Here is a 125,342-nt window from a genome sequence, read left to right on the forward strand (position 1 = left end):
CTAAACCATACTAGTTATGATGATGTTTACACTAGTTACAATCGTTTTGCTATATTTATAATTTTTTTAAAATATTGTTATATTCTTAATTATTATTCTTAAAATAATCATCGATTACCATAAAATCTAAAATGGTCATCAACTACGATTAACTCTAAAATGGCCATCAGTTACCATTAAGGTCATAGATTACAATTAGAATTAGCTTATTTTGTCCAGTTAAATGCTCAAGACATTAACCCGTTAACCCTACTCGTTTAAGAGTGGGCTCGGGCTAATTCTAATTGATACTTGAAAATGTTAAAATGGGCCTAGGCCCATAATATTCCGTCCACCTACACCGTTATTTACAAGAAATTCAAACCTCATTTCACAAAGCTACCTTCCCGGCTGGTTATGGCGGGTACGTACGGCTGCACCATCTCTTTCTCCCTTCCTTCCAACAAATTCACCATTTGCACAGCCAAGCCACTGCTTTCAGTTTCATCCTCCATTTCCATTTCATCTCGTTCCAAGCTCCGAACAAGAAAAAATCATTTGCGTATCAAAATTCTCAAAACCCTAAATAGACCTCCTCCTTTCTCTCTCTCTCCCATTCCTCCTGAAACCCAACCTCCAACTCCGATCGTCTCGCCGGGAACTTCAGGTCCTGTCGATGTCGAGACCGAGGTTTTGTCTCCGGCGGAATCCTGCCCTTCCTCCACGGACGGCGAATCTCGCCTCTCCGAGAGCTCGAACATTGCTTCGTTGTTTAATTTTGACGTTGCCAAATTTTCTTGGGGAAGTTTTGTCAAGCTTGGCGTTTATTTGCTTGCTGTTTTTGCGTTTCAGACAATTTGTACTGTGTGGGTCTTAGAATATGGTAGTTCGATTAAGGAAGATAAGAGTTCAAATGAAGATTTGAGTGTTAGGAGAAAAGGCGGAAGGGAAGTGTTGTTGAATGGAAATGAAGGAAATGTCCTTGGAAATTTTGGGTCGAAAAGAAACAAGTCGGTTTATTTGGAGGAAACGAAGATGAGAGAAAAAATTGAAGAGATAAGATTGATGGCTAGGGCAGCAAGGATAGAGGAGAAAAATAAAATGTCTGATGATTTTGAGGACGACGATATGGAGGGTGGAAATGCAATTTCCAGAGCAAGGATTGGTATCGAGAAAGAGGTAGATGCTCGACTTGTTAAGTTAGAGAAGAGGCTAAATTCTGCCAAAGAAAAGATATCGGGTTCATCGATGAATTATTTGCTTAAGTCTGAACATGTTGAGGATGCAGTTGAAAGGAATAGCTTCAATGGTGAAGAGAGGAACGAGAGTCTAATGTATAAGAAAAAGATGAAATACAGAGACTCTTCTAGTCATAGAATCAAGAAGCCTGAGGGGTTTCAAGGTTTTGTATCTAATGGGAGAAAGAGTGGCTCAAATGACAAGGGTGCTACAGTGGAAGGTGCAAATATTGTTGATAAAATGGGAGTGAAGGATACTGAAAAACGGGTAGGTAACAAAATCATGGATAGTGTTTCAGAGATATTCGAAGATGATGGCACAAATTCTGCAAGAAATGAATTAGTATTACCACAGAAAAATGATGGAACGAATTTGGATATTGGAACTAAGGCTTCGAGTTCAAAGAATAAGCTAAGTAATGGTAATGTCTCTAAATTATAAGATACTATTTTCGTCTAATGGGTGCTTGTTTGTTTGTTGATTTGTTATATTTTGAATTCCTCATTCAACATTAAAGTACGGCTGTTCAGAACTTCATATTTGTCGTATGAAATAATTATGGTTTGTTTCTTAAGTTTTTAGGCGTTGTTCAGGAGTCTTCAGTTGTGATATCCAAGTCACAGAATTTAAAAAATGCAATGAAGAATAGATCTTCTTCAGCGAGTTCAGTTGACAGTGTTGAAAAGAAATCTAAGGCTGGGGAAGATAGAAGGAAACAATCAAACAAGAAAGCCGATTTATGGTGGTTGAATCTTCCTTATGTTCTAGTAAGTTAGAAAATAAACTTCGCATTTCTATACTTGTGTTCTTCTTGATGGCATGATTTTAATTTATGAAGACACTTCAAATGCGACAAATGGACGTTTGGATTATGTACGAGATCAACCTTTTAGATTTCAATCCTGATTCGCACACTTAGCATAACAAGTATTCCTAATGAAAATAGGCCCTTGTTTGATAACACTTACGTTTTTAGTTTTTTTAGTTTTGAAATTTATGCTTGTTTCCTTTATAATTTTACCTTTCTTATGGAAGCATTTTATTCTCAGCCAAATTCTAAAAACAAAATAAAGTTTTTCAAAAACTATTTCTTTTTAGTTTTGAAGCTTGTGTTGGTTTTTGAAAGCATGGGTAGAAAGGCGATAAAAAAACATAGAAGTGGAATCAGTGTTTTGTGTTCATAGAACAAAAATTCAAATTGGTTATCTGCAATAAATTTAGTTGCTATACGCATGTAGTTATAGTGCCACATAACACTGGTTTAGGCAGAATAATTATGCATCCACGGATAACAAAAGTTTAATGTTTCAGAAGGGAACCGAGGGAATGTTTTCAGCTAAAGAAAGGTGAAATATGGTGAATATACACCTCCTTTTGCTGGTTTGTATCTCAAGATATGAAGTTTGAAAAAGTTTGGTAACTATCATGACTTGGTAGTAAAAAAGGAGACAGCCTCAATAAGTGGTTAAGAGTTCATGAGTTCAATCAATTGGTGGTCACTTATTTAGAAACTAATTTCTTATTAATTTCCTTCACACTCGAATGTTGTAGGGTCAAATGGGTTGTTCTGTGAGACTCGTTGAGGTGCGTACAAGCCAAAGGAGACAAAGTCTCAATAAGTGGTTAAGAGTTCATGAGTTCAATCAATTGATGGTCACTTATTTAGAAATTAATTTTCTTCACACTCGAATGTTGTAGGGTCAAATGGGTTGTTTTGTGAGACTCGTTGAGGTGCGTACAAGCCAAAGGAGACAAAGTCTCAATAAGTGGTTAAGAGTTCATGAGTTCAATCCATTGATGGTCACTTATTTAGGAATTAATTTCTTATTAGTTTTCTTTACACTCGAGTGTTGTAGGGTCAAATGTGTTGTTCTAAGAAACTCGTCGAAGTGTGTATAAGTTGGCTTAGACACTTAGTTTTTTTTAAAAAGAAAATAGACTGAACAGCACATTATGTTCATTTAGATAAATAAAAGGCTCATCTGAGGTTTGCATTTGTTGCAAGAATGTCCCAATTCTTTCCGGTAATGCAATATTAGGCTTGATGTTTTGTGAATGTTTCAAAACTTCCTCATTAGAAATTTGGGACATGAAATGGGAGTGGCGATGACATATAATGGCGTGACAATGTTTAGGTCCCAATTTATGTCCAACATTTTAATAGATTTATACTTCAAATTTAGTTTTGAAATGTTTATGAATTTTTTCTTTTGGCAATATTGCCGTAGGAGTATTTTCTAAAAATATGGCATTGTCGAAGGGTACTTGTAATTTAGACTATATCAAATGTTCAAAAAACAATGGAAATGTCAAGCGCACATGTTTGAAGAGTTTATTTATTTAATTTTTATTATTTTGCAGAGATCCATATTTCAACAACCCTTCTATTAGTTTTAAGAGTTATTTTTTAGCACTATGATCTTTTTTTTCTTTTCTTAACACTAAAATGTATCCATCACAGATAATTGTTATGCGTCAAGGTTCCGATGGTGAAGAACTAGATGGACTTTTCACCTTAAAGGTTCCTTCCGCGACACAAGATATTGAGGAATCTACATATGCGGTTGCTTTTGAAAACCATGTCGATGCAAATAACTTCTGTTATCTTCTGGAATCTTATTTTGAAGAGCTTGAGAATTTCACAACCGATGTCATTCCTCTGCCAACAAAAGTAAGAATTCTTCAATTTCAGGATATCTATCTTCTTTTTCATCATTGATTTGGTTTGGGATTGTTCTAGCTCCTAAAATAATTGTTGTAGAAGTAAATTGGTTTTTGGTAAATGTATAAAAATCATAAGAGGCATAATATTTTAATAACTCATAGTATTATGTTGATATTTACTTCCAAAGTTTTTATGGGATAATTAATTTAAAATTTTATTTAATTTAATTTACAATCTTCAATATTGTGTTTAGTCTAGAAAATGTAAATTCAATTGAATCCTTCAAATGCATGAAGAATCAAGGATGGAACAAAAACGAGATTGTGAAGTGCGAAAACAAAAGAAAAGAGGATTGAGTTGAAAAGGTGTGAAAATTAAAGATTGGGTCCAAAAGGCTGGATTAAAACATTAGTTTTGGATTACATTACATTACAAACCTATTACAATACGGGCGTCCTAGGGCTCCAATACTTAGTCAGCAAATCCACCTTACACTAAAAGTGGTTATAATTCTTTTATAATCACTTTTACATTCTTCCAAACTCACCCTAAGTCAAAATCATCCTGCCCGATTGATCAGCTTGTGTTTTTTATTTCTTTGTTTGAGTTGAATGATTATAGGTATGATAACAATTGTCTAATTGGTACTTTATTCGTCGAGTCGTAATACGATGATAAGTTCGTGGTTTTGTTTCTCCCTCAGGAGTAGTGTTTGTATATACAGTAACTTTCAGGTGTAATCAGAGGGAAAAGTATAACAAAAAGGAAAAGTAAAACCGCTAACATTTTTGCTTGATCTTTCTATAGGAACTTGAGAAGTTCATAAAATCAAATACAAGGAAAATGATTGTTGTGAAGAAGGGGCAACTCCAGCTCTATGCAGGCCAACCGTTCGCGGATGTTGAGATGGCTTTGTATTCTTTGATTGAACAAAATGAGAATGTTATTGCTTTACATTCTTAGTTAGGAACCACATGGCCAGAGGAACATCCGGTTTCATGTTCGATCTGTCACCAATGCAGCCATCAAACCTGCCCAAGATGTTGAAAATTTGTAACTGAAGACGGGAGCTTAGCCACCATTTCCCAGATTTGATGATGATATGAATTTCATAGGAAAACCCGTAAGTTACTTTTTGCTTTAATTAGTTGAGAGGGTTACGTTTAGAATTGAATTTCACTTTGACCCCACATGGTTTTGTCTTAATATATATATATATATATATTGAAGCATTTATTCATGAAATCTTGGTTTGTCAGAGATGATTATGGAAGAATGTTCATGAACGGACAATTCAAGCAGATATTTTTGAACTAAATTGCATATTTTATTTGTGAGTTTCGAGCCGCTAACATCTTATACGTTATGGTCGTGTTGTTATGATTGATTTTGAGTATATTATGAACATTTTCAAGCTTTTATGAAATTGTAGATTTTGTAGTTTTTGTTTCGTCAAGATAGATATTTGCGATTAAATTTGTGTAGACGAAATAAATGTGGTTCAACGCATCCAATTATTTTTTAAAAAAAGAAATTTCGTTTTATTAGTTGTAGCAAAACAAAAACAAACTCATTAACTCAATTTGCAACCAAGAAATTAATAGAAGAAACATCAAACCATGAACTGAACGAATGAGCACACCAACTCATTCTAAAAGATTCCTAATTTGACATTGAGAAATATTGCAAGTGAATCACTCAGTTGCAAGTCTCAATTTCTTTTTGTTAACATACTCTTTTTTTCACTGTATCTTCAAATACATAAATCTGAGTCATTTCTCAAAATCAATTTCGTTTTTAGTTAATTAAATTTATAATTCAAACATTTTACAATTGATAGTTTGATAAGTCATTCTTTTAGTATCCCTAAATTTGATAACAATAATAATAACACACACTTCTCCTTTCTGTCTCTTAAAAGTTGAAGATTGAATTTCACCTCAAAGAAGAAGAAAAAAAAAGGAAAAAAAGGAGGTTGTATAATTCTAAACCATAAATTGAGAAATTTTATACTCATAAAGATTATATTGACGCTTATAAGTGTATGAACTCACACTAGAAAATTGGTGTAAAATTGATAATAATTGTATCAATAGACTTTCATTTAGAATTTACTGGGAGAATAAAATCAATATTTGAAATAGTTGTGTGATTAATTGGAATGAAAAATATGATTTATAAAAGGTGAAAACTTTTGGAAGACATTTTGGATGTCTCCCAATTGACGTTATGATGCAGTGAAATAGAACGTAGTTAGTAGTAAAGTTAGGAGCAAGTTGAGGCGATGAGTTTAATGACAAAAGGGGATATAAACAAAAACGAGAGCTGAAGTGACTTTTCTTCCAAACGGAGAAACAAAATCAAACACCGAACATTTTCCGTTCCCAAAATTCTTCAGATTCAAACGTTGCTCTCTTCTTCTCCAAATCCAACACCCAAATTCTTCTCTTCCAAAACTCAAAACACATTCCCATTCCAATTTCAATTTCTATTTCTATTTCAATTCCCACTTTTCTCTTCCGATTTCACTCTTTACTTCCCCTGTCCCACTCCTCCTCCTCTTCAATCCCTCAACCTTTTCAACCTCAATTCGCCCGCCATACCTTCACTTCAGTTCATTCCCGTTCCTTGACGTTTAGGGTTCTTCGTTGCCGGCTTCGCTAAAACCCTAGTTTTCATCTTATCTGAATTTTTGTTTGAAATTTGCTTTGTTTTATGAGTCCTGATGTCGTAGGGGTTTTCTTTTCATCTCTGTTGTTTACTAATGGGCGCTCGTACCAGCAACCGTAAGCGGGATGATGAGTGTTTGAGTGTTAATCGTTCGTATTCATCTTTGAGATCACCGGATTTTCACGTCTCTAAGAAACCTAAATTTTCTACCATGTCTACGGATCGGCCGGTTGTTTCATCCAACTCTACCGTGGCTAGACTCTCTCGTTACCCTGAAGAAACTTCCCTATTGCGTCGAGAAGTCCATGGTCCTTGTAGATTGTTCAAATTTGGGCTCTCGAGGAGCATCAATAGGTTTTGGGAGTCTAAAAATAGTGATTTGTCGGAACAAGATGAGGTGGGGAATGTCTTGTCGTACAATTACCAAGTTGCGAAGAGTCGTGCAATTGGTTCGTTGCGGTCGTTCCCTAGGGATGTTATTGAATTGGATTCAGACTCGCAAACTGAAAAAGATGTTTCTGGAGATTCGAAGAACGAAGACGACGTTGAGGTAATTGAAGATGAAAACCAGGAGCATAGGTCTCATGAGGTTGTTACAATGGAGGAATTGGATACGAAGGTGATGGATGTTCATCAGCCGTCGTCGTCTTTGGAAGTTGTAGATTTGACAAATGACGATTCGAAAGTTGAAAACGCTGAGAAAATGCTTGGTGCTTTGTCATTGAACCCGGATATGTCCAGCGTTTTGGCTTACAAAAAGTTGCTTCAGAGTGTGGAAAAGCGAACATCGAGATTGAAAAGCTTGGATTTTGAAATCGAGTTGAATGAGAAGCGTCGGTCAGTTCTTCAATCGCTAACTCCAAAAAAGAAGCCTGTTGATGTAAGTTTGTCATCTCTGCAGCAGAGATAGATTAATTATGTTTCTGGAAGATGCAATTTCCCCATTCTTATGCTAATGAGAACTTATTTGTTGTTTCCAGGAGATTCCACAGGAACTTTTTACTCCTCTTACTAAGGAGGAGGAAGCCGAGGTTGAACGTGCGTTCTCGAGTAACCGGTACTGATGATATACCTGTAATCTTTCATGTACTGCATTTTGTTCTTTGTTTGACGTTTTTTTGACCGGATATTTATTCAGGAGGAGGATTTTGGTTGCTCATGAGAATTCAAATATTGAGATTACTGGAGAAACTTTGCAATGTCTGAGACCGGCTGCTTGGTTAAACGATGAGGTATATTTGAAGATTACAAGAAATAGTGTCTTATGGTTTACAATCTTGAGATTACTGGAGAAACTTTGTTGTATTTATTGTTTGTAGGTGATTAATTTATATCTAGAGTTGCTGAAAGAAAGGGAAAGAAGAGAGCCAGAGAAGTATTTGAAATGCCATTTCTTTAATACCTTCTTCTATAAAAAGGTTGGTTTGCCTTGCTCCATTTTCCACTTCATTTTTTAAAAGCAAATGTAGGTCAGTTCTTTGCCCATTAATAATCTGCCATAAGACAAGCCTCCATTTATTCGTTCAATATTTTGGCAATGCCAAGGGAGTTTGGAGAGCTCTCTCTTTATAAGGCCTCTGTAATAGACCTTCACAATGAACTAAGTTTCTAACTAATCAAATCATTGTGGCCTCTCGAAATCATAGACACAACCACTCAATTGCTATGTCCACTCACCACTCTTTGCACAAATTGTTAATTTACCTTGAGATGATGAGGTTTTAGTTTGGTGCGTTTCTGAAATTTACAATAGTCGGTCAATGATAGGAAATTGAGCTGCTTGACTTTCCTATGTGGCCTACATTTGGATTGACCATTCCATACATATAACTTGGTTGGTATGTTGATTGGAGACCCTTTCTTTCATTTGCCTCCTTTTGTGGGTTCTATTTTTGTAACTCATGTATTCCTTCCTTTTTTCTCTATGAAAGCCCAGCCAGTCCATACCTGGAACTGCTTTTGAATGAATTATTGTGTGGAAACAAGTTCGCTTTTATGAGAGTGTTTTCAATGGACGCAATAAATAGTAGTTGAAGCCTCCTCAACCTGTGTTAACATTCTTATATTGTTTCTCCCTTGGACATCTCTGTTTTCGCATGTTAGAAATATATACATTTTTTTTCAATCTTAATAAAAGAGTGGTCTAATTAGAAAATACATTTATATGTGCCACTAGTGATGATCTGACTCTAGCTTGGTTTGTTCTTTCTTTTAACATTGCTAACAGTTAAATGGAAGGAACGGGTATGATTACAGATCTGTCAAAAGATGGACCAGCCAAAGGAAGCTGAAATATGAACTCATTGATTGTGATAAAGTAATGTTCTGCCACCTCTAAACTCTATTACACATCTAATCAATGGCCATTGATGGAACAATTTTAGTTCAATTTTTACTGATCCATTTTAATTACTTCTTTAGATATTTGTCCCCATCCATAGAGAAATACACTGGTGCCTAGCAGTAATCAACAAGAAAGAGAAGAAGTTTCAGTATCTTGATTCTCTCAAGGGAATGGATTCTCGAGTTTTAAAAACTTTGGTATGTTTTATCTTTCCTTTCCTCTCTGCAATTTATTGGTTCATTTGTATGGTTCATGAACTTATTGTTATGGTAGCATACTTGGCATACTTGCTATATGGAATATCATAAATCCTAGTGACTTAGAAATTGGAATTAGGAACCCTCTGGATACATATATGAACCCCTAATTCTCAAACACCAATACTAAAACTTTCAAATTGCTTCAAACTCATTCCTAAGGTTTAAATAAGACCTAATCTCTTGAGATGAAGGATAAGTTTCTTGACCTAAGAATCAAACACTCCACAGAATGAAGAACATACAATTCAAAGACATGAATTGCATAAAGGTCAAAAGGTTCTCAAACTAAGAGACTTATCGTAATATGATCTCTACTACCTATTAATGGGGCTTTAGATGACTTCCCAACTAAACCTATAAATACCCATCATAATCATAGTAGAGAGACGAAAAAAACTCTGCTCGATAAGCTCTAGAAAGGATAGAATTGACCACAATAAGATTGCATCAAGATTATTAGATAAAATATGAATCATAATTTTAACTCCTTGACAAATCTTATCAATTTATTAGGTAAGGTTGATATGGCTGTGTGGGGTGTTGAATCTGTAGTTGGGAGGGTTTATTACAGTTTCAGAAAAGTGGTCATTGAACAAAGGTGGTTGTGATTAAGTTTTGATAAAGTGGATTACGGGGTAGCTTGCATGTGGTTTTGATGTTGTTAGAAGTGACTGGCATTGTTGAGAACAATTCGGTACAGGGTCTCCAGGGTATGACTCTGCTTTATGGTCACTTTTTCTCGGTAGTGAATTTAGACATAGTTAATTTATGGATTTGAAGAGAGAGGATTTGGTGAAAGTTATCCAGTCTAGTACTTACTTTTTTATTATTATTATTCTTTTTAATTATTTTTATTGAAAAGAGAGACAACGAGTTCACACCAATTTACGTGGAAACCCGAGTACCGGGAGAAAAACCACAATTGTTTGTGTTGTTATTATTTTCTAATGAATAAAGCAATAGGTACAAGGGAGAATAAATAGAGTACACAATGGAATAAAAAAGGAAAAGATTTAGGAAAATAAGGAATACATTCCCATAATCTTTCCATAATTATTCTAGGATTCTAACAAGGAAAAAGCCTAGAAAAAAGGAAAGAATTCCAACAATTTTGTTGTCGTTGGCGTTGTTCTTGTTACTAATCCTTTTTGTTTCTTTCCTTTTCCCTTTCTTTGGACAAAAGAAGACGAGTAGTTATTCTTATTTATTAGTTTAGTTGCAATTTTAATCTTTGATATCAAAATATATGTTAACTGCCATGAGATTAGAACGTTCTTGAAGTCATGAGATTTAAGTTTTGGTAGTAAGTGGATGATGGTTAATAACTATTTCATTTCTCCCATGAGATGTGCGTAAATTGGCTTACACAAATATCAGTAAATACACACACACACACACATATACACATTTCAGATTTTAAGTTTTGGTTTTTCATTTTTGAAAAAATAAGGGTATTTGACTATCCCTATAGTTTTCAGTTTCAAAACTTTGGAATTTGAAATGAAGTTTAAAGCTTAAAAAGACTTTTTAATATATTCCCTACCATAGCCAACCTCTGCTTTTATCTCTCTCTACCACTTATGTTTCTTTCTTTAACATATTCCCTCTCTCTCTGAACGTGCCCCTCTATAAAATTCTTCATACTTCTTTACTTCTCATGCTATAACTTCTCTTTTCCCATCTTACATACATTTCTCTTAAGTTTCTCTCCAACTTTTCTGAAATTTCTTTCGAATCCCTTCCATCAATCCTGGCATTCCAATTTATCATTTGTGTTGTTTCCACCAACGACCAACCATGGGGTACAAGAACTCTGGAAATTAAGCTGACTTAGACATTCATGATTATTATCGTCTTTTTTAAACTCCCATTTATTTTATTATTCTTATGACGTGATAGTACAAGAGGAGGATGTATACATTCAGGTTGCGCTCTTTTTTATTGTCCTATGCGAATCATGTTATAATTTTGAGCCTATATATTCCCCAGGCAAGGTATTTTGTAGATGAGGTGAAGGACAAGAGTGGAAAAGAAATTGACGTAAGTTCTTGGGCACAAGAATTTGTAGAAGACCTTCCCGAACAAGAAAATGGGTTTGTTACACAAACACCTTTTAAACTTATATTTCTTTTGCATCTTTCATTTATATTCTTTTTATTCTGAAAAACAGTTCTTGAGATGCTGTTGATAGTAAAGTAATTCAAAGTGAAAGTGTATGTTCTTTTTTATATTTCTCCTTACAATTCATTCTATTGAAACAGGTTTGATTGTGGCATGTTTATGATCAAGTATGCTGATTTTTATAGTAGAGGTTTGAATCTCTGTTTCAAGCAGGTAAAGATTGTTGAAAGTTCGAGTTTCTGGTTTTCTATAACATCAAAAGTCATTATCTTTAGGAACCTCGAATTGACCTATATTTCTATTTTGGTGGATTTTACCCAACTTTGTGGTCATTTTCAACAAAACATCATAACATTGCTTTATTTACAATGTTGTGACAATTTGGATTTGTGTATGTTTCCTTTAAATCTAATGTGGGTAAAAAAAGTCGATTATCAAGATTCTACTTCCTTTCTTGTAGGAACATATGCCTTACTTCCGTCTTAGAACAGCCAAGGAAATTTTGAAATTGAGAGCTAACTGATATGAGTGAAAGCGTCCGAGTAACCTGCTCAACCAACTATGCACGCAATTGCTCGAAATTTTCTTCATGATGGCAGTTATAGTTCTGAGATTTTTTTGCAAATTTTGAGTGGCAGCGGCTTTAGATTGTACGTTTTGTATCGGTTTCGAGTATATTACTGTAGAAGAAAGGTGGTTGAGTGCAGAAAGTGTGTGAGAACTTCCACTTCCAAGAACTAATAATGTGCTGAACCATGTAAATTTGGTAAGTTTAGAAAAGTATATTCACCCCCACGTAAAAGTGGTTTAGTGAGATTCATTACAAACTCTGTGTTATCGAATTATTTATCTTTTCTTTTTCTTTGTGTATTAAGTTTGATGTTTGTAGAGATTAAAGAGTAACTGTAGAAGGATAGGTCGCTCCTTCAAGCAAGGTTTGCTTTCTTTATTTTCCCCCTCAATGCCTTGGTCGTAAGACTAAGACATGGTTCCATTTCCTTCTCTTTCTTTTTTGGGAAAGATTTAGATTTTATATGATCGATCAGGTTTCTAGTGATGAATAATATATACAAAGATTTGATGCCCATTGCAATATTATGACCTTCGAAAGTTTAGACCTATGTCGTTCTCTTTTTTTTTCTTTCTTTTATGAGTGCGATTCAATTTTGAAAAATTTTAAACATTTTTTTAAAAATTGCAAATGTAGTGAAGTATTGATATTTGCAAAATAATTTATTAACTTGATAAGCTGTGTTATATTTTTGTAATTTTTTAAAAAAATAATGTTTTTGTTTATATACGATTCTATTCTCTTTTAAGTTTACACTGACCAGCCATTGTCTATTTTTTATATAACTATATATTTCTTTTTAACGAAAAATACTCTTATATGAATGCATGGTTGAGTATTACTCTTCGATGAAACTGTTAGATATTGTTTTCTATAACTCTTTTTCTAAAATTCACTTCATGATGTTAACCTTACTTTTTAAAAGAAAAAACAAAAATACTGTAATCGTAATTATTAATTCAACTTGTAGAAATTTGTTTTAATTTAGATACATAAACAAACATTAGAGATTTACCATTTCAACATAAATATTAATTTTAAATTGATTTTAAATAACTAAAATAAAAAAGAGAATTTTCGGATTGAAAGTGCATAGAAGAAGCCAAAAGGATGCTTCGAAGCAATCTGATGTAAAAATGAAATGGCAACAAAATGGAAGAAAACAATATCTTAACATTTTCTTTCAATTGAAAATACTAGTCTTCTTACATGTGAAAAAGAATTGAACCCCCATTTTGGCTGTTTTAGTATGCATTAAATTCAAATGGGAGCCTCGTTGTGATCCTGGAATGGAAAGGAATGGTAGCTTGAACCTGCCAAACTAGGACGATGGATGATATGAATACCAAACAACGAAAACAAATGGTATTTTCATCGTTTATCATACATATTACAATTACACAATAAACATTATAATTATGTACCTCACGGTTACGGTTTGTTAGAAGGGGCTTGGGAAGTCGTATAAATGTATGTGAAAGTGTTCACAAGAGAGGTCAGGGCAAAGAGGAGAAAGCAAAGCAAATTCAATTCCAATCTCTTTTTCAAGCTCGAAAATGTACAAATCAATTGATTAATGATATTATGTAATATGAAAAGAGAAGAGAATAAAGCAGAGGAGGATACAGCTGAGGAGGAGTTGAAGACATGAAAACAAACTCACACCCTTTTTAACGCGGTACTCTTTTTCGGCTCAGTATCTCTTGTTCTTTAAGTCTATGCTGGAACCTTGCAAGGCGTGCTTGAAGACTAACCAAACCAGCGGCCTTTCGAGACAGCACGAAACTCAACTGAGTCACGTAGTTCTCAATGTGGCTTCCAGGTTGATCCACTTCTGCCAACAGTTTCATTTCCTGACAACCAACAACCACAAACACACATCATCAGTACACATTGACCCTACCAACTAAGAGAAAGAGACCAACAAACTTGATTTCAACAAGTTGGTGGTTCAAAAACACATTTAAGTTGTCATTTTTGATTAAGTAATAATAGATAATGTTACAAGTTTAATCTTTAGACTTCCCAATAAACTAAACTTGTGCTTAATAAATCCAGAAGTTCAAAAATTTCAATCAGGTTAGGTGTCCTAAAAGAATAAAAGGTCATTATCTTTTAATTGAATCTGCTAAGTTTCTAAAGCTTCGATTTCGAAGGCAGTTTCTAAAGCTTCGATTTCAAAGGCTATAATGTCTTGAATTTTTAAGTCCCTAAAATATCAAATGTCCTTTTTTAACAAAAAGAAACAAAGGGCATCTTGGACATTTTAATAACTTAATAATGCATTGGATAAAATTGAACAGTCATATCCTATGAGGAGACAACTCAATTATGTCTAATGTCTGTATCTTAAAAATCTCAAATAAGTTGAATACCATTAGACAAATTTGAGAGTGAGTTCCCTACTTTCATGTTTAAAGGGAAAATAGGGAACAAAAAAGCTTTTGGCTTTTTGTTTTTTCTAAAAAAGAATCAGAAGGGACAGGGTTCCCAAATCTATTATTATAACGAATCAAATTTAACTACAAGTACTGGTAATAAGAGATTGGAAATTTTTACTTACTTCTCGCACTATCTCCATGGTGTCCTCAATTTCTTTTCGATGAGCAGCGATCAACGCCTCTTCTTCCTGCAACAAGGTAGATAACACAGTCAAAAAAACCACCGAACTGGTGGAAGAGATAGTGCAGTTATTTTCTATAATGTGGTGAAAGACGAAGCTGCTTTCCTGGTAACTGAATATGCTTGCTGCATAAGTGGAAAAATAAAAGCAAAAAAACATGCGCACAAACAGTCGGATGTTAAGAGTAGCGAACCTCCAGTATGGCATTAATATTCCCATCAGGAGTTGGCTCGGGTTCAGACTTTCTGAATCCAGTATCATTTGCATTAGAAATTCCTGGACCATACTGCTTGGAGCTTGCAGATGATACGTCAGGCACGACGCTATCTTTCTTCTGCCAGCTCCCCGATTTTTCTGATTTTTCATCTCGGGTTGATTTTCTTCTGGGTGGTGATACCTTTTGCACCTTCTCCTCTATATCATTTAAGTTGCGGGAATACATGGGAATCTTTCGACCCGTTGGATCACTATGAGTGCTCCTCATTTCAGGTTGCTCCTTGTCGAATGATGCAGAAGTTACAGTTTCTCGTGCATGAAAGCTATTGCTTGATGGCAAAGCAGTAGTTGGCATGTCAAAGTTGGAAGAAGAGAGACTCTCTTTCTCAGCAACCCTTCTGCCCAATTCCCCTAATTTCACCTCTTGGCGCAGCATATTCGTATCTTCTGCTTCAGTAGGAATTGGAATAGACGGGGCTGAAGAAACGTCTCTAGCTATTGGTGCACTGGAACTAACAGCTGGATCTTTTTTTGCATTTCCACTTTTGGACAAACTTTTGACCCTGATGTTATTTGATAGCAACTTATAAGTTGAATATATTGCTAAATTTTGGATGATGCAAAGCCTAGGATGTCAAAAAGCATACCGGTCAGCATATCTCAAAGTGTTTAAAGTATGTTCACATGAACCAGCATTTGGAGAAATGCATGATATCATAACAGTTCTTGAATTGCCAACAAAAGAATCACGAAGCACTTCTGTGAGTTTGCTTCCACGGAAGGGTATATGAATCTGATCATTGTCCAGGGCACGAATGCATTCCTTCAAAGCCAGAAGACTTTTGTTGATTTCTGCTCCTTCAATCCTGCAAAGGTTCCAGCAAAACAAAATAGACAAATTGCAGCAAAATTAAATCAGTGTACAAAATTTAGTTGACGGGAATAAACTTTTTGATGACAGGAATGTGTATACATATAAGAATATCAGAAAATATATTGAGTAGCATCTTCTGTGAAACGCAAGAACTTCAGACTGGCTACCAGCCTACCAAATAAAATTCTTAGTGGATGCACTAAAAAGACCAAAATAATTAACCAAGATGGTACACTCAATTCGATCAGGCAGACAGTGACATGCTTGGTAAACTCATTGATGGAATGATGGGTGACATCTTTTACAACTGTGGATAAAGAACCTTAACAAGAAGCATAAGACCAAAGATATACGACATCTGACATACCTTGTCTGACGGTCATTATCGGTTGTATCAGCACCTCTTTCACTACCAGCCAAATCAATAAAAGAGATTTTCCCAACAAGCTTCCCACTCTTCAACTCATTCCCGTCATTGTTCCTTCTGGTTTCTTTAACTTCAGGATGTTTCTTAATAGCAAGTTGCAATATAGCATGTGACCTTGAAGACTCCTCATTGGCACCAGTGGAACCTGTACTCCTAGCTGCATTTCCCTTCTCGATATATTCTTTTACAATTTGTACATCAGACACTTCAAATTCTTGAAGCCCAACAATACAAACCTGCTGCCGACCATCTTCTCTCATGCAAAGCTTCCTATTACAGAAAAATAATGCATAGTGAGGATGTGTATGCATGGAAAAAGAAAAAAATAAATGAAATATATTGAATATAATTCAGTTAAGGAATTGGAATCTTGAAAGGGAAAGAAAATGCACGTTATTACTCTCAATGTTTTTGTATCTGTATTTTCATTTACTTCATTATGGTCGGTAAATGAATTGATTCAGTCACAAACATTATATATACAACTAAACTATTCCCAAAAGTTAATATTGTCACATGCAAGCTGTTGTGTGTAGAACCTTTGATTCATTACGCAACTGCATGTCAATATGAACTTGCAGTAGGACTATGTTTGCTTCATCCTGACATCATACCAAGTTCAATTACAGTTAATTTGGATAATTGATGCCGTAAGTACAAGGGACAAATAATCTAACGATCCCAAAAGATTAAGATAACAAAAAACCAAGATTAGATTTATAATCTTTTGGGTAAGATTTATAATCAAAGAACCAAAAAGTTAATATAACCAGCATACCCTAAGATTGTTGAGATGTGCATAAACTAACCTAGATGCCCATGATTATCAATATGATATCATATACAGAATACAATCTCACTATGGATGAATGAATTTGCTGTCCCTATAACATTATCAAATCTTTTTTCATCTAGATCAATTCCAGAAAAAAGAAAAATAAAGAATAAAATTAAGAACTTACTTTCTTTCACTGAGTAGATCAAACAATTTCCCACCATATATCTCAAAAAAGCTAAGCCACAACTTGAATCTCTGATTGCGATAAACTGGCTGATGTAACAATCTAACAAGGTCTTCAGCAGCTCTAAGAGGTAATGGCTGCATTGTAAATGTCTTGCCACTGCCTATTCAAATACGAAAAACTTAGATCAACTTCATGATACCAATGGCATATTATAAGGAGAGAAAAAGGTAGATACAATTTCACTGGAAATAAGAGAAGTCACAGTATCCATGAAAACAAGTGAGCAATAGGTTGATCAGATTTATTGAGTACCTGTTTGACCATAAGCAAAACATGTAGCCTTTGTCCGTTCAAATATGATGGGAATAATTGGTTGCACGGTAACCCTATAAACCTTTAAAAAAATGCATGTCAGTCAAACCAGATTCTACAAAACCATCTGACATTGCAAAATTACTCTAAACTTCAATTGAAAAAGGAACATATAACAGTTACCTCATCATTAGTAACATACTCATCAAGAACTGCATCAAAGCAGAATTCATGCTTCTCCACATATGCAGTTAAGTCCACCTATCTCAATTTAGAGAACGCAAGAAAAGAAGTTACCATCAGGTAAAACAACAGCCACATCAAACAATTAAGCCAATATCGTACATCAAAGTTCTGAGATAAAAGTTAAGAACCTTTAGTTTTGGTTCATGAACAGTCAAAGAGGCATCGTCGCATACTGATACAATATCATCCTCTTTACGAGCAAGCTCCTTCTTGTTTAATGGTCTCTTTCGCACCTAAGACAGGGTACACAACACATATTAAGAAAAAGGAACAATATGTGAAAATATATGCCAGTTGATGCTAGAATACCCATGACAATAGAAGCAAATGATCAATTATATGATCCCATAAGAAGCTTACCACAACTTTGATTTTAGCCACGTTATTTTCCCTGGCAATATTCTCTTTTTCAATCACAGGTAACATAGCCACAGCACCTTCATCAGCTTGGCTTCTTTGCTGCCTGCTGCTAGCTACATTAAATTCCTCCTCAAATGCCCTAGTACCACTTGGAATGAATGGTGACGGCTCGAATGGTTCTGACATAACATGCTGGTGGCAAAAAGAACTTATTAAAAAGGAAATCCAGAAAAGAAAAATGAAAAAGAACTAACCACGACAAAAAAGGATAACTAGGTGATTTTCATGCAACATTCATAGAGCAATGGACCGTAGATAAATTCTTAGCAGATACCATAAATATAATGCTACAAAACATGCAATTAAAATGTGATTCTTCAATAAGGAAAGGTGAGTAGTTCGTTAGTTGGTATAGAAGCATTTTTTTTTTCTTTTTGATCTCCCTAGACCCCAACGGTCTCCCTCCTCTCTGAATCACCCGTGTCAATAGAAAATCCCCAAAGCAAATAATAATGGAATCATAGTTCTTCTCCCAGAATATCAGGCAACTAGATAGATTATTATTGTCCAAATCCCTAATAGGCAACCATCTAATATCTGCCTCCAGAAATTATAGTTTTTACATGTATAATCAAAGCAAGTAAGAATCTCTTGTCTATAAAAAGGAAAAAACCCGAATTAATCACCATACCTCGGACAAAAGCTCGGTATCATCCATAGCATGGAGATCTAAAAGTCCAGCACCAAAATCTCCCCTAAATTCTGGAGAATAATAGCCATCCATTGCACCCAATACACCCGAAGCTTGGGCAGTAGGTGTATGTGGTTCAGATCCAGATTCTCCACCAAAATTCAGATTTCTCATCAGTTTTAAAAGCCGCTGTTTCTCTTCAGCAGATTGTGCTCCGTAACTCTAAGCCAATTAAGAAGGGAAGGGGACATTCAATTGCTATGCAATAAACAACAACTAAAGCCAGGTATAACATCAACTGAACGACAAAAAAAAGTGCAAAACTATCCCCAAATCAAACTGAGCTTCCTATAAAATTCAGCGATGGTATGATAATCAAATTCAATAGGGCATCAAAACATTCATAATTTCACATTTGACCTAAAAAGTTGAAGATTGCATGTGCTGGAAAAAGAAAGAAGATAGAAATGACCTTCTACAGTAAATACTCAGACAGATTCATGCCAAATAAGCATAGCTCAACCAACATAAAATATGTAGCCTCGACCAAAGACCCCACCAGAACTCCACATATTGAAGAAAAAAAAGGGGCCAACTCATTACTCTCGCAACAAATTTTTAGTCGCACTCCAGAAAAACATACAGAAACCCTCGGAGATAATAAGCGGGTGTACCTGCATGAGGAGGGAGCGTTGATCAGCCAAGGGAGAGGCCAGATGCTGCAAGCCAGCGGACTGGAGCCACCGAGCCATGACAGCATCACCAGCGTCGTTAGTGGGACCTGCATTATGCAGGGTCCCACCGCCGGCGTGGTCGTAAAAGGCAGTCGCCGCCGCAGCATTGCTCTGCTGCATCTGGCCGCCCATGTGGCGCTGCGAACGTCTTTGCGGAGCCAATTTTCAAGATCTGTTTAACACCGCTTCATCCGAAAAAACAAATTTAATCAAGTACACAAAATCATTGTATAAAAAAAAATCAACAACAACATCATCAAAACATTCCAGATGAAAACAACGAGCCGATCCCCCATATTTAACGAAACAAAAAAGAGTAACGAAAAGAAGAAGAATACTCACAGTGAGAAGAAAGTTTGAATTCGAAACAGGACATGAAAGGAATTACTCAAATACGAAATTCAAATCCAAACAGAATCTGCAATAAAAATCACCAGATAAAAATTTTAAAAAAATAAATAAATAAAAAAGCAAAGAATTGAGAGGTGATTTCAAACATTGAAACATACCAAAATTGAACAAGAAATGAATAGGTTTGGAAGGTGGAGATCTGTAAAACGAAGAATCTAAAGATGGGGGAACCAAAGATCAGATCTGAATCAAAACCCTAATCTCATCGAGAGAAGAAAGAGGGAAAAATATACAAATTTGCCAAACCTTTTCTTTTATCTTCGTGAAACAAATGAAACCGAGAGAGAAATGAGTTGGCCAATTTTTTTTGTAAAAGACTTCAACGCCACAGACTACACCTTTCCTTAATATTATTAACGAAAATAAATAAAACCAAATAAAAATTGGCCAAAAAGGCAACAAAATATATACACAAAATTACTAATTAATTCATTATTATTCAAATTAATTAAACAGCTATTTTAAGTTATATGTTAAAATGACTTTAATACCCTTGTGATTATTCACTAATTTCTACACGACGCGTCTCATTGTCCTCAAACGGGAGCGGGGGGCTGCCCAGGCCGACCCCGGCACAAATATTGAATCTTTGTCTATTGACGGAAATGCCCTTTCTCTTTACGCCTACATTTGCTTGACAAATGACACTCTTTCATTTCAATCAACACTAACCCCATTCCATTAATTCTGATTAAATCCCATCCTAATTGGTTGTAATTCCAACCCGCAAAATGTAATTGAATTCTGTTTCATTTTAAGTTTACTTAAAACTTGTAAATTTTTCGTTTGGGTTATGGTTTAGGTTAACTCAAACCATAACTATATAAAAAAAATGAAGTTGTTTCTCTAAATGGTAATGGTAAGATGTAACTCTTTAACTCAAGGAGCGATCACCCTTCGCTTGTCAATTGGATTGCAGCTTTCATTTACGATTTCGATTTAGGGTCTATGTTTCAGTGTGGATGCAAAACACAAGTAAACAACACCAAATGTAATCACACGAGATCCACTCTTTAAATTATCATTGATATGTTTCCATTGTACTTGAATAAACATGACCTAAGTTTTTTGTTTTGTTATCGTTGTCTAGTATTTGCTTGTTTGTTTCTTTTATTTCTTTTTTTCATATATATGTACACATCTATAGTTCATTGTTTTTTATTTAAAAATCACCATCAAACTCTTATAGTATGTGACGAAATTTGAATTGAGAAGTGAAAACAAACAAATATTTTGTCATTGCCCATGATATCCTAACTTTGTGGCTACATATTTTTCAAGTATTGGTTCAAAATTTATTGTGTTGGATAGTTTTTAGCTATCTGTTTGGCATTTGTGGTTGTGTTTCACTTTCACACCCTTCTCTTTCACTTAACTTTCGTCGAGATACGTGTAGTATGATATTGATTTTTTTTGTCCACCGTATTGACATTTACATCTTTTTATTATGGATGTAGATCGACGTGAGAGACGAATCAATGTTTTCATTATATATAAAATTCTTCGAAGATAAAAACAATAACTAACAAAAACATCACTAGTGTAAATATAATATAAACACTAAAATGATACACTATTCCATATCCATATATTTATTTAAATAAGTTCTTTGAATTTTTTAGTGTCATAATTTTTCCTAGAACGTCTACCAACGTCGAAATTTTCATCAACTTGGATATTTTAAAAATTGGCATGGATTAATTAGTTGTAGGTTATGCATTTTGGTAAGTTAAATTCAATATTTGATCTCACTAATTGGTTCATGACAATTAATGTATTATTAGTTGAGTGTACTTTGATAAAATGGTACAATAATAATGGTGGTAGATATGTATGAATTTGTTTAAACTTAAAAAAATAAATAAAAATAAGCCAGTATAAAATTGGTCGAGTACAAAAGTTTAAAATGTGAATGTCGGTAACATTTTTTAAATCAAATAATGAAAAATCAATAAAAATGAGCTTTCAATTGTTAAACTCTAAATATTATACTTTTACTAAATCAAATGGGTAAATATATTTTCAAGTTTTATAACAGATGAAAGTCTTTAAATAACCATAATAAACCAATATTATAATTATGGTAATTATAATTGGTAGTACTTTTAATCATAATAAGTTTAAAAAATTGTTAATACAACAAAGTTTACGAGGGATAGGCTTTAACAGATTCGGGTATATTTGTAAAGTTTAAAATATTATTATATGTTTAATTATTTTAAATAGTATATTTAAAAGTATTTGGATTTATTGGGAAGGAGTGAAGTAAAATAAAAGAAAATTAATGGTATAAATGTAAGATTAGTAATATGATGATAGGAGGTTAGAAAGGAAGAAGAGAGGAGGGGGCCGGAGGATGGCGCACACACATTTATGACACTTTGTCTTTGGTTCTGCCCGAAGCTCAGAAACTCCACCTCCTCTCTGCATTCTCATTTAACTCATCTTGTCTCCTTTCTTATTTTTTCTTCTTTACTTTATATATTTATTTCTATGCTTATTAGGAGGAGATACTTCAATTTTATACATCAACCCCTACCAATTATTGTGACTATATATACCACTAATTCTAATGGTATATATATACACGAATGATGGTTGTTTTCTTTACGTAGAAAAATATTTGTGTTTGACATACGTTTTAAGTTAAGCATTAGGATTAAGGCATATATCTTTGATCGGATTGAAACGATGTTTGAACTTTCATGCTTTGTATGTTGAACTTTTTTATAAACATATATGTATCTTTTGTTTGTTAATGAACTACTTAGAGGATATTTATTTGATATTGGGGGTAATGATGGCGATGATATCATGATTGTTTTTGTTGCTCAAAGTTGCGAAGTGTGACTTAGTGTGTAGCTTGATTATTTTCTTAGTATGTGTTTATTGGTAAGCTGGTTAAGTTTTCAAGGCATAGACTTTTTTCATTTTGAGATGTCCATTCTCTCTTTGACAAGAACAAAACAACGACAAAGGAATATTTTATATTTGATTTAAAAATACAATGTTTTCAAAAGTTTTGAACTTAATTTGTTAGAAACATTTGTAAAACAAACAAAAAAAAAAAGGTAATAAAAGGATCGAAAAAAACTATTCTTAAACAAAAGTTACAACTTGAGTATAAACCACTCTACTAATTTTTTTATCAAATTTATTTAAAATATAGATTTATGAAAAGCTTGTAAAAGAATAGTATAATTTAAAAAAGAAATACAAACATTCATTTATTTATTCAATTTGTAATTTAGCCATATGGTTCTATGTTCACACACACACACACATATATATATATATCTTTTCTTCCACTAGACAAGAAGAAGAAGTTCAAGTTGGTTCGAAATTCAAAGAAAATCAAACAACGTTTTCATTACAATGGCGGAAATGTAATATTAGAACCGCCTAAGGGTAAAAGTGGAAAGAAAAAATGGATGGATATGATGATGGCATCCCACTAATACTCCAAACTCCAAACCATCAAATACAAATACAAATTAGTAGAGTTTTTAATTCTAATTTTCCTTACTTGGATTTTTAGACTTTTTAGTCATTTCCTAACCCTAAAACAATAACACTATAATTAATCAATTTACTAAGGACATGTTATTTGTAATTTAAATGTGTGGTTTTTATAAAATGAAATTTAAATTGTTAATAACATCAAAACGAGTTAAGATGTAAAATCAAACATTTAAATTAAGGTTGAATTATTAAATACCGCGAAAGTGATTTTCACTTTGTTATTTGTTAGAGAAGTTATTTGATATTTATTAAATTATAAATTTGGTACGTGGAAGTTCGGAGTTGATTATCTATGATTTTAATTGTACTAAAAAGTTCAATTTAGACCCTATAGTTTAGATTTTGTTCACTTTAATCTAAACTACAAAGCTTCAAAAAATTTCAACTTGGTTAAACGTGTTACCATTAGGATCTCGTTCGGTTTGGGTTACATCGCAAATGTTTAGTGTCCTTAACCTTTGACTCATCTCGACCTTAGCTAAGCTTACATGCATTAGAAATATTTGCATTGATGTGACACCAAGTCAATTTTACTTTGATGTTTAAATCACCCTATTGAAAGTGGCTAATTCAACTAAGTAATATAAGAAAAAAGGTTGGATCTTATGTTAATTTTGAAGTTATGTATCCTCCCTTTTTTGAGGTGATTAAATGAGATTATTTATATATCAATCTTCTGACACGAGCCTATGATTAATTACAACATGTAATGAAAGAGGTGTTTTAGATGTCTATAGCACTCGAGGTTGCAGGGTGCTAGTTCGACATCAACCCAATTATTTTTCAATTAGCATATATTATCAATTTGATTGGTTGACTAAAATCCAAAAAAAAAAAAACGATATTCATTTTTCACAATACCCCCTTAACTTTATTATACACTACTAAACAATAACCACTTATTCTTTTAAAAAGACAAAAACGTAGGTTAAAATCAACATACATATAACTCAATGAAATATAACTAACATACACTTTAGCCGATCAAAAGGTCAAAAGTTTAAATATTTCACATCAGCGTAACACAAAGAAACATAATTTAGCGATGACTTAGGCAAAAACACCAAAACTTTGAATAGGGTAAAGATTGATGTCACCTTTTTCCAACCCTAAGGACCAAAGGCTATAGCTTTAGAGCTACAATATTGAACAAACTTTTTGGGTAAAGGAAGTTAGTTGTTTATGTCACGTGGGGAGCCACATGAGAAAGAATGAGGCTGGTGGATCTCAAAGTGGGCCCTTAGAAGAAGAAGAAGAAAAAGAACGCCCTTTTTGTTTGTGATATTTACCAAACAGCCCCCTCCTCCTTCTTTATAGCTTCAAATGCACTTCTTTTTAAAACAATACCATTGCTTTACCTTAAAGCATGTGAGGGTGTGGGGGATCCCTTTAAAAAGATCATTTATAAATATATATGTCTTTTTAATTATATTTCCTTTTCTAATTCTATTTATATATACTTCTAAAAGTCTATGGGAGCTGAGTCTTACTCCATTGGTTGATTGATAGGTGTATTGTTTTTCATGATGGTGACATTGCATATATTATTGATTATTATTAGATCAAATCTAATTTGCAAATAATAATAATTAAGGGGAATTGTTATATGCCCCTAATAATAATATAGTCATATTATTTTAAATCATAGACATTCTTATTTATGCTCAAGTTGGTTGAAATGGGATGTTGAAGAAAGAAGGCTCAATTGAGGGTAAATATAAAATAGATTTTGATTGGATCCAAGTGGGCTGGGCCTGTGTAATGAGAGAGAGGAGATGAGGAGGATTAGAGGCCCAAATCAAAGCCCAATGTGAATGGACTCAGCTGGCTAAATTGAGCCCAAAGTACATATGGGATGTGAACCTTATAATCCACGACTAAGATAAGTAGCTAAAATTTAATATTGATTTAAAAGAATAATAACTTGGGAATATGTTTTTGGTATAATCTCTTTTTCTCATGTTTGTTGATCACTTGCATCTAAAGCTTTGAATGAGCGTGGGTCTTATCTTCTTCATATTCCTTATTTTGAGTAATTTTCTATGCTTGTTTCACGTGATGTAATTTTTTAGTTTAGTTTTTTTTTCTTTGTATTATCTTAAAAAGAGCAAAGAATAAATTGTTTTATAAAATTGAAATAATGGACAAAAAATAGCTCGTGTGTATATATAGAATATTAAATTAAATATAACGTCTAGTCATTTGAATCCTCCAAGTGACAAAATAATCTTTAGAAAACGAGTATTGAAAAATGAAATAAATATGAAAAATACAAAAATAAAATTGTTTTTCCAAGTTTTAAAATTTGTCTAATAATTTCAGCCGTAATAGAAGGAAAAAGAGTACCTTCGAAATTTGAAGTTTTGCAGCCTCAAGTGAGAAAAAAAATGTACACTTTAAGTACCTTATATTAGAAAACCAACACAGATGAAAAAAGCCCATCAAAATATAGTTGGGATCATTGTAAACATAGGCTATCGACTCTACGTTCGTTGTAGAAACTATTACATCAAGACCTCCATTCTCCATCAAGCTCTTAAGTCACTGGAAAGGAATCGTTTCACAAATCCACATTATCATGCTTACCTCTGGGAACAAGAGCTTCGGTTGTATGACTATACAACCTATGAACATGGTTAAATAACAAACTATGAAAATCAAAATAAGAAGACATAATATTCCTAACAATTGGTGCTACTTCAGTGAAGACATTGATTCGACCATTTAACATTTAAATTGTGAATCGAACAAAAGATAAAAGTTATGAATATGGATTTGCTTACCAACCAAACTCGATCTAAAATAGCCTCCACCAAAAGGGTCAACAGAGATATTTGTTGAGAACCTCCGATAATAGCCAATTACACACTCATTAGGCATTTTAACAATAACCCAATGTCATTCAAAACTTGACGAAGAAACATGAGAGAAAACAAAGAGAAGATTTAAAGAATGAAAAATATCTTTCCACATCATTCATCCATCCACACCTAGGAGTGATGGATGATATCTACTAGAAGGTGTTTGGACACCCATAGTAGAATTAGAATGCATTACAACTTAACAAAAAAATCTATGAGTGGGTTATGCATTTTGAATTCAGTTTGTAATATTAAGCTCATTTCATTTCGACAGTTTTCAATTAAACTCTATTTTTCATGGTTTTCACATTTTTACAATTTCATTTTTGTTTCACTCTTGACACACATTCTAATACTCATTCGATTTCTAATAATCCTAATTACATTCGACCTTGATACCATTCCAAATGAAAGATGATGGTGATATATCAACATGTATCACTAATACCAAGGATATTTAAAAGCTAATCTTTTAAAATTGGAGATTAAAACATAACCAACACAATTCTAAAAGAATAAAATATTTTTGTTCAAACCAACCAAGTATTGTCGTGGCTGGAGTCCTCAAATATTATTGTGTTAAGCAAAAAAAGGAAAAGAAAATGAGGGAAGGCACGAGCGATGGGATCGGTAAGGATATGGATCATCAACCGACAAATGACCGGATCGGGAGGGGCAACTTGAGTAATATAAGAAAAAGGCATATGATTCATTGTAGAGTGGCTTCTATATAATTCAGTTTCATAATTTATTTCCATCTGTCCCTATTTATAACTTCGAGACAATACATATATATGTATAGATATATAAAGTTGGAAGTAACTAACTATAAATCGATTTCTACAGTTTAAATATTTTAACTCAAAATAATAGCAACAATAACTTAAAACCCATTAGCTTAGGTTCATATATATGTGTGTGTGTTTTCCATAACATCTAGGGTTGGCTATTTTTAAAATAAAATATGTAAATATTTTATTTAAATTTTCGTTTTTAACATTAAATAACCATAATTAGTATGCATTATTATTTGTTTGAAATAACTACGCATTATTAATTATACCGGGTAAACAAAGTAAACTAATACATTAATTTACATTTAGGAAAATAAAATTAAAAAATAAACAAAATTTTGGTTTGATTAATAATTTAAGACTATATATGACTATATGTCAAATTTAGGTATTCTAAAAATTTAAGGGCATTTCCAATAATTTGATATTAAAAAAAACTTATCATGAAGTCTCTATAACCCAGTAATAGATTATAAGTTATAACTAAGTAATAGATTATAAGTTTAATCTATTTAGATTTTTTTTTATAAGGTACTTAAATGTGTGTGTGTATCATAATCAAATGCTAGAATGAGCTGACATATATGTACTATCTAGAAGCTTAAGTTAGATCTCCAAAACAAACAAAATTTAAAAAGTAAAAAAAAAAACCGATATTAAACCGCTTGGGAAAATATGAGTTTGGACGTTTTAAATTTATATCAAAGTGACAGATAATGATAACCCTTGAATCATATTTATCACTTCGTTGGTAACTGTGCCAAAATCAAAGTCCTATGTGCCATGCCTTGCTCGTCACAATTCTTCACAATTGGAATGGACATTTCTGTCATTCTCTTCCTCCACTTCTCTTCATTTTCTCCTACAAAAAATTCCCTTTCCGTCGATTCATCTTAGAGAAACAAAACAGTAGAAACACGGAGCGAGGCAAAATGGGAAGCAATGCAAAAGGAAGAACGGTAATGGAGGTGGGAACTGATGGAGTAGCAATAATCACCATCATCAACCCTCCAGTTAACTCCTTGTCTTTTGATGGTAAAGTTTCATTCTTTCTATCAAATCTCCCTTCAGTTTTAGATTTTGGCCATGGAGATAGATAGGAAACTCAAATTTCATGTTTCCCTTCGGTTTCAATGGCCTATTGTAATTATCTTCTAGCTAGTACCTTGCTTAAGTTGGAACAGGAGTTTTGTGATTCCACCGGATGAAAGTAGTTGTTTCTAAAATAAGTGGAGAAACCTGAAATTCTAATTTGTGTATACTATTTTTGTTCAAACACAGTGTTATTCAGCCTGAGAGATAGTTATGAACAAGCCTTGAGAAGAGATGATGTGAAGGCAATTGTTGTTACAGGTTAGTAATATGTGAAATGAATTTGGTTTATGGATTCCATGAGTTCTGTCCGTGGTGGGATCAAACATTTTGGGATGGTAATTGATGCTTTATCTGTGTTCAAATCACGGGAGAGAAATGGAGAGTGGAAGAAAGGAACTGATTGTTTTATATTGTTTGGAGTGTAGGTGCAAAGGGAAAATTTTCTGGTGGCTTTGATATAACTGCTTTTGGTGTACTCCAAGGAGGAAAGGGTAGGTCTGATTAACTGTAGTTACAAGAAAGAATCTCTAAGAACATGAAAAATTCATGTACTTTACTGGTAAGGATGAAAAATTTCTAATCAATAAGGGGTGCATGTTGACTTCATGTAAAATGTGTCTCAGGGGAGCAACCAAATGTTAGAAACATATCAATTGAAATGATCACTGATATTTTTGAAGGTAATGAATTACTGTCATGGTTTAGTTATATTAATTGTGAGAGATTTGATTCTTTGTTGGCCTATTGGGTGTTAATTCCTTGATCTCATCTGTCAGCTGCCCGAAAACCTGCGGTTGCAGCGATAGATGGACTTGCTTTGGGTGGAGGGTTGGAGGTTGCCATGGTATGTTGGCTATTTCCATATAGATTGGGTTTATCAGAATGACTCCCATTACGATCTGTTCTCTGATTTCAATATTCTCAGGCTTGTCATGCTCGAATATCAACTCCTACCGCTCAATTAGGGTTGCCTGAACTTCAGCTCGGAATAATTCCTGGTTTTGGAGGTAAGGTTTTACTTTTAGGAGTTGATTGGTTTTCTAAGACTTAAAATATTATGCATCCTGTTAGCTATTGGTCTTATTGTATGAAAAAAAACAAATGATCGTTGAGTGATTGTGTCAATTCATATGTAGAAGAAATAGGCAGATCTTAGTTTTTTCTGTTTGGATTATCCTGTCTGTTCAACATGAAGACAATAGGATTTACACATTCCTAAAATGGTTGAGGTGTTCTACTTTTCCCTCTTGATCTTGAGACTCTTAACTATTCAGGAACACAACGGCTTCCACGTCTTGTTGGTCTCTCAAAGGCCCTAGAAATGATGTTGGTAAGCTTAGATGGATTAACAAATGGATATTAACGTAAAATATACACATCGTAGTTGTACATATATTAACTTTGACTCTTGTTGTCTATTACACATGTAAAAAGACGTCAAAGCCAATTAAAGGACAAGAAGCTCATTCTTTGGGGTTAGTGGATGCCATTGTCCCTCCCGAAGAGTTGATCAACACTGCACGTAGATGGGCTCTTGAAATCCTAGAGCGGAGAAGACCATGGGTTCACAGTCTTCACAGGACTGACAAGTTAGAGTCTCTTGCTGAGGCTAGGAAAATATTTAACTTAGCTAGAGCTCAGGCAAAGAAACAGTACCCAAATCTTAAGCATACAATTGCCTGCATTGATGCTGTTGAAACGGGTGTCGTCTCTGGCCCTCGTGCTGGACTTTGGAAGGTTTCTCATCTTCTTGATAATTTTCTTTCCTCCCCATTTTATCCCCCCTTCACTCACCGTCTATATATTTGTTTTGGTTATTCCAGGAGGCTGAAGAATTTCAGGGACTCCTACATTCTGATACTTGCAAAAGCTTAATTCATATCTTCTTTGCCCAGCGTTCAACAACTAAGGTCAGATAATAAAGGACTGAAACATGAATGTTATGTTGGTTTTATAGAAGTGGTTGTACATTAATAATGAGTCTTCTGCTAGACTTAAGAAGTATATTCTCTTGACCTCTTGATCTTTGGATGTTCATGGTTGTATTTAATTGTTTTCATCGTCTATAATTTTCTATGGGGGATCGATCTTAAGGGCTAAAATGAACATTCCTAAGGGAAAACCAGAATATCAATGGAGTTTTGCTAATTTAGCAATGCGAACCATAATACTGTATAAAGGGTCTTCACTATTGAGAAAATTTAGTAGTTTTGCTAATTTGTTGTAGAGGCTTATTCATACTTCCTGTTCACACCAACATTTCTTGTCCTTTCATGTTTGATAGGTACCTGGAGTTACTGATCTGGGTTTGGTACCGAGACAAATCAAGAAAGTTGCTATTGTCGGAGGAGGATTAATGGGATCTGGTATAGCTACAGCATTGATTCTTAGCAACTATCATGTGGTACTTAAAGAAGTGAACGATAAGTTCTTGCAGGCTGGCATTGACAGAGTCAGAGGTGCGGCTGGAAAATAATGATTTTGACATATTCTTTTGTACTTCACAATTTGCAGCTCTTTCTAAACTCATGATCTGATATATTCTCCTACAGCAAACCTACAAAGCCGAGTCAAAAAAGGGAATATGACTAATGAGAAATTCGAAAAGAGTATTTCTTTACTCAAGGGAGTTCTTAACTACGAAAGTTTTAAAGATGTAGATATGGTGATAGAGGTACTTTTGGGACTCTTTTCTCTTTTCTAGTGTTGTCAAGTCTCCCCTTTTCTTCCCCCAAGGTGGAGTGCAGTAGTTAATATTGATTTTTGTGTTCTCGAAACAGGCTGTTATTGAGAATGTTTCTTTGAAGCAACAAATCTTTTCTGATCTTGAAAAATATTGCCCCCCACATTGCATGCTTGCTACTAATACTTCCACAATAGACTTGGAGTTGATTGGAGAGAGAATAAAGTCTCGTGACAGGATTATTGGAGCTCATTTCTTTAGGTATATGTATATCCACATCCCCCCACCCCCCTTCTGAGATCTTTTTGGCTGAGCCTTGAGTTTCTGCTCCTGATGCAGTCCTGCTCACATCATGCCGCTATTGGAAATTGTCCGTACCAAGCATACAGCTGCACAAGTGATTGTTGATCTGCTAGATGTTGGGAAGAATATAAAGAAAACACCAGTTGTCGTTGGAAATTGTACAGGTTTTGCTGTCAACAGAATGTTTTTTCCCTACTCTCAGGCTGCAATTTTACTTGCAGAACATGGGGTAGATCCCTATCAGATTGACAGGGCTATTTCCAAGTTTGGAATGCCAATGGGACCCTTCAGGTTTGTAATTGTCAATGAAGTTTGCGTCAGCTGCATGTCCTGATCTTATAAAATCACAGTTTCTTCTTCTGTCTTTTATTTTTGGTTGAAGTAAGGTTGTCAGTTTTTTTTCTTATTTGATCTTGATTATTCTTTCAGGTTGTGCGACCTTGTTGGTTTTGGTGTGGCAGCAGCAACTGCCAGTCAGTTTGTTCAAGCTTTTCCAGAAAGAACTTATAAATCGATGCTAATTCCTCTGATGCAAGAGGATAAGAATGCAGGTAGCTTTTTCATCTCAAAATAAGCATAGGGCTTGTTATTTACTTTTTTGTTATTATTACTGTTATTATTTTACGAGTCTGAGCTTTCATTGCGTAAAATGAAAGAAATATATGGGCATAGGAAAAACAAGCCTATAAAAGCGGTCAACTACCTACAAGAACAAGCTCCAGTCTAGAAGAACGATACTAAGTTGATAATTACAAAAGATCAGACAAACGGATAATAAAAAAGAGGGAATAAACCTCACTTCCTCCCAAACCTTGTTCAAAGAACGCACTACCCCTCTATAAAACCTCCTATTTCTCCTATCTTTTTCCTGCAGTCCACACTCCTCACCTGTTATTGAATATGTTATTACCTTTATTATGCAATTTTAGATGGTCTCGCTTGTAATATTCATTTGTGTTCATTCATTTTTACTTAAAGACAATGACTTATAGAAATGAGAATGCATTACACACCTCAGGTGAATCCACTCGTAAAGGTTTCTATGTCTATGACAAGAACCGAAAAGCTGGGCCAAATCCAGAGTTAAAGAAATATATCGAGAAGGCTAGGAACAGTTCTGGTGTTTCAGTTGATCCTAAGGTATCTCTCCCCTATTTCTCCTCACAAACATGTTTGCTTTGCTTGTTTCTCTTCATTTAAAATTTTTATGACCTTAGCCATAGGCAATAAATTGTAGCATTTGAATCATATAATAAACCTCGTTTGCAAATAATAAATATATACTTTTGGAATGAACTCATGAAGTATTAACTTGGGAAAGTAACAGTAGTTGTGGATAGCTAAATTAATGATTTCGGTGAATGTAGCTCACAAAGTTACCCGAAAAGGACATTGTGGAGATGATATTTTTCCCAGTGGTGAATGAAGCATGTCGTGTCCTTGCCGAAGGCATAGCAGTCAAAGCAGCTGACCTGGACATTGCTGGTGTAATGGGAATGGGTTTCCCCTCCTACAGGTTAGTTAACTTGACCTCATTTTGGTACAATTCTATAATTCCAAAAACTAGAGCATAAAATTTTGTGTCCTTGTGCAGGGGAGGACTCATGTTCTGGGCGGATTCTCTTGGATCAAATTACATCTATTCAAGGTTGGAGGAATGGTCGAAACAGTATGGTGGATTTTTCAAGCCCTGTGGATACTTAGCTGAAAGGGCTGTTCAGGGTGCAACTCTGGTGAGAAATCTGCATCTTAATTTAACACAGCTCCTCTTCATGCACCTATTAATAAAACGATCCTCAACTCTTATATGCATCTCCCACATGGATCAAAAGCTGAACTCTTGGCAAAACAAAAAGCTGAGGAACAAACTTAGGGTGATTTGGCGAACAAAAACTGGGGGGAATAAGTTTCTAGGAAAAAAATTGGTGCATCCTATTTTCCGAAGGGATAAAAATTGCTTGCCAACTTCCAAGTGACTAATGAACTTTACAGGTGTCAATTCTGATAGAATTTAAGTCAACCAACCAATTAACAAACAACAAACTTAAACAAAATTACAAAGTCCTAATTATTCATCCATTGGGTCGTTTGAGGCTCTTCTCTCTTCGCGTTTGGACGCCACTGCTTAGAGTAATTGGGAACAAATGGCTCTTGATAAAATATGAAAGACTCCCTAAATTTTGATGAAACATTCCAAAACTGCCCATCTTGGGATCTCTTTGTCGACAATGATCCAACTGTTCCAGTTGACAGATTTCTCAATTCAATGATGTGAAACAAGTGCTTTGATTCATGCTAACAAACAATGACTATCTCTGGTGATCTTAGATTGATTGTGATAATTGCTACTCAAAGTACTTATATTGTGTGATTTGAATGCAGAGTGCTCCGGGTGGCCATGCTAAACCTCGAATGTAAGATCAATCAACTCAACTGGAAGTTTGTTTTGTGTTTCTTGTGAAAATCTAGGTATGATGCCTGGGATTGGGCTTGTATGAATAATGTATTGAGGTTGCGGTTGTACCTCTGGAAGACATTTATTTTTTAAAGGAATTTGAGTTGGTGCAATTTTCAATTGATAGTATTCTATTCGTTATCGTCATCTCTTTGATGGAACTTTTTGGTTTTTGTATTTCATTACATTCATCTGGATTTTAAGACTTGTTTTTTTTCTCAAAATGTGTCTCTCCAATCAACCCCATTGTTGCCATCCAATACTTCAAAATATATCCAACTGTCAGTTAATGGGTCTGGAAGGTAAAAAAGTAGTAGACCATAGAGTTATCAGGATATTGCTAGAGCTTAAATATCATTAATTATCCAGGAAGTGTATAGAGTTATCCAGGAGATTAAAGCTCAACTATCATTCCCCCCCACCACCACCAAAGATTTCATTTCATAGACTCCGTAACTGTTCTCATCAAACACGAACTAAAACAAGATGCCAAATAAATAATAGAAGTAGTATTTCAATCTTATCATTACAGGCATCATGTGTCCTATATCATGTTAAATAAATAAAAACAATAATCAACGAGGATGTGCGTGATGACAAGGGCATATAAGTAAAAACTTAAGCTTCGCTTTAGTATTATTTGAAAAATGTACAGAAACAAATCAATATCATCTTTCAGTTTCGTACATTTATTTTGACTTCATTCAGAAAATGGGTCACACTAATTTCAAGACGACGTGATGTAGAAAAATTATAGATGGTAGTACCAGTCCAGGGTCGTTGATGGCAAATGGTGTCGAGTGATTGAATCAACACAACCCAAAGAAACCTTCGGACAATAGCCCCGTGTTCCAGCCATAAGCATTCTGTTCCGCATATGAGCATGGAGTATCAAAACGTCAAAATTCACCTATATGACCTGCTTTAATTTAAAATATGCTCTGTTTCCCATCAGTTGGCAATTTCTGGGTATCATACTTGCACATTGCCTTCAATACAGGCAAATATGTGGAACTTCACACAGTAGATTCACATATATATAACTATATCAAAACACTTTCTTTCCCAAGATCAATTAGTACAAATCAGAGAGGAAATGATATTTAGGAGTTTGAAGTTTCGAACAAAGGATCTACAACTATAATATACCTTGTTCAACAAAGAAAAAGATTTCTCAGGGATCAAACAGCAAAGGTGCATTAAAAAATCTGAGTCTGAACCGCCTAACACATGAGTGACATAATAGACTAGATCAAAATGGGATCCAAAGCATCGAGAAACAACCAACTTAATGTTGCAGTCTTCATATTCAAGAAAGGTTAACGGCTGTGAAGTTACAAGCAACAGAATTTGGATTATATCTCCAAATATATAATACGATTTCTTTTCTAAGACAAAAAGATAAAAAGATAGGAACCCCGTTTACCTTCATGCTACAGCGAGAGTATTCAGCTTCTCACAGTGAGGAGTAGGGAGATTTTTGTTCCACTGGCGTCTCTGAAGTTCTATATGACAGTAACGCCAAACCATGTTTCTATAATCTCTCAGCACACTATTCTCTAATTCAACTCGACCTGGGCTTCCAAGAGGATATCTTTCATCAAAATCTGATGATTTGACAAAAAACTCCACTCCATGCTTCTCTGTAGCCATAGGAATACTATAGGACAGACTTTTATGCAAAGCATATTCCGGCTCTGGAAATGGCATGTAAGCCAACAAGCAAATTAACAAGAATGGTAACATTAGAAGAATGATCAAAAAGTTGGGACCTCCCCCATAAGATTCTGTCCTTTGTTGGCTTCCTGCACCTCCAGTTCTATACGTATAAGCACGACTCGTCTGAAACATATTTCCCTGCCCAAAGAACGCCCTGAATATCTCATCAGGATCAAAATTTTCTTCGAACAAATCATGACCATTTCTCCTTCTCCTTTGCCTTACATTATGCTGTTGGTTGTACTCATACTGATCAACCAAAGGCGTGTGATCATATTGCCTTCTTAAAGTATCATCGCTCAAACAACTGAAAGCCTTGGATAATTTCTTAAACGCTTCTTCAGAACCAGGAGCCTTGTTTTTATCAGGGTGAACTTTCAAGGAGAGTTTCCTATAAGCCCTCTTAATCTCTTCAGCCGAACTAGTTTTCTCCACACCAAGAATTCCGTAATAGTCCTTGGTTGTTTTTATCTGCCTAATCAATTGAACATGTTCCATACTGTAATTACGTTCACCATTCAAACCGTCACCATGTTTCACCGAACCAGAAACACTCTCACCTTTTCCTGCACGTTTCTCCTCGGATGATCCCGAACCGATCTCCTCACACGCCGCCAATAGCTCGTCGACTTGCACACTCTGATTAAGACGACGAGCAATTTTAATGAATCTAAGTGCTCGCTCTTTATTCCCCGACGCAATTGATTCTTCCGCTATACGAATACATCTCAAAGCTTCGTCCTTATTCCCATCCATAATCACACCGACAAACCCCCACACCCCCCCCAAAAAAAAAAAAAAACCTAAACTCCGGAATTACCTTCAGCCCAATACAATTCCAACTAGACTGGATACATACTCGAGATAGAGAAGACCTAAATTAAGAAAAAAGAATATCAGTATCAAATTTCGGAACTGTAAGGTAGAGTAAACATCATCATCATCATTGTTAACAATAAAATTTATATATAAGATAGATGGAAAAGAAGGGAAAATGAGAGTGATGCCTGATAAAAGGAGATTGAAGGGTTGAAAGTTGGAGAAAGGTGAGGATCCAGATTCATTGTGAAGATTGGAATCATAGAAGAAAATTGTTAGCGATGAAGACCGAGGAGGGGAGATTGAGGTGCTGCAATGGCGTTCATTCGTGAGTAAGAGAGGACTTTTTTTGTTTTGATATACAAAAGAGATGAGTTGGGGACTTTCAAGGAGAACATTGAGAAAAACAAAAGAAAATAACTTAGAATAGAATACCATATCTCATTTTTCTGATTTGACAAATCTTATAAAATTATTAGCAAAAGCAAAGGAGAAAACTACTTTCTTTTCTACTCCAGGTTGAAATAACACGATACACTCTTTTTTTACTTTTTTTTTCTCTTCGTGATAATGTTATTTTAGAAACTATTGACAAGTGGTTATGAGTTACCCCTTTTTCTTTTTTTCATTATTTTTATATATTAAGGATGATCTTTTCTTTTTCATTATTTATATTACGAGTGATTATTTATATATATTAACCATGATTTTCTTTATTATTCATATTACGCGTGAGTCTCACACTTTCCTTTTTTTTCATTCATTATATCGTTAAGAATAGATTAATTTGTGTTTCATTTGTGTTATATTTAAAATTAGAAATAATAGTTATAGTTCAAATATAATTTTTTTATAAATTATTCTTTTAATTTTAAATGTTTATAATTATTTGAAAGATTTTTTTTTTAACTTGTTTTTAAAATGAAAGGAGTCAAAATAAATATTTTGAAATTTGGCTATTTTCTTTTGAAAATTTTCCTAAAATTATCATTCTTATAAACATGGGAATAAAAAAGTATATTCTTAATACGTAGGTAAATTTTACTTTAAATACTATAATCAACTTATATTATAAACTTGTATTTTCATATTTTATTATATTTAGAAATGGAAGAGATAATTATAGACTTAAATTAAAGTTCATGGATTTTGCAGGCTTGTACTGTATCAATTCCCATTAAAAAAAATAAAAGAATTCCAACCAAACCAAACCACCTTATATATTATGTAAATTATGATTAGCTAGTATTTATTATTAACCATAAAATAACAGTTAGTTATTAGTTGTATTTGTAGTCTATAAAGACCATTATCTTTATTAGTATAAAACATTTTGTAATTGTTCACATCAGATTTTGAATAAATGTATTTCGTGAAATTGAACTTTGATATATTGATAAATATAGCAGATACAATCTCTAGTATTTACTTATTTTATGCTTTCTTTCAAATACAAATTAAAACTTAGAACTTCTTGATCTTCAGTTTTCGGGATGTTGTAATTGTAAGTCGATTTGAACTTCGATCTTCTAGAATTCAAGAAAAATTTAATCTTTCAAGTTTTCAATATTTCAGAAGTTGTTGATCTTGAAGTTGATACGAACTTGCACTTTCAGAAGTTGTTGATCTCGAGGTTGATACGAACTTGCACGCCTTGAGAGCTTGTAGAAGTTTGAATTTTCAAATTTTCAGAGATTCGATTCTTCTTTCAACCAAAGACCCCTTAAAGGAATGACAAAGGTCTCTATTTATAAAAAAATTTTATTGACTTTACGCCTGTAGAAGTTTGAATTTTCAAATTTTCAGAGGTTCAATTCTTTCTTCAACCAAAGACCCCTTAAATGAATGACAAATGTCTCTATTGCCTATTGAGCTTGAGCCAATTTACTTGTTGGGCTTGGACTTGGACTAATTTGCTTGTTGGAATTGAATTTGAGCTCATTTACCTGTTAAACTTTAGCTCATTTTCTTAGTGGGCTCCAACCTCCTTGTTTGACCCGATTTTTCATCAAAGACTTGCATTGGCTTGGATATGAGAAAACTTGATTACTCAAAATCCAATTAAATTATAATCACCACCATTTTGTTGTGATGACAGGACAAAATTTAATTAGCCGAAATTTCTTGCTCAACAAATGTCCCATTTTTTAGATTTGTGCACGTGTATGAGTGGGTTAATCTCGAAAACGATAAGCTGAAACAAAAAAATACAAGTAATTTGTTATTGAGTTTGGCTTCAATTAACATGTCAAATTAATCACTATCCATTTAGACATGAATTTGATTAAAATGAAATTTGGAATACAACTGAATGTCAAATTTGTAGTGAATTTTGATTTTAATAAAAACCATTTGAAATATGATCAGAGATTTTTTTAATCCATGAATTTGATGGAAGAATTGTGGCTTAAAATAGAGAAAATTGAAATATTGCCAACTTATCCGTTTAAGTCAAAAGTTTAATTTTTATTTTGTTTTTTTAGCAAAAATTTTGTCGTGAAATTGCCCCAAACTTAAAATTTCAAATGTTTGCAATTTTTTTTATTTAATTTGAAATGGATTTATGATTTGGAGAATTTTAAAATTTTCTAATGCAACAAAAACAAAATGTTTTAATTTTTTAAATTCTCCCTTCTATAAAAAAAAAATGGTGTCTACGAAAAAATTTCCTTTTTGACAACATTCTAATGGTGATTGGCAGTTTTTTTTTTTTTGAAGTTTTAAAAGGGCAGATTTTTTTTAGTTTAAAAGGGACGTCACAAAGGGAGATAGAAAATGGAGAGAATAGAAAAAGTGGAGATTGACTTCTATTAGTCTTTTCTATTTTTTTATTCATTTATTTATTTTTGCTCACATCTTTCCGTCTTCTTTTTCCTTTCTTTTTTCTTTTAAGAAATTTTTTATTGTACATCCAAGCCATTCTCCTTTTTACTATGTTTTGTTTAATATTTTTTAAAAATTTTTACACTATACTTTCTTCAAATGATAACCTGGCAGACTTATTCACAAATGCATTATCCACATCAACATTTGAAAAGCTACTACATAACATTGAAATGCGACGACTCAAATAACTTAAGTGATGTATCATAAGGAAAGTAGAAATATTACCTTCAAGGAATAGAAATAATGCACTTTTTTTTCTTGACTATGGTTTCCCTATTGAGTTTTTCTGGTAAAGTTTTTAATGAGACAGTTATTAATATATAAAATGATGTACTCTTTTTCCTTCACTATGATTTTTTCTCATCGAGTTTTTCCCTAGTAAGGTTTTAACGAGACATTTATTTTATATAATATGGATATCTAAGGGGAAGTATTATAAATGTAATTATGTAGATATCCATAACCTACAAGATGTTACACCAATATTCCTATAACTCTCTCTTGTTCCATGTTGTAACTTTCATCCCATTGAATTTCATAATGTAACCCATACTATGACATGTCCTATAAATAGAGGTACGTGGTGCATTTGTAAGACACACCACAATTGAGTTCAATTGTTCTCTACTTTTTCCATTTCCTATTTCTTCTCTTTGGTTGTTTCATTCTTATTATTTAGTTTATTTGTTCTTGTTTTATAACACGTTATCAGCACGCATCTCTACATTTATCATTTGCAAAAGGTAGGCTATGAAGTGGTAGTATGTTTTATTGTTTTGTATTTGTGAACATTGCATGAACTATTCCATGTATATATTATGTATATTTCAAATGTTTGAGAGTATAATCTTTTGTACCTATTGCATGTTGTAATTTTACACATTATGTTTACAAATTTATTGTTGGTTAAAAATTATTGTTAGTTCATAATAAGATTATGATTTGATTCATCTTAATTTATTTATGACTTATGTGATTGTTTATGTTTGGTTCTTATTTCAATTATTTTAAGATCTATGTATAGTTTAATGGGTTCTTAATGGTTTGTGTCTATATTTTAATTGTCTACTTTCTATTAATATAATTTTTGTAATTGTTTGTATGATCTAAATGTTTTTATCAATTTACCTAAACATGTTGTTTTAATATATTATGTATAAGTATGTTGTAAAGTTAACATTTTTGGTGTGTATTGTTGTCACAATTTTTCATAATATGATATTTATCTAAGTTGCTTTATAATGTATGTTTAACATGTTTATTAAACTTCTAATATGAGAATTTATTTTATATAGTTTTACTATGTCAAGTTTTACCAAGTTAGAATTTCTAGCTCTTGATATCAATGGTGATAACTATTTATCATGGATGCTTGATGCTGAAATTCATTTGGATGCCATGAATCTTAGAGAAACAATTAAAGAAGGAAACACGACTTCAAGTTAAGAAAAGGCGAAGGCCATGATTTTCCTTCGACATCGTCTTCCTGAGGGACTAAAAATTGAATATCTTACGGTAAAAGATCCCTATAAATTATGGCAAAGTTTAAAAGAAAGGTATGATCATAAAAAAAATGCGATTCTTCATAAAGCTCGATATGATTGGATGCACTTAAGGTTGCAAGATTTTAAATCAGTAAGTGATTATAATTCCGCATTATTTAAAATTTGTTCAAAATTATTGTTATGTGAAGAAAAAATTACCGATGAAAATATGTTAGAGAAAATATTTTCCACATTTCATGTCTCGAATATGCTCCTGCAGCAGCAATATCGAGAAAGGGGGTTTAAAAAATATTCTGAGCTCATATCATGCATTCTTATGGCTGAACAAAATAACAAGTTATTAATAAAAAATTCATGACTCTCGACTAACTGGAACAACACCATTCCCTAAAGCGAATGTTGTATTTTCAAACAATAGTGGTCGAGGTCGAGGTCGTGACCGTAGTAAAGGAAGAAATAATTATACTTTCCATAGTAATAACCATTTAGATTTCAAGAAAATTACAAATGATGATCATAGAGGAAAGACTTTATAAAATAAGAAATTAAAAAGTGGTAAAAATCAATGCTTTCGTTGTGGTATAAATGGTCATTGGACTCGTACTTGTCGTACGTCCAAGCACTTAGTCGACCTCCATCAAGCCTCATTGGAGGAAAAAGGGAAGAATGTGAAAGTAAATTTTGTCTATCAAGATGAAGTCTATGACCCTTCGAATATGACACATTTGGATGTTGTTGATTTTTTTGAGTCTCCTAAAGAGAAAACTGATGATAATTACAGCAAATACATCATTTAATTTTGATAATGTTCAAAATTGATATTTACCTTATGTTTTGGTGTTTTCTTTATTCAACGTTTCCCAATTTGTTTAAATTATTTATATTTCAATGTTAGTTTTTTTTTTTTTTTTTTTTTTTATCGTGAGACTTATTATATATATATTTTTAATGAAGAGTTATGGACATTTCTCGTATTTTGGCTGACTCAAAAGTGAATAATGAAGACTTATGTTTGACAGATAGTGGAACTACGCACACAATACTTAAACATAAAAAATATTTTTCTACATTGACAATGCTCGAAGCAAATGTCAATACAATATCAGGTTCTGCAAACTTGATTGAAGGTTTTGGTAAAACAAACCTTATTTTTTCTAGAGGAACAAAATTCACCATTAATAATGTTTTGTTCTCTAATAAGTAAAAAAAGAAACTTATTGAGTTTCAAAGATATACGTCAAAATGGTTATCATGTTGAAACTAGTAATAAAAATAATATAAAATATCTTTATATTACAATTATTGCTTCACATGAAAAACGTATATTGGAAAAACTGTCTGTTTTTTCTTCTGGATTATATTATACTCATATACGAGTAATTGAAACATATACAACCATGAACCCGAAGTTCATAAATTTAGATATGTTTACTATTTGGCATGATCGGTTAGGTCATCCTGGATCAATAGTGATGAGAAAAATAATTGAATATGCTCATGGGCATCCACTGAAGAACTAGAAGATTATTCAATCCAATGAATTATCATGTGTTGCTTGCTTTAAAGGAAAATTGATTATTAGGCCATCACCAGCCAAAGTGGGAGTTGAGTCACCTATATTTTTAGAATGAATTCATGGTGACATATGTGGACCCATTAATCCACCAAGTGGATCATTTAGATACTGCATGGTTTTAATTGACGCATCCAGTAGATGGTCATATGTGTGTTTATTATCAAGTTAAAACCTTGCATTTGCAAGATTATTTGCTCAAATAATCAAATTAAGAGCACAGTTTTATGATTATACAATAAAAAACATTCGACTTGATAATGTTGGTGAGTTTACATCCCAAGCATTTAATAATTATTGCATGTCAATTGGGATAAATATTGAACATCTTGTAGCTCATGTTCATACACAAAATGGTTTTGACAGAATCACTTATCAAGCATTTACAATTGATTGTCAGACCATTACTTATGAGTGCAAAACTTCCATTATCTATATGAGGTCATGCTATTCTGCATGCAGCGTCACTTATATGCATAAGACTAACATCTTATCATAAGTACCCGGTAGAATTACCTTATGGCCAGGAGCCAAATATTTTCCATTTGCGATTTTTTTGTTGTGGTGTATATGTTCCAATTTCTCCACCACAACGAACTAAAATGAGACCTCAAAGAAGGTTAAGAATATATGTTGGATTTGAATCTCCATCAATTATTCGATATCTGGAACCCTTGACGGGTGATGTATTTACTGCACAGTTTACTGATTGTTATTTTACTAAGACAACTTTTTCAACATTAAGGGGTGGAATTAAGAAGTTGGAAAATGAAATTACCTGGAATGTATCATTGTTGTCTCATTTAGATCCTCGTACAAGGCAATGTGAACTAGAAATTCAAAATATAATTCATTTACAAAGTGTAGCAAACCAAATGTCAGATGCATTTACATATACTAAGAAAGTGATCAAGTCATATATTTCAGCTGTAAATGCTCCATCTAAAATTGAAATACCAATTCAGCAAGTTGCTGAATCCATGTTACGGCAAAAGCGTGGTAGACCAATAGGTTCAAAGGATAAAAATCATCAAAAAATAAAAGTGATCAATAGTCAAAATGATTTAATTGACAATAGAAACATTCAAGAAGAAGTCCTGGACATAACTCATGGTAAAAATATTGAAGAGACTCAAGTAGATAACAATGAGATCTCGATAAATTATATCATGACAAGAAAAAAATAGAATAGAATTGATGTAGTTGTGGACAACATTTTTGCATATAATGTTGCACATAATATCATTCATGAAAATGAGGATTCTGAACTTAAATCTGTTGAAGAATGTCATAATAGAAAGGATTGGCCCAAGTGGAAAAAAGCCATCCAAGCAGAATTGAACTCACTTTCAAAACGTGAAGTTTTTGGACCTGTAGTTCATACACCTAAAGGTGTAAAACGTGTGGGATTTAAATGAGTATTTGTGCGTAAAAAAAATGAAAATAATGAGGTCACTAGATATAAAGCAGACTTGTTGCACAAGGATTTTCTTAAAGATCGGGCATTGATTTCTTTTACGCATAAATACCCATTAAGATATCTAATTAGTCTGACTGTATGTGAAAAGCTTGATATGCATCTTATGGATGATGTAGTTACATCATATCTGTATAGATCTTTGGAAAATGAAATCTATATGAAAATCCCTGAATGATTTAAGATACCTTAATCATATAATTCAAAATCTAGATAATTATATTCAATCAAATTACAAAGATCATTATACCTCTTAACCCAACATCCTGATGTGCTTTCTCAATCTACATCCTTCTCAAAGAAACATCCTGATGTGCTTTCTTAATCTACATCCTTCTCAAAGAAATGAATTGAAAAATCTCTAAAAGTTTCCTCATCAAACAATACCATGCAACAATGTTAAAAAAGGATAGTAAAAAAGGAAGAACAATGACGTAATGGTGTTGAAAGAGGATGGTAAAAGGGAACAAAGATGGTCCGGAGAAATTTATTTTCAACTTAATCATGAAGAACAGTTCAACAAAAAATAAATAATAAAATAAAGGCACTTGGGAAACCAACAAATCTGCTTCTGTAACTCAAGAAGCTACCGCTCTTTCTCATGAATGTGTTCTTTAAGTTCATGCAATTGTTTTATTTGTTGAGCTCTTTCAGCTTCAGAATGATCATGTTCTCTCCTACAAATCATGCAAGATCTAAGAAGCTATGGTGCTCATTATTGTAATGAAAAACTTTTGAAAAATTTTGAAATTTGGACAAAATTTGAAATCCCCCAAGTTTAGACTATAATGTACTGCAATAAAATTTGAAATCCCCCAATAATTAATATAATGTACTGCAATAAAATTAAAATACTAAAGAATGTGTTAGGATGTTAGGGTAAGCAAAAAGTAAAATCAATGGCAAAAAAAGGGAAAAATTGAAGGGCATCAACAAAAAACCCTCAACCTTTAATTAACGAAATTCTGGTTTTGGTTAGGCCAAAAATGAAGTTCCCGCTCATTTTTTTTATGACAAATCTTTAATTAACGAAATTCAAATAAAGAATAGGTTTGCTTTCAAGTAATCCTCTGATCAGGTTTACCTCATTAAAGAATTCATCTGCATCTGTCCACTGACGCTAACTTCATCGTCACATAACCTTCTGTATTATATTATCCCCTTCATCTCCGTCCTTGGATGGCGGCAGCAAGCGCACTACCACCTGAAAATCACATAGACAGTTCACACTAGGCAAAACTTCCTAACTTGAATCTTAAACTAAAATTGTCACTACACCATCGAAATTAAGACAAATAATCCAAAACCCCCATAATCACACCACAACATGTAAAGTACCTTCACACTAGAATCAGACAATCCAGAGATGGAATTCTCAGGAACGGTCTTCATACCTTCTGCTTAAGTGGGTTAGAAGAGGGAGGCCTAGGTGGAAGCGGGCTCTTCCACTTAGCCGACGAGGGTTTGGAATCAGGAACCATGGAGTCGGGATCTGATGGTGACGGTGGAACAAAAGGACTTTGGAAGACGAATTGGGTTTCCGAGGGGTCTACCGCTCTTGATTCTGGCGCCGTTAGGGCTAGGAGAAGATGATGGCGTGGATCGGCAAGATGGGCAACTCACAGAGAGCGAAGGCAAAGGGGAGAGGGGAGAGGGGAGAGGAAGTAGAGAGAGTTACCGTTGGAAGAAGGATCGGGAAGAAATTTGAAGGGAGAGAACACGCGAGGGTTCTGTATAAAAGGCAATAATAATCCCTACTTTTTTTAATATTACTTATTAATGAAAATAATTAAAAGTTTAAATAATCCATAACACATGTACTTCTTATCGGTTATTAGAATTAAAAAAAAAAGTCGACAAATAAAATTTGTAAAATTATCATACATCAAGAACAAAAAAAAAAAAATACATTTGTGAGATAAAAAAATGTATAAAAGATAAAAAATGAATCACTTTAATTTTAATAATATTTTATATCTTATCTTGAAAGATATAAAAAATATTAAAATGTATCTATCTCGAAATAGGTTTTGAACTACGTCCCAAGTGGAATAAAAAATTGTTACCAAACTCTTAAACATAGAATTTCATAATCTTTCCATAATTTGTATGTTAGTATGAGTTTGTAGGGTGTGTTTGACCCATGAAGTTAGAAGTAGTGTATAAAAGTAGAAGTTGTAAAATCCAATTCTTGTTTGACCTAAATAGTTGGCGGATCATTATTAGAAATTTAATTCTAAGCACTCTACTTGTCCAACATCACAATTTATTCAATTAGATAGTTAAAGAAAATGAAGTCACAAGGTTCTTTATTAATGTCCTTAAAATTCCTTCTTCCATCTAATGCTACAAATATGAACAATCAACATTCACGAAAGGACAAAAAATGAACTACATACAATACAACAAGAAAACAGATAAAGTCAAAGCCAGGGTACATTGTATTGATGCCAAACTTGTTTACGAAGCTCATGAAAAATAAGTTGATGCAGACCATTGGTTGTTTCACACCAACTACTTTTCTATAGACAAATAGTCTACCCATAAATTAAGAGACAATAACCGAGGAGAGCATAGAAGTTGGAAGGTATTTACCTTGTTGTTGATGCAAAGAGATAGTAAGCAGAGGTCGTCAGAGGATGTGGAACTTAAGATCTACAGTATGGTGGATAAATTATTTGGGTCAACAGTTATATTTTAGAGTTTGGAATGATGAAAAGAGTTTATATACTGTGATATTACATTCAATGCACTCACCAAAAAAACGATGTAGAAGGAAGGAAGAAGAAAGACTAACTTTGAATCATTAGCTTCAAGTGTCTAACAGTAGTAGAGGATGGACTTGTAGACGACGAACCCTAAGCAAAACCAATGTGGACGACGGTGAGAGATCAGAATGTTGTTGTGAAATCGTGAGAGGCAGGGTATCGCAGTCGTCGTGTTGGGTTTTACCGTGGCTTTCGCAGTCGTGCTAGAGCGCACTAGAGAGCAAAAATAATTAGATTGAAATTGGCTAGAAATTGAGGGAAATATTTGGAGGGAACTTAAATATTTATTTCCCACTTTTTCTTTGTTCTTCTTTTCCATATCCCATTTAAAATAATGGGCTATCAAAAGTTTGTTTTGGTGTAGTGCTATTTGTGTCCCGAATCGTCCCTCATCAAATTGAGAATTTTCCGCCCATTCCGTGGAGACCTGACTCCACAAGAATCTTTGTTATCCCTAGCAACCATTGCATGTTGATCACGACTCGTCACTAGCAAGTTGTTTTATAGTGAACATTTGACATTGATAGAAATAATTTTTGTATATAACAAATTAAACAAACTTATATACATAACACTTGTGTGAAATTGTTTGTCAAACACACATATGTTTTTGTTTTACGAAGTTTTTATTGAAAGCCAATTTTTAAAAAATATTTTTCTTTAGACATTCCAAGTGGACTCTAAATTTGGGTCATTGTTATAATATAGTTCTAACTAAATCTGATTCTTGGCATGGGTACGAGTTGTGAAAGGGAAGGAAACGCAGAGCAGCCAAATCTTAATGTAATTACCATCGAAATCAAAAAACTTCAAAAGCAGTATTGTTCCATAAGTAAAACAAGCATTTAAACCAAAAAGTTATGGGTTAAATATCAATCACGTTTTTAAACAAGCATCTAATAACACACAACCCTATAACTCTAACCAAAACCTTAGACTATGAAACCCCAAACGCTCCACCCCGAATCTTGTAATCACGAACTTCGAACCGATCCATGCACCCTAAACCCTAAACCTCTAAACCCCCAATCCCGAAATCCAAACCCAAAATCCTAAACATTGAACCCTAAAGTACCCTTTAACCCCTAACCCCAAACCATGAACCCCGAACCCCGAAACTCGAACCTCGAACCTCGAAACCTATAACCCCAAAACCACAAACCTCAAAACCTCGAAAAGTTTAAACCTCGAAACCAAAACCCCTAAACCCAAACCCCAAACCTTCCAACCTCCCATCCCCCAAACCCCCAACCCCCAAAACCCCAAAACCTCGAAACCTCGAAACCCAAACCCCAACCCCTCAAACCTTCCAACCCCTAACCCCTAAACCTACAAACCCCCAAACCTCCAAAACCCCTAAACTTTGATTAATATTGGTCATCGTCTCGGAAACTAATAACACACAACCCTATAACTATAAACTAATAACACTACTAGGTGGCCTCATTTTGAGTAATTTTAAAGTTTTTTCCCACAAAAACTGCTTGGAGACGTCCTAGACTCTGTTTTTATTTTTCTCCCAATACTTTTCTTCGAATGGTTTAGTTTTTTTGTTCTAGTTTGTTGCACCTATTTTGATCGATGAGAGTCGGCGGATAAGTGTGGCATCCCATCTATTTTGCATACTGTATGACATATAAAAATACCCTAGGACCTAGGGGTCGAGTGGGGCTCGTTGGTGGTATACTACGGTAGCGCCAAAAATGGTCTAAAAATGGCCAACGCTTTAGCCTACAAAAAAATGGCCAATTTTGAACCATGTTAAAATGTCTCGAAAGTTCACATCTAACTACTAGGTGGCCTCATTTTGAGTAATATTAAAGTTTTTTCTCACAAAAAATGCTCGGAGATGCCCCAGACTCTGTTTTTATTTTTCTCCCAATACTTTTCTTCGAATGGTTTAGTTTGTTTGTTCTACTTTGTTGCATCTATTTAGACTGATGAGAGTCGACGAATAAGTGTGGCATCCCATCTATTTTGCATATTGCATGACATAGAAAAATACCCTAGGGCCTAGGGATCGGGTGTGGCTCGTTGGTGGTGTACTACGGTAGCGCAGAAAACGGTCCAAAAATGGCCAATGCTAAAGCCTACAAAAAAATTGCCGATTTTGAACCATGTTAAAATGTCTCGAAAATCACGTATAACTACTAGGTGGCCTCATTTTGAGTAATATTAAAGTTTTTGCCAACAAAAACTGCTTGGAGACGCCCCATACTCAGTTTTTATTTTTCTCCTAATACTTTTCTTCGAATGGTTTAGTTTTTTTGTTCTACTTTGTTGCACCTATTTAGATCGATGAGAGTCGGCAGATAAGTGTGACATCTCATCTATTTTGCATATTGTATGACACAAAAAAAATAGCATAGGGCCTAGGGATAGGGTGGGGCTCGTTGATGGCGTTCTACGTTAGCACCCAAAACGGTCAAAAAATGGCCAATGCTTTAGCCTACTAAAAAATGGCCAATGCTAAAGCCTACAAAAAAATTGCCGATTTTGAACCATGTTAAAATGTCTCATAAATTTACGTATAACTACTAAGTGGCCTCATTTTGAGTAATATTAAAGTTTTTTCCCACAAAAACTGCTTGGAGACGCCCCAGACTCGATTTTTATTTTTCTCCTAATACTTTTCTTCGATTGGTTTAGTTTTTTTCATTTCCTTTTGTTGCACCTATTTAAACTGACAATAGTCGGCAGATAAGTGTGGCATCTCATCTATTTAGCATACTGTATGACACAAAAAAATAGTCTAAGGCCTAGGGATAGGGTGGGGCTCGCTGATGGCGTTCTACGTTAGCATCCAAAACAGTCAAAAAATGGTCATTGCTTTAGCCTACAAAAAAATGGCTAATTTTGAACCATGTGAAAAAAGTCTCGAAAATTCAAATTTAACCACTAGGTGGCCTCATTTTGAGTAATATCAAATCTTTTCAAACAAAAATGGCTCGGAGATGCCCCATACTCAGTTTTTATTTTTCTTCCAGTACTTTTCTTCGAATGGTTTAGTTTTTTTGTTCTACTTTGTTGCACCTATTTAGACCGAGGTTAGTTCGCGGGTAAGTGTGGCATCCCATCTATTTTGCATATTGTATGACACAGAAAAATAACCTAGTGCTTAGGGGTCGGGTGAAGCTCGCTTGTGGTGTACTACGGTAGCACCCAAAACGGTCAAAAATGGTCAATGCTTTAACCTACTAAAAAATGGCCAATTTTTTACCATGTGAAAAAAGTCCTGAAAATTCAGATCAAACCACTAGCTGACCTCATTTTGAGTAATATTAAAGTTAGATATGAATTTTCGATTCCTTTTACATCATTCTAAATTGGGTCTCGGGCACATCTTTTTCTGCCTTTGTTGGCAAAAACTTTAATACCACTCAGAATGATGTCACCCAGTATTTAGATGTGAGTTTTTGAGACATTTGGCATTGTTCTAAGATGGGTCCTTTCTTCGTAGGCTAATGCATTGGCCAATTTTTCAACGTTTTCAGGCGATAATAAAAACTGACTTCCATGCATATTTTTTTCGACCTTTATGGTTAACAAACTTTAATAGCACTCAAAATGAGGCCACCTAGTAGTTAGATGTGAATTTTCGAGACCCTTGACATCGTTCTAAGATGGGTCCTCTCTTCGTAGGCTAATGCATTGGCCCTTTTTTCAACGTTTTGGGGTAAAAATAAAAACAGACTCCTGGGCATATTTTTTAAGGCCTTTATGGCAAAAAAAACTTCAATACCACTCAAAATGAGGCCACTCAGTAGTTAGCCGTGAGTTTTCGAAACCTTTGACATCGTTCTAGGATGGGTCCTCTCTTCGTAGGCTGATGCATTGGCCATTTTTTCAACGTATTGGGATGAAAATAAAATCTGACTCCTAGATATCTTTTTTTCGGCCTTTATGGGCAAAAAACTTTAATACCACTCAAAATGAGGTCACACAGTAGCTATATGTGAATTTACGAGACCTTTGACATCGTTCTAAGATGGGTCATCTCTTCGTAGCCTAATGCATTGACCTATTTTTCAACGTTTTGAGACGAAAATAAAAACCGACTCCCGGGCATATTTTTTTTCGGCATTTATGGGCAAAAAACATTAATACCACTCAAAATGAGGCCACCCAATAGTTAGATGTGAGTTTTCGAGACATTTGACATCGTTCTAAGATGGGTTCTCTATTTGTAGGCTAATGCATTGGCCCTTTTTTCAACCTTTTGGTGCGAAAATAAAAATCGACCCCTGGTCATATTTTTTTTGGCCTTTTTCGGCAAATAACTTTAATACCACTCAAAATGAGGCAACCCAATAGTTAGCTGTGAGTTTTCAAAACCTTTGACATCGTTCTAGGATCGGTCCTCTCTTCGTAGGCTAATGCATTTGCCCATTTTCAAACGTTTTGGGAAAAAAATAAAAATCGACTCCCAGGCATATTTTTTTCGGTCTTTATGGGCAAAAAACTTTAATACCACTCAGATTAAGGCAACCCAGTAGTTAGATTTGAATTTTTGAGACCCTTGACACAGTTCTAAGATGGGTCCTCTCTTCGTAGGCTAATGTACTGACCCTTTTTTCAACGTTTTGGGACGAAAATAAAAACCGACTCCCGGGCATATTTCTTTTGGCCTTTATGGGCAAAAAACTTTAATACCACTCAAAATGATGCCACCTAGTAGTTAGATGTGAATTTTCGAGACTTTTGACACCGTTCTAAGATGAGCCCTCTCTTCGTAGGCTAATGCATTGGCCCTTTTTCAAAGTTTAGGGGTGAAAATAAAAACCGACTCCCTGACATATGTTTTTCGGCCTTTATAGGCAAAAAACTTTAATACCACTCAAAATGAAGTCACACAGTAGTTAGATGTGAATTTTCGAGACTTTTGAACTCGTTCTAAGATGGGTCCTCTCTTCGTAGGCTAATGCATTGACCCTTTTTTCAACGTTTTGGGGCGAAAATAAAAATCGGATCCAGGACATATTTTTTTCGGCCTTTATGGACAAAAAACTTTAATACCACTCAAAATGAGGCCACCCAATAGTTAGCTGTGAGTTTTCAAAACCTTTGACATCGTTCTAGGATCGGTCATCTCTTCGTAGGCTAATGCATTTGCCCTTTTTCAAACGTTTTGGGGCAAAAATAAAAATCGACTCCCAGACATATTTTTTTCGGCCTTTATGGGCAAAAAACTTTAATACCACTCAGATTGAGGCAACCCAGTAGTTAGATTTGAATTTTTGAGACCCTTGACACCGTTCTAAGATGTGTCATCTCTTCGTAGGCTAATGCATTGGCCATTTTTTCAACGTTTTGGTGCGAAAATAAAAACCGACTCTCGGGCATACATTTTTCGGCCTTTACGGGCAAAAAACTTTAATATCACTCAAAATTAGGCCACCCAGTAGTTAGATAAGAATTTTTGAGATCCTTGACACCGTTCTAAGATGGGTCGTCTCTTCGTAGGCTAATGCATTAACCCTTTTTTCAACGTTTTGGGGCAAAAATAAAAACCGACTTCCCGACATATTTTTCGGCCTTTACGGACAAAATTTTTTAATACCACTCAAAATGAGGTCACCCAGTAGTTAGATGTGAATTTTCGAGACCCTTTTCACCGTTCTAAGATGGGTCCTCTCTTCGTAAGCTAATGCATTGGTCCTTTTTTCAACGTTTTGGGGCGAAAATAAAAACCGACTCCCGGACATATATTTTTTCCTTTATGGGCAAAAAACTTTAATATCACTCAAAATGAGACCAACCAGTAGTTAGATGTGAATTTTTGAGACCGTTGACACCGTTCTAAGATGGGTCCTCTCTTCGTAGGCTAATGCATTGGCCATTTTTCAACGTTTTGGGGCGAAAATAAAAATCGACTCCCGGTGATATTTTTTTCGGCCTTTATGGGCAAAAAACTTTAATACCACTCAGAATGAGGCCACCTAGTAGTTAGATGTGAATTTTCGAGACTTTTAACACCGTTCTAAGATGGGTCATCTCTTCGTAGGCTAATGCATTGGCCCTTTTTCAAAGTTTAGGGGCGAAAATAAAAACCTACTCCCGGGCATATGTTTTTCGGCCTTTATGGGCAAAAAACATTAATACCACTTAAAATGAGGCCACACAGTAGTTAGATGTGAATTTTCGAGACTGTTGAACTCGTTCTAAGATGGGTCCTCTCTTCGTAGGCTAATGCATTGACCCTTTTTTCAACGTTTTGGGGAGAAAATAAAAATCGACTCCGGGGCATATTTTTTTCGGGCTTTATGGACAAAAAACTTTAATACCACTCAAAATGAGGCCACCTAGTAGTTAGATGTGAATTTTTTAGAACTTTGACACCGTTTTAAGATGAGTCATTTCTTCGTAGGCTAATGGATTGACCATTTTTTCAACGTTTTGGGGCGAAAATAAAAATTGAATCTCATGCATATTTTTTTCAGCCTTTATGGGCAAAAAACTTTAATACCACTCAAAATGAAGCCACCTAGTAGTTAGATGTGAATTTTCGAGACCTTTGACATCGTTCTAAGATGGGTTCTCTCTCGTAGGCTAATGCATTGGCCCTTTTTTCAACGTTTTGGGGCGAAAATCAAAATCAACTCCCAGACATATTTTTTTCGGCCTTTATGGGCAAAAAACGTTAATACCACTTAGAATGAGGTCACCCAGTAGTTAGATGTGAATTTTCGAGACCCTTGACACCGTTCTAAGATGGGTCATCTCTTCGTAGGCTAATGTATTGACCCTTTTTTCAACGTTTTGGGATAAAAATAAAAACCGACTCCCGGGCATATTTCTTTTGGCCTTTATGGGCAAAAAACTTTAATACCACTCAAAATGAGGCCACCTAGTAGTTAGATGTGAATTTTCGAGACTTTTGACACCGTTCTAAGATGAGTCGTCTCTTCGTAGGCTAATGCATTGGCCCTTTTTCAAAGTTTAGGGGCGAAAATAAAAACCGACTCCCGGGCATATGTTTTTCGGCCTTTATGGGCAAAAAACTTTAATACCACTTAAAATGAGGCCACATAGTAGTTAGATGTGAATTTTCGAGACTTTTGAACTCGTTCTAAGATGGGTCCTCTCTTCGTAGGCTAATGCATTGACCCTTTTTTCAACGTTTTGGGGAGAAAATAAAAATCGACTTCGGGGCATATTTTTTTCGGCCTTTATGGACAAAAAACTTTAATACCACTCAAAATGAAGTCACCTAGTAGTTAGATGTGAATTTTTGAGACCTTTGACATCGTTCTAAGATGGGTTCTCTCTTCGTAGGCTAATGCATTGGCCATTTTTTCAACGTTTTGGGGCGAAAATCATAAAGGTGTAATGAAATATTTATTACAATAAATTATATATTTTTTAAAATATGTGATATTTAAATTTAATGTGAAGGACAAATGATAATAAAAATCTCGAAAGCTTATTAATAAAAATAAATGAGATTTTTTTTTTTTTTACATTAATCTAAAATCATAACCAAATTAGATGTTTTCTCTAATTCTTTCACAAAATTTTTGTCATGTGGCTCATTTTAATATAGCAGTGATTACAAATTTAGTTTACATCTTGACAATATTAGTCTCTATTTCTTTTAATAAGAAAAAGTGCAATAAATATGTAACCTCTTACTGCTAAACCAAATTTAATTAGTGTTTATGCAATTTTTTAATATACTTCCTTTCTTGAAATTACCTATTAATATAATTATATCAGTGTCTATTATGATATTACCTTTCAAGTCTAATTTTTGATTAGTTTGAATTGTCTATTAATTGATTTTTTTATCTTATAAAGTTTAACCAAAACCAATTCCAATCACCATCTCACATTGTAATGTTGTTATTTTAAAAATTAAACTTCATTTTATTTATTGATAAAAATCTCCAAGTTAGCACCCTCAAAAAAGATTGGATATAACCAAAATAATACTGCATATATCATTTATAGTCTTGCCATTCTCCAAAAGCAATGATGTATCCTTCGGTGGCTGAGCGAACTTATCTTGACAATCACCAATATTCGTCATGGCACCAGAAGTTACAATATTGACACCATTAAAGTCCTCAACTGCTAAGTCCTTTTGGGCATTTTCAATATCACCAACAGCTTCATCATAGCTCTCAACACAAGATGAATATCGTTGCTTAAGTTGAGGATTAGTGGCGGTTTTTGCCAATGAGTTGGCTAGGGTCAAAGATTTGCCAGCATTTGTATGGGCAAGGTTTAAGGTGTATACAACCAAGCCTTTCAGATCTGTAGTGCCTGCGGATTTCAACACACTTGAACAAAATGGCGGATTCGAGGTTTTTGGACAAATGGTGGAAATGACATCGTTAGATGATGCCACATATGAAATGATGATGAACAAAAGAACTCCAATGAGAGAGACAGTAATGAAACAAGAGTTATTGGCCATTTTATAAAATTCTTCGTTCTTTGCCAATATTGTGTTCTTATTGATATCTTATTGATATGAGTCAATTCATCAATACATATATAGATGAATTTTAGAGAGATGGTTTTTTAAAGAAATGTAATTAAATAGCATATTTTAGTATTTTGTTTGTTTTTTTCTTACTTTTATCTTTAAAAAATTAACAAAAAAACAAATTGTTCATGAATATTGGTGTTTTTTTTTTCTTTTTGACATAGTTACAACTAATGGATTTTTTTATAAAAAAAAACAACTAAGATGCTAAAATTTGAATTTTCCCACCATGTATGATGCCAAAAACGTGGGTGAAGTGTAAGAATATATTGGTCAAGTTATATTGATAGTTTTTTGGATTTTGTTTAAGAAATAAAAATTCAATGATTTGTTTTTCAAAATAATCATCAAAATAATGAAACATAAGAGAAAATAAAAATTTAAATTCAAGAAACGTAGATATTCAATAGTGTTGATTTTCTTAACCATTTCACTTTGATGAATACAAAATTTTATAGAATATGATCGGTTTAGGTACTTTTTCAAAATGCATTTTATATTTGTTCAAAAATAGGTAATGTAATAAATTTAAATTTAAATTTTCTCATATATTATTTAAAAAGAAAAAAGAAATTATTCCATGTAGTACAAAGTGAAAAGAATGTTATAGTAAATTAATATGTTAGTATTGGATCCAATACTATAGTATAATATATAATGCAATGTTTTTTATTCTAATATATATATATATATATATATAATATATATATATATATCTACTATGAAGTTGGAAGAAATGATGGATTGTTTCACCATATTAGTTACTATTTTGAATCAATTAAATCTTTTTTTTTTTGTGTTGGATTTTATTATTTTTTTTAATGTAACTATATGTATTTATTTTGTTTTACTGCATCTCACATATATATTTGAAAGAATCACATATATATTTGAAAGAATCAATGTACTAATTTGATGTGTACTATAACTGCCTCCACTCTAAACTGATGCATCAAATTGGTCGTAGCTATTGTACATCCTATCTCGAGATCAGTTAATCATATCCTACCGATAAATTATACTTATTTAAACTAAAATTTTATTTTTTAAAATATATAAATTTATTTTGTTAACTAAAAATTGGAAAAGCATCTCCACCTTCTTTCAAATGGAGAGTTACACTATAAAAATCACACACTATATCACAAAGAGCAATATAGGAATTTATGAAAAATTTAAGAACAAAAGAGATAAATATATATATAAATTCTTCCCACATACCCCTTTCAACAACATTTTTTAGAGATCACAAATTTAGTTTACATCATGTCAAGGTAATATTTGTTTGTAGTTTATTTTTTTTCAAAAGACGTGTAATAAATTTCTAACTTATTGCTACTAAACCAATCTTTAATTAGTGTTATGTAGTTTTTTTTAAAAAAAATTAGTTTTGTGACCAATGGACACTTGTTTGATTGTTTCAAGTTTGTATCAAATAAATTTTAGGGTGGAAAAACCTCGTATTATTTATCGTTGTCGTGGGTCTCTTCTAGAAATGTGTGTCGACCCACTTTTCCTGACCTGTTCTTGCCTTTTACATACTAACGTATCTCATCCGTGGTGCTTAACATGGAGTATATATAGTTCATCTAATTAAGCACACAAAAGTAAAGTCTTTTATAGTGAGATAATTACTTACACCTTATTCAAGGTGTGTTTCAAATGAGATTATTTATAATGGTCTTGCTTTGACATCTACCTCTAGATTAGTATAAAGTTGTGCGGTGTTAAGATAGTTGTGAACATCAAGGTTGCTCTATGATCTTTAACACATGTCATAAGTTGCGTATAATACTAGCAATGTTGAGGAGATTATGTTTCTCGAAGTTGCAGGATGCTCCATCATTGAGATCAACTTTGATTATTCTTGAGGAGATTTGTCTCGTACATAGATAGCTTTTTTTATTTTTTCTTGTTCTTGGATCCACATAAGGACTTTGAGTCTTGGAACAACCAAACAGAATAGATTTTTTATATTTAATATTTATTAATTAAAATTTAATCTATTAAATGCAAGATTGAAAATTTATGATCCAATAAAAACAATTATCCAGACTTATTAAACTCAAATCTTAAAAAAAAAAAAATCATTCACTTTACTTATTAAAGTTAAAAGAAAAACTTATTAGAAAATCAGTTGTTAGTAAGTTGGTAAGTTCGATCTCGTTGAAAATAGGTGAAATAATCGTATTTATTTCAAATATCAATAGTTTTACAAACTATCCTATCTATTTCTATATATTGCATCCAATCTCTAATGTCGAGTAGCGTTATAGATTCGTTTCTCCACCCTTGTAAGAAAAGAAAATAGAAAGTCATTGGTAATAAATCTCAATTCTAATATCTAATAACCAAATCCAAAAGTAAGTTTCTATCCACAATTTCTATGTGCAAATTTTTATTTGGAGTTTTTTCAAGAATAATTAAAATATAAATTATTTGCACTTTATTTATTAAAAAAATATCCCTTTTTATTTATTATTTGGGCCACCAAATAAATTCATCAAAAATTTTAATTTGGCCCATACAAATAATACACAATAAAATGACCAAATATTTGCAACCTTAATTAGAATATTGATGGCTATATGCATACTACAAGCCCTTACAAATACCAAGAATTAAATGGAGCACCTATGGAAGAAGATTAGATATAACTAAAATAATGCTACATACATCGTTTAAAGTCTTTCCATCCTTGAGCAGCGATGGATCTATCCGTAGTTGTTTGAAGCTATCTAGACAGTCGCTGACCGACGTCATGACGCCAGAAGTTGCAATGTTGACACCATTGAAATCACCGGAGGCCAAATTGCTTTTAGCATTTTCAATGTCGCTTGTGGCCTCCTCGTAGCTCTCGTAGCAAGACAAATATTGATTCTTAAGCGGAGGATTGGTTGTCATTGCTGCAAGCGACTTGGCTAAATTTGTAGATTTTAGTGCATTTTCATTTGCAAGGTTGAGGGTGTAAGTAGCTAACACTTTCAGGTCCGTGCTGCCTGCAGATTTCAACACGTCCACGCAAAATGGTGGATTTCTAGTTTTCGGACAAATGCTTGATGCTACATCGTTTGATGGTGTCGTTGTAGCACGAGAAGGAACAACGCTGAAGAAAAGAAAAGAAAAAACGAAAACTATGGCAATCGAGCCAAATATTCGAACATTGAGATTGAGATTGATCATTTTTTTATATCTTTTTTTCTTTCTTTTTCTTTCTCTTTCTATTTTTCTTTTTTTCTTTTTTCATTGTTGATATGGATCATTTCAATATGTATATATAGAAGAAATTTACATAAACTTTTTCTTCTTTTTCTCTCCGAATTTAAAGGAAATCAATGGAGGAGACAGAACTTTTCATTTGGATGGGAGACTTTATAGGATAACATTTGGAATTATAATTAAAATTACTTTTACTCTTTGAAACCTTTTTTCACTATATAATAACCATTGGATGTCAAAACCAAACATTCAATTTGTAAAATAAGTCATGCCAATTATTGCTATCCATATAATTATATATAAAATCTAAAATCATTTCTATAGTTGTCAAAATTATTTTCCTCTCACAGTGAAACAAAAATATTATTACAAATTTAAAAAACAAATTTTAGCCGTAAAATTATTCCATATTAAAAATATATTAATTAAATTAGATTTAGGGTAATAACTAATTTAAAATAATTTGATCAAATATAAAATATTTTGTAGTAATTTGGTAATTTTAAAATAAGTTTTACAACCAACCCTATAATAAATCAAAATCTCTTAAAAATTTAAAAGAAATTACTTTAAAAACTTTAAATACAAAGGATCACCACGGCCATGTACATCTTTAATAGTTAGAACTATGTCTAACTAGTCTGGAGTAATCTTTAAATTTGAACATTAACCATCACTCTCTCTCACACCCACTACTCCAAAAAGTAAATCTCTATTTCCTTCTTACATGACTTGAAAAAAAAAAAATCTACTTCTCTTGCATGCATTTGATGAATAATGTGAGAGTAGATTTATTAACAATGTTAATAAGAGCTTACATGAGTTGTTTTTCTCATTATATATTCTTTGGTAGAATACTTGATATAACTAAAATAATGCTATAAATGTCTTTCAACATCTTGGTATTATTTGGAAGCAATGACATATCTTTCAACGGTTGTTTGAAGCTATCATGACAGTCATCAGCTATCATCATTGCATCAGAAATCGCAAGATTAACACCACTATAGTCACCAAATACCAAATCATTTTTAGCTTTTTCAATGTCACACATCGCCTCGTCGTAGTTCTCAAAGCAAAACAAATATTGTTTCTTAAGCAGAGTATTGGTTGTCAGTACTGCAAGTGCTTTGGCTAGAGTCATAGATTTTCCTGCATTTGTGTGAGCAAGTTTTAGGCTGTAAGCGATCAAAGCTTTCAAGTCTATGTTGTTTGCATTTTCCAATATGCTTGCACAAAACGATGGATTACTGGTTTGTGGACATATATTTGATGCTAAAGTGTCGATGTTCGATAGTATCGTATCAGCATTCAAGGGAATGACATTATTGGACAAAAGAAAACCAAATAGAAAAACTCCAAAATTCAAATTGGAACTGATCATTTTCTTAAAAAATAATAAGAACAATACTTTTTTTTTTTTACTTTTCACTATTGTATATATACATATATAGATGAAATTTAGAGAAATGATTTGTTTTTCTCTCCGAGTACAAAGGTATAATCTATGGAGGAGATGGAGAAGTTACCCTTAGAAAGAGATTTTGTAGAACAAATTAAACAAATTGCAAAAAGAGTATTAAATGGATATTTAACCTTTTGACGTGAGTTGTACTTGTACTAACAATTGCAATACATTTTTGTTTATTATATAATTATCGATTGTTTTCAAATGAACTAATTCAATATCTATCAGTACAGTAAAATTTCATTGTACGTTAACGTTAGATTATTCATAACTACATATAGTAGTCTACTGCGGATATAAACTGTAACTATATATATTTTACTATATTTTATAAATAATTTCTTTAATTATTTTGTAATTTAAAATAAAGTTGCTAGCTTTTATCTAAAAAAGTTAATTAAGATAAAAGTTAATTGTTTTAAATGACAAAACTAATAAAAATGTTTTGAATTAATATAGCAAAATGGCATGTCTATCACTAGTAAACGCTATTATTTGATACTAACTAGCTTTAAGACAAATTAAAAGTGATAAACAAAGAACACGAGTTTGATAGACGTCGTAGAAGTACTATACTATAGTATTTATCGTTAATAATATTTTACAATAATTCTTAAATAAAGATTTTTTTTTTTTTTTTTTTTTTGAAGATGAGAAAAGAATTAAGAAACAAATAACAAATAAAACCCACAACACAACTCACATTAAAATTAGGTCAAAATTTATCCTAAAAAACTACTTCTCCAACTTCTCCCATGATCTCCCTCCATTAATTTCCTTTCATTCTTCGGATTCAAACAAATATACAAAACAAAAACAATATATATATATATATATATATATATTTTAATAACCCATTTATTAAATTTCAAATTTGAAAACAAACAAAGGCACACAAAAAGAAATCAATCTTAATAATGGGTAATCTAAATCCCAATTCAAGTTTCAATTCAAACCTTGGAGTTGTTAGTTCCATCTTAATCTTCCTCTTTGGTTTATTTTTCTTTAGTGTAGTTCTTTTGCATGCAGACACAGGTTCTCCAAATGTTCTCACCACAACAATTTGTCCCAAAACAAGAAACTCTACCTTCTGTAAAACCGTATTGAAACCCGTCGGAAAATCCGACGCCGCGCTTCTCAAAGTGGCTAATTATACCCTTACCTTTGCCCATACCACCACCGTCGAAGGCCTCCATCACGCTCAGCGGCTTGCCACCGAGGCCACCGATCCATTGCTTAAACAACGATATTCCGAGTGCTCGCGACGGTTTGATTTTGTGACGAAGGGTTTAGAAGAAGCTATAGAGGCATTGGCTAAAGGTGGGTATATTCCGCTTAGTCATGCTACTGGCGCCGCCGTGGTGGAGGCGGATAGATGTGTAAATATGTTTAAGAAACCACCGCCGGAGCCGTCGAAGCTGCCGGAGAAGGCGAAAAACATAGGAGACATTTGTGACATTGCTGTTTCGGTGTCCAATATTCTCACTGAAGATTACTGATTAAAATATTGGTTTCGACTATTCTTTTATTTTTTTGTTGTTTTATCCTTGTATATTTTTTTTAGCTATGATTTTTTCAATTATTATTCACTGATTATTATATATTCTTGATTTTAGATTATTTAAAACTTAAAAATCTTATTTTTAGTTTAAAATCATATTTTATTCAATCAATTAGTTATTAAAAAATAAACTAAAACTTCCATACTATCTTTTGAACAAACTTGAATATAAACATGAATCGAGTTTATAAAAAACTAAGATACAGTCAGCAAAATAAAATCATGCTTCTATGGTCTAATACTTGATCTTGTAGCACACTAAAGGAAGCCTTCATTTCTAGTTAAATTAAAAGTTCTACTTTAAAAATACGACTCTCCGAACCTAATTTCAATTTGGTATTTAATAAATCCTAAATTTATAAAATTAATTAATCTATTAAATCTAAAATTGATTTATCCTTAGACGTGTTTAATCAGTTCGAAATCACAAATGTTCAATTATCTTAAATTTTTTGCCTTCAATTATGTGGTAATAGGTAGCTTTGATCGATCTTGGATTGACATTGATAATATGTATTAGTTTAATGTTTAAAATGTTGTGTTCTTAAAAAAAATCTCTTCAAATTTGAGACCGAGTTTCGCAAGGCTTTGGCTCTAACAATCTCTTGAAATTCTAAGTATGCTATGTGGTTGTTGCTTCGGCCAATTGATTTCCTATGAAAGAAAATTGATATGTTAAGTTTGTTGCAGTGACCTAAGTCTACCATAGGATTTCTCGAACTTAGTTTGCCAAAGTAGTCGACAAAAAATCGACAACTACGATAACAAAAGTATCGGAAATGTGGTTTGAAATGAAATCAGTTAACTTTTTGCTGAGCTGATCAGAGAAGGATCGTAACATTTGACAGTTCCTACCAAAGTCAAGGCTTCCACAAGTGCAGCCAACAGATAGTCTGGATAGTCTTCAATATTGGCATCTCCATTTTGTGTTTGCATTGAACTCAAGACCCTTCCAACTATCTAAACAACATATTTAACATAGATTAAAGAGATGAGTTTTGGACTAGAAAATCTAAACTTTATATGCAAATGTTAACGAACTTACTTTTCGAGCATATCCCCCGTAAGCAATACCACCAATCAATGCGTTCGATGAACTTGATAACTCTTCGATTGTCGAATTCTCTAAATGTAGCACAAGAAATGTTTGATTCTAGATTCGTGCGTTGCTAGACTGTATATTGATGGGAACAAAATACATTGAAAGGTCAAACTTACTAATAGTTGATGCGGATTGAAAAAGTCTCTCTTTCTTCAAACCATCAACAGTGTGAAAATTTGTGCCACCAGCCAGTTGAAGGAAGCCTGCAAAGAAACAAGAAGCTCGTTAGTGAAGTGACGTGAATATAAGCTTCCTGGGATGGGATCCATATGCGAACCAGGAGGACGATCGTTGGAAAGAGCTAATTGAGCAGCGAAAGCAATTGTTTCCCTTGTGGCGCCTCGTCCAATATCTCCACTCATTGGCCGTCCATCTAACTTCATTTAACAGTTCAACGAAAAGATAATTGTGTAAACAAATATAGGTTTCACGTGGAAGTAATTCATTTTGCTTCATGAGTTTGAGGCAGACAGACCTGCCATAAGTTCAAAGAATGAAGCTGCGATTCCATGATCGCGAACATCGTTTTCATTGTAGTTACTGTTAAATCCCGGTCAATATTAGGTAGGCTTACCTGCATGATGTATAAGTTACGTAAATTAAGCTAGTGGAAGATGGCTAAAATGTCAAATTCTAAAAGAGAAGAAAAGGCTGAGAATCAATACACTTACTGCAACTAGCCTTAGATATTTGGATGAGTCCCCTAATTTATCCCAAAGTTCTTGAAAATAAGTGGTTTGTCTAGAAGAAAGAGGTCAGTTTACAGTTCTCCCAAGTGTCACATAAAGGGAATGCTTGAATTGACTTTCGAAGTGCTAAAAAATACTCCAAATATACTCTAAACATTCAAATTCTGAGTTTTATATATACCTTCCATTGGTGTGAATCTCCAAAGCATCAACATCGCCCCGTTTAATAAGTTTGACAGTAGTAGCTGCATCCCTTACATATGTGACTAGATCTGCACCAATTCAAACAGGCTAAGAAAATCAGCAGCAGAGCACAAAAACTCAAAATTGAAGCCTACATTCTTCCAGTTCCGACCAAATCAACAACTAAATCGACTAGTCATACTTATTTTATCATATGGGCAAACTGGAGAGCAACGGCCACAACCATAACAACGCTCCGTGATTACTCCACCCTGTAATCACAAGGCTGATAAGGTTTTTGATAGGTTTGTTAATTGAGATATTATAAGGATATATTAGTAATTAGTTAGAGAGTTTGTTAGACTTGTTGTTGATTATAAATAGAGTGAGCAGAGCATGAGGGAGGTAGGTAATTTTCCAGGTGAAGTGAATTAGGGCTTGAGAGTATTCGTGTTCTATCAAGATTGGAAGGGTCCAAGTACCTCGAACACTTAATTTGTCTTATATTTTTGTTATCTTTAATAGTCCAATATACTCGGGTTCTACCAGTTTTTTAAGATAAATGAGTATCAAGGGCTCCACTCCTTACACATACACTAACATCCCACGCCTACCTCACAGATTTCAATAGAAGTATTGAAGCCAGCTCCAGAGTCACCATTGAACACTGCTTGGAGTTGAGCTAGAAGTTGCATTAAGGAGCCGTCTTGTTGACAACTGTTTGGTGTTTGTTTTTTCTAGGAACACTATGTTTGTTTTCTTACCATTTCTTTACAATGGTATCTTTGAAAGTTTGAAACATTAATTTCAAAATCAAAAACAACTTTTCAAAAGCTACAACCCCATTTGATAACCATTAAAAAATTTATTTTACACAACTTCTATCTATAATATTTTTTGTATAGTTATCTACTTGTAGCAAAATTTTCTAAATTTTGCCAAGTTCTGAAAACTGAAAAATGTGAGTTTTTAAAAGGCTCGTTTTTCTTTTTTGAAAAATTGGTAAACAATTCAAATGTTACCTGCAGAAGAATGAAAAACGTAGTAAATAAATTCAAATCAAACAAACACAATTCTCAAAAAACAGATGGTTATCAACTGGAGACTTCTTTTCTTAATTTTAAAGTTTTTAAATTTTGGAAAACATTGGTAACGAATAGATAACAAAACAAACAAAACCATTGATGAAAATAGTGTTTGTAAGTTTAATTTTCAAAAATAAAAAACCAAGAACTAAGGCGTACATCGTTTGATAACCATTTTGTTTTTTAAAATTAAGCATACAACACTACTTTCACCTCCAAAATTTCTTCCTTTGTTATCTACTTTATAGCTTAAAAAACCAAGCCAAATTTTGAAAACTAGAAAACAAGACACGAAATGATTACCAAACAGGGCCTTAATTGTCAAACTAGACATAATAAACCAGCTGAAAAAACTAGAGAGAAAGGGGACAAGAAAGCAACAATATACATACTATTTTTTTAGTTTTGAAGTTTGGATTGGATTTTGAAATTAATTAAAAAGAATATAAAACAAAACAAAGAAACAAGAGGTGAAAGTAGTATTTAGGAACCAACCAGTCTTGGCAAACTAAAGATAAAAAGGACAAGAAAGGCAACCTTCAATACTCCAGATACACCAGCCACTTGTGAAAGTTCTTTCAATGCTTCTTCTTGAAGTGAGATTGCATTGGCAGGGCAAACAATTTCGCAAGGTCTTGAACAGTCAATTGGACAATTCTCAGGATCAAACTCTGGCAATAAAACAATTAACTCATCACCTAATAAACAAATCTGTCAAAATGAGCTTAGCTCAATGGCAGTTGGCACGGTTTTCTTACCTAGAGGTTTGAGGTTCGATCCCATCCACAATTGTTGTACTAAAAAATCACTTAAAAAACAAATCCATTTTGAAACCTTTTCTCCCAACATTCTCTTTGCAATAAGCTATAAGAAATTACCAGCTTTTCGGAAGTGAAGATCTTGGTCATCATTGACACTAATCATCACCCAAGGCCTGCGAACACCAATAATCCCTCTTGCCGCTTGAATTCCCTCATTTACAGCACTAACAACCGATGCATCAGCAGCACAATCAATACAATCAACTGCAAGTCCTCAGCAAAATCAACAAAACAATAAAGGATTTGATGTTATTTTGATCCTGCACTTTTGATTTTCGTTTATTCTGGTCGCTATACCTTCAAAACATCTGTTTTAATTCCTCTACTTTCAAAAAGTAACCATGTTGGTCCTTTCATCTCGATTATTTCAATTAAAATGTTAGCATGCTACTTCATTCACTAAGCTTTAATTTATATTCAAAGTATTTATTTGTGTATGAACTTGGTGTTAAAATTTTGTAAATAGGAACAAAATTGGTCACCTTCCAAAAGTAGGACTAATACAGTGCATGTTTGGAAAAGTTTTGAAATTGTTAAAACCACTTTTTTCAAGTTCAGAATCACTTTAAAACACATTTTAATCGCTCAAATCAATTAGTGTTCAATTTTACACTCTTAAACACATTTTTCATACCGTTAAATGTGTTTTGAATCATCAAAAGCCTCTTTCGAGAGATTTTGAAAATGTCAAAAGCAATTTTAATCGTCACAAAATAACTCCCAAACATGCCAATAGACGTTTTGAAGATACATGGACTAAAATGAATAAAATGGAAAGAACGAGAACCAAACATTTTGAATGAATGTGAACAAAAAATAAACAGAGCAAATTCCTTGAGATATAAATTGGGTGATTCTTACCCCCAGCAAGAGTGTAAACAAGAGAGAGATTCCTAATATCAACCACATCCTACACAGAAAACAAACATTTTATTCAATATGAAGATTTTTTTTTTTTTTTTTTGGGGGGGGGGGGGGGGAGGAGGATAGGAAATTGAAAAGTTTTTTTAACCTCGAAACTTGCACCGCAAATAAGCTTAACCCAGTTGCCATTTTGAAGGGATTGAAGAGAAGAAGATTGAACTGAAGCAATTCCAATTCGACTAACGAGGCTTCTTACACTGTCGAGGTTCTTGCTGCTGTTGTTCCTGAAAGCCACTGAGAATATGGGGGGAAGAGAAGAAGAAAAAAGATGATTAAATTAAGCGAAAAAGGAAATTAGCCAATACTCAGGAGCTGGAAGTGAAACCTTGATGTTGTTGAAGGTGAAGAGTGGCATGGCAGGACAAGCTGAAGGCCATTTTGATTTTGATTTTCCCTGTTCTTCCGTTGAGGGAAGAAGGATGGCTCGAGATAAATTGGGATTGTTTTTATTTATTTGTCTTTTTTCTTCCATTCTTTGGATGACGCATAAATCACAATGTACAAGTCCAACATTCCCAAGGTTGTGATATTTATTTGGTATGCAACCTCAACCATATTGGTGAAATTGCAACCACTTTCTATATGTTTTACAAATCTTATTGCATGGATGTGTGAATATTTTATAAATTTAACAAAATCTTCTCATTTTGATTTATAATTATTTTTTATTTTTTATTTTTTAAAACAATCAATTGGTATAGAGAAAAGAAACGACCAATAAACAGATGTATGACGATCAATGAAGATAAGCGACAAGAAGAGTGGAGCAATGTACAATAAAGATGGTGTGGAGCATTACTAGATGGTATGATAGGAGGGATATATATGTAAGATGGTGAACAACAATCGGACATCTAACAATCGACGTAGTTAATTGGCAAGGAGTTGGAGCAGCTCTCGACGACAGAGAGGAGTCATGTTGATAGATTGGAGTGTTTATTTATAGGAAGAAGAACTCCATTTTTCTCGAATCATTCTAATTCTTTTATAATTTAAAATAAATCTTAAAATTTTTAAAAGTAATTTTAGATGTTGTCAAACACTCTCATTCTTTTTTATCGGAATTATGGGAATTACTTGTTTTTAGAAATAAACACTGAATAAAAAAGACACATAGAATGAAATAAATAAGTAGAAGTTAAGAGATTTGAATTGGAAAACACTCGGCCCTTTTGTTTTTGCACTCCATTTCTACTCAAGTGTTCAACAATCAGAAATTGCTTGCCAATTATATTTAATTATTACTTAAGTTTTTTTTGTCCTTCACAATACTTAAAGAAAAGAAATCAAATCACCAACTTAAAAATTGACACCTGAGCATTGATTTTAGTTTATTTTATTTTATTTTCGAACAAATTAATTTTCACTTATTATTTAGGGGTTCTTACAAAAATAACAAAAAATAAATGATGATAACAGAATTCGTGTCACTACATTTTTTAAATTGCAAAAGTAGTCAATTTAAAAGTCGATAAGGATTGATTACCACGTTTTGTCATATTCGCAATATGAGGAAAAAAATGTATCATTACCTGTTTTTTCTAAATGTTTTTATCGCAACTTTCCTATTATTTAGGTTTATAAATATGATCATGTAAATATCATTTTTCAAATATAGTAAATGAACAAATATATATATATAACAAAATAAAATTTAGGAGAGACTACCATGATTTATTACTACAATATGAAATTTTGTTATATTTCTAAATATTTACCGTTTTTTTTATTTAAACAAAAACTTCTATCCATTTAAACAATTTCTCTAACAATAAACAAAATAATTTATAAAATATAAAAAAAAAAATTAGATTCTTCTATCAACTATAGACATTATAAACATTATGAACGTTGATAGACTTCTACGAATATATATCGGTGGATGATAAACATCAATAAAAAAAATTATTAGCAAATAGAATATAAAATATCGTTAGATTGTATAAATATTTTACGCATTAAATAACTAGTAATAACCAATAATAGTTCAATTAAACCATAATTAAACTCATTTATCAATTAAAATGATTTTCATGTACTTTCATGATTTTTTTCTAAAATTTAATTTACATCAAATTTTCCATGAACACACGTAACAAAGAGAATCTCAAGAAGTTCGAAAGTAGTTTATATTTAGACCGATTTTTTTTTAGTTTTTAAAACTATAATTTATAATGATTAAGCCTATCATAAATTTGTTACGATCAATATGGACAAACATCAGGAGCGAAAAAGAAAAAAGGAAAAGAAAATCAAGAGGGAGTGTACTGTTAAAAGCCCAATTGTGTGCGTTCCTCAGGTTTTCCCGCGATCTCTACTCTCATTCTTCAACCTGCTCCAATCAATTTGATCGGACAACTCCTCGTAGTCATCGGAGAACTCGTTCTTTTTCTCCCTCGGTGAACGCCATGGCTTTCTGGTGGACTCTGATTGTTCTTGGATTTGCTTACGCGATCTGTAGGTTGCTCTTGATGCTTATCCCTCCGAATGTGCCTTCAATCGAAGTTGACGCATCTGACGGTGACAAATTCATTCCTCTCTCCTTCTATCTCTACATTTGGATGCTTTTGAATTCACTCGCACTACCACTGCTTTCTGCCTCTGTCTAATTTTGTGTTTGATCATTTATTCCTACTTATATTCCACCAGTTATGGACGACGGGAATCAAACGCAGGAGAATAGCTACATCTACGTAAGTATTTCCGGAGATTCTACAATTGATTTTTACCGGTACTTTGTTTAGATGATACATTATTCTGCGTTGGTGTTTGGAATTAGTCGGCATTAATATATTTTGATGTAAACTGAACTGTTTGGTACCGAAGTATGTGAATATGAGTAATTTCTTGGAATTCGTAATCAGGAAGTGATGTCTCAGGCTGTGATTCTTTCAAATACATTGTCGGTATTTTCTTCCTTCGTTTTAAACTGCACACTTAAGTAAAATATGAGCATGTTCTTTAAATTTCTATTCCGGAACTATCGTTTTATTTATGTAAACTGCTGTTTGTTTTTGTAATAAGGCTGAATTCTCTTATTTGATTTAAGTTACACCGTCCAGTGTCTAGTACCGAGTTATATGAATCTTCGTCTTGAAATCTCTATGCTGGAACCACTATCTCAGGCTTTGATGTTTTAGGTTACTGAGTCAAATAGATTATATGATAGATTTAACTATAATAGTTTTGATGATACATTGCTTCATTTCTAGCATTAAGTTTTTGTTTTATGTTGACATTCTCGAACTTTGATGCATTGCAGATTCTATACCCTGTTTAGTAGTGATACAAGTATGAGTAAACTTTTGAAATTTCTATCCGTGAACTATATCTCACGCTTTGATTCTATTTGGGAACCATACTCTTCAAGAGGATGTTCCTGGACCTGGTTAAAGCAAATTATTGGCTTACTCATTGGATTTCGATGATTAGAAATCCTTTTAAGTTCTATTCTGAAAATTTTGCGGGCTCAAGCTCACATTACTTATTGGCTAATACGAACCATTCGTTTTTTCATATCAAAGCTTGCAGATGGCAAAACTTTTGTTTCAAATTGTCTTAGGCAGAACTATCTGATTTCATAATCTTGGTTGATGATTACTGAACAGATTCCACCTAGGACAAAGACGCAACAGCAGGACAAGAGAGTCCAGTGTTATGAACCTGCAACTATGAAATACCTTGGCTATTTTCCTGCATTGTCACGAGACGAGGTTAGTACTCATTTCTGGCCAGGCAATAGCTTCATTGGTGAGATAGTGAAAAATTACCATTTCTCTTGTTTTTAGTTTTGTTGAATCTGGATGAATGGTAGGTTTTTCATTTCATTATATGCTGCAGTGCTGCATCTTTCGTGACAACCCTCCCATGTGATTTTTTATCTCGATCTTTTGATAATTAATGGTAGTGGAAGTACTGGCAATTCTCTACTTCATATGAACACTATCTCAACTTTCCTTCTTTCATTTATCCAGTTATCATCTCTCTGTATTTGTTTCGTCTTCAAAAAATAATAATTGTCATCTCTATATAATATTTCTCATATTGATGGCATTAGATATTAGCATCCCTAAGTGAGAGGGAGAGAGAGAAATCGAAGTGGTTGATTAAACTTGTTATGTTAAACTCTATGCTTAGGTCAAGGAGCGTGTTGCTTCAGCCAGGAAAGCGCAGAAAGAATGGGCCAAAAGTAGCTTCAAGCAAAGGCGTTTGCTTTTACGGATCCTTTTGAAGTACATAATTGAAAATCAAGAGCTCATTTGCGAGTAAGATCCATTATTTTAATATATTATAGATGTTTGTTATTTTTCTATTCTCCAAGAGTAGAAAAGGAGGCAAGCAAAGCTGCCAGGCGGGTATTTTCTGTCAGCCTAATTATTTATCATGTGGGATAGGATCTCCTCCCGTGACACCGGAAAAACAATAGTTGATGCTAATATGGGAGAAGTAATGGCGACATGTGAAAAGATTACTTGGCTTCTTTCAGAGGGTGAGAAATGGCTGAAGCCTGAGAGCCGGTAACTCTCTTTTCTACTTCTTTCTTTCTCCTCTTGAAAATATGATGTTGCAGCCGATAACATTCCTTTCTCATGTTGAAGACAAGTTCAACTACTATTTCTATAACTTTCCTTCTGCACTTAATTGTTTCTTTTCCCTGTGACCACCAGCATAGACGATCATCTAGTCATTTCTATGGTGTTTTTCTTTTTTCTATTTGAATGGATTTTGGGTGGGGGTAGAGAGAGGGGAGGCTTCCAAGTTGTTGCAAATAGCACAGAAAGAGCAACCTGAAGAAGGTTTCGATGAGGAACATCAAAGAGAAGGCTTAATCTTGAGGTTCTTGTAACAATCCAACCAAGAGGAAAAATTGTCCTAAAAATTTTGATTTCTTTTGAACCAAATCGAAGTATGGCTTTTGAAGCATTCATATTTAATTCATAATAATTTGGCTTTGATGTAAAGGTTTGGAGCACAAAAAAATTGCTAAAACATTTGAGTGAAGATAGAGAAGAAATAGGACCAACAAAACCTTGAGAAAAAGCACCAAAAAACATAGATGAAAGTGGACTGCAGAAGCTGCATACTTTCCTCTGTTGCTCTTATATACCAGTAATAGTAACCAAGCATCTTTGAGGCATTCTGACTGGTCATTCAACTTGTCTCTTTGACTGATATTGTCCCAGTTTCTTTAAGTTAGTTGGATTTGAATTATGTTTTGATTAAGAAAGATTGAAAGAAAGCACTTAAAATTCTGGTGGTTAAATTTGCTATGCATTTGATCTCTTAACTTATTTCAATTTGCAGATCATGTGGAAGGGCAACACTTCACAAGAAAGCCCGAGTAGAATTTCACCCCCTTGGAGTTGTTGGGGCGATAGTCCCATGGAACTATCCATTCCATAACATTTTCAATCCAGTGCTTGCAGCAGTCTTTGCAGGAAACGGCATTGTGGTTAAGGTATTAAAGTTTAAAGGTTTCCTTTAATACTCTATTACTTTTGAGATATATTATCTTTTTAATGTGATGATCTGTCAGAAACTACTTATTGCAACAAATTTCAGGTCTTATTATTTCAACCAATCATTGCATGTCTCCTAGCTTGCTCTTAAGGTGCCATGCATCATTAGGATACATAGATTCATATCTTTAAGGAATTTCAATAATGTAGAACTGTTTTTCATATTCTTATTGAAACCTCTGTTAAAATTTAAAAGAGTACTAATAAATAAAATGAAATTAGAGTTTTCTTTATGAAAAAAACTTCAAATAGCTTTTGTTTGTAGTATGGTTTGGTGTTTTTGGTCCTCATTTTAGTTGTTTTTTAAGGCTCTTGTATTATTGGTGTGTTCTTGTTTTGTTTTGTATTCTCACCCTTTGGGAGTTCCATCCTTGCACTTGTTTTCTCCTCTACGTCTACAAGTGAAAAGTTTGTTTCTTGTTTTTCTTTAAGAAAAACGAAACAAATAACTTCAACTAAGGATTTTGCAAAGGTTCAGTATCATGATCCTGATCTTTAATGAAACAAATTTGTTACGTACTGGTTAATGTCATTCAATTGATTGAATTGTAGGTTTCAGAACATGCAAGTTGGTCAGGATGCTTTTATGTTAGGATTATCCATGCTGCTCTTGCTGCCGTTGGAGCTCCTGAGAGTTTGGTTGATGTGATAACAGGGTAGACATTTTAACTTCTCATTTGAACCATCTTCACAAGGCTCTGTTAGTTTGTCCACTTTAATGTGATCTTTTATCAGGTTTGCTGAAACAGGTGAAGCGCTAGTATCTTCAGTAGACAAAATGATATTCGTTGGATCAACTGGTGTGGGTAGGATGGTATGAACTATATTGGGTCTGGAATTTTATAATTTGTCCTCCTATATTTTTGGTTCTTGTCATTTGTTGATGCTGTTGTTTACGTGTCTTCCAAATTTATAATTATAGTTATCCACGCTCTGAAGTCACATGTCAGAATAAATGACCATTGGATTAAAAGTTGTGCGGATGAAAGCTATGTTTACAAAGAATGAGAATTATATCCGACTTCTTTTTAATAAATAAAGAGAAGATCAAACCAAAAAGTGACTTCCATTCTGTCTCCGTTTTATAAACAATGGAAAGAAGGCTTTTAGAAAGTGACTTCCATTCTGTATGAGTATTGTAAACTGATTAGTTTGCTTATTTTTAGGAAATAAATTAAGAATCATTCTGCTTGAAAGTTCATTTGTTGTATCCCCTTGAATGCTAGTTATTGCACAGCGGGGCTTTTATTAGTTTCTTTTAAAATAAAAGAGATGGAAAAAGTGACTTGGTATCTAGCACCCACCTCTACTCAATATGTTAAATATTTGGCATGACTCTTTGCAGATAATGAAAAGTGCTGCGGAGACACTTATTCCCGTCACTCTTGAGTTGGGTGGAAAGGATGCATTTATCGTGTGTGAGGATATAGATCTGGATCATGTATGAATACTTTCCAATTTTATTATATACAAATAGCTCTACTAGTACTATTTTAGTAGCTTTCATGTTATAGAGAACTGATGGAGTTTCTTTATTTAATATAGGTTGTAGACATTGCTCTCAGGGCTTCTATTACATCAAGTGGACATAATTGTACTGGAGCCGAGAGATTTTATGTCCACAAGAACATTTATTCTTCATTTGTGGATAAAATATCAGAACGTGTAAAGGATATTACAGTTGTAAGTACGAGTCCGTATACTATTATATATATGCATTAGAATTTAGTCCATCCTTCTGCTGGGGTATAGTGTTTATGTGGTTTTTCAATTTCAAATTTCTACTTTCCTTTCTGCACCTACGGATCATCTGGAAGGTATGTGGTTTCTTGCAAAATGGACATCAGGAGTGGCAGCTGAAACTGAATTCATTATGTAATCTTCCACAGGGATAAAAATTTAAAGGTTCTTAGTAGTTTCTTTTTGCTTCTTAGGGTGTGGGCAGCGTTTTTTGTTCTGACCGCACTCTGGTTTCATTCGTCTTTCAACTGTGGAACAAATAATTTTGATCAAAATTTGAATCTTATTTTATAATTGAAAGATGAGACTTTCCTGTTGTAAACTATTTCAGGGTCCACCGTCAGCTGGGAAATATGATATGGGTGCCATCTGTACGCAAGAGCAATCTGAAAAACTTCAAAGCCTTGTAAATGATGCCTTAGACAGGGGGGCAAAAATTGTTGCTCGTGGAACTTTTGGACATTTACCTGAAGGTGCCGTTGATCAATATTTCCCACCTACCGTTATTGTTGATGTCAACCATACAATGAAGTTAATGCAAGAGGAGGTAGTAATACTTGACATCCTCTTTTGTGCAATGGATTTTTTGGTAGTCCCTATCCTCTTTTCTGCCGGCCTATATCATATCTTGTTAGAATAATTCTTCAAATAGATTTTGGAACCCTACTTATTACCACAACGTTCTGGTGCTGTTTGTATTTGACTACTGAAGTCCTTAGAATTAGAAACAATGAACAGCTCTTATAAAAACGAAATATAGAACAGCTAAAACCCTTTTCATTAGTTTTGCGTTATTATTATTTTTTAAATTAAGTTTATAACCAATCCGATCACCTAGTTTCTTTGATTTGTTATTTACCCTTAAGAGTTAGTTTTGAAAAAAAAAGTAGTTTTTTAAAAACTTATTGTTGTCTTGGTTTAATGTTTTTTTTAAAAAAATAAGTTTATAACCAATCCTTCCACCTAAAAAACAGTAGTTTTTAAAACCATGATATTGTCTAGGAATTTGGCTAATAATTTGGTTTTCTTTAAGAAAGATGAAAACCATAACCATGCTACTCGGATCAAAATTCAACACAATTTTAAAAAAAAACAAAAAACAAACAATGTTATGTTATTATTAAATGGTGTCTAAGCTTCTTTGTTTCCTTTTCTTTAAAGTTTTTTAATTTAAATTTTATGAAACTTGTCTCTAGAAAAATCAATGTGCATAACTGGAGTGGCCATCTTATATTTTATATTAAATTTGCAGAGCAATTGATCACTAGGAAATATCTTCTGAGCTTCCAATTGTCCTAAAACTTGTCGCTTAACTTTCAAAGTTTAGCAAATGTGCTAACATAGTGGTGGCATACAGGCATTTGGACCAATTCTGCCTATAATGAAATTCAGCACAGATGGTGAGGCCGTGAAGCTTGCAAATGACTCGAGATTTGGACTTGGATGTGCTGTCTTTTCTGGCAGTCAGGATCGTGCAAGGAACATTGCTTGGCAGATTCATTCGGGAAGTGTTGCAATCAATGACTTCGCTACAAATTATTTGTGCCAGGTAACATTTATTTCAAGCATGGATGTGATGCTTTAGTACTTTCATTAGTTCATCTTTGAAACGGTTGTTACTTATTGCTCGCTTTTTGGTCATTTGTTGGTACAATTATCTAATCAAACACATGTTGATACTGACTCTGGGTCACTTGTTAGCGATATCTTGTGCATTTGTTGGTTTTACCAATATGTTTTAGTTTGTTTGAAAAACTAATGGATGAGAAGAATTATTAAATTTAGATTAGTTATTAGTTTATATTAATTTGTTTTTAATGTTTATTTTAGAAATTAATTAGTTTGTTGTCTTATTTCCTTGTAAAGCTATGAATAGTTTGTACTAGGAAGCTTTTTGGAATGTTGTTTTGAACAAAGAACATTGTTCTTAGAAAAGGATCTCCTAACTTAGGGATAGATTTCTCTTGTTTGATCATGAATTTAGCGTAATAATTTCGAGCTGTATTACAAATTGGCATAGAAAGTTTCATGTGTGCGCCACTTAACTTGTAAGGGATTCATTTTTCGAGACATTGTCTATAGCTTATTTTTAGTTAACCATGTATCTCTTGGGAAGAATTTGTTAGTGTTATAGGACAATTACATGTATTGGATTTTATAATGCATCCTTGGTTAGAGAAACTCAAAAGCTGATCCAAGTTAGTCATCATATCAATATTTGGATCTTCAATCATCGATCTTCATTGCTTTAGACTATACTATCATAACTATCTTTACTATTTAGGGTTTGTGTCACATTTATATTAAGGTCTCTTGATTTTCAGTCCTTGCCATTTGGTGGCGTAAAAGAGAGTGGATTCGGTCGATTTGCGGGCGTTGAAGGATTACGAGCTTGTTGTCTTGTCAAAGCAGTAGTTGAGGATAGGTGGTGGCCATTCCTTTATACCAAGCACCCTAAGCTTCTTACGGTGAGCCATTAGAAAAATCTTGACAAGTGCTTATTTTTGTTATTTATTTTGTTTGTTTATATTGAAACGGTACGTATTCTTTTTCGGTTAGTATCCTGTTGCAGACAACGCTTTTGAGTTTCAAATGTCGCTTGTTGAAGCGACGTACGGGCTGAACATATGGCATCGATTAACAGCATTGGTCAATGTTCTGAAGATGCTGTCAGAGCATAACACTCTGACTAGAAACAATCCTAACATTAATGGTCGACGTAAGAGAAATGATTGAAGGGAAATTGGATTTGCAGTTGAAGATGTATTATCCACCTAGTAGGTGTTCTTGGAGGTACTTTTAGAATTTTTTTCGTCTCTTTCCTTTTTGTGTTTTAGTAGTCTCTTTTTCATTAGAAACCACAACCACCTATCACTTTTGATGTTTGATCATGTGATTTTGGAAGTGCTTATTACTTGAGCACATGAGACAAATGCACTATTCAAATGCTCACTATCATCAAGCATTTTAAGGTGCGCATTTACATTTTCTTTTTCCAAGAGCACTTTTATGTTGCTTCTAAATGATTGAAAGTGGGGAGTATTTGGCTAATAATGCCAAAATTCCTTTCAATTAGGGCACTTTTATTTTGTAGGTGTTGATGATTATTGTGGGAACATTTATTAATTTTAGTGTTTCGTAAAATTGATTGCCATATTAATTGAAATAAAATCTAGGTTTGATTGTTGAATTTTAAGTTTAAAGAACATCAAGATTTAGATAAGCAGAACATTAAAAAAAATGGTTTCAGAAATTCCAATATTTTTTTATAGGGATAAGAATTTTCAATATTAAGGTGATAATTCAAAAAACACGTATATCAAGGTTTATATTTGTTAAACTATGTATTTAACTTGCCAGTATATAATCTTAATTCAACATATATTATCATAGTTTCAAATTTTGTAGTAAATTCGTTAATATGTTACAGAAGATTTTTAAAAACTAACAAAATAAAAAGTATTAGAGATTAAATTTAGGATTAGTTGAAATTATCGTCGATAGGTATCCAAATTCTGGACAACCTTTATGGCTCGTACATTGAGAATCTGGATGATTAATCAAAAGCCTTCTATAGGATTCTTTGAGCATGTCTATAAGTTTTTCTAAACTCATTTTAACGATTCATGCATCTTCTAAGACCCATTAGACTCTCCCCATATAATTGAATCACTCTTTAAGCCACATTTATCAAATCATTTTGGAAAGAATGTAATTGTAATGAAATCTGATTGATGGACTATAAATTTTGTCAAATTGTTACCTTTAATTCCATCTCTTGAGAGAGAATAATAAATATGTCAAATTGATAAATTTTCAATTATAACGACATAATTAGCACAAAAGCCAAACATAAGTAAACGACGACATAGTAATTAAACGAATCCCACCATTTTTATTCTCATTCATATATTTACAATTTCAAGGAACTACTAGAGTTGAGAGTGTTAGAGTGGAATATTTCTTTCAATTAAAAGAATATCTGTTCAATGCCACGAAGCATGTGAAAGTGCATAGGCATTATCCACGTGTACAACAAAGCCCTCCATATAATCACACGTGCACAATTTCTCCCTCTCGTCGCCTTAACTATTTCACTCAGCTCTTCCCTTGCAATCCAAATTTCGAAGCATCACAACAGATGGCGGACCCCAAAGCCAGAGCTCAGCTCGCCGGAGCAATGACCGCCACCGAATCATGGCTCAGAAAGCACCGTCTCATATACACCGGGGCCACACGCCATCCTTTCATTCTCACCATTCGCGACGGCACCATCGATCTCTCCGCCTTCAAAACCTGGCTGGTAAGTTCCCAAAAATTCTCCAATCGTCTCTTCGAAAACGATCAATTTCTCAACCAAACCAAAATCTCAGGAACAGGATTTCGGATTTCTGAGATCTTTCGCTGCGTTCGTCGGAAGTGTTTTAGTGAAAGCATGGAAAGAATCAGACGATCGAGCAGACGAGGAAGTCATTCTTGCATGTTTAGCAGCTCTAAACGACGAATTCGCATGGTTTAAGAAAGAATCCCTCAAACGCGACATCAATTTGTCTGAAGTCGTTCCTCAGAATGCCACTGCCGGCTATTCAAGGTACAGATCGAGACCCAGTTCGAAGAATCACAGGTAAAACTGCATCATGAATTTCATTGTATTGTTGTTGATTTTGATTTAGGTTCTTAGAGAGTCTGATGAGACCGGAGGTGGAATACACGGTGGCGATAACGGCCCTTTGGTTGATAGAAGCGGTATACCATGAGAGCTTTGCGCACTGCTTAGAAGAAGGAACAAAAACGCCATTGGAACTGAGAGAAGCTTGTGAAAGATGGGGGAATGAAGGATTTGGGAGTTATTGCAATACATTGAAGAAGATTGCGGATAGGAGATTGGAAATGGGGAGTGAGGAAGTTAGTAAAAAGGCAGAAGTAGGATTCTTGAGAGTTCTCGAATATGAAGTTGAGTTTTGGAATATGGTCTGTCCACCGCACCGGACTGCTGCGGTGACGGAGGGTTCTACATCAGAAAGATGATAAATAATGCTTAGATACTACATATATATATTTTGAGTATTAAGTTCAATAATGTTGGCATCTCAATCTACTCCCTAGATTATCCTTCTTGTTATATTCACTCTCTCGAAGATAATATAATAGTCGTAGTAGCTCACTATTCACGTAAATGACGATAATAATACATAATGGTAGAGGCGGTGAACTCCATCTTGATTTGGAGATGGAAGAGATAAGATCGAAGTTAACTCTTAAGTCGAAGATTTGATAAAACGGTGGTACTTGAATCAGTTTAAAATAAAATTTTAGTTGTAGCATTTCATATTTTTAATAGATTGGAATGCACTTTTCTACAATTATTGGTTTAAGCATTGCGACTTAGCAAGAAAGTGTGTCTAGCTTGACTTCAGATTCCAGCATCTAAGAGATTCTATTTTCCAATTAATTCACTCACATGGGACAGAGAATTGAGAAAGATGCTCAAGTTAAAATAAAAACCACCCTGTATTTCTAGTTTTATTATTTCTAAGGAACTGCACCTTTTATCCGTAGGCTCATAGCAAATTTTTAGCAAATTTTAAAAAATTGCATTGCCCCGAGATGGTATTTTCTGAAAAAAAAAATTTGTCATGTGATTTCCCATAAAAAAAATGAGCACAATCCTATCGGCGAATCATCGGATTAGGATTGTTGGAACACTTCTGGCACACTTGCAAATTGTTAATCCTCCAATATTTTAGAACATTGTTATCTTCAACCATTGTATAAAATAAATTGCCATGGACATGATAATTGCTATATTAAGAACGGAAGAAAAAGATTGATGTTCCTTCCCAGTCATCTAATGGGTATGGACTTTTTCTTTTCAATATTGTAGGATTTATAACAAATATATATACTTCCCCTAACCGACTGGAAGACTGTGTAATTTTAAAGAGGTTTGAAAGAAAAAAAAAAAGGCATTTTCTTGTTGGTCTAACTCAGGAATTGAAGCATCATTAGGGACAAACTTGTTCAATATTATACCAAGAATCCAAAAGAGAAGCAAGCACAGCATCATAGATAGTCAACTTAATTAAAGACAGAATGAAAGTTTAATTAAAGACGGAATGAACGTCACCAACACCCCACAGTTTTTATGAAATGGCTACGGTCGCCATATACACATACCTCCTCCTAATATTCTGATGGATCACCCTAAAATATGCCCGCAAATATATTTGCAGCTGTTGACATAGCAGCACCGGTGATTGCATATTGTACGATATGCTCGTGAGAAGACTTGTCTGCTGTGAGTGCTACGGCTACGCCCGTCACCGCACCTGCGATTGCACTATTCTTCTGCAATAGAATAAAGGAATGGGGCCTCAATATTTTAGACAAACAAATTTCCTCGTGATTGTTTAGAAAAGTATCCGTATAGATTGTGCATTACCTCCGTTCTTGTATTTCTTCTTTGTGTATATATTACATTGTAATTCATACAATTAACCCAGAACACCGGTGCAGTGCAAGTCCGGAGCTATACACCCTTTGTATAACGCTCTAGACCCAGTTCAAGTTCACTTTTACATTTTTCTCAACCTCGTCAGACAATATTACTATATCCGCACTTCCCAGGTAAAAACATTAAGTTTCACAGTTACTAAGTTTCTCCCAACACTTACTAAGAAAAATTTAACGCTCCCGACTTGAAATCACTACTGTGGTCAGAACATTGGATATGATATATTATCTTAAGACTTTTTTGTTCTCTAAACTTGCTTTGGATATACATTACAAGAGTTAGAAATTACCACCAAATGAAAAAGTTTTATCCCTCCCTTTCAATACCATACTTTAATCAAAACATCAAAATGTTTCTTAGTGAATTGTAGAAGGTAAGTTTACCCAGTCGTGTGCTCCACGAGCCTCCTTTAAACCATACGTGAGACCAGAGTAAACACCAGCAGCTAATCCTACAGCCGAAAAAGGTAGGAATATCAGCAGAGAGCAATATAAATAAAATTAGGCAACACCAAACCGAAAGCTTGGTAGTTCCTTTTTCCATAAATCCTTTGAACAGAAAATAGTCTTCCAAGGAGCAAGCTTCTTCCACTTTTTCTTTAAATAAAAGAATATTCTTGGAAAAGAAGACATAGTAAACTTGATTCCATCAATAAGGAAAGAAATCCCTTCCTTATTACTTCTTTTGTTAAGTAATGAAGAAGGCCCGAGGCGGGCCCAGGACGGGCTTTAAGCCTTCGGGCTTAACAAAAGGCGCGCCTTGTTTTATGAGGCTCACTTTTTAAGGGTTAGGCGCCAGACCTGCACCTTGATGTGGCGGTGCCCAAGGGCCTTTTTTAAACACTGGCCCAATTGGCCGACTGGGTGTAAACAGCTGCAGTTTATTTAGTAACTTCATCCTCCAATTTTTGGCAATTATCGAGAACTCAAATCTTATCACCCCAAACACAACTTACTGACGTCAACCCCAACAAATTAACCTGACTTATTAACCTAACTCGGCGGCCCCTTTAAGTAAATTTGACAACCTCCAAACGTGGAAGGGTAGAAACAATAAAGGTATCTAGGGAAAATCTTAAGAAGAACCAAATACTTCCCTTTGTAAAAAGCATTTAACATAAAAGCAAAAGTTCTCATTCAACCAAATGTGTTGTGTAACTAACGGCATAAAAACATGAACCACATAAGCAAGAAATACATTTAGCCAGAATGATATATCTGAACAGTTAATTCAGAGAGCATGGTAAAACTGACCCCATTGGATAGATTCTTTTCCCACGCTCTTCACCTGAAATATACCATAAAATGAATATTTATAAAAGATGATTATCGGCCACTACCACTGCAAATAATTAATCACAGATCCAACATTTCAATCACCCGTTACAAACACTCACCATGGCTTCAAGGGACTCTTTGTTGGTTTCACCTGTAATGTCATATGAAGAAATGAGCTTCAATCATCTCGAAGGACAAACTAACTTCGGACTAAGAATTATTAGAATTTAGAACTCAATCATAAGTAAACAAGTGGTGTCAATCTAAAACACACACAATTATTAGAACTCAATTTACAACATACATAGTTCAATCTTCATCAGGCAAGAAAAAGAAAATCAAACACAATAGGCAGAATGAAGAATGACATTGATTATGGATAAACATAGCTTACTTCGGACAAAAAATGAGTACCTTTAAGACCTGGAAAACGTTGCTTTCTCATACTCGATAATTCAGGCGGTGGTGCAATGTTCGAATCAACACCTGTACGGATGATAACATTCTTCACGTCAAGCATTACAACTTTTTGTTAACTAATCTCAACATATCAACCGTCTCCTAGACGAGAATACGCGAAAGCGAAACGAAATCAAAACAGAGAGATGCCATTAAAATCAAGAGGATCAAAATTGAAATACTCAATGAAGACGAATCTTACTTCCTGCAACCGTAAAATAAGCCTCTCGAGATACAGATTGCAATGCACCTATCTGTAAAACAAACCATACACATCTTAGGCTACCACATTTAAGTTCCACTGCGAAAACACTACCAAATCAATAAATCAACAGAAAATACGATCGGACAAGGTTACGAACCCCAGCAGCCTTGACGAAGCTATCAGCAACGCGATTGAGAAGAGGATGGCCAAGGTCATACAAGAATGTTCCACCATGGGAACATCGAATTTCATCAACCATAGAGAGATTGTCAATACTCCTACTCCCCATTTCTTCTTCGAAATCTTGTATGGAATCAGAGATTGAAACTGCAAAATCTGGAACTGCTGTCGATTTGATCGCTAAAGTCAGTGAGAAGAAATGTTCGCATGCGCTTCCCGGGCCGAGGAAGATGAAGAATATATACTGAAGAAGCCGAAGAAATAGAGAAATAAGAACGGTATGAAACGTGTTACGAGATGATGACGTGTCGCTTTTAAGAAATACGAAAAGAACGGCTACGTGGCAATTTTACGAAATGAATTTCGTTACGTGGATTTCACTCGGAACAATAAGTGTTATTTTCTTTTTCTCTTTTCCTCTTTCTTCAGTTTAATGAGACGTGAGTAATTATTTAGTTATTATATTTTACTTCTTTGTGATAATTAATTTCTTATCATTAAATTTTATGAATTTAAATATATTTACTCATAAAACTATAAAATTAAGTTGTTAGTAATAAAAGCTGCCGTTTAATTTTTTTTCATTATAATCTTTACAACGAAGACAAAATTGTAGTATTTGTTTTCTGCAAATAAAGTATTTATAAAGTAAAAAAACTAAAGTTTCTTTTTTAATTCTGACCATTTTTTAAAAGAAAAAATATAACAAAATATTATATCACACAATAAATCAACATGAATTATTATATGTATTTACATGATACATACACAAATAAAATTTATATGTAAATTCCTTTTTTATATGATATATGATAGTTTATTTTGGTTCATGTAGATAGACATATATTTTGGTTCATGTAGATAGACTATGATGCCTTGTAAACGTGGGTCTATTTTACTCTATTCGAAAAAATAAACTATTTTTAGCCGACATTGGTGGGCATTTTTTTTCCTTAAAACCTATGCTCTTTCGCTTAATTACATATTACTTTAAAAGCTCTTTTCAAAATAAACTACACTTCAAAATAATGTCTTTTAGTATGTTGTATGTGAGAACAGATTAACAAAATGTAATTTTTAGTAAAGTAAAAAGCGCTTAACTGGTTGACTCGTTCAAATACGATTTTAAAGCTTTCTTATTTTGTACGTTAGATCTCTAAATTTATCGATTTTGTATCAAAATATTTTTTAATTTGAAAAACGTATAAAACTAAAATTTTAAAGTTGCATTGAACATGAATTTCATGTCTAATAAATTAATTATGAACTATTGACAATCTATTAAATATAAAAATTAGAGACCTATTTAAATATTTGATTGTTGGTTATTCAGTCAACAAATTCGTTGTAGGGTCTTTAACTCATATAGCCTAAATTGCTATATGATATTACATGAAGATTCAAATTACTAATAAATTTTATAAAAGTCATAAATGAACTAGTATATTACATAAATGGCTCAAATTACTTTAATATTCATTTTTATTATTTAATTGATTTATAACAAATATCTAAATGGAAAAAATCATCGGATATAGTTTTGGAAAGAAGTGTGTCCAAATTAATTTAATGTCCATTTCTATTATTTAATTGATTTATAACAAATATCTAAATGAAAAAATTGTGGGATACCGTTTTGGAAATAAGTGGGCCCAAAATAATTTAATACAAATTTTTATTATTTAATTGATTTATAACAAATATCTAAATGGAAAAAATAATGAGATACGGTTTTGGAAAGAAGTGGAAAACTTTTCATGCTTTCCTTCCACGAAAACGGTTGTATACTCCTTCCAACGTGGATTAGGATTTTTACTTCGAAATTTTAGAGAGTTCGGAGGTGAAGAAAAATACAGTCGACGGTCGACAAATACAAAACTTCTCGAACATAATCTAGTTAAAAACTTCAAGGTTAGTATTGTATATATTCAACACATATGAAACATTAGGTATATTATGTATATTTTATATATTCAATTAAATAGTCAATCAAATGAAAATGTACTTTTGAATGTGATACATTTTAGGGTTTATTGAGATTTCGGCGGTGAAGAAGAAAACTTTTGATGGCCGAAAAGTACAAAACATATCCAATAGAATCTAGCTAGAAATTTTGTGCTTAATATTATATATATTCAAAACAAATGAAACATTCGGTATATTATATATATTTTAAATATTCGATTAAATAGGTAAACAAACGAAAATTTAGTTTTGAATGTGATACATTCTAGAGTTTATTAAGAATTCAACGTTGAAAAAGAACGGTCATCCAATCAAAAAAAATAATAGAACTATATGTCACTATATAGTATTATTGTATATAATATGAGGTATATATATACTAAAACATAGAACATAATTATTATAGATTGTGGATATATTAAAGTATAATTTAATCAAATACATTTATAAAGAAAAAATATGTATGTATGATCATGTCGTTTACTATTGTTTTAGTAATATTTATTCTACAAACAAAAAATTTAAACACAAATTATGTAGGATTTATGTATAAGGTATTATTGTATATAATATGAGGTATATATACTAAATAACATATAAAAATTCAGTGTATATTTTATTAGTGAAAGGTTCTTATATCAAATTGTTTATGTATTTTATTTAGACATTCATATCTTATGTGATAAATAATATGTTATGTTTGAAATAATATTGATTATGTATTAAAGTTGTTTATGGCTACATAAACATGAATGAGAAATAATTATGATGAGTATATGTAATATATGCCACTAAAACATTAATTGTTTTATAGTATATGTAATGTTGAGAAAAACTTAATATGATTGTAATGATGAGACTTTGATGAATGAATTGAAGATCTAAGGAATTGTATGAAAAAAAAATGAATTATTCAGTAACATACATGTAAGAAATATAATTAATGTTAAATGCAGTAAAAAAACACATAACTTAAAAAAAATGTGTATATATTATTGAATATATGCAGTGGTATATATATAACAAATCATAAAACATAAATGAATTATTCAGTAACATATATATGTAAGAAATATAAAAAAGATAAGGAATGAATATATAATCTGTATATATATACGCACTAAAAAAATCACAGAATATGAAAAAGAACATATGTATATATTATTGAATATATGTAGTAGTAGATATGTTACAAATCACATAACATAAATTTGTTATTCAGTGGTATATCATAATATATACAAATGACATGACATTTAATAATAAAAATCATATGTCGAACATAACAGAAAAATGAACTGAACAATAAAAAATTAAACAAAATAGGAGAAACATGACCAAAATATATATTACAAAACGGAAAAGCTTCAAGTGATGGATAATAATAGCTGCCCGAGATGGAGAATAATAGGTTAAAAGATAATTTTGGAAAGAAGATATAAATAGGTTATTATAAATTAGAATAAAATTACTCATGTTATAATATATTTTGAATACTAATCTCATACATAAGATAAGTGGAAGATTGAGGTTACGAACGAGATAAAGGGTAGCGGCTTGCCTCCCCTTCTTATGCTCCGCGGTTTGAATTGAAAGGAATCAAATTCTCCGTCCGAAGGACAGACAGTCGCAGTCCGGAGGACCTGTGACGCCTTGCCCCATGGTGTTGAGCTCCTTTTCCCCTATCGATTGGCCCAATGGCTCCGTCGGAGCGGTGCAAAGAATATTGCGAAGGCGCAATTCAATATGCGAGGTCCATTAGAATGAGCGTCCTCCGTCATTGATTCTTCCCCTCGTTCCTTTTATCTTGGGCATCTCACTTGGGTCCGCGCGAACTATCTTTCGTAAGTTGCTAGAACTCAGAAGGCAGTAGCACAAGATTTTGCCTAGGGTCCCCGGTTGGAATCAAGACTAAGACTAATCCGGCTCGACCGTAAAGCAGCTCTTGTTATAATTAATTGAAAAGATTCTTAAAATTTATTATCATAATAATTAATCACATTAAATTAACGAATTCATGAAATTCATAATAAATTCAAATCATTTTCAATAAGGAAATATTTCAAATAATATTATAAATAGAATATCTAATTAATAACCGTAATATCTAATTAATAATTATTGAAATATTAGAATTGTCCATAAAATATTATTTTTGTTAGATATTCAATAATCGTAATATCTAATTAATAATTATTGAATGATTAGAATTGTCCCTAAAATATTTTTTTTTATTTAAAAAAATAATTTTTAAATTAAGAAATTTGTGAAAGTCATTAATTGATTTGTCTAAAACGAAACCAATTATTCGTTCTAGATACATCAAAGTTATCAAACACCCAGATCTAGACCAATTCATTCCAAATTTGGGTCCCCAATTAATTGTTTCACAAACTTCGAAAAAACAATACTAGCTTGGTTAAAGCATAGACTCCAATCCTTGGTTAAAACTCCATCACGTTATGTGGGTGGAACCCTATTCAAAACTTATCTACCATCAAGAAAAGCCAAAGGCTAGAAGAAAAACGATACTGGCAATAAAAAGTGATTCCTGCCAAAGCAGAAAAAGCTCCCTAACTCCCCAAAGAATACTCTCCAAAAAGACGGATAAAAGAGTAATTGAATTCAAAGTCCGCTATACAGACGTTTAGACTACATTTTAGTTGGATAAGCTTGGAAGAGCGTAAAGAGAAAATTTGATTCCGCCCAACCCAATCCAAATAGGAAACATACTGAATGAGGAATGTAAGTAATAAAATCCATATTCTTTGGTAGGGACTTGCTCGTCCCTATCTACTGAATGACATTAGTTTACACAGCTGAACCCATGGGATATAAATATCTGTATACACCCCCGCTCTATCTCTTTTAGGTTTGGGGTGGGAGTGGGGGGGAAGGGGTTGAAATCAGATAACAAAATTGATGCCAACAACTGTTCAACTTAAAGCAACAGTTCTCTAAACTCGCGATAAAAAAAACGGTTTGGTGGAAGGTTGTTTGGGCGCTCGAATGCAACACAAGGCTTCTAATCCACCACTCTGTCAGTACACTATTATACAGGCATCAACTAGCTCCACTGCCTTTGATGGAAAGCCTCGAAGCTAATTTGTTCCAAGACTAGCTTCTTTTGAAGTTGTCGATCCAAGACTAGTCCAGGTCCCTTTTTGCACAAAAGCATATTCACAAGGCAAACGAAAATGGAAGAAAACTGCAATTACCCTGCCATGAAGAGAACCTACGATCCCTTTACAGTCATTTCAGGAGAGGAGTTTGGAGGAATCAATGAACACTCTTCTCCACTCAACTGTGTATTATCTGAAGGTTTATGCGTTGGATCAGAACACTTCTTCGAAGAAATTGATTGCTTTTCTGTATGGCTATCCTCGTCCAAACTGCTACTGCCATCATCCGTTGAGCTTCTTAAAGCATTCTCATCCGTCTCTTTTGGGCTCTCGTGTTCTGAACTTTTGCTCCCATCAGTTGGAGGGGACCTAGATTGAGAGCTCACTGCATTTTTATTGGGAAGAACTGCTTGGCTCAGTGTTGAACACAAGGCAGCAAATATACCATCTTTTGTCTTAGCGTTTTTACCTGGTCGCTGCTTTTTCCCCTTCTCGGGATCCTTGTCCTTGTGTAGAGGTCTCCGTTTCAACCTGAGGGTATGAAATGCGCCATCATCTTCTTCCGCTGTTTCTGATTGTTTTCTTGGTGGTGGCCTGTAGATGAAGTCATCATCGTCCTCGTCGTCATCATAGTCAACAAGTCCACCACCAGGTCGAGAACTGTAAGAGTTGAGGACAGTCAAAAACTGATTTTGTAATCAATTTTCTGGTTCAAAGCGAATCAAAGTACCTTGATGGAGGGTAACTTGCAGGAACTCCATTACATAGAAGAGGTGGGGATTGCGCTCTCTGTACATTTGAAACAGATGCAGTTGCAGTATCCTCCTCATCACTGATTGGTAGTGGAGTTAATAACAGCCAGATTCAATATTTTACTTAGAGAAATACGCTAAAATATGCAGCATACAATGAAATAAAAAGTTCCCTGCTGTTCATTAACAAATTATAGTGCTTTCTTAGCTGCTCACTTGTCTTTTTGGGTACTGTTGTACCTTTATAGTTCCAATTCAGTTTACCACGTTGGTTAGAAAATATAAACAAAGCTTACCTCTCTTCGTTAAAATAGTCTTCTTCTTCTTTCTCCAAAGCACGCTCCTCAATTCTTTTTCTAGGATCTAACACATTAGTAGCTGTGCCGCTTGTACCAATATCGTCTAGGCACTGCAAATTGAGATGTTAAACACAAAATAGTACAACTTTTGGAAGGCAGAAAAAGATACTATCTCACGTAGATTTTGAGAATACCTGTTCATATTTTACTTTTAGAGACTGAATTGAAGCCATGTGCTCAAACTGGACCAACCGGTTCCAGAATGAATCAACTATGTACTTAACTAAAGATTTCAGATTTTCCTGCACAAACACAAAACCACTGAATCAATATTCTACCGGAATAACCAAAGAACAAAGGTGTGGTAAGAAAGATGGAGACCTTGCGGATATACTCAAACAAATCTAAAACAGCAGAGTTGAGCAGATTGTAACGATTCCCATTAGCAACAAAGACGTCTATAATTGGTTTTAGAAGATTATTTTTTATAAAATGACTTGTCAAATCATCATCCTGCATGACAAAGAAAATAATTCAGTATATTTACCAATTTCAATCTGTAAACACAGAAAATCAAACAACTAAAAACACCAACTATTATTCTTTACTCCCAAGGGAATGACAAGATATCAAGTATAATCCCTCAAGAGTGTTATTTCTGAGAATTATAATTAAAATTTAATCCTCCTGGGAAGAGATCAAAGGACTGTAATCTAAAACAGTAGAGTTGATCAGATTGTAAAATATTCAAGTTAGCAACTAGGGAAGTGATGTCAAGTATAAACCCTTAACGGTGATTTCGGTGATAACAATCCAAATTTTAGTTCCCTAGGAAGAGAGAAGAAAATGATTGTAATCTCATCAATTCAATAACCATGATGTAAGAAATAAAAGATAACATATATTCATTGCTGATTCAACTTACATGTCGAGACAAAATAGTTCGAACAAACCGAATAGCTGCAACAACCAAATATTTTTCCTTTCTATGAGTCAGTAACAACACTTTATCTATAACATTATTAAGGAGAAAGATGTTCCTGAAAACAGAAAGAAATAACAAAAAATAGTAACTTTTATGATTGAAATAAACTTCAATTCTTAAATAACCAAATGGTGCCAAAACATTACTTTATTTTGTAAGGATGGTGCAGAACACAAAAGCAAAGCAGTTCACAAATGCTGGATAGTATTTCTGGCTTTACTACACTCCGATTCTTTGGTACACCAGACTGTTCTAGACCTTCTGAAGGGCATGACGCTGCTATAACATCAATTAATTGACCGAAATGATTTTCATAGAATATCTCAACGACAGTTTCTCTCTGCAACACCAAGGACACAATATTGCAGTCAATGTAAAGTAGATACAGCGGAAATTATGCAAGTCTAAGCACAGATTGCATCTAATATGAAAAGTCAATGACAGTATTTCCAAAAACCCGGTACAAATGCCTCAACAAAAGGTGAGAAATCATATAATGTGGCATAGACAGTGAGGTATTTGCAGTAATACTCTGAATAGATGAGGTCAGTGTAATTGACTTTTAAAAGCCCTCATGAATTGCTAATCTGAAGGCCAAGCCAATGGCCTATAGAATTGGGCATCAAGAGCTACTTTCTGATTGAGAAATCAAATAACTTTTCAAGATACAAAGACGTTAGATTCTTTTCGTAAATGTTATGCGGCTCAGATCTTTGAAATCACAGCATTTTCATTAACATGCAACCTAATATGGGAAAATATAAAGGCCAATACTAAGAATACACAACCTAAGCCTGAACAAAATAGAGTGAGATATGACCTTTTAGTCCAAGAAGTTTGGAAAATAGGAGTTGAGGAAAGTGGAGTTGTGAACTCCGCTCCTTGTTTGACCCAATGAGTTTGTAGGCTCACAACTAAAACGTATTAATTTTGTGTCATATTAACTCCTTACAATCAACGCACAAGGCGTTTACAACTCTCTAAGCTTTACAACTCTACTCTTGTTTCAACCGCCTCCAAAGTGGAGCAACATTCTAATTAATAGATAAAACTCAACTGGAAAATATCATTTTTAAGTTTTAACCAAAGTAAACAGGGATAAAAATAGATGGCTGTGCAAACCTGGGCTGCTCCTGATAATGAGTAGGAATCCAGTAAACATCGAAGGATTTCAAAAAACTGACAGTGCATCTCCTCACCAAAATCCGTAATCAAGCCTTCAACCTATAATTTAAAAATGTTGGTGAATTACCTTTCTCACTAGCTTAACCCTCTGTCACTAATTTAGCTTGAAAAAAGGGTTACTACACAACAGCACATCTGACTTAATAAATTGTAAATTGGATATACTTGTGTTCACAAGTTCACTTGCATTACTTTTCGCAATATTTCCCATTCCATGAAGGCACCGCTAACCAAACAAGTTGATAGAACCCGACTTCTCAGTTTGCAATGGAAAAGGATACAATATAGGAAATACTGTGGCTAATGAAAAATACAGAAGAAAAATAAAAGCTCCCTGTCGAAGACTCCCTCTCTCCCTCGGCTGCCTTCCTATCTCTCAAGGAATAACAGTAGGATTCTTATCACCAAAATTCTCTGCCCTCTCCCTTCCTTCTCGTCTCTATTTATATTTGCTCCCTCACTCCCCTGCCCTGGTGATCGTGCGTCGGCACTCCATTTCCTTGTGGTCCCCACCTGCAGTTGGTTACATAACCAACTCCTCGTCCTTTTTCTCTTTCCTGTTTTTTCTCCTACTATACTGGCGTATGATGGGTGGTCTAACACAAGGGTGTAAATAAGAACAGGAACCCTTTCTTAAAATATTTGTTTCTATGTATTTTCGGTTGGGCTCCTCCTCCCCTATTGATATTTTGTAGGGACCCCTTTCTCATTTTCCCCCCACTTTTCTTGTATCAACTGAGTATTTTTTTTCACTTTCCTCAATGGAAGTTTTCCTTTTCATTTAGAAACAAAAAGTTCAAATCAGACAATACGGGTAAGAATCATGTACCAGCAGTCCTAGGAGTGGAATTCCTTCCTTCCTAACAACATAAGAACGTAGAAGATTTGGATCTTGGTTCAAGAAAAGAATAAGGATATCTGTCCTGCACCCATGCAAACAATGCATTACTGAGATGCACAAAAAGTGTGAGTTAAAAATAGATGGAATAACGCAAGTGTGCTGCTCAAAATAAACAAACCCAGTTCAAGGCTGTGTTTTCAATTGAGTCGTAATCATAATGGTTCTTTCAACGAGAAAAACAAACCATAAAATGTCGTTTTTAGATTAAAACCCTTGTTTTTCATAAGAATCAAAGAAACTTGCAATGAATGGTGAATAAGTGAACAATGTAAAAGTTTCTTCTTAAAAATAAGTTGGTAAAACAGTTTACGGTTCAAAAACTATAGTTTATGGAAATGCACTAAGACAAAACCAAAATTTAATCAGGAAGTAGACATTACCCAGTTAACACAAACTTTTTATCTGGACATTGTAATACATCAGCAATGACATCAAAAATTCCCTCATTCATAAGATCCCTGCAGAATTTGTAAGTTCATTTAAAACAACTCAGCAAGAGGCCTTAAGAAATCAGCAACTGGCTATCAGCGCCGTAAATTGAAATAGAAAAATATTCATGACAATTATCATGACTTTGAATATTTTCAAATAAATACATTTTTAAAATGAAAAAAGAATGGTATCTCATTCAGAAGGTACCGAAAAAGCCGTAGCTGCTGAACCATCTGTAAGTTTTTGCTTAAACTGCAAAATTCGTGCAAAAAATGTACCTAACACCAAGGTAATGAGTTATATGATCACATTCATTCAAAAGAATTCAAAATATTTCTCAAGAAATTAAGAACAGGAAGTTACAACAGTAGAGAGAAAATTAGACTGGACTAAAGCACAATAAATTACATGTAGCCACAACATAACAAAGGGAAAAAATAATGCTTAGAAGCAAAAGTACCAAATTCTTCTTAGATTCTTCAGAAGTTGTTGGCAATTTCAACCTTACAAACAACTCCTGAATAAATGTATTGTCATCCTTCAACAACGAAACAACCTACAATGAAACCTGATGTTAGAGAGTCTATGCATCAGCTCAAAAACAAGCATGTGGTTCCAAGAACCTACCAGCGCATTGTTTGCATGGATAATGGAATTTAGATTTGCAATTGTGGACTCGTCCAATACTCTAGCCAAAACAACATCCTATGGCAAAACAATCCAAGATAAAAAGCACATTAACAGCTAGCTCAAACAATAGAGAGATTGCATCTATCAAAGACCCAAACCTTTAGATAGCCAATTCTGTATGTTTGATGTATCTTCGACAAAACCAATGGATCCTTGATGGGTATGGCCTACACAAAAATGAAAGTGAATACGTGTGTGATAAACAAGTAAAAGTCTCCACAGAAGACTACACAATAAGACCCCTTGCCCACTGTCATTTGCCCTCGATTTTGAACATAGACAGCTAGGTAACAGCATTACCTCTTTGAAAATGACATGCTCTTTTAAAAAGTTACGATGATGCTGGACATGAGACAACTCTGGATCATCTGGCAATCACATAAAAAATAGAAGTACTGTGTCATTGAGGGTAGTCCCCAAAACCTATTTAAAAAAGGAGCAACATATATAGGTAGAGAAATTAGCAGAAGATAACTAACTATATTCTAAGCGCAGTTTCAGCAACAAAACCAGAGAGATGATAATAAAAGAGTACGTAGAAGTTCTCAACCCCACGTTAACAGAGCCATAAAACCCACCTTCCAATAAGCCCAAGGTTAGAGAATTCATAATCACAAAACATCTTGAAAATTAGACCGAATTAGAACAGCAAAAACCAGGATAACATAGAATATCCACTGGAGCACAACATATTTCTAGTTTAAATATAGCAAAACAATTATACATGAGCATTAATTGAAAAAAAACGAGAGCTTACATTCTAGAGAACCAATGATGTCCATGATTAATTCATCTCCAAAAATTTTCTCAAAGATCTGAGAGCTATTCAGCATGACTGAAAAATGATAGTAGCAATAATAGTAAGTATCAACAACATAAAATAATTCCAATAATGGTAAATGAAAACAGAAGAGATACTGACTGATCCCTCTGACTATTTTGTATATCATGTGAAGACCATCAAGATTTTCCAAGTCTTCACAGATATGAAATATGTCCATCAGCTTTTTGAAAAAATCTTGCTGCATATATGAAAAATTCAGTCAAAATACTCGTTCTTGTTTATCCAAGATAAGGATTTCATGCAGAAGTCGTAAGAGAACCCAAATTTACATGGAAAATCACAAAGTTGTCCAAATCTTACATTGGCAACTATGAGTTCCACTAACCGCATCTGATCCGTAATGCCACTTTCAACAACAATCTAAACAAAAAGCATAAATCAATATGATGGGTTGTCCGCATTCAAAGAATCAAAAAGAAAAGTTAAATCAGGGAAGGAGGACATTTATCTTAGGAAGCCAATCACTTATACTTTCGCAAAGCAGACGGTATTAAAGACTCATGCCACACTAACAGAAACTACATTACAATGGGTATACATGAAGTACCATACACAATTAGTTCCTTACTATTAGAAAGTGACAATAATTCATCTACCTAATGCAAGGCACAAAAGGAATAATCCATTTGAGGATAGATTGGCCAATTTTACAAGATGTGTAGTTGAGTCTAACCGGAATATGATTCAACCGAATAAGCAGCCTATGACAGGCAAGAGTAGGGAAGGAGAACATAAAAGGGGAGAGAAGACAACAGAAAATTGTCGGATGTAAATTTGTATATGATTCAGTAGGATGAGCAGCAAAGGATCGGTGATTAAGCTTACTCTTCTTCAACTTGTATAGAATTTGAATAACAAATTCCTCGTGTAGTTCCTTAGAGTTTGTTTATCCAAAAAGAGGGTGCAATAAGGGAGAGAGAATGAGAGAGAGAGAGAGAGAGAGGGAGAGGGATTCTTTGAGTGTCAAATTTTAAATTCTTATATGTTTTCTGTGGGGGTTGGGGGAATCCACAAAACATGTGCTCTCTCTTTTTTTATAAGAGACAATTTCATCGACAGTATGAATAATAAAAGAACGGAGGCCCCAAAAGAGATTGGAAAATACCTTTCCAGTTTGAAAGGAGACTGGTAATCTAGTATAGCTATAAAGCATGCTATCATACTTATTAAAAGCTAAACATGTTTGAGAGTGGTTTCCACAACAATTCTCTACCAAATTCGCTTTGGATAATTGCTTTTTAGAACTTTTTTTTGCCTAGTTTTTTACTAGAACCTTCATACTAACCTTGTGTATTAGGGGGAGTGTCGATAGCTCAATTGCAGGCAACTCTCTCAACTCACTGTTCATGCTGTGGAACGTATCATCTGGCCATATAGAAATGGAGACAAAAAATTATTCAAAACTAGTATTTGCCAAAATAAATGTAACTTTCGTTTATTTCTTTTTTTATAAGAAACAGAAATTGTTAAGCAAAAGAAGACAGTCTAAGGGCAAGGATCAAGGAGACCCTCCCCACAAAAAAGCTAGTGAATAAGGGCCTTCCAATTGTTAAAAATCATAGAAAGGCTATAATTACAAAAGTGTTAGGTATAATTGGTGCTCCACCAAGATGCTATGTGTTGAACCAAATCAAAAGAATCAGACTTATCTTCGAAAATTTTACTCTCATTTCAAAGGGCACGACAAAAGAGCTCTAGTAGCACATCTCCACAGGATATTTCCTTTTGGAACAAAAATTTTACTTTTAAACTCTTCAATCATCCAACTATCGACCTTGCTGGGAAGGCAGTAATTCAAAGCAAAAGTTCTAAACAAGAAAACCCAACCCTTCATAGCAAAATCACAGTGCAAGAACAGGATGGTACCTAATTAGGCTTTCTCCATTTTAAGGTTTATTCAGAAAAATGAAAAAAATATATAAAAGCATATAAAAAAAACCTACAAAAGGAGTCCCTACACGATTACTGACTACAAGAATGGACTTCAATCCAAAAAGAGAGACAAAGATGGTACAGAAAGCCTGATTAAAGAATGCCCATAAAGATGCATTAAACCTGGAAACCTCTCAAACTCCTTTCAAGATCACTCAATCCCTCTAAAAAAACGTATCGTTTCTCTCCAACCAAGTACCTAAAAGAATAGCAAAAAAAGGCAATCATGTCACACGGCCCTGCCCTTTTTCAGAAAGGGAGGGTTTTGAAGCACTTCCGCAGTTATAGATTGCCGTTTATGCTATGAGCCAAAACAAGTCCAAAGAAACTCCAGCACAGGCTCCCTAGAGCAGAAACATACTGGAAACCCCATGGGCCATGATAAATTGTTGGTATCCTCCTAGTGGCATTCATAAATAATGCAACACAACAAAAAGGGTGTCTTTGGATATGATCTAGGGTGTTCATTATCTCATGCAAAACCTGTCCAGCAAAGACTAACTTTCTTGGGGATTTTTACCTTCCAAAGAGAGGAAAAACCTTGAATCCCTAAAATGGATTGAGGACCCAAATCCTTAAATCCCTCCGCCAAGACCAATGAACCAATCAAAATGATAGAAAGGAAGGTTACGACCTCCATCATCTCAAAAAGTGGGATGATGGGAACCCAAAAGAAAAATGAAATTGATTGAAAGATGGCAATGGAGAGGCCACTTGACGCAGCTTTTTATTCGACAAACGACATAACCACAAAAACGAAGAACAACCAACAACCCTCCTACAAATAGAAATTTGGAGCACGAGAAACTCAAAGCAACAGATATCCAAGAGCAATTTACTAAAATCATTAATTCCACAACTAGAAATCCATTCAAAAAGGTGTGGATCGCAAGTACTAGCAATGATCTAATGAACTGGGCATTTACACTCTTTAGAATAAATGCTAGAATCACTGTGCCAACAGAGCTTCATTACATAATCTTAGGTTACCAATGCCAAACATCTGAGCTCCACTGACTAACAAACCACCTGAACCTCCCCATCAATCCCTTCCCATGAGAAAGCTCAATGATTTTCCACACCAAAACCACAATTATTCTAAACAGAAAAAGGAAGTAATTGAAAATTCAAAAATTTCCAAACTTCCAGCATATCTCCCATCTAACAGCACAAAACTCCACCACCTCCTCTCACACTAAGATTTATTGTGGTACTTCCCCAAGATTTCCCATTTTCATCTATGTTTTTTTCCAAAAGAAAACACGATCTTCATTGAAATAGCAAAAAGAGACAAAGCCTCAAGTACAAGAGATTACAAGGAAACAAACCATGTTTCACACTCTATACTGTCTTATTCCTTAAATTTATCATGTTTCCCACTCTGCTGACTTCTATGAGATTGCAACAGATTTACAGGCTATTCTTCTAATTTCACAGCAATGAGTTAAAACAGAAGCCAGCAAGAACAAAAATAAGAATAATAAAAATCAATTCAGTATTAGTGCATTGTTTTCCATCAAATATATATATATATATATTACAAACAATATTCAACTTCTAGATTCTATTTTGAGGGGAAACACTGCTCTAATTCATATTACAAAAATATACTCAAATTAATGTTTGGTTTAGATGAAATGGAATGAGAAAACTGCTCAACCTTTTACTTGAATATAACTATTGAACTATTGACACTCATAAATATACAACACCGTAGATAAGATCAAAACATGGGTATTGAACAGATAAAAAGAAAAATTCTCTTCAATCCTACAAAGGCCAAAGGTCATCATACTTTGAAGCCCCAGTAACCATCACCGATTTTGCTACAACAGAGTTTTTTGTTTCAGTTTCAAAGTCAACAAGAACATAACCCGTTCCTATTTCTGCCTCTATCTACTACGAACTAAGTTCAAAGGGAATTTCCCACTCAAAAGCTAGAACACCTCAGTTCAATAAATGTAGCCTCCACTCTAATACCAGTAAATCTACAACAGTAAGTTCCTATCATGATAAACACAGTGCAAAAAACAAAATTAGAAACAATGAAAGAAAGACAAAGAACAGTGTACTTACTGTTGAGAGAACTAAAATGGAGATTCCTTTGAGCATTGCAAATGTGATCCCTGAAAAAGATAAACCAACTTTCAACTAGTCTATCATGAGAAAAAAATGTTAAGGGAGTCTATTGGATACTCAATAGTTACCATATGTATGAACATCCAGTTGTCTCTTGAAAGCTAAGAGCTAATTCTGTAGAATATTCTGGATCTCTCCAAGAGATTATAGTATCTACGTAATTAAGAGCAGACTTTTGTTAGTACTTCAAATAGTGCAGGCACGCATTTTAAAGAAGCCTCATGCTAACAACACTGTTAAAGTATGTAAGAAAAGAAAGAAAACCTTCTTGCTTTCTGTAAATGTCATCTGAGCTAATACGGTGTAGAAGTAGAGTCTCGTTGTCCTCTTCATCAACAACACACAATCCCAATTCCTCTGATCTCTGAGTAGAATTAAATTTACGTTCAGCCATTCATATTGTTGAAGATCATGTTAACTAAAATTGATCGAGAGATTGAACACAACCTCTATTCTATTATTTTCTCTTTCTGGATAGTCCACTGTTTCTTATCCAATCCAATACAAAGAAAAGGGGGAAAAGTCAGTCACAAACCTCCAAATAGTCAACAGTAACATGTCCAGTTCCTTGATCATCCCATTTACCATCGTCATTCAAACGATATACTTTGACACGCTGAAATTTGAGGGTACAAACGAGGATCAAGTACAACATCTTACAACAAATGAAATTGAAAACATAAAAATTAAGTGAGTTTGAACTTCTCCATGATCATCACAAACACATTCAATTGTAACAAGTCAATAAACGGACAGTCTGAATGCATGCAACAGTCAACTAGAAACATGAGCAGGGAAGTTTTGTAACAAACGTATTGACCAGTACCGACAGGAGGTGAACCACAAGTGGCTAAACTGGCGTCCAACTGGGGGGTGGATCACATCCTATTTTGTAAGAAGACCAAATAGCAAAACCCAAATAAAGTTGAATTTATGGACTTAGTAGTGGAAGAGACTTGAAGAAGGGCAGAGAAATGCGGCTATCTAATGAAAACATGTTGTGAGTTCAACAACTTGTGGAGAAGGGATTTAAACATTGGACCTTTTGGTCAAGGATAAATGTCTTAACCAGTTAAACTAATTTCCCGTTGGCTTAAAGAAGCCAAATCGAGTTCAATCCAATTATTTTTTCCTAGACTGCCACTATATTTTCTGTCTTCTCAAAAGAAACCTAACACAGTTCCCCAAACATTAGAACAAAAGGTTAGAGACTTTCATTGAGCAAGGGAAGGTAGAATTCGCCTTATAAGCTGTAATATTGCCTCTCTTAATCCGAAAGCAGCAGATGTGATCTTAGAACTGAATATTTCACTAATCTCAAAATGGGTGAGAACTTATTGAACTATTGTGATGTAAGTATTCCTTTAATACATGGAGATGTTCACTAAAATATGTTGGCTGTTTTAAAAAAAGCTTGCTAGGAATGAGGAACCATGAAACCTGTGGCCAGTTTGTTTTATTGGCTGGAGTTGTAAATGAGAAGACTTAACCCTCTAAATTAACCAATAAATTTAATCATTATCACATGTTAAGTGCTAGCTCACTATTTGGGAAAACTGAGTTAACAATATGTACTGTGCATTAGGAGTCTTTGTTGTGAATCTGTGATAACTCTAGCATTACATTTAGGCCGTTTGATGCAACTCCAAGCAGTGCCACAAAATGCTCAAGATGTTCTGAATTGAGGCATTTAATTAATATTTCTTCAAAAAGTGTTGACAATCACATGATAAATACTATTAAGTATAAGCGTTATTTTGCTCTAAAGTCCTCCCCAGTTCACACTGAGTATACCAATTTCTTAGTGTAAACTTTTGAGATATCATTGGCATATGGGGTAGGAGAATTCAATACTCTATCCGTATCGTCTTAGCCAAAGAAATATGTCTTAACCAGTTGCGTTTTGCATAGGTTACACTCTTGGTGTAAGCTTTTAAAGTTACAAAATACTCAATTAAATAATTACGACTACTTCCAGTGTTTCTCAGTAGCTAATACAGCTTCTCAGTAGACTGTAGGGTTTAATCTTTTGCAAACTTGCCAAACTCGACAGTTATGCTGCAAGTAGTAAAGCTCATAGAATAATTTACTGAAAACGTAGTGCAGACTGAGTAATTGGAAGATGGCATTTACTTCTTGGTTAGTACTACTTCAACAAATAAATTCTGGGTTGAAGAGCAAGCTAAATTACAATAAATGTCAAATCGAGAAATTCCGTCTCAAACGGACGCAAATTACAGCAAAAATAGTACAATACTCAACCACAGCTTAAAAACTAAATAGCAACATTCAGAAACCAATCTCAGCCACAAAATTACAAGACAAGACTAAATGTCAGGAAGCGCCTATAAGCGCAAGAGATTCCCAAGAAAAACAAGGAACTAACCTGCATAGAATTGGAGGTCGCCGGAGATCTATCTGGGGCACCCATAGGAAGAGAGGCAAAATTGACTCAACTTCAAAGGCAATCTTGAAGTGGAGTGAAGAAGAGTTGAAAGTGGTGCATGAAGAATTAGGGTTTTTGAAAGACGATGAAACAGGAAGAAGAAGAAGAAGAAGAAGAAGAAGAAGAAGAAAAAGTAGTAGTAGAAGAAGAAGAAGAATAAGAAGGAGAAAAAGAAAGTAAGTAGAGAAGAAGGAAAGATATTTGAGTAAGAGTTGAGAATAAAAACCCTAGACGGCAAAGATGGTGGGAGTGAAAGGTTTATTCAATGGTGAATCTTTGGTATTACTTCGTGTTTCTTGTTCGCTCCTCCTTCTTCTCCGGTGTGTTTCTTTCCACTTTTCGTGCTGTAAGGAAAAAGATGGAAAAAGGGAAAAAAATATCTAAACCCGCATATTGGAATTAGAAAAGCTCAATTTTCAGTAATGCCATTCATTTTTTGTAAAATAACAAACTGACCCACTCTCCCCAATTATAATCGCGTCAATTTACGCGCTCTTTTTCTTTTTTTCCTTTTCCCCTTTGCCCCCCAAGTTTACGCGCCTTTTTGCTGCCCAAACACACATATGTATTGCCCTATTCATCCTTCCATTTACTTTTCTTTTTTGTTCGCCCTCTTTTCAAATATAGTAAAGTAAATCTTCACAAGTATGGTAAAATATAACATTTCTTTCTTTATTTTTCTTTTTACCATTCACTTACCACCTTTTTTTAAAATAATAAAATATTTACTCTTCATAACCAAAAAAAATCAAGTGGAACAAATCTATTTTTTCTATTTTTTTGAAAAACTCCTACGAATAAATCACTAAAAACAAAAATTAATGTAAATATTTTTTACCATTTTTTCTACCTTATGTGTGTATATTTATTTTTAACATTTTAAATAGTTTTGTTGTTTAAGGTAATTTTCTTGTTTATTTTTTATTTATCATCCTTCGAGGTTACAAATTTATTTAATTTTTGTATTTCGTTGATAGTGTGTTGATTTTATGCGAGACAAAATATAATTTCCTATAGTTTAGAGTATATTTTGAATAAATGCTACAAATATTTTAGGAAAAAATTATAAAACTAAATTTAAAGTTGACTGAAAATATGAAATTTGAAATGTTGTATTTGAAATTACACGTGAAAAATAATGAGAGGCTTGAACAACATTTTAATGGTGGTCATAAAATAAATAATTCATATGTTATATTAGCTCGTGAAATTTGTTTTATTTTGGTTTGTTGATTTTTAATGATTTGCATGTTGTGAGTGGATTCCAAATGTAATAATTATTGATGGTTGAAATTAGTTGTTCTCAGGTTTGTTAAGGTTACAATAAATGGTTTTGGTTGTAAAAAAAAGCTTAACAAAATGGATATCTGTATAAAACTAATTAAATAGAATGTTTTTAGATATCAATTCACTTTTCAAACAGTTACACACGTACTAACATGACTCATTCATGTTTAAATCTATTAAAATCACAAAAATCTAAAGTTGCGTTGATTGAAATGGAACAAAATATGGGAAAACTGCACGTGTCATAGTGAAATATCAATACCTCGTTGCTCTTATACCTTGCAGTATCAATAGCTTTGCTTGTGTTGACACTGGCAATATTGCGCACATTCCAAACAAGTGTCCTATGATGATCTTACAAATAATTTAATCACCTCCCTAGATATATGATCTCAAGTAGTGTTTAGTTGAACTACTTTATTGTGATCAGTTTAAGCATCGAATGTGACATCACAGTAATACAAAACAAGTATAAATGTGAAGTAAGTTCAAACCATTTATTTTCAAGAGTTATAACTGTATTTTATTCATTGTTTACCGTTTATTGTGTTCAAACAAACATGTCAATCTCAAACGAGGTGTATGTTACTTAAGTTATGTTGGATGTTTATAAGTTTTGGCAAATTGCAATAAATTACCCCAAAAGTAAGGTGATAGTTGCAACTACACTCTTAACCCTTTAGTTATAAAAGTTGAGTTGTCAAATTTGAACTGATGATAAAGACTAACCATCAAACTTCCAATAATTATAAATTGTTGATTGGATGAATATTGAACCCTCAAACTTATACGAATGTCTAAATATTCATGACTATGGGAGTTTGAGGATTCAAATTTATCAGTTTATAAATTTGAGAACTCGGATTTTTACAATTGAAAATTCAACAATGTGTAATTAAAACATAGTAATTTTTCTCTCAAGTTTTTAAAACACACATACGAACAAAATATTATTATAGATACTCACTAAAATATTAAAGATAACATAATTCAACTAACATACATGTTAGTAATAACAAAGTATGCAATTCGATCTCCTTGTATTTGTTTTGTTTTGGGATATCATTAAGACTATATCAACTTAAATGTGATCGACATTTGAAATACAACCAAACGTGGTTGTTAGCCAATATGTGATGAAAATGACTAAGGTAAGTATGACGTAACACACGTCAAAATAAATAAAATACGAACATAAACGATAAAATAGATAAAGCCGATCAAAAAGAGAGTTTACGATGAAATAGAAAAAAAAGAACTATATAAAAGAACATCAATAACATAAAATGTAAAGTATAAATAGTTAAATGCTTTTATTAATTAAATGTGAAAACTATAACGTGTAGTTTATTAGAAAAAGAAACAAAATTATTTGAGAACCATTTTTAAAAAACAATTATGTGACGATTACTCACATTGACAATTACAAAAATATATTAGATTTTCAACAATTTGGTTTTCTCCAATTTCTCAAAGTTTCCATCGAAATCTTCAAAATTTGATAAAAAATTGGAGATTTCCATAAAAAAAAAATGACATTTTTTTCTTTTGGTATTTCAATTCCATTTTTCTTTACCAATTTGTATCGAAAACAGCTTGACAAATTTTGTGTCTGTTGCAGTGATGATATTGTTTTGTTTACACAGATTATATGGTTTCATATTAATGCATGTGACTTCACCTCAAACCTAATTTGACCGAGTTTTGTTTATTTACTAATGGAACCTTTTATTTTCAAGAAATCACTTTTTTTTTTGTTTACTTTAATCAAACTATTTTTTTTATTAAATTTAACTGCGTATTGTATAAGAATTATCTAGATTGTGGATTGAATTACCAAAATGTAATTATTTTCTATTTTTATTTTTTTACTCCATGTTCTCGCACCAACTTAAATAAATATTTATATTATCTCACCTTACTACATTAAAATAAAATAATGATTAACGAGAAAAAAAAACCTTTTTAGACTTGTTTACCCTTTCAACAAACTATAGATTTACGATATTAACTAAAATATTAGGGTAAATCTTATGTTGTAGTTTAAATTTTAGGGTTCATGGCCTAGTTAAAATGATACAATCTAATTTTACTATTATAATACATTAAAGTGTTTTTGCTAGAGAATGTGTTATTGTTTTTTCCAAACAACAATTTCAAAACTTTTAATACGATAAATTCAAATTTCATCAAACGTCCTACCAATATGAAATTTGACAGAGTACTGCAATTGTAAAGTTTATTTATTACTTTTATATACACAATTAATCGTCAAATAATCACTTTTTTTCAATCTTTCAAATTTCACGATAAAAAGTAGATGGTCTTATCATTATTTGTTTCAATTTGATAATTAGCTGTATTCGTTAAATAAAAATATGAATTTGGTAATCATATCAGTTTTATTGTTTTCAAAATTTGAACGTTTGTTTATTTCTTGGATATCAATATATAATTCAAATCTACAACTCTATATACAAACTTTATAACTTCACAACTTGTAAATCTAACATTTGAAATAGTATAATGATAAAACAAAAGTAAAATTTAAAAGAATGATCAAACTAAGACCGAAATCATATCATTATCATCATAGGGTCCAATTTATGGAGAAGGGCCAAGGAGGCGCATAGTAGCAAAAAAATGGTCACGTAGGACAGCAAGACAGCTCCATGTCTATCCGCCGCACTTAGTTATATCCGCCCGCTCTCAACGGACTCTTCGAGGCTTACTCTCTCCAACTCTTCTTTCTTCTTTCTTCCTCCAAAAACGAAAAAACCATTTCCCACTCCCTTCTCTTCAGATCTTCTTCTTCTTCACTTCTTCTTCCTCAATTCCCCATTTCGATCTCGAAATGCACTCCTCAATCTCCCTCTCAATCTCCTCCTCTTCACTCACCCCTCTCAGATCAAATTCCCCCGCTGATTTTGCCCCCATCAATCTCCGTTTCTGCGGCCTCAGGCGTGAAGCCTTTGGGTTTTCATCCCTTAAACGTTCTCATTTCAACAGACTTCATATCTCCGTTGCTTCCAGTTCCAGTAGGAAGGTTTCTGCTGCTCTCTCTGCCAATGGAAGTCCCTCCAAGTTTGACTATGATTTGCTTATAATTGGAGCTGGTGTTGGTGGCCATGGTGCTGCGCTTCATGCTGTTGAGAAGGTCAGTGAAGAAGGTTTGGGTGGGTGTATTGATTATTGTATAGTTGTGTTAACCCAGATCGTCGTTATTCACTTATATCTATGGTTCATTCCATTGGAAAGGGTTTGCAAATGTAGCTCGACTATGTTTTTCGTTGCCAGCTCAAATTGTTTCTGCTTGTATCTAATACTGCTGTTTTTGTCGATTTAATACATTCATTGTCATTTTATCACCTGGTTGATGACAATATGGTAAATGATTTTAGCCAAAAAATTTAAATATTTTGGCGATGTTCGTGATATTTGACTCTAATCCATTTTTTCATCTGATTGGCACTAGAAATGATCGTACATATTGTTTGATCAGAAGATGATACGACTTGGGTATAATACTGTAGAATGCTATGGTTGCAGGGTCTGAAAACTGCCATTGTAGAGGGAGATGTGGTGGGTGGAACTTGCGTAAACAGAGGATGTGTTCCTTCTAAAGCTCTTCTGGCTGTAAGTGGTAGGATGCGGGAACTTCAGAATGAACATCACTTGAAGGCTTTGGGTTTGCAGGTACTGATTTTAGGGAATCAGAGATTTTGACATAGGAGTACATACAGTAATTTTTTGAAGGATCGTTGCTATTCATACGTGCTTATTTGCAACTACATTTTCTATCCTTACCGACAATAAGTTGCGTGCTTGATTACTGTTTGGTCGATTGGAGTTGTTTAACCACTATTAATCTTGGGACTTCTTCCCATTCTTTATTTTAACTTATCTATAGGTATCAGCTGCTGGATATGATAGACAAGGAGTGGCTGATCATGCCAATAATCTTGCTTCAAAAATCCGTAGTAACTTGACCAACTCAATGAAAGCCCTCGGAGTGGATATATTGACAGGCGTTGGTACAATTTTGGTAAGTTTACTTGTGTGTTCATGAATAGAAAGTTTCTTTCCTAGATAGCTTTAGACAAATCTGTGGCGATTACTGTTTCTCATGTCACCAGTTGATTTGAAATGTTTTAAGAATTGGGACATTAAAACTTATGATCTATTTGATAAAATTGATGGCTATGTTGTCTTATCAAGTCTTTAACTCGATCACTTGGTCCATTCCTTGGAATTTTTCATCTTGAATTCTGAACATACCTCCTGAAAATTGTTAGCCATCAAGATTACACATTCCAATTGATTCCTCCGTGTAATATAGAGCGATTGATTTTTCCTCGGATGTCCATTCCACTAATTTCTCTTGCCACTTATTGAATTTTTTAGGGCCCTCAAAAGGTGCAGGTTGGTTCTGACAAAATAGTTACTGCAAAAGACATAATTATTGCTACCGGTTCTGTCCCTTTTGTTCCTAAGGGCATTGAAGTTGATGGTAAACATTAATCTTACTCCTGTTCTCGTCGACTTTGAAGTGTATCAGTTATCTGAGTTCTTGAAATCTTGGGGTACAAAGTCATGGAAAAGACACAAAATTGCATGAAGTTTTTTATTCCTGTCTTTTCAGTCATTGGTTTATAATCGCTCAACTACTTAACGTTACAGCCAGATAAGGTCAGAAATTTCCAAATAACATTTATGGAGGTGGTAAATGTTTATTTCATAGCATCATTGTGTCCATGAAAAAAATTCCTAAATTCAAGGGTATGAAGCTGTAGCCAATTGCTAGATTTGTTTTTAAAATTAAAACTGACGAATTTAAATTTCAGTCTACCTCCAGTGAGATGATGGAATGAACTCCTTTCTTTCTTTTGTAGAGAAAATATTTTTCTTAGTAGTTTTTTTCTCAGAGTTTGGTGGAGTTAGGTACCCCACTTTGGTTTTGAGTTGGAACTTTCAGAATTTGGAGAAAGTTGGTGCATTTAGATATAATTTGGAGTTGTTGACTTTAACTAATGGCATGGGCACTTTCTGACTGTATTATCTTGCCAGTTAAGATGTTTGAGCTTTCTACTCATTGAACACAATTCTTCGACAACAAAAGCCAGTAGTGAATAACTCGTTAAAAAAAAAAAAGAAAGAAAAAAGGAACTTGGTGAATTGAAAAACGTAGATGCAGTGGGGATGTATTATCTTGCCAGTTAAGATGTTTGAGCTTCCTACTCATTGAACACAATTCTTCGACAACAAAAGCCAGTAGTGAATAATTCATTAAAAAAAGAAAAAAAAGAAAGAACTTGGTGAATTGAAAAACGTAGATGCAGTGGGGATGTGTTTATTTTCATGAGTTAAGTGTAGTTTTACAGTTTGAAATTTTCATTTTATATTCACCATTACAGCACTTCACAAACTTCACATTCTTTTAGTATCAAGTCATCTCTGTGGACATAGGCTTGTTGGAGTTATACTTAACACTATTTTTTTTACAACCTTTCCACGGTTGAAAACAACTAGAAAGCTTTCTTTTACTGCTTTTTTTAAGGGGTTCTCTCTACTCCCAGGCATCCTCTGTTTCTTTTGATTGAATATCATATCGTTTTTTCATTTTAAGAAAAGGGAATATCATATCGTTTTTTCGTTTTTTCATTTTTTTTTTGGATTAATTTTATTTTCTCAAGTTTAATTATTTGTGGAGATTGTGCTCAATTGATGGCTTTATACAGGGAAGACTGTTATTACCAGTGACCATGCACTAAAACTGGAATTTGTTCCTGACTGGATTGCCATTGTCGGGAGTGGCTATATTGGCCTTGAGTTCAGCGATGTGTATACTGCTCTTGGAAGTGAGGTTGGTCTTCCTCTCTACATATTAAAAGACCTAATTCTCACAGTGTTGTCCAGTATTCTAACTTTTTTGTATTTGTTTCTTGGTTACATGATGCATACACAAATAAAAAAGAAATGCGAAGGCTTTGCTTCAGCTCTTCTAAATCTGTATCAGTTGGGTTTTTCGGATTTAAACAATTGGGAACATAGATTTGAGGATTGCTTCAAGGCATTCCTTAAGTACTCTAGACAGCAACACAATCCTATTTGAGATTTGCTTTTCTTTTTTTTTTTTCTTGGGGGGGAATGAACTATGATTTGGAACTTTTTGACAAGCATTCTGATGATGCTGTCCATTTAGTGGGCACAGAGGAATCATCTGTAATAAGTAGGGATTAATATATCCTGTACTGCGTGTTTCATCATAACGTTCCTCTTTGCAGGTTACCTTTATTGAAGCACTTGATCAACTCATGCCTGGATTTGATCCCGAGATTGGAAAATTGGCCCAGAGGGTTCTAATAAATCCACGGAAAATTGATTACCATACTGGAGTATTTGCATCTAAGGTTATACGTTGTTTTGTACTTCAGTTGCTAAGACTTTTTTCCCTTCTTTTGCATATTTTGAAAATTTGCTTGTGTTTTCCTTGGTGTTCTTATAAAGATTACACCAGCAAAGGATGGGAAGCCAGTCACTATAGAGCTTATAGATGCAAAGACTAAGGAACTTAAAGATACTCTAGAGGTAACTAATATTTTTGGCAACTGTCTTTACTGGAGAACTGATGATGCTCAAATGGCTTTGTATAGTCTTCCCTAATACTCATAGGCTCTGGCCTCTGGGGATAATCAAGGGTAGATGAGAAACTAACGTCAAATCTTCAACACCATCTACATTGCAAAAATAAATGGCGTTCTCTCTTTTAAAGGCATTGGTTGCATTGCTGATACTGTCTTGACATGTTGAGCCTTTCTTTTGCTTTCAACAGGTAGATGCAGCATTGATTGCAACTGGAAGGGCTCCATTCACCAACGGTCTTGGGTTAGAGAATGTATGTCTCCTCAAGTACTGATTTATTTTAGATCATCTCTTGTTATATATTAAATAATTTTGATATCTTTTTTTAAATTTATTTGTAGATCAATGTGGCCACACAACGTGGTTTCATTCCTGTTGATGAGCGCATGAAAGTGATTGATGCAAATGGAAAACTGGTATATAGCAAATAGAATTTATTTTGGCTAACCTTTTATTTTTACCATCATAATCATAGTTTGCACGTATTTTACATGCTAGGTTCCTCACGTGTACTGCATTGGTGATGCAAATGGGAAGATGATGCTTGCTCATGCAGCCAGTGCACAAGGCATTTCGGGTTAGTAATTGCCAACCATTTATTATCTGTGCCATAAACCCAAACTAAACAATTAACTATTTAAGCACCAACATTTTGACAGTGGTTGAACAAGTTACTGGAAGGGATCACGTGCTCAATCATTTAAGCATCCCTGCAGCTTGTTTCACTCATCCTGAAATTAGTATGGTTGGGCTAACAGAGGTAGAAATACATTCAGTGGAAACTTTTTTCTGTTGATCTGTTTTATTAATTAATACTGATTACGTTATATTATGTTTGTTCATATCATTCGGTAACACTCCATTCTTGCATTTACTTCTTATCAAGCCTTCCTTCCCCACTTGATCACATATGCTTTTAAGTTTCAATATCTAATGATCAACTAAATGTACAATTATTTCAGCCTCAAGCCAGGGAAAAAGCCCAGAAGGAGGGATTTGAAGTAAGTGTTGCCAAGACGAGTTTTAAGGCAAACACAAAGGCCCTTGCAGAAAATGAAGGAGAGGGTCTAGCCAAGGTTATATTTCTGAAACCTTTATTCATACCTTTCTCCAATGCTACTTTGTCGATGGTTTTCAGTTGGTGATAATTCCATTATTTTCACCTCATCCAGCTAATATATAGACCCGACAATGGAGAGATCCTTGGGGTTCATATTTTTGGATTGCACGCTGCCGATCTTATCCATGAAGCATCAAACGCAATAGCCCTAGGAACACGTATTCAGGTAAATTTGACAGCGATAACCAATATCCTTTTGTCATTACATCTGAAGTTGGAACACCTTAAATCTACAATGATTAAGTTAACAGATGTGGTTTAACCATATTGATAAAAAGAACTAGAGTCTACAAACACGAGCATTTGAGTTGCATAATTTTCTCTAATCATACTTGACATCCAACATACTGGTGCAGGATATTAAATTAGCGGTTCATGCACATCCAACCCTGTCTGAGGTGCTTGATGAACTATTTAAATCAGCTAAGGTCAGTTTATCATTTTTGTAGATCATGCTTGATCTTCAAGACTAGTTCTTACGTCAATTGGATCCAACTCAAATATACAACAATTCTGTTCATTTATTGTTGGTGCAACGAAAATCTATGAATCATACAAACCCCTTTCACTGGATGAGATATTTAATTTTAGATATTAACTAGTATCTCCCCCCTTGTTCTTTTGTTAAACATTATTTCATACAAAAAGGCCTTTTCGACAGGTCGAAGCTCATGTTTCGAGCGCAGTAAGTGAACCGATCGCAGTGTAAGCTTCTCCACGCTCAAAGCCTTCTTTTTTGAAGATTTTTGCTTTTGTTAGGGAGTTTCGAGAAATGACACGATTTCTAGATGGAGCGATCAGCAGGAACATCAAAAAACTGGAAGAAACAACCAAGTCTTGAGAGAATTAGCAGATGTCGTACGGTTGGTTTGGTCCAAAATATTTTAGTATCGTTTTTATTCTTACATTATTGATTTAATCCATCCCTTGCAAATGGAACATAAATTGGCAGTTGCTTCCTCTTTTAGATGCTTTTTGGTCTGTGGTTTTGGACAAAGTAATTTATCAATACAAAGCCATATAAGTTATAATTTTATAGCTGACAGACATATTTAGACTCCCGTTTACGCCTTTTTTTTTTTTATATCGTTTGAATTGAACATTCAATCTTAATCGGTAATGAATATCTTATTTACTAAAACTATACTTCGATGACACTATGTGGTGTAATTTCCCATTTTATCCAATCTTCTCTAGGCAAGTTCACGATCAGAGAAAAATATTAATACCCTCTGCTTCACAAGTATTCAAAATTTCCTCCCCTGATTATGTATTGATCTTTTTGTGAGGATAAAAGCGATTCTAATCAACGATTAGAATATGAAATAATACAAATGGCATATGAAATTTCAACGGTGAACCAGAATCCATCGCTGAAAATCTTCACAACCACAGAATTTTGCAAAATGTGGAGGATTAATTGGAAAATCAAATAACTATTTTCTAGTATCTGTGTTTGAGGAAATCGCTAATCACAATAGACTATGAAAAAAATTATTACAGTATAAATGCAACAAATCTATTATTAGGTCAGAAATGTTTATTTGTTCATGTAAAATGTTTATAAAAAGCTTTAAAATATTATTCTGGTCCCAATCTTATAAAAACATCTATATTCTTGCACATAATAAATGAAAAAAGTATGTTTTGGTTTTATGATGACTTCTAATATTTCAATCTGGACCTTCGGCCATAACAATTCCTATCAACTTACATCACATAAAACAAGGACACAAGTTGTTCCATTGACAGACTTCAAAAATATTAGTATGAACAGATGTTTTATAAAGAAACTTTATTTGATAAATTGATGAAATTTCCAAATCATAAGAAATTAGAATGGTTTCAAAAGCTTCTTTACCTCTTTTCAGTTAAGAAGGCATAAAAAACTGGATAACATATCCTAACATTCCAATCAAAGAGACACAGAAGTATTTCCATCCAAGCAAATGAAGCATACAAAATGAGAAAGAAAGAAAGAAATATATATATATATATATAACTTTCGAGGCAAATTTACTATGAAAAGCATTATAGTCCTAAAAACCCATCAGAAAGAGGGTTCCAAGGAAGTTTCATCCAAACATCGACAGACAGCTCTAATAGTTGCATCCAAACATCTTTCTTTCCTAGAGGGTTGAATCACAAACTGAATCTTAGTGGAACATACTGAAAGTGGCAGCAAGGTCCAATACCCTGTCCAGTTGCATCTGATCGGCGGAAATTACTTTACAAGATGGCCTTTGCAGCTCATCCATCACGAACCATGGGGCAGTGCCTCAGATTATGCTCCATCCAAACATCTACGAGTCGAACTTACGAAACTCTATTTTTTTTATATAATATCTTAATGAGAACCGGATGACCCTACCACATTTGAAACTCCCAGGCAACTGATGGCTACCAAAGAACCCACAATCCAATATCAAAGCCATTGCCCACTGGGACCAACTCATGATAAAAGGTTTATACTAGTTTGCTTGATTTATATGAAGCTTGTTGTCCAATAAATCAAAGACCACATCCCATTATAACATGCTTTGTAGCAAAATTTACACCATTGAAAACATTGTGTCAAATTTCAAGTCGTTCAAGTTCGTGAATTTGGTCACTAAACTTGAAAATTCAATGATGGAAAATGAAGTTGCAATTAAACCCATCATTAAACAAGTTCATAAGGTATGAAGATGTAATCAACAGTAGAACCTTTAAAATTGCAAATCAGATAATGTATTTTCGTAAAACATGCCTCAGACGCAAAAGTCTCCAAATTGAGTCAAATATCAAGACTACTGAACAAAAATAAGAGCAATAACAAAAGATTTGAATAATAAAAACCCTAAACTTGGCGGCGGCTACTTTACTCTTCCCCAGAAGCATTTTCCCCACTCTTGGTATTGTGTTTCTTCGCGTACCTCTGGTTCCTAAGGAACTTCGGGTCCATCTATACACAAATCCACGAGAATTAAAACAAATTAAAAAGAAACACAATGGATTCAACAAGAGCAGAAGTGATTGTAAGAGAAAATCGCATACCCCTTTGGTGGAAGTGTGGCGGTGCTTCCTTGGTTTCTTGATGCCGTTCTTATGGGCTTTGTGGGACTGATTGTGAGCTGTGTGATTCTTCGACTTCGCCATTTCTGAACGGAAAGCACAAGAGAGATTGGAGAAGAAATCGAAGAGCAGATGAAGCAGCGAGGGATTTGAAAGAGCTCAAGCTAGGGTTTCTGATGACCTAATTTAATGTTCGGGCAGCTCGATTTTGGGCTTGCTGAATTCTAATGGGCTTCGTTTTTGGGCTCAATTTATTAGAGAACTTGGATGTAAAATTTTAGGAGAGGACTATTTTTCTTTTTTAAAAGGTTTTTTCTAGGTGCAACGTGGATCATGTAGCCACGGATTTGTTCCGAAAAATAAAAAGAAAAAAAGTCAGTTGAGTTAGACTCATACTAATGAGAAAGGACTATTTTATCTTAATTACATTGTAATTACGTTTTTAAATTTTTAGTAGTAAAAATTAGACACCTAAATTTGTGCAAATGTTCAATTTAATTCAATTTTAACTCTTATATAAATTTTTTAAAAAAAACTCAACTTTAAAAATTAAAAGTTTTCATAATTTATTAAAAATCTCCCGTGACAACTTAAATCTTCATAAGTTGTTAAAGATCCCTCATAGTCACCTCTCGTAACTTTCTAGGAAACCATTTATCTACGACCACCTTTCGTAACTTTACGAGAAAGCCACCCTCATCATCACCCTCTCGCTATGGACGATTATATCTAAGTACCACACTGCATTTTTTACCCCTCCATTGTTGATTTAGATAAAGAAAAACAACTATAGGTACTTTCATTCTTGGAATCTTACGATTTTATTTTCTGCCTTAAATTGGACAAACACAATAGCCCACAATGTTCCTTAAATTTTGAAATATGACCTATTTTTTCCACTTTAAAAATATAACCCTAACCTGTTTTGCAAGTGTTGCTTCTCTAGTCTCTCCCAATCATGCGCTACTTTTAAGTTTCACCATGCATGAAATAGTGTAGTATAGAACTGTTATAGCTTATAAAATTATATAAAAAAACTTCAACATTTATGCTTATTCGATGACACATACCAAACCTTTGTATGACTTCCAAATTATTGGTATAAAAAACAAATTGATGTCATTAGTGCTAATTGTCACGCCCCAAAAATGACCCAACAGATTTTTCGCAAATTAAGGCTCCTTAGCATTGCCCAAGAGGAGCCAACCAAGTCCCAAGCAGTCCAAAGACCCAAGGAAGAGGAGCAAGTTCACGCCAAGCCTATGACACGCCAATGTGCAGGAGATTGGCGCGCGCGGCCCTGTCATGACATGGGCGCGCGCGCGCGCGCAAGGGCGGCAGGCAGACAAGCGGACGCGCACGGCAGATGGGCGCGCGCGGCATGGACGCGCGCGCAAGGCCAGTCGGACGCGCGCGCTACACTAGCGCGCGCGGGAAGCGGACACGGAGCGCGCGGAGAAGCATCCGGGAACCTCTCGAAGGTTCCAGAAGAATCGCGAGCGGCCGGGAAGGCTCGCGAACACGCGCGAAGGCGCGCGCGCGCCAGACGCACGCAGACGCGCGCGCGCGCGCGCGCGCGGAAGCCTCCAGAAGGCCTGCGCGCGCGCCAGACGGCCCCAGACGCTTCCAGAAGCTTCTGGACAGTGTCATGAGCGCTCGGGAATGTTCCAGATTGCTTTTGCCGACCTTGTAAGGCGGTTTAGGGCTTGTAAATAGATTGTATACTTCTATAAATACCCCAAAGGGGTCCATTTGTACAAACAACACAGAATCCTTGGGAATTCATCAACAAAGCTCTCTTAAGCATTTTATCAAACACCTTGTCTACAACTCTTTGCCTACTTCTTACCTACGAATTTCCTTCTTCCTTAGTTTGTTCCAACAAGTCCAATTACTCTTAGGCTTACATTGGTGCAACCCCAACACCTTTGTGCCGCACGTTGGTTTGTGATTAAAATAACCACGTGACAGGTGGTATCAGAGCGTGTTCGTTCAAAGGGACATACTCTTGATCGTTGCTATCAAGTGCACGATACCGAGAGACCAAGATTCAAGACTCTAGTTCTTGAAACGTTGTCAAAGTAACGAAACACAGTTTCTACACCCACTTAATCCCAGTTGACTTGTGAACAAGATGTCCAGCGAAGAAGGCCACATTTCAGCCCAAGCTGAGCAGGTTCTTGAAGGACCTATCACACGAGGTAGGAAGGACCGACGATCCCCGACCCGACGATCGAAATCTAAGGGTCCGGATGCAAGGGAGCATGTCGAAACTCGCCTTGCCAACCTTGAGCAAAGTCTCGAGGATGTCCAGCACACGGTAGAAGAGTTGGGTGATAACTACGAAGAGCTTATTCAGGAGAATGTGGAAATCTCCGCAGCAACCAAGGAGCTCGTGGCCGACCTTGGAAAAACATTCCAAAAGGATTTGAAGGAGTTGTCATCAACCGTAACCACTTTGAAGACATTTGTTGAAGGTGAGTTACGCGAACTCTATTCTAAGTATATTTCCCTAGATGCAAAGGTAGATACTCTTTGCATGGAATGTCGTTCCAAGCACTTTGGTGGAGACGGTCCATCCACCAGTACACACGCCGCTGTGCAAGGCACTACTCACATAAAAGTGCCGAAACCTGACACATACAATGGGGTGAGGAATGCCACGGTTGTGGAAAACTTCCTCTTTGGCCTTGACCGATACTATGTAGCTGTCGGTGTTCGAGATGATGAGGCCAAGATAAACAATGCCCCGACATTCCTAAGGGATGCCGCACAACTTTGGTGGCGTCGAAGATACGCTGACCAAAATGGGAATGCCATCCAGACGTGGGAACAATTCAAGGCCGAGCTAAGAAAGCACTTCGTTCCCCACAATGCTGAAATGGAGTCAAGAGCCAAACTTCGAAGGCTAAGACACACAGGTAACATTCTCGACTATGTGAAGGAATTTACCACTATTATGCTTGAAATTAGTGATCTGCCCGAGAAGGAAGCCCTATTCCAATTTAGAGATGGATTGAAAGATTGGGCCAAGGTTGAGCTAGACCGTCGCAATGTCCAAACATTGGACGATGCTATAGCCGCAGCTGAGATGCTTATCGATTATACAACCCAATCAAAGGAGAGAAAACCTAGCCCAAGTAAACGTGAAGGCAATCACTACAAGCATAGAGACTCCGAGCAAAAGGAAAAGGGAAAGAAGGCATTCCAAAGACATGGCAAGTATCACAAAACTCAACAAGGTGAGTCGTCCAAACCTTCTCCCTGTTTTGTTTGTAATGGCCCTCATCGGACAAGAGACTGTCCGAATAGAAAAGCAATGAATGCACTTGTTGCCAAATTGCTCGAGTCCAAGCAAGGAGATGATACACCACAGATTGGTTCCTTGCAACACATTGGAGCTCTGAAACAGGCCAATCAAACAACTAAAGGAGGCCTACTCCATGGAAATGTAAAGATAAACGGGAGAGAGGCTATTGCCATGTTTGACACCGGTGCGAGTCATAACTTCATGAACGTGAATGAGGCTAAGAGAATAGGCCTCAAGTTCACAAACGAAGAGGGGACTGTCAAGGCGGTAAACTCGGAAGCACAAGCCATCAAAGGTGTAGCAAGAGGTGTAACAGTCAAGATCGGTGATTGGCAAGGTAAGCTCGACTTCACCGTGCTACCTATGGATGACTTTGACATCGTGCTTGGCTTAGGGTTCTTCGATAGAGTAATTGCTATCGTTGACTCCTCCGGATGTACCCTGACGATAGTGGATGGTCAAATAACGACCATCCCACTAAAGAAGGGAAAACCAACAATCAGATTGTCAGCCATGCTAAATAAGGAGGGAGTCGCCGAAACCCAACATCAAACAGTACCGTCGAGAGAGACAAATTCTAAACCAACAGTCCCAACAGAACACAAGGACGTTATGCTCGAGGCAAAGTCAGGAAACGCCGATGCAGTCAATAACGTCGTAAGCCAGAAGGCAAAACTGGCTGCTATAACCACCAGCATGTCCAGAAGTGACTTCCTTAACAGAATCAAGGAACGGCACGAAGAATGTGATATATCAAGGGCATGCCTGGCGAAGGCCGCCACTAAAATGAAAAAGTGGGCGGACCGGAAAAGGAGGGCTAGAGAGTACCAAGTAGGGGAAAAAGTAATGGTAAAGCTGCTACCAAACCAATTTAAATCCCTACGCAAGGTACATAAAGGCCTAATCCGAAGATACGAAGGACCCTTCTCTATCATCGAGAAAGTGGGCAAAGCAGCTTATCGATTGGAACTTCCTCCCAGACTGAAGATCCATAATGTCTTCCATGTGAGCATGTTGAAGCCTTTCTATGAAGACAAGGAGGATCCAAGCAGAGGTGAGTCCTCTCGTGCACCTACCGGCATGATCTCAGAGTTCGACAGGAAAATCAAGGAGATCTTAGCGGAGAGGAAGATACGAAGGAGAGGAGTTCCCAGTTATAACGAATATTTGATTTGCTTTGGGAAGGACTACCCGAAAGCGAAGCAAGTTGGGAAAAGGAGGACACCCTATGGCAATTTCAAGATGAAATCAGGAAGATTTCAAGAAAGCGCAACGGGGACGTTGCGAAATCGAGTGGGGGAGGGTGTCACGCCCCAAAAATGACCCAACAGATTTTTCGCAAATTAAGGCTCCTTAGCATTGCCCAAGAGGAGCCAACCAAGTCCCAAGCAGTCCAAAGACCCAAGGAAGAGAAGCAAGTTCACGCCAAGCCTATGACACGCCAATGTGCAGGAGATTGGCGCGCGCGACCCTGTCATGACATGGGCGCGCGCGCGCGCAAGGGCGGCAGGCAGACAAGCGGACGCGCACGGCAGATGGGCGCGCGCGGCATGGACGCGCGCGCAAGGCCAGTCGGACGCGCGCGCTACACTAGCGCGCGCGGGAAGCGGACACGCGCACGCGCGCGGAGAAGCATCCGGGAACCTCTCGAAGGTTCCAGAAGAATCGCGAGCGGCCGGGAAGGCTCGCGAACACGCGCGAAGGCGCGCGCGCGCGCCAGACGCACGCAGACGCGCGCGCGCGCGCGCGGAAGCCTCCAGAAGGCCCGCGCGCGCGCCAGACGGCCCCAGACGCTTCCAGAAGCTTCTGGACAGTGTCATGAGCGCTCGGGAATGTTCCAGATTGCTTTTGCCGACCTTGTAAGGCGGTTTAGGGCTTGTAAATAGATTGTATACTTCTATAAATACCCCAAAGGGGTCCATTTGTACAAACAACACAGAATCCTTGGGAATTCATCAACAAAGCTCTCTTAAGCATTTTATCAAACACCTTGTCTACAACTCTTTGCCTACTTCTTACCTACGAATTTCCTTCTTCCTTAGTTTGTTCCAACAAGTCCAATTACTCTTAGGCTTACATTGGTGCAACCCCAACACCTTTGTGCCGCACGTTGGTTTTGTGATTAAAATAACCACGTGACATAATGCTCCCTTACAAACTTTTTAACTAACTTGATAAAATATAGATCACACAAAACATAAACAAAATATCATCACGAATATAAGCACTTTATCTCAAAGCTTCTTAACATCTTTTCAGGCGTAAAAACTTTTGTTCTGATAGCCAAACATTCTAGCAACTATGATCTCAAATTTAGTTATTAATGTTAACCAAGGATGACAAGAAACATTCAATCAAAATAATGATGCACGCGATAAGAAGAAGAGACTAATTAAAATGTGACGAAAATCTGTGTAATTGTTATACACCCTAAACATAAGCTTTCCAACACCAATATATTAACCTCAACTCTATCTAACTAAGAGGTGATGGGTTCTAAAACGCTGAAAAGGGGGTCACCAATGAAGGTCTCGAAAGTTCACATTCAGCTACTGGTGATCTAGTTTCGAGTAAAGTTAGAGTTTTTTTGCCTACAAAAGTTGAAAGGTGATGCCTTAGACTTCGCCTTTTAGTTCCATTCCAAAACGTTTAAAAGGGGACGACAATTGATGTGTCCCCAAAAGAAACTACCCAACTTAGAACAATGTCGAAGGTCTCGAAACTTCACATCCAACTACTTTGTGATCTTGTTTCAAGTAATGTTAGACTTTTTTTTGCCAAAAAAGTCGAACAGTGATGCCTAATTTTCGCTTTTTAGTACGTACCGAAACGTTGAAAAGGGCGCCACCAATGCTTTGGCACCGAAAGAAACTAACCAACTTAGAACAGTGTCAAATGTCTCGAAAGTTCATATCCAGCTACTGGGTGGACGCATTTCGAGCAATTTTAGAGTTTTTTTGCGTACAAATGTCGAACGGAGATGCCCTAGATTTCAAATTTTAGTTTCGTCTCAAAACGCTGAAAATGGGGCTACCAATGCTGTGGCCCCGAAAGAAACTACCCAACTTAAAACAGTGTCGAAGGTCTCGAAAGTTCACATCCAGATACTGGGTGGTCTCGTTTCGAGTAATGTTAGAGTATTTTTGCCTACAATTGTCGAACGGTGATGCCCTACACTTTGCTTTTTAGTTCCAGCCCAAAACGCTGAAAAGGAGGCCACAATTGCTATGGCCTCGAAAGAAACTACCTAACTTAGAACAATGTCGAAGTCTCGAAACTTCACATCCAACTACTTTGTGGTCTCGTTTCGAGTAAGGTTAGAGTTTTTTTTGCGAGAAAAGTCGAACGATGATGCCCAAACTTCGCTTTTTAGTTCTGTCCCAAAGCGTTGAAAAGGGGGCCACCAATGCTGTGTCATCGAAAGAAACTACCCAACTTAGAACAGTGTCGAAGGTCTCGAAAGATCACATCCAGCTACTGGGTGGTCTCGTTTCGAGTAATGTTAGAGTATTTTTGCCTACAATTGTCGAACGGTGATGCCCTACACTTTGCTTTTTAGTTCCAGCCCAAAACGCTGAAAAGGAGGCCACAATTGCTATGGCCTCGAAAGAAACTACCTAACTTATAACAATGTCGAAGGTCTCGAAACTTCACATCCAACTACTTTGTGGTCTTGTTTCGAGTAAGGTTAGAGTTTCTTTTTGCGAGAAAAGTCGAACGATGATGCCCAAACTTCGCTTTTTAGTTCTGTCCCAAAGCGTTGAAAAGGGGGCCACCAATGCTGTGTCATCGAAAGAAACTACCCAACTTAGAACAGTGTCGAATGTCTCGAAAGATCACATCCAGCTACTGGGTGGTCTCGTTTCGAGTCATGATATAGTTTTTTTGCGTATAAAAGTCGAACCATGATACCCTAGATTTCAGATTTTAGTTTTGTCCCAAAACGCTGAAAAGGGGGCCACCAATGCAGTGGTCCCAGAAAAAACTACCCAACTTAAAGTAGTGTCGAAGGTCTCGAAAGTTCACATCCAGCTACTTGGTGGTATAGTTTCGAGTAAAGTTAAAGTTTTTTTTTCCTACAAAAGTCGAACGGTGATGCCTTAGACTTCACTTTTTAGTTCCATTCCAAAACGCTGAAAAGGGTGCAACAATTGTTGTGGCCCCGATAGAAACTACCCAACTTAGAACAATGTTGAAGGTCTCGAAACTTCACATCCAACTACTTTGTGGTCTCGTTTCGAGTAATGTTAGAGTTTTTCTTGCTAGAAAAGTTTAATGGTGATGCCCAAACTTCGCTTTTTAGGGTTTTCAAATCGAGAGAAAAAAAAAAATAATTTGAACATGACATTGGAGAAGGCTAAAGTGGTTGCTGTTTTTGTGTTCTTTACAGCAAGAGTTACCGTTCATTTTGTTGTTTAGGTGAAGAGATTTTTGACTAAACTAGGAGTCGATTTCAAGGCTATTGAATTGGACAGTGAGAGTATGTAAACCATACTAGGGGTGAAATCGGGTTGAGTTGGCAACCCGAATAACCCTCTAACCCAACCCAACCCGTAAAATATGGGTTGGGTTGGGTTGGGTTGTCGGGTTGTATATATAAATATTTTAATTTTTTTTTTTCGTTTTCTAGTTTCTAGTGGTTATAAAAGTTTGAAATTGTTACATATAAATTTCAAACGTACATAATTCAAACTTTCATATAATAAATTCAAAATTTATATACCTCTAATTTGTTTTTATTAAAATAATATTTATTTTTTATATATTATATTAATTCGGGTTGAATTGGGTTGAACTGAATTTTTCAACCCTCCAACCCAAAAAAATTAATTTTTTTTAACCCAACCCATGTTTTAACCTAACCCAACACAACCCTTATAATATGGGTTGAGTAGTCTGAGTTATTCGAGTTCAACCCATATTTGTACACCCCTAAACCATACTAGTTATGATGGTCTTTTTAGACAGAGTTTTCCGAGAGGCTCATCGTTAGTACCTGACATTTCGAGAGCGATTTTGAAGGTAACAGAGGGTGATAGAATAAGAGAGATCGAAAATGCATGGTTCAAGAAGGTGAGAGAATGTTTGAGTTCAGAAGCCACTGAATTATCTTCTACCCACCTCAGTATCGACAATTTTGAGGGACTTTTTGTCATAACCGCCCGTGTTTCCATATTTTTTGCGATCGGTTACCTTGTACTTTCTCTACAAAGAATTGCCTAAGTCTTGAAGAGCTAATAATTCCTTCTGCACAATATTAGCTGACTTGTTTTCCAGGTTCATGGCTACAAATGAAGAAGCTATAGCTCTTCGAAAAAGTCAATGACACCTAGATTGACCAAAATTCTTCCTGGATTTTTTTCGAGTGAAATGAACATCAACATGCTCTTTCAAAAATCTTATTAAATTATTTTATTTGGTTTAATTTAAAACCTTTTTTGGATTATTAGTTGAGGGATTCCAATAACCTCTACCCATTCACACTTTTGACAAATGATTCATTTGTTTATGTTTGTGTAAAATTTTACTTCAAATTTATGTATTTAAGAGACGAATCATACTGTTGGGACAAATATTGATCCGTTTAAGTATAGTCTATTCTCAATCCTTATCATGTATATTTTCACTATTTTTATATTCTTATACAGAATATAAAGTAGACTCTGATACGAACCGAACGACATGAAAATCACCTAATTCGGAGTTCAAACGAAGGAGAACGGTCAAATTAAACATAAAGGGCATATTTTGTAAATATTGAAGAAGATTGACACGTGCAGCCTCTCAGTCGCGCACGCCTAGCCTCGTAGTCACGCGTTCGAACCTCACTAGACACACTTTTAACTCGAATTTCCTAAGGCAAATACGATGTCGTTTGGCCTTACCGGCGCCCACGTCCTTCAAAATAATTAATCCAAGATTAGTTGTTTTACTTGCTTATATACAAATTTTCCATCTTTCTTCATTTTATCTCTCCCAATTTTAGAATTGTGTAATGTCTCTTTTGGATTTCAATTTTTTTTTTTGGGATAATTCTTGGGATTAAATTGCATTTTTTTGTGTACAAATTAATTTCTCTTTGATTCCTTGAATTGAATATTGATAGAACTAAGTCATGCACAGCGGAAAAAGAATCGAATTTCTACCCTAATTGCCATAATTAACATGTAACCATAAACTAATCAAATTAGGGTTTTAAGAAGTATTACCTTTGAAGCTTTCAAAAGGTTTGATGTCTTCTTACCAATTCTACCCGAGACCACCACTAGTACTCAACTGCTATCCTCTAGACAAAGAACCGGGTTGTGGGACCCAATTTTGGTGTAGAAAGTAATGGAGATAAAATGAGATTGGAAGCTTTCTTTTTTCTTTTGTTGAGATGATGAAAATGATAAAAGAGGCAAAAGTCCTTCAACATTTGAAAACATCTCTATTTATAGCCTAATTACATGCAAAAATGCATGCAATTCAATTGTCAAATCTCAACACCTAATATTCCACTAATAATTAGTGGAACTTAGTGGGCTAGGTGTCTATATCTCATATAGCCACATATCCCACTAAGAGTTAGTGGGATTATCCAACAAAATGTTGGATTTTCCCACTAACTTAGTCCAAGGGTAAAATGGTCATTAGATTTTTCTAGTCAAAAGTCAAACTTTGACTTTTCTAAGTCAAAAGTCAATATTTTGACTTTTTACCATTTTGTCCGTCTTGACTAATTCCAACCTCCCGAGCATGAATCCGCATTCATTTTTCCAAAATTCAAATCACATTTGAATATAAGGCCGGTCAAAGTTTGACTTTTCAAAGTCAAAAGTCAACATTTTGACTTTTTACTATTTTTGACCAATTCCGAGCTTCTTAGTATGAATCCGCATTCATACTTATAGTATGTAAAACATAAAGCTCTATTTCTAATTAGAAGACCGACGATTATATCACTGTATATGTCGGTTTTCCTTTCTTCTCCCTATTCGAACAATTCGACTTATTTCATCACACTGTTCTAAGTTTAATCCATATGAGCTAGCAGAGGAACCTAATGGACCTATAGATCATGGGCTCCAACGATTCAAGATTAACTAGCTAAACTCTTTTAAACCGAGTTAATCAACATTCGTTAACTAACGGGTCATTCCACTAAAGTCCCGTAGTTGCACTCCCCTCACTATAGATATATTTGTGTCCATTTGATAAAACCATAATCAGTAAGTTAATCCTTCACAGGTTGCTCGTAACCTTGGCTGGGTCAAAATACCGTTTTACCCCCAAGATTACATCTTGCTCCTTAAGTCCCACTAATCCACTATTGAACAATTGGTTTAAGGTTCAACCTATAAACTTAATCCCTCTCGGGCCAATGAGAGGGTGGGGCCTCTTGTTCAAGACTTGGATTCAGTGCTTAAGAGAGCAACCTATCTACTAACCCTAAAGCGGGTAGGAGTGAATTCCATCTTGTACCCTATGTTCCCAGCTATCCACCCGATCTTACCCCTGAAATGGGAGGCTTATTGGGCCAACGCTGATGAGCTGCCCTCACCTATGCAGATCTAAGGATAATCTCGTATGAACAGGAGTTCATAGTTAACTCAGGATTAAGACTAAGTTACCTAGGTCATCAATAATTGAGATAGTCAGTTTTAAACAGTAAACGGTGTTATAACGTAAAAATGACTAATTCATGGTTCAGTCTTATGTAAACATTTTACATAGGATGCCCCCACTTTCATGTCTCTACATGAACGATTAGGATCACATCGTTTGTACAACAAAGTGGGCCGCATCCATAGTCTCTCAAAATAAGGCGCCCAACCTTTATTTCATATACTATAGACTATTTAGGCTATATACTCGAACTTGATCCACGTTTATGTTTACACATAAAGTTCAAGTTTATTCAAAAAATAGCCTTGGAACTTTGATTTATTGGATTTAAGATTATAATATTTAATTTCTCAATAACAACTTTATTGAATAGAATATGATTTACAAACTACGAGTTTTAGGACAAAAAATTCCAACAAATATAAAGTTGTTGTTGATCCATATTGTGTTTTGTTTTAAAGAAAAGAATAATGAGTTTAGTTAGAATTGCAATGATCAAACTAAATCATTTGGAATTCTTTACTTGTTTTTGAATTTTGATTCAAGAATTCCTTCCAAGATCAAGCAATTTGATCTTGCAAGGAAATCTTGAATCAAAATCTCTTTAAGACTATGCATAATTCAATTTCCTTACCCTCTTTGATTCAATGATAAGATTTGATGTAAGTCTAAGCACATTCCTCACTTACCATCTTGGTTTTCAATATCTACTATCTCCCTCTTTTGTGAGTTGTTTTGCATACCAAACTCCCCTTCTCATTCCCTCCTACAATTTCCCCCAATTTGGGAAAAATCAATCACTCCCTTGGGTTCGACACCATTGCTTGCTTCTATCTACGATAAAATCAATGGTAAACTATAAATAATTTTTCGTCAAGACGTTTAGGTAAGTACTCTTCATTGATAACGACCTTACCTACTTTTTGCATATTTTTTTTTTGCTTATTGCATGCCAATTCTCGCCTTGCCACATACCAATGATAAAAGCTCCTTATTTGGATGTAAAACTATTTTTTTGATGCAGAACCGTGAAAGTGTTCGTTGTCTCGGTGTTCCAGAATCCAAACCATGTATATTAACTTTAATTTAAACAACAATAATCTATCTAGTATCTACGCTTAAGCCTTGAGTTTGGGGTTTTATTTTTATTTACATTTTCTTTCATCTATAAGTTTCAAAATGCTACACTTATGTTTCATTTTTACTCTATTCCTAACTTTTATAATATTATGTTACATTTCTAACATTTCAATTTTAATTAAATTTGGTTATACGTCTTCCAGTGACACACTTCTACTCTTGATTTTTCTCTTAATAATTAATCACTTTCATCAACCTTTCGTGTCAGTGTCTTATTATTTAATTTAAAACAAACAAACAAATATTAATTAGATTAGTTTTCATTATTTTTATTTAACATCGTAAAATTTTAAAAATAAATTAATTAAGGCATACAGTTATTTTCTAAATATAGAATAATGAACCAAAATACAAATAACCGGATGAATTCAAACACAAGAAAAAATAAAAATTTGACTCAAAACCAAATATAAGAAAAGATATAATTTCCTTAAAATTTTCACAACCCTGTCAAATGACATTAATAATAATTTGGTATTTTGTTTTTAAAAATTAAATATATAGAAAAAAGAAAAATAATTAGGTGCATTATTCTTGATATCATCTATCTTTTGCGTCTGACTGAATTGTTCAATCATAATTTATCACGTGACAAATTTTATTTATTTATTTTTAAAACAAATATAATTTTAATATTTTATTTATGGGAGTGTCCATAACATATGCACAAAGATATAAACCCACAATCCATAAACATTTACTTGTGGGTCATGAATGCTTGAATTGTCTTGTCGAAATTTCCTTCTCCATTGACTGGTGAAGTTGTTCAACGTCTCTGCCTTGGGGATGTACGTCTTTACTCCTAAAACTCCCTGCATTGAACTCAGAGTTGAAATATTGAATGTGTTTAACATATTAGCTGTAGCATCAGTGAGAATCCACACATATCCTTCGCTCATCATTCCCAGCTCGTTGGCTATGCATGCCAAAAACTCAAGTTCCCAAACTCTGCTCCACGTGGACTACAAAAACTCTCGTTTGCATCATCCTCGATCTCTTAAGCTCTTCTTTGATATGATTACTAGATGTTGTAGTGTCGATGATATTTCGGCGAACACGACCTTTTATGTCCTACAATAAGATTATATATAAGTAATTAGATAATATAGGATTCTATACATTTTGTTTGGTAATGAAAAGAGTAATCCATATATCTTAAACACATTAAAACTAATTTTTTTCAATAAAAAGGGGATAATTTTATGTGGTTATTGTATTGCATCCTTGAATAGACACATGAAAGATTGTGTCAAAAAAACAACACAAGAGAGGCGAATTTGTCTCTTGGAGAAACACACATTCATTTAAAGATGGTTTTTCAAAAGAGAAGCAATCGTTAAGACATTCATTCAAGTTTTAATGGATTTGTCTCTTGGGTACAGGGGACATAATCTTACTAAGAGTTAGGTCAATCTATATCTATTATGGCCAACCTTAAAAAAGAATGAATGTATTTCTCTAGAAATTAAGTTCAAGCTAACGTTTGTTTGCAACCATTCAAATTAAAGCTACACACTTTATTAGCTTTTTGTGTTTTAAAAAATGGATTGTTGATTGAGCACTTAGTCCTTGTATATATATGACGTGTATATTACATGTTTCTTTCTCTTATTTGCACCTACCTGCAAAGCGTCAATGAGATTTGCAACGATCCATTTTGCAAACTCATTGTCTTCGTAGATGGCAATGATTTCCCTCAACCCGAAAGCTTTAAGGATGTCACTAATGGCGTAAACCTGGGAGGAGCGATTTTGGGCGACTCGGAAAAAGTATGAAGATTTGAGATAAGAGAGAGTGGAAATTTTTGGTGCAAATGAAATTATAGGGACCTCAGCTTTGTCACCAAGCTGCACAATGAAGTATGCTTGTGATGAACTTTCTGGT

General features: G+C 34.4%; 16 protein-coding genes across 25 annotated transcripts; 7 read left to right on the plus strand and 9 right to left on the minus strand.

Moving 5' to 3' along the window:
• The first annotated feature begins 377 nt into the window (after positions 1-377).
• On the plus strand, positions 378-5,235 carry LOC105436003. The gene is made up of 4 exons (XM_031888070.1): positions 378-1,639; positions 1,801-1,985; positions 3,680-3,889; positions 4,691-5,235. The coding sequence occupies exons 1-4, from the start codon at positions 397-399 to the stop codon at positions 4,844-4,846; spliced, it is 1,794 nt and encodes a 597-aa protein (XP_031743930.1). The 5' UTR covers positions 378-396; the 3' UTR covers positions 4,847-5,235.
• Positions 5,236-6,168: 933 nt separating this feature from the next.
• On the plus strand, positions 6,169-12,363 carry LOC101210787 (ubiquitin-like-specific protease ESD4). The gene is made up of 9 exons (XM_004148164.3): positions 6,169-7,433; positions 7,534-7,610; positions 7,692-7,785; positions 7,873-7,971; positions 8,781-8,870; positions 8,975-9,094; positions 11,147-11,250; positions 11,419-11,491; positions 11,739-12,363. Exons 1-9 carry the CDS (start codon positions 6,648-6,650, stop codon positions 11,799-11,801), a joined length of 1,506 nt encoding a protein of 501 aa, XP_004148212.1. The 5' UTR covers positions 6,169-6,647; the 3' UTR covers positions 11,802-12,363.
• Positions 12,364-13,188: 825 nt separating this feature from the next.
• LOC101210544 (kinesin-like protein KIN-13A) lies at positions 13,189-20,074 on the minus strand. Of its 3 annotated transcripts, none has more exons than XM_011658957.2 (15): positions 19,955-20,074; positions 19,807-19,863; positions 19,640-19,715; positions 19,238-19,469; positions 18,564-18,785; positions 17,873-18,064; positions 17,641-17,745; positions 17,450-17,527; positions 17,267-17,348; positions 16,952-17,114; positions 15,930-16,259; positions 15,336-15,554; positions 14,666-15,251; positions 14,413-14,478; positions 13,189-13,702 (listed from the first exon to the last, which is right to left on the minus strand). In XM_011658957.2, the coding sequence occupies exons 4-15, from the start codon at positions 19,427-19,429 to the stop codon at positions 13,520-13,522; spliced, it is 2,418 nt and encodes an 805-aa protein (XP_011657259.1). In that variant the 5' UTR covers positions 19,430-19,469; positions 19,640-19,715; positions 19,807-19,863; positions 19,955-20,074; the 3' UTR covers positions 13,189-13,519. The 3 variants fall into 3 exon arrangements, with proteins under 3 accessions (XP_011657259.1, XP_004148211.1, XP_031743138.1); XM_004148163.3 differs by having other exon boundaries at positions 19,238-19,482; XM_031887278.1 differs by lacking the exon at positions 19,807-19,863 and having other exon boundaries at positions 19,238-19,482; positions 19,955-19,973.
• Positions 20,075-27,776: 7,702 nt separating this feature from the next.
• On the plus strand, positions 27,777-33,543 carry LOC101210295 (glyoxysomal fatty acid beta-oxidation multifunctional protein MFP-a-like). The gene is made up of 18 exons (NM_001305764.1): positions 27,777-27,920; positions 28,167-28,238; positions 28,406-28,471; positions 28,604-28,660; positions 28,757-28,824; positions 28,906-28,987; positions 29,255-29,310; positions 29,415-29,717; positions 29,804-29,890; positions 30,265-30,439; positions 30,533-30,654; positions 30,761-30,924; positions 31,003-31,257; positions 31,396-31,517; positions 31,985-32,106; positions 32,334-32,482; positions 32,561-32,699; positions 33,349-33,543. Exons 1-18 carry the CDS (start codon positions 27,818-27,820, stop codon positions 33,382-33,384), a joined length of 2,178 nt encoding a protein of 725 aa, NP_001292693.1. The 5' UTR covers positions 27,777-27,817; the 3' UTR covers positions 33,385-33,543.
• A 376-nt stretch (positions 33,544-33,919) lies between these two features.
• Positions 33,920-36,397, minus strand: LOC101210044 (chaperone protein dnaJ 49). 4 transcript variants are annotated; one of them, XM_011658960.2, is made up of 3 exons: positions 36,148-36,397; positions 34,848-36,015; positions 33,920-34,340 (listed from the first exon to the last, which is right to left on the minus strand). In XM_011658960.2, exon 2 carries the CDS (start codon positions 35,894-35,896, stop codon positions 34,850-34,852), a length of 1,047 nt encoding a protein of 348 aa, XP_011657262.1. In that variant the 5' UTR covers positions 35,897-36,015; positions 36,148-36,397; the 3' UTR covers positions 33,920-34,340; positions 34,848-34,849. The 4 variants fall into 4 exon arrangements, 3 of the variants coding, with proteins under 3 accessions (XP_011657262.1, XP_011657260.1, XP_004148209.1); XR_004217405.1 differs by having other exon boundaries at positions 34,016-34,287; positions 34,571-36,015; positions 36,148-36,396; XM_011658958.2 differs by having other exon boundaries at positions 34,027-34,747; positions 36,148-36,395.
• A 17,671-nt stretch (positions 36,398-54,068) lies between these two features.
• LOC101216590 (pectinesterase inhibitor) lies at positions 54,069-54,587 on the minus strand. Its single transcript, XM_004148186.2, has one exon. It carries the CDS (start codon positions 54,585-54,587, stop codon positions 54,069-54,071), a length of 519 nt encoding a protein of 172 aa, XP_004148234.2.
• A 2,706-nt stretch (positions 54,588-57,293) lies between these two features.
• Positions 57,294-57,842, minus strand: LOC105436004 (pectinesterase inhibitor). Its single transcript, XM_031887011.1, has one exon. It carries the CDS (start codon positions 57,840-57,842, stop codon positions 57,294-57,296), a length of 549 nt encoding a protein of 182 aa, XP_031742871.1.
• A 688-nt stretch (positions 57,843-58,530) lies between these two features.
• LOC116404326 (pectinesterase inhibitor-like) lies at positions 58,531-59,429 on the minus strand. The gene has a single exon (XM_031886507.1). The coding sequence runs from the start codon at positions 59,260-59,262 to the stop codon at positions 58,714-58,716; it is 549 nt and encodes a 182-aa protein (XP_031742367.1). The 5' UTR covers positions 59,263-59,429; the 3' UTR covers positions 58,531-58,713.
• An 834-nt stretch (positions 59,430-60,263) lies between these two features.
• On the plus strand, positions 60,264-60,845 carry LOC101216104 (pectinesterase inhibitor). The gene has a single exon (XM_004148184.1). It carries the CDS (start codon positions 60,264-60,266, stop codon positions 60,843-60,845), a length of 582 nt encoding a protein of 193 aa, XP_004148232.1.
• A 559-nt stretch (positions 60,846-61,404) lies between these two features.
• On the minus strand, positions 61,405-66,197 carry LOC101215861. Of its 2 annotated transcripts, none has more exons than XM_011658961.2 (13): positions 66,037-66,197; positions 65,800-65,945; positions 65,649-65,697; positions 64,845-64,991; positions 64,504-64,637; positions 63,084-63,153; positions 62,880-62,970; positions 62,681-62,750; positions 62,485-62,583; positions 62,287-62,386; positions 62,126-62,212; positions 61,953-62,032; positions 61,405-61,867 (listed from the first exon to the last, which is right to left on the minus strand). In XM_011658961.2, the coding sequence occupies exons 1-13, from the start codon at positions 66,086-66,088 to the stop codon at positions 61,709-61,711; spliced, it is 1,284 nt and encodes a 427-aa protein (XP_011657263.1). In that variant the 5' UTR covers positions 66,089-66,197; the 3' UTR covers positions 61,405-61,708. The 2 variants fall into 2 exon arrangements, with proteins under 2 accessions (XP_011657263.1, XP_011657264.1); XM_011658962.2 differs by having other exon boundaries at positions 61,716-61,863.
• Positions 66,198-67,930: 1,733 nt separating this feature from the next.
• Positions 67,931-76,114, plus strand: LOC101209796 (aldehyde dehydrogenase 22A1). The gene is made up of 14 exons (XM_004148160.3): positions 67,931-68,231; positions 68,361-68,404; positions 69,320-69,424; positions 69,849-69,976; positions 70,106-70,228; positions 71,016-71,169; positions 71,783-71,886; positions 71,966-72,044; positions 72,576-72,671; positions 72,776-72,913; positions 73,302-73,517; positions 74,328-74,519; positions 75,295-75,438; positions 75,530-76,114. Exons 1-14 carry the CDS (start codon positions 68,120-68,122, stop codon positions 75,704-75,706), a joined length of 1,812 nt encoding a protein of 603 aa, XP_004148208.1. The 5' UTR covers positions 67,931-68,119; the 3' UTR covers positions 75,707-76,114.
• A 299-nt stretch (positions 76,115-76,413) lies between these two features.
• LOC101209552 (probable bifunctional TENA-E protein) lies at positions 76,414-78,092 on the plus strand. The gene is made up of 3 exons (XM_004148159.3): positions 76,414-77,273; positions 77,344-77,561; positions 77,644-78,092. Exons 1-3 carry the CDS (start codon positions 77,112-77,114, stop codon positions 77,996-77,998), a joined length of 735 nt encoding a protein of 244 aa, XP_004148207.1. The 5' UTR covers positions 76,414-77,111; the 3' UTR covers positions 77,999-78,092.
• Positions 78,093-78,947: 855 nt separating this feature from the next.
• LOC101215622 (outer envelope pore protein 16-2, chloroplastic) lies at positions 78,948-81,835 on the minus strand. Its single transcript, XM_011658963.2, has 7 exons — positions 81,583-81,835; positions 81,423-81,474; positions 81,176-81,247; positions 80,881-80,912; positions 80,738-80,771; positions 79,868-79,935; positions 78,948-79,318 (listed from the first exon to the last, which is right to left on the minus strand). The coding sequence occupies exons 1-7, from the start codon at positions 81,712-81,714 to the stop codon at positions 79,175-79,177; spliced, it is 534 nt and encodes a 177-aa protein (XP_011657265.1). The 5' UTR covers positions 81,715-81,835; the 3' UTR covers positions 78,948-79,174.
• A 4,337-nt stretch (positions 81,836-86,172) lies between these two features.
• On the minus strand, positions 86,173-99,709 carry LOC101215140 (serine/threonine-protein phosphatase 4 regulatory subunit 3A). Of its 4 annotated transcripts, XM_031887456.1 has the most exons (26): positions 99,238-99,692; positions 97,387-97,467; positions 97,116-97,215; positions 96,920-97,004; positions 96,789-96,838; positions 94,066-94,145; positions 93,081-93,140; positions 92,859-92,958; positions 92,694-92,771; positions 92,416-92,514; positions 92,237-92,304; positions 92,035-92,103; positions 91,874-91,951; positions 91,707-91,802; positions 91,454-91,524; positions 91,195-91,272; positions 90,743-90,836; positions 89,851-89,952; positions 88,875-89,068; positions 88,669-88,783; positions 88,125-88,256; positions 87,938-88,045; positions 87,741-87,853; positions 87,423-87,524; positions 87,162-87,352; positions 86,173-87,077 (listed from the first exon to the last, which is right to left on the minus strand). In XM_031887456.1, exons 1-26 carry the CDS (start codon positions 99,280-99,282, stop codon positions 86,806-86,808), a joined length of 2,661 nt encoding a protein of 886 aa, XP_031743316.1. In that variant the 5' UTR covers positions 99,283-99,692; the 3' UTR covers positions 86,173-86,805. The 4 variants fall into 4 exon arrangements, with proteins under 4 accessions (XP_031743316.1, XP_031743315.1, XP_011657266.1 ...); XM_031887455.1 differs by having other exon boundaries at positions 86,173-87,352; positions 99,238-99,698; XM_011658964.2 differs by lacking the exon at positions 92,416-92,514 and having other exon boundaries at positions 86,173-87,352; positions 99,238-99,696.
• A 3,552-nt stretch (positions 99,710-103,261) lies between these two features.
• LOC101209306 (dihydrolipoyl dehydrogenase 2, chloroplastic) lies at positions 103,262-109,395 on the plus strand. The gene is made up of 15 exons (XM_004148158.3): positions 103,262-103,741; positions 104,134-104,280; positions 104,495-104,629; positions 104,989-105,094; positions 106,323-106,447; positions 106,869-106,994; positions 107,092-107,172; positions 107,417-107,479; positions 107,568-107,642; positions 107,725-107,803; positions 107,886-107,986; positions 108,189-108,302; positions 108,399-108,512; positions 108,703-108,774; positions 109,008-109,395. Exons 1-15 carry the CDS (start codon positions 103,439-103,441, stop codon positions 109,053-109,055), a joined length of 1,689 nt encoding a protein of 562 aa, XP_004148206.1. The 5' UTR covers positions 103,262-103,438; the 3' UTR covers positions 109,056-109,395.
• Positions 109,396-111,028: 1,633 nt separating this feature from the next.
• On the minus strand, positions 111,029-111,580 carry LOC116404566 (60S ribosomal protein L29-1). The gene is made up of 2 exons (XM_031887364.1): positions 111,383-111,580; positions 111,029-111,290 (listed from the first exon to the last, which is right to left on the minus strand). The coding sequence occupies exons 1-2, from the start codon at positions 111,482-111,484 to the stop codon at positions 111,207-111,209; spliced, it is 186 nt and encodes a 61-aa protein (XP_031743224.1). The 5' UTR covers positions 111,485-111,580; the 3' UTR covers positions 111,029-111,206.
• Positions 111,581-125,342: the final 13,762 nt, after the last annotated feature.

Source organism: Cucumis sativus, chromosome 6, assembly GCF_000004075.3.
Source record: "Cucumis sativus cultivar 9930 chromosome 6, Cucumber_9930_V3, whole genome shotgun sequence".
In the NCBI taxonomy this organism is placed as follows: domain Eukaryota; kingdom Viridiplantae; phylum Streptophyta; class Magnoliopsida; order Cucurbitales; family Cucurbitaceae; genus Cucumis; species Cucumis sativus.

Excerpts from the sequence above, each read along its gene's own strand:
- LOC101209796 (XM_004148160.3), top strand. The coding sequence starts at position 68,120 with ATGGCTTTCTGGTGGACTCTGATTGTTCTTGGATTTGCTTACGCGATC. Across the intron at positions 69,425-69,848 it reads CTGCATTGTCACGAGACGAG|GTCAAGGAGCGTGTTGCTTC; the intron begins GTTAGTACTCAT and ends CTCTATGCTTAG. Across the intron at positions 70,229-71,015 it reads TGGCTGAAGCCTGAGAGCCG|ATCATGTGGAAGGGCAACAC; the intron begins GTAACTCTCTTT and ends TTCAATTTGCAG.
- LOC101216590 (XM_004148186.2), bottom strand. The coding sequence starts at position 54,587 with ATGGCCAATAACTCTTGTTTCATTACTGTCTCTCTCATTGGAGTTCTT.
- LOC101210044 (XM_011658960.2), bottom strand. The coding sequence starts at position 35,896 with ATGGATGGGAATAAGGACGAAGCTTTGAGATGTATTCGTATAGCGGAA.
- LOC101215140 (XM_031887455.1), bottom strand. The coding sequence starts at position 99,282 with ATGGGTGCCCCAGATAGATCTCCGGCGACCTCCAATTCTATGCAG. Across the intron at positions 90,837-91,194 it reads AAAAAGTTTGTGTTAACTGG|GACAGATATCCTTATTCTTT; the intron begins GTAATGTCTACT and ends GCATGGGTGCAG. Across the intron at positions 89,069-89,850 it reads CATTATCAGGAGCAGCCCAG|AGAGAAACTGTCGTTGAGAT; the intron begins GTTTGCACAGCC and ends TTGGTGTTGCAG.
- LOC101209552 (XM_004148159.3), top strand. The coding sequence starts at position 77,112 with ATGGCGGACCCCAAAGCCAGAGCTCAGCTCGCCGGAGCAATGACCGCC. Across the intron at positions 77,274-77,343 it reads CCGCCTTCAAAACCTGGCTG|GAACAGGATTTCGGATTTCT; the intron begins GTAAGTTCCCAA and ends CCAAAATCTCAG. Across the intron at positions 77,562-77,643 it reads GCCACTGCCGGCTATTCAAG|GTTCTTAGAGAGTCTGATGA; the intron begins GTACAGATCGAG and ends ATTTTGATTTAG.
- LOC101216104 (XM_004148184.1), top strand. The coding sequence starts at position 60,264 with ATGGGTAATCTAAATCCCAATTCAAGTTTCAATTCAAACCTTGGAGTT.
- LOC105436003 (XM_031888070.1), top strand. The coding sequence starts at position 397 with ATGGCGGGTACGTACGGCTGCACCATCTCTTTCTCCCTTCCTTCCAAC. Across the intron at positions 1,640-1,800 it reads AAAGAATAAGCTAAGTAATG|GCGTTGTTCAGGAGTCTTCA; the intron begins GTAATGTCTCTA and ends TTAAGTTTTTAG. Across the intron at positions 1,986-3,679 it reads TGAATCTTCCTTATGTTCTA|ATAATTGTTATGCGTCAAGG; the intron begins GTAAGTTAGAAA and ends TATCCATCACAG.
- LOC105436004 (XM_031887011.1), bottom strand. The coding sequence starts at position 57,842 with ATGATCAATCTCAATCTCAATGTTCGAATATTTGGCTCGATTGCCATA.
- LOC101210295 (NM_001305764.1), top strand. The coding sequence starts at position 27,818 with ATGGGAAGCAATGCAAAAGGAAGAACGGTAATGGAGGTGGGAACTGAT. Across the intron at positions 28,239-28,405 it reads GAAGGCAATTGTTGTTACAG|GTGCAAAGGGAAAATTTTCT; the intron begins GTTAGTAATATG and ends TTTGGAGTGTAG. Across the intron at positions 29,311-29,414 it reads AGGCCCTAGAAATGATGTTG|ACGTCAAAGCCAATTAAAGG; the intron begins GTAAGCTTAGAT and ends ACATGTAAAAAG.
- LOC101215861 (XM_011658961.2), bottom strand. The coding sequence starts at position 66,088 with ATGGCCTTCAGCTTGTCCTGCCATGCCACTCTTCACCTTCAACAACAT. Across the intron at positions 65,946-66,036 it reads TCACCTTCAACAACATCAAG|TGGCTTTCAGGAACAACAGC; the intron begins GTTTCACTTCCA and ends CCATATTCTCAG. Across the intron at positions 62,751-62,879 it reads GAGATTCACACCAATGGAAG|ACAAACCACTTATTTTCAAG; the intron begins GTATATATAAAA and ends TCTTTCTTCTAG.
- LOC101209306 (XM_004148158.3), top strand. The coding sequence starts at position 103,439 with ATGCACTCCTCAATCTCCCTCTCAATCTCCTCCTCTTCACTCACCCCT. Across the intron at positions 107,987-108,188 it reads GTATGGTTGGGCTAACAGAG|CCTCAAGCCAGGGAAAAAGC; the intron begins GTAGAAATACAT and ends CAATTATTTCAG. Across the intron at positions 108,775-109,007 it reads AACTATTTAAATCAGCTAAG|GTCGAAGCTCATGTTTCGAG; the intron begins GTCAGTTTATCA and ends CCTTTTCGACAG.
- LOC116404326 (XM_031886507.1), bottom strand. The coding sequence starts at position 59,262 with ATGATCAGTTCCAATTTGAATTTTGGAGTTTTTCTATTTGGTTTTCTT.
- LOC116404566 (XM_031887364.1), bottom strand. The coding sequence starts at position 111,484 with ATGGCGAAGTCGAAGAATCACACAGCTCACAATCAGTCCCACAAAGCC. Across the intron at positions 111,291-111,382 it reads GCCACACTTCCACCAAAGGG|ATGGACCCGAAGTTCCTTAG; the intron begins GTATGCGATTTT and ends ATTTGTGTATAG.
- LOC101210544 (XM_011658957.2), bottom strand. The coding sequence starts at position 19,429 with ATGGGCGGCCAGATGCAGCAGAGCAATGCTGCGGCGGCGACTGCCTTT. Across the intron at positions 17,115-17,266 it reads TTTTGCTTATGGTCAAACAG|GCAGTGGCAAGACATTTACA; the intron begins GTACTCAATAAA and ends GTATTTGAATAG. Across the intron at positions 13,703-14,412 it reads CCATGGAGATAGTGCGAGAA|GAAATGAAACTGTTGGCAGA; the intron begins GTAAGTAAAAAT and ends GTTGGTTGTCAG.
- LOC101215622 (XM_011658963.2), bottom strand. The coding sequence starts at position 81,714 with ATGGGGAGTAGGAGTATTGACAATCTCTCTATGGTTGATGAAATTCGA. Across the intron at positions 80,913-81,175 it reads ACGTTTTCCAGGTCTTAAAG|GTGAAACCAACAAAGAGTCC; the intron begins GTACTCATTTTT and ends ATGACATTACAG. Across the intron at positions 79,936-80,737 it reads AAAAGAATCTATCCAATGGG|GATTAGCTGCTGGTGTTTAC; the intron begins GTCAGTTTTACC and ends TTTCGGCTGTAG.
- LOC101210787 (XM_004148164.3), top strand. The coding sequence starts at position 6,648 with ATGGGCGCTCGTACCAGCAACCGTAAGCGGGATGATGAGTGTTTGAGT. Across the intron at positions 8,871-8,974 it reads AACTCATTGATTGTGATAAA|ATATTTGTCCCCATCCATAG; the intron begins GTAATGTTCTGC and ends TTACTTCTTTAG. Across the intron at positions 11,251-11,418 it reads CTTCCCGAACAAGAAAATGG|GTTTGATTGTGGCATGTTTA; the intron begins GTTTGTTACACA and ends CTATTGAAACAG.